At 32.6% G+C, this 144,179-nt stretch overlaps 5 protein-coding genes, 2 long non-coding RNA genes and 2 other non-coding genes across 17 annotated transcripts; 3 read left to right on the plus strand and 6 right to left on the minus strand.

Annotated features, from left to right (window-relative positions):
* Nucleotides 1-14,274: 14,274 nt before the first annotated feature.
* On the plus strand, nt 14,275-35,368 carry egfl7 (EGF-like-domain, multiple 7). 2 transcript variants are annotated; one of them, XM_051093503.1, is made up of 9 exons: nt 14,275-14,439; nt 22,769-22,926; nt 23,493-23,618; nt 23,703-23,815; nt 23,916-24,011; nt 24,414-24,608; nt 32,558-32,634; nt 34,684-34,858; nt 34,938-35,368. In XM_051093503.1, the coding sequence occupies exons 2-9, from the start codon at nt 22,847-22,849 to the stop codon at nt 34,955-34,957; spliced, it is 882 nt and encodes a 293-aa protein (XP_050949460.1). In that variant the 5' UTR covers nt 14,275-14,439; nt 22,769-22,846; the 3' UTR covers nt 34,958-35,368. The 2 variants fall into 2 exon arrangements, with proteins under 2 accessions (XP_050949460.1, XP_050949461.1); XM_051093504.1 differs by lacking the exon at nt 14,275-14,439 and adding an exon at nt 15,978-16,249.
* A 1,954-nt stretch (nt 35,369-37,322) lies between these two features.
* Nucleotides 37,323-57,710, minus strand: agpat2 (1-acylglycerol-3-phosphate O-acyltransferase 2 (lysophosphatidic acid acyltransferase, beta)). Its single transcript, XM_051093556.1, has 6 exons — nt 57,235-57,710; nt 48,085-48,218; nt 47,738-47,913; nt 46,454-46,549; nt 41,806-41,878; nt 37,323-40,193 (listed from the first exon to the last, which is right to left on the minus strand). The coding sequence occupies exons 1-6, from the start codon at nt 57,411-57,413 to the stop codon at nt 40,036-40,038; spliced, it is 816 nt and encodes a 271-aa protein (XP_050949513.1). The 5' UTR covers nt 57,414-57,710; the 3' UTR covers nt 37,323-40,035.
* Nucleotides 57,711-62,625: 4,915 nt separating this feature from the next.
* dipk1b (divergent protein kinase domain 1B) lies at nt 62,626-73,761 on the plus strand. Its single transcript, XM_051093355.1, has 5 exons — nt 62,626-63,202; nt 67,756-67,890; nt 69,197-69,304; nt 69,776-69,952; nt 71,074-73,761. Exons 1-5 carry the CDS (start codon nt 63,137-63,139, stop codon nt 71,884-71,886), a joined length of 1,299 nt encoding a protein of 432 aa, XP_050949312.1. The 5' UTR covers nt 62,626-63,136; the 3' UTR covers nt 71,887-73,761.
* A 1,921-nt stretch (nt 73,762-75,682) lies between these two features.
* Nucleotides 75,683-80,649, minus strand: LOC127152600 (uncharacterized). 3 transcript variants are annotated; one of them, XR_007825104.1, is made up of 3 exons: nt 80,549-80,649; nt 78,167-79,898; nt 75,683-76,458 (listed from the first exon to the last, which is right to left on the minus strand). It is a non-coding gene; the product is annotated as an uncharacterized LOC127152600 (long non-coding RNA). The 3 variants fall into 3 exon arrangements; XR_007825105.1 differs by lacking the exon at nt 80,549-80,649 and having other exon boundaries at nt 78,167-79,099; nt 79,840-80,530; XR_007825103.1 differs by lacking the exon at nt 80,549-80,649 and having other exon boundaries at nt 78,167-80,535.
* LOC127153095 (small nucleolar RNA SNORA17) lies at nt 77,994-78,131 on the minus strand. The gene has a single exon (XR_007825184.1). It is a non-coding gene; the product is annotated as a small nucleolar RNA SNORA17 (small nucleolar RNA).
* Nucleotides 78,429-78,558, minus strand: LOC127153096 (small nucleolar RNA SNORA17). The gene has a single exon (XR_007825185.1). It is a non-coding gene; the product is annotated as a small nucleolar RNA SNORA17 (small nucleolar RNA).
* A 1,507-nt stretch (nt 80,650-82,156) lies between the features above and the next one.
* mrps2 (mitochondrial ribosomal protein S2) lies at nt 82,157-85,734 on the minus strand. 2 transcript variants are annotated; one of them, XM_051093213.1, is made up of 4 exons: nt 85,597-85,734; nt 85,244-85,363; nt 84,600-84,729; nt 82,157-83,343 (listed from the first exon to the last, which is right to left on the minus strand). In XM_051093213.1, exons 1-4 carry the CDS (start codon nt 85,619-85,621, stop codon nt 82,809-82,811), a joined length of 810 nt encoding a protein of 269 aa, XP_050949170.1. In that variant the 5' UTR covers nt 85,622-85,734; the 3' UTR covers nt 82,157-82,808. The 2 variants fall into 2 exon arrangements, with proteins under 2 accessions (XP_050949170.1, XP_050949171.1); XM_051093214.1 differs by having other exon boundaries at nt 85,244-85,357; nt 85,597-85,648.
* Nucleotides 85,735-85,844: 110 nt separating this feature from the next.
* ppp1r26 (protein phosphatase 1, regulatory subunit 26) lies at nt 85,845-96,162 on the minus strand. 4 transcript variants are annotated; one of them, XM_051093209.1, is made up of 5 exons: nt 95,883-96,162; nt 88,758-92,228; nt 86,254-86,371; nt 86,081-86,130; nt 85,845-85,986 (listed from the first exon to the last, which is right to left on the minus strand). In XM_051093209.1, the coding sequence occupies exons 2-5, from the start codon at nt 92,159-92,161 to the stop codon at nt 85,983-85,985; spliced, it is 3,576 nt and encodes a 1,191-aa protein (XP_050949166.1). In that variant the 5' UTR covers nt 92,162-92,228; nt 95,883-96,162; the 3' UTR covers nt 85,845-85,982. The 4 variants fall into 4 exon arrangements, with proteins under 4 accessions (XP_050949166.1, XP_050949167.1, XP_050949168.1 ...); XM_051093210.1 differs by having other exon boundaries at nt 86,254-86,351; nt 95,883-96,161; XM_051093211.1 differs by lacking the exons at nt 85,845-85,986; nt 86,081-86,130 and adding an exon at nt 86,770-86,852 and having other exon boundaries at nt 86,265-86,371; nt 95,883-96,161.
* A 22,425-nt stretch (nt 96,163-118,587) lies between these two features.
* Nucleotides 118,588-129,468, plus strand: LOC127152510 (uncharacterized). 2 transcript variants are annotated; one of them, XR_007825085.1, is made up of 7 exons: nt 118,588-118,654; nt 119,117-119,233; nt 121,324-122,103; nt 123,563-123,902; nt 124,035-124,193; nt 125,707-125,810; nt 128,893-129,468. It is a non-coding gene; the product is annotated as an uncharacterized LOC127152510 (long non-coding RNA). The 2 variants fall into 2 exon arrangements; XR_007825086.1 differs by having other exon boundaries at nt 121,327-122,103.
* The last annotated feature ends 14,711 nt before the right edge of the window (nt 129,469-144,179 follow it).

Genomic DNA, 144,179 nt, shown 5'->3' on the forward strand with positions numbered 1-144,179 from the left:
ATATATATACATATAAATATATAATATGTAGCCTATTATAAAATATAAATAATGTTTAGTTTTTTTAAATTAATCTAAATAAAAATTATAAAAATAATTTGTAATGTACTATATATATCAACATATTGAAATATATGAGAATGTACATATAATGTACTATATACATTTTATATATATAAATAAAAAAAAAAATATGAGCAAATATAAATAAATATATATATATATATGTATATATATATATATTTACATTATAATTATATATATATATATATAATGCAGTCTATTATAAAATATAAATAGTTTTTTTTTTTTAATAAATCTAAATACAATTTATACAAATAATTTGTAACGTACTATATATATCAACATATTTAAATATATAAAAATGTACATATAATGTACTATAGACATGTTATATATATATACATAAATAAAAATATGAGCAAATATAAAAAAAATAAATGAATATATATATTTTTACATTATAATTATTATGTATTAATATATATATATATATATATATATATATACATATAAATATTGTTAAAAAGAAAAACGTATAAATAAATCCAAATAAAAATGGATAAAATAGTACAAAATGTACTATATATATATATATATATTTTGTACTATTTTATCCATTTTTATTATATATATATATATATATATATATATATAATGGATATTTAATTAGCAATATATTTACACTCAAATCAAGCTACAGAGAAAGAAAGAAAGAAAGAAAGAAAGAAAGAAAGAAAGAAAGAAAGAAAGAAAGAGAAAGCTGAAATAATGATTCAAAATATAAAAATATATATTAAAATGTACATATACTATATATATGTTATGACATGTTAAATTTACATTATATTGATTATGTATTATAACATAGAAATATTGTTAAAAAGGAAAGAAATGTATAAATAAAAATGCAAAAAAATATGTAATGTATTATCTATCTATCTATCTATCTATCTATCTATCTGTCTATCTACATACATACTTTTACATTATATTCATGTATACTTATATTTATTTATATATTTCATTCTGTAAAAGATATTCTCATTTATTCTATATCATTTTTACACCTATGGTATATATAAAAGTTTTCATATAAATCGAACATTTTAAAATAAAATCTTTCACAGTACAACATAACACCATAAGTAGATAAATCACTCCACACTTACCAAAGAGTCGCTAATATATATATGTATATCATTTCGATGATTTTATGATGACAGACATGAGTTAAATATTTTCACAGTCACACATGATTAGCTAATAAAGCAAATGGATTGGGTTCAGAGGCGGCGAGAGTGTGTATCTGTGGGAATATGTCTGTTTTAAGGTCTTTGCCATCTGGGTCCACATGCTGAGAGCAGGAACAAAAGGCCAAGAAAAGGAAGTTACAAGGAGAGGCGACCCAAAATAACGAGTGAAAAGAAAAACAGTAGGAGGGAGGGAAAGACAAATAAATGAATCACAGGTGGAGCTGAGACTAGACACTACGACATACACCTGACAACACAGAGTCACACAACAACACCAACGCACACTCCTGTAAGTCCAGATCTGTTTTTGTGCTACTGTCACATGAGTAAATCAACCCACTCCCACACAAATACAAGCACCCTGGACGGGAACAGAGGTCATTTACCCTAAACTACGCATGAGGGGTGGATGTGATGGTGTACAGCGGCCCCAAAACTGTTTTGGACACTTAAAGGAATAGTTCACCCAAAAATGAGCTGACAATGTACTCACCCTCAGGCCATTCAAGATGCAAATGAGTTTGTTTCTTCATCAGATTTGGAGAAATTTCACATCTCTTGCTCACCAACGGATACTCTGCAGTGAATGGGTGCCGTCAGAATGAGAGTCCAAACAGTTGATAATAATAACCCACAAGTAATTCACAACACACGGTCAAGTTAACATCTTGCGAAGCAAAAATCTGCATGTTTGTAAGAAATTAAGAAGTTTTTTTTACTTCTATCAATAAACTCCTGTATCCATAATATTGCAGGCACCAATGTCTCATCTGAATCAGGAGAGAAATATACACAATATACACCGGTTCCACAAATGAATAATATGACTTCTTAGCCCATATTCATGACTTCTTTTCTTGTAATTAGAGTTTACATCTCCCAATTCTGACTTTTTTCCCCTCAGAATTGTAAAATATAAAATCACAATTAGAAGTTATAAAGCCAGAATTGTTAAACATACTTTCGCAATTCTGAGAAATAAAGTCAGAATTGTTCTGCAGTTTATATCTCGCAATTCTGACCTTATAACATGCAACAAGTTTATATCTCTTTATATAGAATTTAATGAAAAAAGTCCGAATTGCGAGATACAAACTCACATTTGCAAGAAGAAAAACCATAAGAATTGCACATTTTAATCTCATATTTGTGACTTTAATTCTCAAAATTGTGAATTTATATCATGCAATTCTTAGAAAAAGTCAGAATTGTGAGTTTATATCTGGCAATTCCGACTTTATAACTTACAATTGCAAGTTTTTATCTCAAAATTTTGAGAAAAAAAAAGGTTTTTTGCATGTAAAAACTCAGAATTGTGAGATATAAACTGACAATAGCAAGAAAAAACCTTAAAAAAAAGGAAAAAACAATTGTGACTTTAATTCGAGTGTGAGTTTATATCTGGCAATTCTGACTTTATATCTCGCAACTTAGTTTACATCTCACAATTCTCTGGAAAAAAGTCAGAACTGCAAGATATCAAATTGCATTTGCAAGAAAAAAGTCAGAATTGCGTATTTTTATCTCACAATTCTGAATTTAATTCTTGCAATTGTGAATTTATATCATGCAGTTCTTAGATAAAGTCAGAATTGTGAGTATTATCTGGCAATTCTGACTTTACAACTCATTATTACAAGTTTACATCTCACAATTCTGAGAAAAAAAGTCAGAATTGCATGCAATAAATCACTCACAGTCACTCAAAGTCAGAATTGCAAGTTTATACCTGGCAATTTTGACTTTATATCTCGCAACTGAGTTTACATCTCATAATTTTGAGAAAAATAGTCAGAATTGCATGAAAAAAGTCAGAATTGCAAGATACAATCTCGCATTTGTAATTATGAGTAATTACGAGTTTAATTCAGAGAAAAAAAGTCACAATAACCTTTTTAAAAAATTTGTATTCAGTGGCGGATATGGGCTTCCATACTTTACTGTTTATGAAAACAGCTCTAAACAAATATGTTGGTGGATTTTGATGTGAGAGGACAACATGGGATGGACTTTTTCACTGGAGGAAGTGTTATTATGGATTATAGACTCATATTTTGGCCAGAAGTGATGGTTTAAAGTTTAAAAGCCTTAATGATGAATTTGTTTTTAATGATAAATTTGTTTTTTACAAACACACAGCTTTTCTCTTCACAAGATGTTAATTGATGGACTGGAGTGGTGTGGGTTACTTGCAAATTATTGTGATGCTTTTATCAGCTGTCTGGACTCTCATTCACTGCAGAGGATTCATTGGTGAGCGAGTGATGAAATGCTACACTTCTCCAAATCTGTTCTGATGAAGAAACAAATTCATCTACATCATGGATGGCCTTAAAGTGAGTAATGTTTTTGAGGCCAGTGGATGTTTATGCGACTAAACAGATTACAGACTCTTTGTGTAATCATAAATTGATGAGCAAATAGCAAAACATCCAATTCGATTCATTTTCTCCATGATGTCACCATCACTCTGTGTGTTTGACTGCGGTGTACCACAGCCGTTTGCTTTTTGTGTAACATTAGTAGCGTGTATTTTGCCATCCTGAGCGAAATTCTACCCTCTGCACGCCGTCTGCATAATACTTCTTCAAATAAACTGCCCTCAGCTTCTTCCTCTACGGAATACCAGTGGTATTTTAGCACTGCTGATAAACTAATGTAGTTGCTGTGATATTTCGAATTCATTTTAATTGTTATATTTTGTTTTTATTTGTATTTGTTTTTTTTTTACATTTTTTTAAAGGATTAGTTTACTTCCAGAACAAAAATTTACAAATAATGTACTTACCCCTTTATCATCCAAAATGTTCATGTCTTTCTTTCTTCAGTCGTAAAGAAATTAAGGTTTTTGAGGAAAACATTCCAGATTTTTCTCCATATAATGGACTTCAATGGGGATCAACAGATTAAAGGTCCAAATTGCAGGTTTAATACAGCTTTAAATGACTCTACACGATCCCAGATGAGAAATGAGGGTATTATCTAGCGAAATGATAGGTCATTTTCTGAAAAAGTTTATATACTTTTTAACAGCAAATGCTCTACTTGCGCTTGACGTAGGCAGAAGTACCGAGCGAGCGAACATGCAAAGAAAAAAGGGGTAAAACAACCATGTTGGATGATTTTGAAGTTGGAGGGAAAAATGAGATGGAGTTTTCCGCCCTACCCTACCTTTTTTAACCGAAGTACACAGACAAAGAACAAACAACGCGTGACTTTTCCAACGTGATTACGTAAGGAGTGAAGTCCAGAGCTAGTGCACAACAAGCATTTGTGGTTAAAAAGTGGTACAATTTTTTTTTTTTTTCGCTACGTTTCGCTAAATAAGACCTTTATTCCTCGGCTGGGATCACATAGAGCCCATATGAAGCTGAACTGAAACTGTAATTTGGACCTTCAACCCGTTGGCTCCCACCGAAGTCCACTATATGGAGAAAAATCCTGAAATGTTTTCCTCAAAAACCTTTGTGACTGAAGAAAGACAGACATGAACATCTTGGATGACATGGGGGTGAGTAAATTATCAGGAAATGTAAAGGAGAAGTTCACTTCCAGAACAAAAATGTACAGATAATTTACTCAACCCCTTGTCATCCAAGATGCTTGTGTCCATCTTTCTTCAGCCAATTATGTTTCTTATGCAGCTTCAAACGGCTCTGAACAATCCCAGCTGAGGAAGAAGAGTCTTATCTAGCAAAACGATCTATAATTTTCAAAACAAATTGACAATTTATATACTTTTTAGCCTAAAATGGTCATCTAAGTCTGCATGATTTCTTCTGGTTGAATACGGTCAATACATTTAGAGTATGTCGAAAAACTCCCATCTCATTTTCTTCCCTAACTTCAAAATCATTCAACTTTGCTGCAGAAGTACCGACCCAGTGTTTACAAAGTGAACATGCAAAGAAATTCAAATGCTCTTTACAAAAAAAGTTAAAACAGCAATGTGGGACGATTTTGACTTTGAAGGAGTAAACGAGACGGGAGTTTTCAACATACTCTAACTGTATTGACCTGGATTACACAGATTAGACAATCATTTGAGGTTAAAAATTATATAAATTGTCTATTTGTTTCAAAAATGACTGATCGTTTCACTAGATAAGACCCTTCTTCCTCGGCTGGGATTGTTTAGAGCCATTTGAAGATGCATTTAAACTGTATTTTGGAAGTTCAAACTTGGGAGCACCACTGAAGTCCACTATATGGAGAACATTCCTGAAATGTTTTCCTCAAGAAACATAATTTCTTATCGACAGAAGAAAGAAAGACATGAACATCTTGGATGACATTTTTAAATTCTTGTTCTGGAAGTGAACTTCTTTAAATTCTATAAGAGAACCAATCCTTTAAACTGGAGATGATGTGTAATAGAAAGTCAATGGCAGCATATTCGTGGTGGGTGTGTTTCAGGATTCGGTACTGTTGGCCACACAGGGGGGTGGTAATGCTGATATCACTTCCTGTCTTTGTTTCTGACGTTATTTTCAGGCTTTGGAATGTAATTCCTCAGAGACATCAATTTAAAGGAGAACAACTAATGTGGAAGTCTAAACTCTATCAACATCTTGTTTCATTCACGTCTACCTCACTCAATGCAAAGAGTTGTCATTTAAACATGAAATATGGTGTCTGAACTTGTGTTTCAGACAACATGACTCTATATTTTCAGCATTCAGAGTTCATAGTCTACGTGTAAGAGATTTTTTTTTCCTCTGTAGGAAACGTCTGTCAGCACTGAAGTGATTTGAGGGTTACTGCACATTTTCCACCCAACATTAATATCACTCTGTGTGTGTGTGTGTGTGTGTGTGTGTGTGTGTGTGTGTAAACGTAATTCTTTCTGTCTAACAAACCAACTTAGATCAGCACATAATGTTTTTGCACTGTGCAATTTATTCATGTGATGTAAAGCTGAATTTTCAGCATCGTTACTTTAGACCTCAGTCACATTATCCTTCAGAAACCATTCTAATATGCTGATATGCTACATTTCTTATTATTATCACTGTTGAAAACAGTTACATTTGTGATGTGTGGAATATGTCAAAACCGTGCTACATTTACTTTGATGGAAAAAGTAAAAGCATCTTCAGACCTTCAATACTAAAGTCGCTCTAAAACACACTCACACACTGTTCACCTCATGAAGTCACACCTCCAGGGCGCAAGGTACATTAAAACGTGTCAGAGCTGTCACTATCTCTGACTTTCTGTCAGCAGAGCTATTAACTAAAATAACACACATGCACACACACCTGGGGTGAATTATGGTAATGCATAACATACATCGGAAACACAAATATCAGTTGTTTAACTGAATAAAATGCATGCTGTTACAAGTCCGGTCAAGCAGATATTTGCATATGAATACTAATGAACCTCTGATTGGTTCCTTATGCGACGCATAACAGTGCAAGCAGCCAATCATCTGTGAGAAGTACTATAGAGATGAAAAGCATGACCTCTGATTTGTCATGTCAGCACCTGAGCAGCAATAACACGCGTGAATGAAAACTGAGCGGCCAAACTCCAAACACATGTCTGGAATGACACACTAACTATTATATATGAAAGAAACTAGTATGTGCACTACTGAAAAATGTGGAGTCACCAAGGCAGCATTTAAAATCATTAAAAATTATGAAATATTATTACAATTTAAAACTAGATAAAAAAGTTTGTCAAGACAAACTTTAAGTTACCGGACCAGAAAGTTTGAAAAGTTTAAAAAAGTTTAAAGAGTTTAAGAAGTTTTTAAAAGTTTTAAGTTTGATGGTTTTTAGTCTGAAATAGTTTGAAGTTTAAAGTAGGTTTAAGTAATGTTCTGAAGGCAATATAGTCTGCTAGCATGATTCTAGCTTGATTAGCATGTTACTAGCATGTTGATAGCATGATTAGCATGTTACTAGCATGTTGATAACGTTTAACATTTTACTTGCATGATTTTCAAATTACTAGCATGAGTCTAGCTTGATTAGCATGTTTCTAGCATGATTAGCATATTTAGTATGTTTCTAGCATGATTTGCAAGTTACTAGTATGTTGCTACCACGATTCTGTATTGATTAGCATGTTTCTAGCATGATTTGCAAGTTACTAGTATGTTGTTAGCATGTTACAAGTATGATTTGCAAGTTACTAGTATGTTGCTACCACGATTCTAGATTGATTAGCATGTTTCTAGCATGATTTGCATGTCACTGGCAAGTTACTAGCATGATTTGCAAGTTACTAGCACATTACTAGCATGATTCTAACATAATTAACATGTTTCTAGCATGCTGTTAGCATGATTCTAACACAAGTAGCATGTTACTAGCCTGTTGTTAGCATAATTAACAAGTTACTAGCATGTTGTTAGCATGATTTGCAAGTTACTAGCACATTACTAGATGATTCTAACATGATTACCATGTTTCTAGCATGATTAGTATGTTTAACATGTTTCTAGTATGATTTGCAAGTTACTAGTATGTTGCTACCACAATTCTAGATTGATTAGCATGTTTCTAGCATGATTTGCATGTTACTAGCATGTTGTTAGCATGATTTGCAAGTTACTAGCACATTACTAGCATGATTCTAACATAATTAACATGTTTCTAGCATGCTGTTAGCATGATTCTAATACAAGTAGCATGTTACTAGCCTGTTGTTAGCATAATTAACAAATTACTAGCATGTTGTTAGTATGATTCTAGCATGATGAGCAAGTTACTAGCATGATTTGCAAGTTACTAGCACATTACTAGCATGATTCTAACATGATTACCATGTTTCTAGCATGATTAGCATGTTTAACATGTTTCTAGTATGATTTGCAAGTTACTAGTATGTTTCTACCACGATTCTAGATTGATTAGCATGTTTCTAGCATGATTTGCATGTTACTAGCATGTTGTTAGCATGTTACAAGTATGATTAGCATGTTTAACATGTTTCTAGCATGATTTGCAAGTTACTAGTATGTTTCTACCACGATTCTAGATTGATTAGCATGTTTCTAGCATGATTTGCATGTTACTAGCATGTTGTTAGCATGTTACAAGTATGATTAGCATGTTTCTAGCATGATTTGCATGTTACTAGGATGTTGTTAGCATGATTTGCAAGTTACTAGCACATTACTAGCATGATTCTAACATGATTAACATGTTTCTAGTATGTTGTTAGCATAATTCTAATGCAATTACCATGTTACTAGCCTGTTGTTAGCATGATTAACAAGTTACTAGCATGTTGTTAGCATGATTCTAGCATGATTAGCAAGTTACTAGCATGTTGTTAGCATGATTCTAGCATGATTATCATGTTACTAGCATGTTACTACCATGTTGTTAGCATGATTAGCAAGTTACTAGCATGTTGTTAACATGATTCCAGCATGATTATCATGTTATCATGTTTCTAGCATGTTGTTAGCATGATGCTACCATGATTATCATGTTACTAACATGTTTCTAGCGTGTTAGCATGATTATCATATTACTAGGATGTTTCTACCATGTTGTTAGCATGATTCTAGCATGATTATCATGTTACTAGCATGTTTCTAGCATGATTAGCATGCTACTAGCATGTTGTTAGCACAATTAGCAAGTTACTAGCATGTTTCTAAAATGATTAACATATTAGTTTGAATGAGTTTAAATGGATTAGAAATAGTACATAGAAGGGAAGTTTGATTGAGTCTCAAGGGATTCTGGGAGTTCTGACAGTTTGAATAGTCTCATTGGAACATTCCGTCAACGTAAATCTATGATATTTTTATGATTTTTAATCTTCAATTTTATGAAAACTGTAAGTCTGATCAGATAGAAAAGATATAGCAACAAACTTCTGAACAGTCTGAGTTTGTAGAGTTAAAACTCTAGGAGTTAGAGTTGATTAGTCTCAGAGGAAGAAGAAGGAGAAGTTTAAAAAGCATTTCAGTAAGTTGCCTTTCTCAAGCCAACTCAATAACTGTTCTCTGTTTGAATATATTTTAAACTGTAATGTATTCCTGTGAGGCAAAGCTGAATTTTCAGCATTATTACTCCAGTCTTCAGTGTCACATGATCTTTCCAAAATCATTCTAAAATGCTGATTTGCTGTTTAAGACATTAAAAATAGTATTTATATTTTTACTGTTGTAATACTCTAAGCATTTTGTAGGCAGTGTGTAGTATAAACTGTGCAGTAAGCATGTTAAATAAGTGAAAGTAATAATGTGAGAGTTTAAAAAATACTTGTCACTGCTGGAAACGTGAACATACTATCCACTATGTATGTGTGTGTGTGTGTTATTAAAGAGATTCAGTGTCTAAACAGTATAACTTCCAGGAGTCGATGTGAGTTCAGGAACAGCAGACACATGTTCTTCTGCCTTTCACTTAGTTTATTTCTCTTTTCTCCTTTCCAACTCTCATTTTCTACCGTCCTCTCCCAGAGGAACATTACTCAGAAGCTGCTTAGATAATGAATTTCTCACTTATGATTCATTACAGTAACAACTTCTAAAAATCTTAGTAGAAATAAGAGACAACTGTTGAGAACATAGAGTAATGTAAGAGCACAGTGCATCTAATTAATAGAGGAAGCAAATATCAGATACATTTTCCTTGGAAGAATTTTATGAGTTCTATGACTTTAGATTCTGTATTTCATCAACTTCACTTTTTACAGTAAAGAGTTGGCACGGATACTGTAGCAACGCCAAGGTTGTGGATTAGATTACCAGGAATGCATGAATTAACGAAATGTATACCTTGGATGCAATGTGAATTGCTTCGGATAAATGCATCTGCCAAATGCATGATTATTAAGTAATACTATCATAATTAAATAATGTAAATTGTGGTTTCAGTTGTGTCTTCAGATACTGAAGACCGTTCTGCACTCCTCTCTGGAAATCAAAGCTGACACAGATATTCTGTGAAGCATTATGAGTGTACTGTAGATGTGTGTGTGTGCTGTTCCACTACTCCCTCAGCACTGAGGAATCTGGTTGCTATAATGAATGAGCCAATTTGACATATTTCCACAAACACATTCACACATGTAAAACCATATGTGCTTACACACACACACACACACCGTTGTCTTTTCCAGCGGTGACGTGGGGCAGCAGGTTCCTGTTTGTTTCTGTTTGACAGGATTGTGCAAAACTGCTGAACGTCAGAGGATTTTTAAAGAGTTTATATACCGAGATAATAATTATTTACAACTGAGATCTAAATGACATATGAATGCAGCTCAAGATCTATAAACATCATTTAATCATAAATATACTGCTGTTCAAAAGTTTGGGTCTGTATGATTTAAAAAGAAAAAATGCTCACCAAGGCTGCTTTTATTAGAGCAAACAACACAGTAAAACCTGTAAAAATATGAAATATTATTACTATTTAAAATAACTGTTTTCTACTTGAATACATTTAAAAAATGTAATTCATTCCTGTGATGCAAAGATGAATTTACAGCATCATTACTCCAGTCTTCAGTGTCACACGATACTTCAGAAATCATGCAAATATGCTGATTTGCTCGTCAAGAAACATTTTATTTTATATTATTATTAAATATAAATATTTAAAACAGTTGAGTACATTTTTTTCAGGATTCTTTGATTAATAGAAAGATCCAAAGATCAGCATTTATCTGAAATAAAAAGCTTTTTTAAATATTATACACTATACCGTTCAAAAGCTTGGAGTCAGTGTAAAAAAAATATAGAAATTAATACTTTTATTTAGCAAGGATGCTTTAAATTGATCAAAAGTGATGATAAAGACATTTATAATGTTACAAAAGATTTCTATTTCAGATAAAAGCTGTTCTTCTGAACCTTCTATTCATCAAAGAAACCTGAAAAAAAATTTAAATAATAATAAATGTTTTTTGAGCAGCAAATCAGAATATTAGAATGACTTCTGAAGGATCATGTGACTGGAGTATTGATGCTAAAAATTAATCTTTGGAATCACAAGAATAAATGACATTTTGAAGTATATTCAAATAGAAAACAGATATTTTAAATAATAAAAATATTTCAATTTTTTTTACTGTTTTTGCTGTACTTTGGATCAAATAAATGCAGGCTTGCATTTAGTTAAATATCTTACTGTTCAAAAACTTTTGACTGGTAGTGTATACTGATTTGCTGCTCAATAAACATTCCTTATTATTATCAATATTGAACACAGTTGTGCTGCTTGATATTTTGATGAACAGAAAGTCTAAAAGAAAAAAAAAAAATGAAATATTTTGTAAAATTATGAATGTCTACAGTCACTTTTGATCAACTGAACACATCTTTGTTGAAGAAAATTATAAAAAAAAAACAGACAGATAGATAGATAGATAGATAGACAGATAGATAGATAGATAGATAGATAGATAGACAGATAGACAGATAGATAGATAGAATAGATAAACAACCTCAACAACAAAGCTCAACAACCTGAGAGCTTTAAAACAGGAAATCCTGAATGTCTTAGTCAAAGCAAACAAAAATAAAAACACAGATTTCAGACAGGATTATGGATATTAGAAGTTGATTGTCCGTAACAATAATATTTACTTCACGTCTTGCCCTCCCCATCATCCTCTTCTTGAATAAACAGTTTAAATAAATAATTGTTTCATTAGTGATATACAGATTAATCAATCAAATAATGACAGAAGACAAAAAAGTAGTATTATCTGAAAATAAAATTAAAATAAACATGTTGCTTTTATAATTAACAGTAAACATGCATCTGATCACACATCCGAACAGTAAAAGCACGAGAGACGATTTTGTCTTCTCTCGTTCACTCTCTAAATCCCCGTCCGCCACTTTCCCGCCCTGCTCTCACGCTGACGCAGGACTCTTTCCTTTAAGCTCTTACTCTCATTGTTCACTGTGACCCAAAGCACAATCTTCCTCTTCCACACACTTCCTGCTTCCTGATTCACAGGAAATGCTGTGCAAAGCCATTTCCTCCACTTATTTGGACTAATACATTCAGAATCAGACTCTTTCGTTCTTTCTCTAACACACTTACAACCATAAACATGTAGATCAAAGAAAATCTTTTTCAACCGCTATGTGGGTGTGTGTGCATCTAAACACACATCACAAAACAATTAAACCCTGTAAGCATTACAATGTTGATGTGTCAGGTCTGGCCACATGAATGCTACGTCTACCAGAGTTCTTTTCGGGTCTGATTTAATCTGATGGTTCATATCACCAACCCATAACTCAAAACCCCCACCCACAGCCATTAACCAGCCTTAAAGCGATAGCTCACTCAGAATGGAAATGCTGTCATCATTTACTCACCCTCATGTCCTTCCAGACCAGTATGACTGACTTTCGTCTGTGGAAAATAAAAAGAGAAATATAGCAGAATCATGTGGAACGACGTGGTCAAGCTCCAAAAAAAGACAGTTATTTGTCCATTATATGTCCATGATTCTGCATTGATTATTGCAATTGTTCTACAGCTCAAACAGTACATGACATTACAACAATAAATCAAACAGGCTACATCAGCAAAAGTAATTTTAAAGGTCAGATCTGACAGGAATCTCTCCTTATGGTGTCGCTGGCACTGTTTCACTTCCATACTCAGGTAGAGTTGAAGTCAAGTTTACATACACCTTGCTGAATCTGAAAAATGTTAATTATTTTACAAAAATAAGAGGGATCATACAAAATGCATGTTATTTTTTATTTAGTACTGATCTGAATAAGACATTCCACGCATAAAGACACTTACATATAGTCCACAAGAGAAAATAATAGTTGAATTTATAAAAACGACCCCGTTCAAAAGCTTTCATATGCTTGATTCTCAGTACTGTGTTGTTACTTGAATGATCCACCTTTTTTTTTTCAGAAAAGTCCTTCAGGTCCCACAAATTCTTTGGTTTTTCAGCATTTGTGTGTGTTTGAACCCTTTCCAGCAATGACTGTATGATTTTGAGGTCATCTTTTCACACTGAGGACAACTGAGGCACTCCAATGCAACTACTGCAGAAGGTTCAAACGCTCACTGAGGCTTCAGAAAGAGACACAATGCATTAAGAGCTGGGGGTGAAAACTTTTGAATCAGGGTAAATTGAACTTATTTTGGCTTCTGGAAAACATGTAAGTATTTTCTGTAGATTCTGAAGGTCAGTACTAAATGAAAAAATATAATACTTAGGTAAATTAGGAAAAATGTACACATCTTCATTCGTTTCAAAAGTTTTCACCCCCCAGCTCTTAATGCATCATTCTTCCTTCTGGAGCATCAGTGAGTGTTTGAACCTTCTGTAATAGTTGCATATGAGTCCCTCAGTTGTCCTCAGTGTGAGAAGATGATCTGAAAATCATACAAGAAAAAGTTGGAAAAGGTTCAAATACACAAAAAGCTGAAAAACCAAAGAATCTGTGTGACCTGAAGGATTTTTATGAAGAACAGCAGCCAGTTTAATTGTTCAGGGCAAACAAGGGATTCATGAACAACTATAAAAACAGCTGTGGATCATTCAGGTAACAACACAGCATTAAAATCAAGCATATGTAAACTTTTGAACAGGGTCGTTTTTATATATTAAACTATTATTTTCTCTTGTGAACTATATGTAAACATACTTTATGTGAAATATCTTATTCAGGTCAGTACTAAATAAAAAATAGCATGCATTTTGTATGATCCCTCTTATTTTGGTCAAATAATTTCTTTTTGCAGATTCTGCAAGGTGTATGTAAACTTTTGACTTAAACTGTAAATTATAGGGCAAACTGGCGTTGTTTCTCCAGATCATCACAGTAAGTTTGTGGTCTGATAGAGACGTGATTACTCGTGGAGGGACTTGAGGGGCATGAGGGGAGTGTTTGTGCAGGCCAGAGGGGTTTATCAGCTCCAAACACTTGCAGGATTTCCGGTTTGGGATTGTCCGTCCAATTCCTGAGCTCCACAGGAAGCGCGGAATAAAAAGCAGGAGAAAAACGCCCAAAAGCATCTCATTCCTCGCCAGTCGGTTCACGGGGAGCATCGAGATTTTGACCGCACGGTGCTCTTTATCAGAGAGAAGAAGAGTTTATAAGAAATGGTGGCGATGGAGAAGCGCGTCAGAGAGCGCGACAGGTGGATCGAATGGCAACGAGCTCAGCGAGAGATCACGTGATTTTATTGACAGGGTGAGTGTATGAACACGTTTTTATATTAGCATGGGGATTTTCTTTGATTACACTTTCGGTAAGCCATTGAACATTATATAATGAGTAGTTCGTATACAATTCAATATGTATGATATGTAAAATTAAAGTTTCATGACTTTAAATCTCATAACTATTTAAACAGACAACGTAAAATTAATGTGCAATGTGTTATTTTATGTCAACATGTAATTAAGAAAACTTCAAAAATACTTAAATACTCATTTAAAAACTTATAATAATTAACTGTATAATACAAAATAAATAAATAATTAAAATTCGAAAATCTCAAATTTCTGAATTAAGATTTTTTTTTTTTAAAGAAGTCTCTTCTGCTCACCAAGTACAGCAAAAACAGTAAAATTGTGATTTTTTTTTTTTTTTACTAACAAGAAAGTAAGAAAATAATTTATCCCCATTGAATTATATTTTTTTGTTCTTACCCCAAAAGTCAGATTTTAATTTTACATTTATGCTTTTAGCAGATGCTTTTATCCAAAACAACTTGCAAAGAGAAACAAAGGAACATTTGTTCTTGTTTCAAGTATAAACTCACTTAATTTTGATTAAAAAAATATACTGAGTGAGGGATTTCTTTTTTGAATTGTACACATGCTCCTTTGTGATTGTGGACTATATATTTTCTTAATTGTTCCTTAAAGGAACAGTTCATCCAAAAATTAGCATTTGCTGAATTTACTCACCCTCAGGACATCCAAGATGTAGATGAGTTTATTTCTTGGAGAAATGTAGCATTATATCACTTGCTCACCAACAGAGTTTTTTTTTTTTTTTTTTTTTTTTTTTTTTCTACTATGTAAAATAACTGTTTTCTATTTGAATATATTTTAAAATGCAACTTATTCCTGTGATTTCAAAGCTGGATTTTTAGCATTATTACCCCAGTCACATGATCCTTCAGAAATAATTCTAATATTCTGATTTGCTGCTCAAAAGCATTTATTATTATTATTATGTTGAAAACATGAGTAGAATTTTTTTCAGGTTTCTTTAATGAATAGAAAGTTCAGAAGAACAGCTTTTATCTAAAATAGAAATCTTTTGTAACATTATAAATGTCTTTATCACCACTTTTGATCAATTTAAAGCATCCTAGCTTAATACAAGTATTAATTTCTATCATTTCTTCCCCAAAAAAGGGAAAAAAATCTCCAAGCTTTTCAATGGCATAGTGTATAACATTCAGAGGAATAAATTACATTTTAAAATATACTAAAATTTCACAATATTACAGCTTTTTTTTTTTTTTTTTTTTTGAATTAGTTGGTCAAAAAGGGTTAAAGCTTCGTCGCTTTTCTCTTTTTTCCTTCTTTCATTTCTCCGCTTTATTTCACGGTGTGTGACCCGGTAAACCGAGCTGCTGCGGGTGAATTCCAGCAGCGGTGACGTCACGCGGCGCGAGGGTCTCCCGTGAGCTCTTGCGTGAGCGTTTCTCCCGGGACGTCCCGGTGAAGGAGGGGCAGTAGTGGAGTGGTTACCCCCCGCACGCTTTGACAGTTCTGAGAGAACTGAGTGTGCAAAAAAACTCCTAAACACGGAGAGACGAGCCACGGGAGGCACGCACAGGAATTACGAGTCTTGTGCCAGTGCGAGTTTGGGCACATGCGTGTTTTTGGACTATTCATAAGATTATTTCAGCCCTGTCCTTTGAATTTGGTGGAAAACTGTTTTTGGGACGCGCTGGGGGACCAGTCTCTTTCTTTCTTTCTTTCTTTCTTTCCCCTCTTACATCCACGTACGAGCGGTTAATCTCGTGGACAGGAGTGATCCAGTGAGTCTTTGTATGCATATTATATTTTTAATTGTTTATGTAAATTCATGCATGCATCATGCACTTCATTATTATTTATTAGCGTATGCATCATCTTAGTACAGGTCATTATGTATGTGAGTGTGTGTTTTACTATAATCATAATTAGATTAACTGGCTCCACTGTGAATGGTCGCATATAATGCTGTAGAGAAACAGCGCCGCCTGCTGGTCGTTTAGGTCAAAGCGTTTAGACTGCATATTAACAAACCATGTTCAGAATAGCATACTACTCTCACTATTTGAACTATGTAGCATGCATACTGTGCAAAGTTTGCATAAAATACTTGCATAACCAAAATGCACATTGCAGGATACTATATCCCACAATGCAACTCGCTTGACTTGATTTTACATTTCCAATCTGATGAATTGCTTGTAGCAATTGCTTAAGCAAACTACAACTATAAATGCATGATATTGCATTTTATTTCACATACTACTTATGTATATACTATACACTAAGCAGTATGCGAACATTTCATTCCTAACATAACCAAACCGCCAGCCCTCCATTAGTCGTAACTGCTTCCGCTTCTAATTAGTGCCATTATTTGTGATTATATGCAGTGATGTGAATCTAAATGCTGGTGTATGTTGACATACGGAGTTTTTCATTCATTTTGAGGCATTTTTTGTGGTTTAAATGTATGTAATTATACACACATACTGAATATTATTCCACACTGCATTTATGTTTAAAAGAAGTAAAAATATCTTAATGGAAAAATAATTATGTAGATGTATGAAAACAGATTTCTGTCTACCAATTTATGCTCCAAACAAGAAAGTAAGAAAAGAATTTATCCCCACTGAATTATATTTTTTTTGTTCTTACCCCAAAAGTCAGATTTTAATTTTACATTTATGCTTTTTAGCAGATGTTTTTATCCAAAACAACTTGCAAACAAGAAACAAAGGAACATTTGTTCTTGTTTTAAGTATAAACTCACTGAATTTGGATTTTTTTAAAAAAATACTGAGTGAGGGATTGTACACATGCTGCTTTGTGATTGTGGACGTTTGCACCGTTATATCTTTTCTTTATTCTTTCCAAAAATTAGCATTTGCTGAATTTACTCACCCTCAGGACATCTAGATGTAGATGAGTTTGTTTCTTGGAGAAATGTAGCATTATATCACTTGCTCACCAATGGATCCTCTGTAGTGAATGGGTGCCGTCAGAATGAGAGTCCAAACAGCTGATAAAAATAATCCATAAGTAATCCACACCACTCCAGTTCAGTTAACATCTTGTGAAGTGAAAAGATGCACATTTGTAAGAAACAAATCCATCATTAAGACATTTTTATCATCAAACCATATAAGTCTTATATCCATAATATTGCTTTCTCCAGTGAAAAAGCCGTCTTGTTTGAATCAGGAGAGAAATATGCACCATTTACAAGCAAAAAAACAGCTCTGAACAAATATTTTGGTGGATTTTGATGTGAGAAGATAACAGGAGATGGACTTTTCCACTGGAGGAAGAGTTATTATGGATTATGGACTTACATTTTGGCTGGACACAACAGTTTAAAGTTAAAAAGCTTTAATGATGGGTTTGTTTCTTGTAAACACACAGAGTTTAGGCATTAACTGATGTCTTGTTTTGGATTACTGTGATGTTTTTATCAGCTGTTTGGACTCTCATTCTGACGGCACCCATTTGCTGCAGAGGATCCATTGGTGAGCAAGTGATGTAATGCTACATTTCTCCAAATCTGATGAAGAAACAAACTCATTTTCATCTTGGATGGCCTGAGGATGAGTACACTTTCAGCACAATGGGTGAACTGGTCTTTTAATTGTTATCTCTCAACATGCTTGAGAATCTATTGGTTGTAAGCCGGAGTTTATTTTCGACGATGCACAATGTGTTTCACACACCGCCGCTCAAATAGTGTGAGTCAGAGATCTGGCAGCATTTACATACGACACGTGGTAAGTGTTTACATATGACACCGATCAGATGAATTGCGGGAGACGTACACATATACAGCGTCTGTAACCGAAACAGCCTGTAGGTACGGACTCTGTAGAAACCATTAAGCGTTTGGCAGGAGATCTGTGTGAAAGTCATCCAGAAGTCCTAAACCACTTTACTGCCTCATTGTGGTGTCGGACGCTCAGCGGTGGGCCGGCCAACTCAAACTGCAGACAAGTGAAAACATTATCTGACCCACAGTCCTTAGGCTGAGATGTCAAACCTCACCAGTGCTGTGGAAAGTGTTGTTATCTTAACAAATTTGATATTAAACAAACAGACGCAGATAGAGAAAACAGTGTAACGCATCTGAGATGAGGAATCGTACACTTCAACACATTTCAGCTGAACTTCTGTAATGTTGGCATGTTGCTAAGCTAACAATACAATGCTGTCAACAGGCATTAAAATACATTAAAATACAAATATTGGGTGAATTTGGTTACATTTTAATTAGACTGGAAGTTTTTTGTCAATTCATTTGCATACTGAAGTATATTCACTGTATCTTAGATAAGAAGACAGGATAATCATGCTGTCTTTATGTTAGCATGTTGCTAAGCTAATGCTCAAAATAAGCATCAAATACATTTAAAAACACAGTTACTAGTTAAAAACATTTTCTATTTAGATTAAACTATAAGCCATGTCTAAAAGAAGTACACGTTAGCATACTTTTAAAACTTTAAAAGCATATATTTGTGAACTAAATGTAATGTTTTCAGACATTAAATTGCATGTTGCATTTATTAAAATGTATATTAAATGCAGTTATTTAAACCTAAGCGTGTTTTAACATAAGTAGGACTTATTTTATGTAATTTCATATTTACTTCCACTGTCTTTGAAATATACTGCCAAATGCACTGACAAGCCTTTAATTATTGTGACTAAAATGTCTATTGAAATTTTTTCCATGCATATAAACATTGAAATTGCAATTTAGAAATTTTAAAAAACTAGAATTACTTTAAATGACAATATCAAGTAATCAAATAACACTATAGTTAAAATTATAATCAAATATTTAGTATGTTAGCCAGCACATCAAAACAAGTATACTTCAAAGCATGAGTCAAAACATTATTAAAACATAATTATTTAAAATGCACGTTAAAGTAAAACTCAAGTGGGATTTTATTTCAATATATTACCTTCAAATATAATAAAAAAAAGATTTAAAGTACACTACAAGTACACATTCAATACTATTAAGTGCGATTATTTTTCACAAAAGTATGTTGGGCCCTAAATTTGTCTTATTTTTTTCCAAATTCTGTTTTTTCCATTTTATTTTTTTCTAGAATCTGTTTTAATGGTTAAAAAACAAAAAAGCATGTCCAATTAATTTAAATCATGAAACTTGCACAATTTAACACCAATTTTTAGAAGCTAATTTTTAGGCTACATGTAATAACTTATTAATTTCTTAAAATTAATTAATTTTCTGGATTCCATTTTAATGGTTTTATTAAATTTTAATAACCAAAAGCATCTCTAATTTATTGAATTGACTAAAAAATAGTAATAATAATTTATTGTTATTGTTATTTTGTTTTTCATTTTTCTGATAAATTCTGGTAAATATTTTCTTCTGGTAAATATTCCTTAAAAGTAATGTTTTAATAATAAGTTTATTATTAATAGTACTATTATTACATTAAATAATATTTTTCTGTCACCGTTTTTTCAAGTTAAACCAAACTTTTATTTTGACGGGTTGCTGTGAAGACCTTTAAGTTTCTGTTTGTATATGCAATGACACAATTTTTCTAAAAAGATATATGGATTCATATTTACATAGACCTTTTGTGGCATAATATTTGCCAAAAATTAGTCAAATTCCCTGACATTCAGTGTTATACAGTATTTTTTTTTACGAGTGGATTCTGCGATTCTGTCAATGTTTTCTGCATTGTTGAAATCATAGGGCCCTAAGTGTGTTTTGTTACTAAATGCATACTGAGTTCACAGAGTTTCTTGCAATAAATTCTAGGTTTATAATTGATTCTGCCTTAGCATTTAGTCAAAATGTAGTCTTTCTGAATTTTGTTGTCTTTTAAAAAAAACAAACTTTACATTAGGAGCAGTGATGTCTTACAAAGCTGTCTATAAAACTCTAATTGCATCGTGTTAGTCACTTTTGGAAAGTTTTCCAAAATCTAAAAATAAACTTAAAATAAGCTAAGTTTTCCTCGCTAACTCATTCTGTCCCTGAGGTAAATCCAGCATCCCACACACAAGACAAAACCATTAAACACAGAACAGGAGTAAGATGGGTCGTTAATCTCCAGAAAATATGAGACGAGAGCTCATTTAAAGTGCTTCTTACTCAAACACACACACACATACACACAGGTGTGGTAGATATAATAGCTGCAGCTTTAGGGTTGTTGTCAAAAGCTCTCCGGGGAACACAGAGATCTGCTTTACACCGTGCTCTAAACCTGAACTCATTAAAGCAGCAATAACCTAATGATTACTGTAAGCTGTTCAAGATGAGAGAGCACACGTGTGTGTACATGCTCACATTCAGATGAACTCATGAAGAGAAATGACTTTTAATATAGTTGGCTTTGTGAAGTCTCATTTTTGTCCGAAAATGAGATTTGTAAGTTACATGCATGTGTGCGACGCTGTTTCAGTAATCAAAGCCATGTTTTTAATAATGTGTTTTTATTAAAATAATATTTAATACCTATATAACCTGAAATCTTAACGTTACAGATATAAACACAGAAATATGTCTTCATTACATCCAAATGAAAATGAAACCACTAGTTGTAGCTGCGTTATGAGTTATGATCTGATTTAGTTTTAAAGTAAACAAACTGAAGTTTCTCAGCATTGATTTCATTTGCTATATCCGGGGAGTTTAGACACCTTGTGGAGAAAAATTGATGGTACGACATTTGGTTTAAAGGAGATTTACAGATAATGTACTCACCCTCCCGTGTCTGTCTTTCGTCAGTCGTAAAGAAATTATGTTTTTGAGGAAAACATTTCAGGATTTTCCATATAATGGGCTGCTATGGTGACCCGAGTTTAAACTTCCAAAATGCTGTTTAAATGCGGCTTCAAATGATCCCAAATGTGGTTGTAAATGATCCCAGCCAGGAATTAGGATCTTATTTTATTATTTTAATAATAAAAATACAATTTACATACTTTTTAACCTCAAACGCTCGTCTTGTCTTACTCTGCGTGAACTCTGTATTCTGGTTCAAGACAGTTAGGGTATGCCGAAAAACTCCCATCGTATTTTCTCCCTCAACTTCAAAAATAATTTCAGAATCATCCTACATCGCTACAGAAGTACCGACCCAGTCTTTTCAAAGTGAACATGCAAATAAGATCAAACACACTTAACAAAAAAAGTTACAACAGTGATGTAGGATGATTTTGAAGATGAGGGAGAACATGAGATGGGAGTTTTTCGACATACCCTAACTGTCTTGAACGGGGAAAAACAGGCAGAGCAGGACAAGATGAGCGTTTGACATTAAAAAGTATATAAATAGTATTTTTTAATGAAAATAACCGATTGTTTCACTAGATAAGACCTTTCTTCCTCGGTTGGGATCGTTTGAAGCCGCATTTAAACTGCATTTTGGAAGATCAAACTCGGGGCACCATAGCAGTCCATTATACGGAGAAAAAACAATTTTTGAATGTCTTGGATGACAATGGGGTGAGTACAGTATCTGTAATTTTTTTGTTCTAAAAGTGAACTTCTCCTTTAAGCCTACGCTTATATCCATCGCCACCTGTAAGCTCTTTCAGTAGCTGTAGTCATTGCATCAATATTTTATTTTTTCAAGTTGGGTTGCGGTAAAAATAGCAACAGGTAGGGGCAGTTACATAATCGAAATACTGGCGCCCTCCATAGTCCAAAATATGTATAAAACAACGTAAATTTTTTAAATAACATACGTCTTTTATGGGTTTTCTACTACATATTTCAGTAGGAGACATTGTTTAGGTTATATTCAAGCCATGCAAGTCTTAATACACGGGGTTGCCTTTATAAATGTAAGCGTGCGAGTATGTGTGTATTTATATACACGGATTTCTCAGAAGCATGTTCAGTTCAATCCACTGTGAACTGTAACAAAGGCCCTTTTAATGATGATTAATTGTCTTTGATTTTCTGCCTTTAAAAGTGCATTAACTCTCTCATGTATAAACATGAAACGGGTTGTAACTGTGTGTGTTTGGAGAATGGTTATAAATGCGTATTTTAATTCTTAATGTCTGTCTGAAGAACAGTTGTGTGTTGTATGTATGATGGGATCCAGCTGTTACTGCATAAATAACATTTCCAAATACTAGTTAAGAGCTCAGATCTCAGAGGAGGACGTTACTGTCCTCTGATGTGTCATTATCGACTTATGTAACATATTTGTTTTATTATTATGATATATCATTGTTTGTATCATTATTTTAAATGTATTTTTATATTACTTTGAAAATAATGTTTTGATTGTCTATAGGTAGCTGATAGAGTCGGTGGTACCTGAAGGAGACAGACACAGTGAGCGAGCGACCTATAGACGGACAGAGAGAGAGAGATGTACATAGCGGTCCTGCTCTCCTCGTCTCTGTTTCTCCTGCATGTGACCTGCACGTCTCAGATTCACGGTCACCACGGGTAAATACACACACTGTTTGTCTGTAATGTCAGGAAGTGTCAATTCTCATGCTCTAAGGTCTCAGGGGTCAATATAAGGTCAAAGGTCAAGGCATATAATAACAGCCAATTACATCAGACTGTCATGTGAAGTTACAAGTGATGGACAACAGAGCTTTTGATGCAAAAACAACAATGCAAATGTCCTTCCCAGCATTGCATAAAACTTTTTTACTTTTATGCAGCAAGGATACATTAATCTGATCTTAACTGACTTCAACATTGATAATAATAATAATAATTTCTTGAGCAGCAAATTTAGCATGTTAGAATGATTCTTAAAGGATCATGTGACACTGAAGATTGGCGTAATGATGCTGAAAAATTAGCTTTGCATCACAGAAATAAAATACATTTTACAATACATTCAAATAGAAAACTGTTCTTTTAAATTATAATAATGTTTCATAATTTTACAGTATTTTACCGTATTTTTAATCAAATAAATCAACCCCTATCTATTGAACAGTAGTGTATTTAAGCAGTATTAGTGTGTATAATTGTGTGTGTGTGTGTGTGTGTTTTAGGAGGAGAGTGTGTGTTGGAGATGCCTGGAGTCGTCGCGTGTCTTACAGCACAGAGTCGTTTCTTCAGCCCGTACACAAACCCTACATCACCATGTGCCAAAACCACCGCATGTGTAGCACATACAAGTAAGAACACAAAAACACATTAAAGCGCATACTGTATAACACTGCATAATGTATCAGCGTTTGACTGGACTGTGTGTTTTACAGGACAATCTACAGGGTTTCTTACAGGCAGGTGAGCAGAGCGGCTCCTAACTTACACATTTACCCAGAATGCTGTCCAGGATGGCGACGCATGCATTCTCACAATTGCAACCAAGGTAATTGAAGTAATATCAGTTAACATGAACTCTGAATGTGTTTCACTTGCATTTATACCTGCACGTGTGTGTGTATTTACATGTATTTCGTTCTCTCTAGCGGTGTGTGAGCAGTCTTGTGCAAACGGAGGCTCGTGTGAAAGACCTAATCACTGTGCATGTCCGAAAGGATGGATGGGACGATATTGTCAAACAGGTACGAAAAATGCACACTAACATTCAAAAGAAAGTTATTATTAATTATTATTAATTTTGTGTTTAATATTAATTGTTAATATTTAAATTAAATTATTAATATTATATATATATACACAAATAATTTTTCTTTTTTGAAATATATATATAGACACAATTATATGTAATTATAAATTATTTCACAATGCTACAAATATGTTATAAATGTTATAGATTATAATTATAAAAATCTGTTAAAATGTGGTTTCGAAGGATTAAAAGTGGTCATGAAAAGTTAATTTTGAAAAAAATTTTGTGAGAAAAAGAGAGATTTACTAACGTCAGTGGGCTTTGGGGGAAAAGACATCTTAAGATTTTATGATAAATTTTTCAAAGACTTTCAAAAGCCGTCTTTCTGTCTCAGATGTGGATGAGTGTAAGGAAGGTCATCATCGCTGCTCACAGAAGTGTATGAATACGGTGGGGAGTTATCGGTGTTTGTGTCAGGACGGATTCAGTCTGGCTGAAGATGAAATAACGTGTTCAAGAATTCCTGCTCCCTCCCCGTCTCCCGCCAGGCCTCCGAAAGCAGACGATCGCTCATCCAAAAGCCATGCTGGTAAGACATGTATACATTATCATCAGCCACAGACCTACTGATGGAGAGACCCATCATCCACACTGGATTAACATTCAATGAATCCCCAGATAGAATTTCCAAATGTGAATATCTTTACAAAAAAAGTTTAAGAATATATATATTTATATGATCGTATAACATTTTATTTTTTTGCACATAAATTTATTTTTAATGTGATTTATTCTTTATTTTATTATTATTTTATTTTACTTTTAAATATATAATTGTATTTACAAAATATTTTAATTATTTTAATTTAAAGCATTCAAGTATATGACTATAGAACAAATTTGTCCAAATATAACATTTTATTTTAATTAATTAATTGTATTGTTTTATGTTACAGTTAAATTTTAAATTAAGTTAAAGTTAAATTAAATTAAATTATATAGTTAAACTATATATTTAAATATATATTTATAAATATATTTTTATTTAAATATAATTATATTTATATTTATATTTAAATACATATATTTATTATTTTAATTTAAATCATTAAAGCATAAGTCAAGAATTATGACGTTATATTTGCTAATTAATACATTTTTAATTATAATTATTGTTTTATTGTATTATTTTATTCTTAAATATATTAATAAATATATTTTTATTTAAATATCATTATATTTGTATTTAAATACATGTATATTTAATTTAAATCATTAAAGCATAAGTCTGTAAAATGATAGCTTTAATTATTATTTACTAATTAATTCATTTTTAATTGTAATTATTGTTTTATTATATATATATATATATATATATATATACACATATATAGTTAAATATATATTCATAAATATAATATATAGTTATTATTATATTTAAATACATATATTTAATATTTTAATTATTTTAATTTAAACCATTAAAGCAGAAGTCTATTTTATGTTGCTAATCAATTAATTTTTAATTAGAATTAAAGTTTTTGTTTAGTTTTATTTTATTTTATATTTAACTATATATTTAAATATATTCACATAAATACATTTTATTTAATATATATAATATCATTAATATTTAAATTAATTTAATTTAAACCATTAAAGCAGAAGTCTACAGAACAAGTCATCTAAACCTATTTGTGGAAGTGTATATGTTGCACCCCAGTTTACTTATTTCTATTAGACACTACAATTATATACTTTATTTGTGATGATATCATAAATTACATACTTTTAAGTATGAAAGCATTGGGACACATTATATGCACTTTATACTCAATATAAAAGCACAGATCCCTGTTTGCGTAGGGCTGAATGCATTAGCTTATAATTCATCATGCGTTCATACATTTATAAATGGCTGTGGCAGTTTTGGTCCCACATTCCTGACCACTTTTCTGCAACTGAAAGTGTGGGAAGAGGACAATCTCAGATTCCCACTTTTCCATTGCACAAGGCATTGTGGGCAATATTAACCCAAAAAGCATGCATAGATGCATACTTCACAAATCCACAGGAAATCCCAGTACTTTTACATATGGCTTTTAAATGAGTAGAGACATGCTTATTCTAAACTTGCATACTGCTTAGAATGAATAGTACACTAAAAAGTGTCTCAAAAACACATAAGTAAAAATGGTATTAATACATTACAGTGTCAGAAATGTGTGATTGTGAGTAAGCGTGAGATTTTATACCGCGGTATATGAGTGTGTGTTTCCCCTCGAGCGCCCCCTGCAGGTGGAGCCCTGACCAGCCTCACGGTTCATTATTACTTTTGGTACGCGCTATGCCACTCTCAACTCGTACCGTGAGTAATAGTGCACTGTGACTGGTGACCTCAGCAAACAACCACATGGACTGGACCACATCCATCTGAAAAAACACCTTTAAAACTACAACAACAAAGCACCTGAACATTCAGCAGCTTATTTAAAAAGAGCATGTGGTTTCCTTAAAAAATACAAGGCCAGACAGAAGTGTGTCTCATTGAGCTTCCTTGTTAAGGGCATAATATCACTTCACAGAATGGTTGTATTATATTTCTTTTACAGATCTTGACAATAGTCAAGATTTTTACCTGTCCTTTAAAAAAAAAAAAAAAGAAAAAAAGTGTTAATTAATTATATAGAAATTATGTATAAATTAATTTGATATAAAAATGAAGCCCTTTTATATGTATAAAACAAATATTTAATTATTATTAAAGCATAAATAGCATTAAAATATATAATGTAACTATGACAATAACATAGTTACATTATTTATTAATAAATATACACATTTATTATATTTTATTTTATTTTAATTAATTATAATATATTATAATATAATTATTTAATACATTATAATATAACAGTTATTATTTTTATTTTATACACACACACACACAATTTTATATATAAATATAAACATTTTATTACATAAAATATTTATTTATTATTATGAAAATAATAATATTATAAAAATTACTTATTATAAAAATTACACTTTTGTAATATTTTATTTTTATATTTATGCATTATTTTAATTACATAAATTATATATTAATTATTTTATATAAAAATGAAGCCTTATATACAATTTTGTATATAAAAATATAAAAAATAAACATCTGTGGGAAGAGGACAATATATTATAGTTGTTGTTAATATATTTAATTTTATTTATTATTTTAATATTATTAATATTATTAAAAGTTATTCATATTTTGAACTAATTTTAAGTGTTCGTTTTAATGTTAGTTTAATTTTTTAGTAACTTTGTTATGCGCTTGTCATTGTATAATTGATTTTAATTAATTTTGCCTGAAAATGAAAGCATGCAGAATATTTTTTTATATATATATTTTTCATATATGTTATTAATATTTTAAATTAGCTTTGTTTTTATTTTACTTAATCTTTGAATATTAAACTTGTGCTTGAAAAGTATTTTAATTATTACTATAATGATTATTTAATTACTATTTTAAATGATATATATTTATAATGTAATTAATCTAATTAAATAATCATAATAATGTATTTTAAAATAATTAGAATTAGATTTAGAATGTCTTTATTGGAAAATAATTAATATTTTGTAAAGTAAAATAATTAATATTTTTGTAAAGTAAAATAATTAATTAATTTTTAATTTTTATATTTTTTGGTTTTAGTTGATCTCTCTTTTTTTAGTTTTATTTTAATATAACTATTTCAGTTCAGTTTTAATTGATATTTCCAGGTAGTAATTTTAGCACTTTAACTTACTTTAGTAAACAAATTTCAGTTGGCGAGACAAGATGTCCAAGTTTAGTTTAGTTCTTCACATAATATTTGTATTTTATTACAGCTTTATTTCAGTCCACACAAATGTTTTTAATAGTTGTATATACAACTTATTTTAAACTCTGACATTACTGATATGCTCATAATGATCAGTCATAGTAATGTTTTTTTTAAAACTGAGAAGCGCCTAAAATCCCTATGAGAAATGCTGAGTATTATCCTCTCCGTTCGTTTGCCAAATCTAGCTTGTGTCTTTAAGCCTGTTTGGCAGCGTCTCGCTCCTCTCCTCTCTTTTCCTTTGTTTCTACTTTTTTCTCTCTCCCTACACTATTTCATTTCTGTCTGTGATTTAAAAATAACAGCAGGATCAGAATCTCCTCTGGCCCTAGATAGTCATGTTTCCTAGCGACAGGCTAAAATAATCGCCACTCGTTCTGTCTGTTGGCCGGAGCTCAAACACACATTCCTGGAGTTTGTACAAGAGAACAACACATTTCAACATCTCAGCAATAATGTCCGAAATCACGCTAGTAGTGAGCTCAACGGAATGGGAATCTAGGTTTGGTGAAACCTTGTTCCTGTAGAGAAACGCTTTATGTTTTGATTAAAGGGAAAACATTTCAAAGAAAACCTCTAAGTGACCCCGTGCACTAGTTTCTCTGTTCCCACACTGGTGTTGTTGAGTTTGACCCGGAGTCACGCTCACACATCAGCATCTGTCTGTGGGACGTCCGCTGGGACTCAAGGTGTGAGATCAGATTACTTTAACCTGTCATCAGCCTTAATCACAGTTTTCACCAAACACTTTATTTGGCGCAGTTACGCATTATTAATAATGGGATTAATGTAAAAATGAATAAAAATCAAATAAAGAATTATTTCAAATCTTCAATGAAATAATATGAGATGTCATGAAATGATGTGTCATGTTTGTGACAGACCAGCGAGAGTTGTTCGCTTATTAGTTCAAATATTTACTACGGAAACAATGGTTTACACTAAATATATGATGTGCTACAGTTACTGTTGGAATGAATGAATAAATAAATAAATAAAGATAAGATTAAATTAAATTTAAATTTATATTAAATTATATTTAATATATTAAATATATTTATATATTAATACATTTATATTTAAAATTATATTAAAATTTAATATAATGATATATTATATTATATAATAATATTATATATATAGATATATAATTTAAGAATATAAACAATAATATAATATACAAATAATGTAATTTAAAATTATATAAAATATATAACAAATGAAAAGTATAAAAAACATAATATATATATATATATATATATACATTTTTTATACCATTTCTAGAATAGAAAAAAAGTAATAAATTAAAATAATAATTGAATGTCAACATTCATTTGGTAAAACTATGGATTTATATATATATATATATATATATATAAATAAATGTTATTCAGTTTACACCAAATATCATATTTGCTAGTTACTATTGCTTTAGTAAAAAAATTAAATTAAATTAATAAAAATAATAAATGAGTGTAAACATTAATTTGATAAAATTAGGAATTTAAAAAATATATATTAAATATATATATTTAAAAATATAAAAAATAAATTAATATAAAAATACAGTAAAAAAATGGAATTAATAAAAATAATAATTGAATGTAAACATTAAGTTAATAAAACTATGAATTAAAAATGTAAAAAAAAAAATATATATATATATATATAGAATTATATAAAAATAATGTAATTTGAAGTAATATAGAAAATATAACAAATACAATAGTCAACAATAACTTTTATTTTAATTAATTAATTAATTTTTTAATACAGTTTTTCTGTAGTACCAAAAATAAACTATGGTATTTTTAATATTGTACAAGGTATTAATAAATAACTGTTAAAGGTGAATTGTGTAACTGCTTATTTGATGTGTGCATGTGTTCAAGATTTTTAAGTCATTTAAACATGTTTTGTTTTTCCATTGTCTGTTTTAATCAGCTGCTTTTTTTTTTTTTTTTAGTTTTCAGTCTATTGTTAGACTAAACTTGCTGATTTTGCACATTTTTACACAAGTGGAATGAGAGTATTTTTTCTTTAACTAAAAAAAGACAATGTTTCTCTTTGAATTTTTTTGTGAATTGTTTAAATCTAAAGGGACAGAGAAGGATATGGAGGGAGGGAGAGAGAGAGAGAGAGAGAGAGAGAGAGAGAGAGAGAGAGCATTGCTCTTTGCCCTTATCTCTGGTCGTAATGTCATTCTGACCACATAAATGAACGTCCAAATGCTCTGTAGAGTTTATGGAGCCCAAATCCCTTGAAACCTTGAGTTTATAACTACATTAGTGTCATCAGATAGAAGGACAGGAAGTTGAATGTTTAGTCGTATGATGCTGGTGATTTTGCATGCAGAGGCCACCGCCGGACACGATTTGTAGCTGTTGTTCCCAGTTTCGTTTTGGCTCGATCCGTAGCTCACATTCCACATCTATCAAACTCAGACTGCTGGGGGTCACTGTTTTCCCTCATACAAATCACACACACACACACACGCTTCCACGTGGCTTTGTAACACCACACATCTGGGACAGATTGACTGACTTTCAGTGTGTGTGTGTTTGACCATTGACTAGTTTTTAGAATGTTATACCCTAACATTCCGAATAACTGCCAAGGGGCGGGGCTTACTGGGCTGAGCTCTGATGTGATTGGTTCTCACTCATGTCCATTTTCAAAACAACCAATCACAGTCGTCGGTTATTCTTTTACTAAAGCTTGTGATGAAATGTGACCTGATTTTATGTACAGTGTGGTACAAAAGTCTGAGGATAGAATGGGATTTTTTCATTTTAACCTGGAAATGAACAAAGTTGTAGGTTTTTGAATCATTTTAAGCAAAGAAAACATGACGTTACATAAAGGAAAATATAAATCATTTAATATAAATAAATAATTTAATAAATAACAACTAAATTAAAATACATTATTTATGTAATAAATAAACAATTTCATTTAATTTACGTCTTTAATAAATAATACAATTAATGTAATAATTTAAATAAAATATTATTTAATTAATGAAATAAATAATTTAAAATATAATAAATAAATACATAAATATATAAATGAATGAATGAATGAATAAATAAACACCTACATTATTTATTTAATGCATAACTAATTTAATAATTTAATAAATAAAACATTATTTAAAATAAATAATTAAATAAATAAAAGAATGCCTTACTTCTTTAATAAATAAATAGTATAAAATAAATAACTACTATAATTTAACAAATGAACAAATAAATGGCAAATAATTAAAAACATCATTTCATATATATTAATGTAATAATTTAATAAAGCATTATTTAATAAATAAATCATTTAAAATATAAGATATAGATAAATACATTTAATCAATAATTTAATAAATAAATACCTTACTTCTTTAATAAAAAATGATGTAAATAACTACAATAATTTAACAAATGAAAAAAGGCAAATAGTTAAAAATACACGATTTATGCATAATTAATTAATAAATGCCAAATAACTGAAACATTTAATAAAGCATTATTTAAAAAAAATAAACAATTTAAAATATAATAAATACATTTTACAAATAATTTAATAAATAAACGAATACCTTACTTTTTTAATAAATAATGTAAATAACCACAATATTTTAACAAATTAAAAAAATAAATGGCAAAGAATTAAAAATACATGATTTATTTAATGCATAATTAATACTTTAATAAACAAAACACTATTTATTAAATAAATCATTTACAATAAATAAAATAAATTATTTAGTACGTACTTTGCTAAATTAATATAATAAATAAATTAAATATAAATACATAATAAAAAATGAATACATTACTTCTTTAATAAATGTAAATAAATACAATAATTAACAAATTAAAAAAGCAAAGAATTAAATATACATTATTTAATGTGTAATTAATTTAATAATTTAATAAATAAAACACTAATAAATAAATAATTTATATTATATTATTATATTTATTAAACAAATAAAATGCATTTAGTAAATAATAACAAATAAAACCTACATTATTTTGAATGAATGAATAAATAAATAAAATGTAATTAACAATTAATAAAATAATAATAAAAATGAAATGTTTAATAAACTAATTCATGTAAATATTCAAGGTATTTTACTCAAACTGCTATGCAGATAATATAATGTTTTATTAATTTTTTTATTTTTTTTTTTATAAATTGGAAAACAAAGAACAAACATTTTGACTAGTGGACTCAGACTTTTGGACCCAAGTGCATATTGAAGTATTTGCATCAGATTCTTGCCAAACCTCAAACTTTCCCCCTTTTTATCACCCCCTCCACTCATTCTCTCTCTTTCTATTTCTATTTATGTCTCTCTTTTTATTCATCTGTGCTCTTTGGTCTGCTCTGGGATTGCTTTGGATATTAATCATGGATTCATGCACGCAGAGAACATGCAGAAATACAACATAAAGCAACACAGCTTTCTGAAAGTCTTCAAAAAGCTCCCAGTCAGTGTGTGTTTGCATGCTGAACATAAACATTATTTATGCGCAAAGCCAGTTGTGTGCTACATTACAGGTTTTAATTAAGACTGAATGTCAGTGTGTGTGTGTGTGTGTGTGTGGTCCATCTCTAATTTCTGTGTGTATTTCTTTTGTTCTTAAAGGTGGAGGTTTGGGATTGGCAGAAAACGTTACCGAAGAAGTTCAGATCCTTAAAAACAGAGTGGAGCTCCTCGAGCAGGTCTCTCACACACACACACACACACACACAACCCCTCGGGACACATCCTACTTCAAACGACAGGAAACTGTATTGCGTTTGCCAAAACAGCTTATTGGTTCAAAGCCTCGCTAATAGTGTAATTAAAAGCAGTAGTCAAGCTCACACATCACACGTTCTGAAACATTAAATACAACAGATACAGGTGACCGTTAACCGCCTTTGCTGGTCGGAAAAGAGTGTGTTTGGCAGATATCACTAGTGAATACACTCATTACCTCACACTATTGAAAAAGAAACAAAACAATGCTATCTTACTAGGGAATATGCACTGTAAAAACTGCCTATAATTTCAATTAAATAATTTGTGACAGTATGCGGTGCTCTATTTTAGCATTCCTCACATACTATTATAGTTTTAAATTACATTTATTTAATATTATCTGTTTTTGTTGTAATTTTATCTGTTGATAAGCAGTTTTCACATCAGAAATATGTTTTTAGAATATATTTATATAGAATAATAATAGTCATTTTAATCTAAGCAGTGCACCAGTTATTGAGCTACTATTATAGCTTTTATTAATAGTTCGAATTCTTTTATTAACAGTACTTTTTTCCATTTTCATTTTCATTTTAGATACGTTTTTAGTCATTTTGTGCATTTGTGCCATTTTTATTCATTTTTGATTTTTTGTGTCTACATAGTTGTTATGAATTTATAATCCAATCTCAATTTTAAATGTTTTAGAACATTAAGTTAAACTTTAAAGTTAAATTTTTAATTTAAAAAAGTTAAAATTTTAAGTTTCACTATTGTAGCTTTTATTAATAGTTGGAATTCGTCATTTAAACTATTAATACAATTTTTGGTCATTTCGTTGTGTGTTTGTCATTTTTTTTAATTCAGTTTTTTGTTTCTGTTTTTTTGTTTTTTATGTCTACATAGTTTTTATGATTTTTTATTTCAATCTCAATTTGAGTTATATTGTACATCAAGTTAAATTTTAAATTAAAAAAAGTTTACATTTTAATTTTTTTAATTTTACTATTATATTTTTTTATGAATAGTTAGATTTTTTTATAAATAATATTTGTTTTTAATGTACATTTAAAGTTTGGCTAAATTTTTGTTAATTTTGTTGTGTGTTTATGCCATTTTTATTAATTTTTGTTTTTTATATGTCTACATAGTTTTTATGAATTTTCATTTCAATCTCAGTTTTTATTATTTTAGTACATCAAGTTGAACTTTAAGGTGAAATTTTAAATGAAAAAAGTTTTAATTTAAATGAGAAAATTTTAATTTTAAGTTTTACTAATATAGCTTTTATTAATAGTTTACTTTTAACAGTATTTTTTCCATTTTCCTTTTAATTTTAGCTAAATTTTTGGTCATTTTGTTGTGTTTTTATGCCTTTTTTATTCATCTTTTTATGAATTGAGTTTTTATGAATTTTTATTTCAGTCTTAGTTTTAGTTATTTTACTGCATCAAGTTAATCTTTAAATTTAAATTTTAAATAAAAAAAATTACATTTAAAGTTTATTCTAAATTTTAGGTTTTACTATTACAGATTTTGTTAATAGTTTAAATTTGGTATTAATAGTATATATATATTTTTTTCATTTTCCTTTTAATTTTAGCAAAATTTTTGGTAATTTCATTGTGTGTTTATGCCATTTTTTCATTTTTGTTTTTCATGTCTACATAGTTTTTATGAATTTTTATTTCAATCTTAGTTTTAGGTATGTTAGTACATCAAGTTAAACTTCAAATTTAAATTTAAAATTTTACGTTTTTAAATTTAGATAATGTTTATATTATTTCAAGTAATAAAATTTTCTTTGATGCTTTATTTTAGTTAATTTAATAATCTTTTGATTTAAAAAATGTATTCGTAAATGTTGAAATGAACATGAACTAAGGTTAATCAATGCTGTAGAAGTATTGTTAGTTTATGTTAACCACTCTAAGAACTACTGTATTAACCCTTATTATATATATTTGCCATTTGTAAAGTCATGTCAGTGTCCTGACCTGTTAACCTTCCTCTTTCTCTCTCTGTAGAAACTAGAGATGGTTCTGGCTCCCTTCACCACACTCTTCCCCTTGGATGGTGTGGGAGACACTAACAGCTTCCTGCCTGAGAGGACCAACTTCCTGTCACATTCTCTGCAGCAACTAGACCGCATCGACTCGCTCAGTGAGCAGGTCGGGTTCTTGGAGGAGCGGATCGGAGCCTGTAAGCATATATTCATGTGTGTGAAACTTATCTGTACAATCCGTCTCAATTGATAAAATAACAAAAATCTCTTTATCAGGTGCCTGCCAGGAAAACTAGATGAACACTTAAAGATGGGCTGGATCCTCAAGTGAAACCAATATCTGAGAAGTCTAAACGAACAACTGCAGCACTGATCAAAAGGCCCGAACCCTGTAAACATGTTCAATCCACTCAAAAAGCGTGTGGGGAAACACAAACTCCTGTTTGGGCAAAATGGAGTTTTATTGGTGCTTGGATTGTTTCATAATGTTTTTCTATGTATTTCTTCCATTTAATTCTCGTGTAAGTGCAGCTGTATGGTCTCTCCATGTGTAAGTTTGAGTCAGGAGAAATGTAAATTTATATATTTATAAGTCCATGTTCTTCTCCTGACTATTGCTATTGGGAAAACAATACAAAATTGTATTTTCATTTTTTGTATCTTTTTTTATGTTTCAGTTTTTGTAATAAAATTGTTTAAACTTTAAACGTGGTTTGTTTAGTTTACAATTTCTACAAAATTGATCATCTGTGTTTTATATTTCTATAGTATAGAGGAAAAAATATTCCAGAAGTCGTCTAAATTTGACAGAAACGGCTTTTAATATGGAGCTACAATAGTATCAAAATTAGTGTATTTATTAAATATACAAACAGCTATTTAAAAACACTAAATTAACTCAACTAACTTATAAGTTATGAGTTTGTGTATTCCTGTTGGCAAATATATAAACTTATTTTTGTAAATGTGAATTAAGCATTTGTAAATCACATTTTCTAAATGTATTAAGCGAGGTAGGCAAATGTTCAATAAAATTTACAATTCACAAAATATTTTTCTGCACTTTCAAATTGCATTTTGTGAATATAAATTAGGTTAGGAATTTGTGAGTCGCTGTTTTGCAATATTTTGTGAATGTGAATTGAGCATTTATGCACAATATTTTGTAAATACATGATTTAGGCCAAGTATGCAAATATTCAACTAAATTCACAAAATGTTGTTGTGTATTTCCAAATTGCATTTTGTGAATATAAATTAGGTTATGAATTTAATGAATTACTACTTGCAGACATATACATTTAATTTTCTTTAATGTGAATTAAGCATTTATGAATAATATTTTGTAAATACATTAAGCCAAGTATTTCAATATTCAGCTAAATTCACAAAAAAAAATTTGTGCATTTCCAAATTGCATTTTGTGAATATGAATTAGGTCATAAATTTGTGAATTGCTGTTTCGCAATAACTTACTTTTGTGAATGTGAACTGAGCGTTTGTGAATCTCATTTATTTTGTAAAGACGTTAATAAGTATGCAAATGGACAACTAAACTTACATTCACAAAATATTTGTGCCTTTGCAAATCACATTCTATGAACATGAATTAGATGATGAAACTTATGAATTTGAACTTACCATATTTGTTAATCAAACTTCTTTAATTGACCAATTTTGATACTATTTTAGCTCCATACTTAGAATTTGAATTGTAGTAAGTTTGTATTGGAATGTATTATAAAATACATTTTTTTTAATCAAAAAAATTTATGTTTGTTGTTAATTTAATTATGGTCTAATTATTTGAAAAGAAAATTCTATATATATAAAAAAATATTTATAATATTATAATAAAATATTTGTGTATGTATGCATGAATATATGTGTGTGTTACATATATATATATATATATATATTTTTTTTTTTTTTTGTAGTGTTTGTCCTTAACCATAAATCTACAGTATGTTCTCATTGAGATTTAGTAAATGTGTGCATGGAAAAAAAGACAAAAAACAGAAATAAATTGATAACCAATAAGTTTGCAAATGGACAACTAAACTTACATTCACAAAATATTTATTTGCCTTTGCAAATCATATTCTGTGAATATGAATTGGATGATGAAACATGAATTTGAATTAACTTACCATATTTGTTAATCAAAGTTCTGTAATACACCAATTTTGATACTATTTTTGCTCCATACTTTGAGTTTAAATTGGAGTTGTAGTAAGTTTGTATTGGAATGTATCATAAAATACATATTTTTTTAATCTAAAAAATTAATGTTTGTTGCTCGGGAAAGGATCTGATTATTTGGAAAAAAAAAATATATATATATATATATATATATATATATATATATATATTTTTTTTTTTCCCAATCAGATCCTTTCCTCAACAACAAACTTAAATAATAATAATAATAATAATAATAATAAAATTAATAATAATAATAATAATAATGCACAGGAAAAGTATGGAGCTAAAATAGTATCAAAATTGGTGCAAATAAAACGCACATAACCATAAGTCTATGGTATGTTCTCATTTAGATCTAGTAAATGTGCAAGTAAATGTGTGCGTAAAAAAAAAAAATTAAAAAAAAAAAAAAAATTGATAGACGACAAACGTCAAGAACAAATCCTACCATTCCTATTGGAAAAACAGACGATTTTATTGACTCTTTGCCCTAGATGTTCTTAACACAGGTCGCATCCAGATTCTACCACAATCAACATTTTTATATATAATCATCGTCTTATATGACTTTACAGATTTTACAATGGGCTTTAGCTCATTTGTGTGTCGGGTCACCATACAAACACATTCAGCACACAATGGACACACACACAAACACACACACACTCTCTCTCGCTCTCTCTCACACACACACACACACACACACGTACGTACACAAGGCTGCCCGTGAAATGTCTGACAGGTTCGTTTAACGGATCTTAAAATCAGAACGTTTACAAGCGTCACCTGTTGTACATCCTTAATAGCTTTGGTGAAAATCACACAACACCTTGTACACACTGTTTCACACATTGTTTTGTGAACGCAGCATGGTTTTCAGTCAGTAGGGCAAAAATTACATCGAAACAAATGGCTAATAAAATCTGTGACCTAATATACAACATAAAAGGGTTTGATAATTGCAACAATATTTAAACGTGTACTAATAATAAAGGGCCTAATTTGGACATTACGCAAAAAATCAAAGCAAAATGTCATTCGGCTCAATGAGCCATTATAGTGTGATACGTACAATTCAGTCCTCTTAAATAATATCGTACATTTTAAATTAAAGGTTCAGATGTTATACATTCTTAACAAACGATAAGAACTGCAACATCAAGCATTAAATATAAGATTCAACAATGCCATTAGAAAGCAATATGAAATATTCATATTCTTATTTACTGCCGTAAGCTGTCGATACAGTCTGGTTTAATAAATAGGTGTTAAATAATTGGTCATTTTTAGATTAAATTTTGAATTTTCAAATACTCAAATATATATATTTTTATATGGACTTCCGTAAGGTTGAGAATAAAGTTTAATACCTGATCTATGAGCAGAAATAAGCTCAAAGATCTGCGAACTTCTAAAAATATCACAAACCTCAGCATTTTACATTGTAATAATTTCTTGGAACCATTTTACAGCAGGTTTAATGCAAACGTTTGCAAACAAACACACTGCCGTTCAAATGTTTGGGATCAGTACGATTTTTACACATTTTTTAAAAGATGTTTCTTAAGCTCATCAAGGCTTTATCTATTTGATCAAAAATACAGAAAAAAAATGTAATTTTCTGAAATATTATTGCAATTTAAAACAACAGTTTTCTAGTTTAATATATTTTAAAATGTAATTTATTTCAGTGATCCAAAGCTGATTTTCAGCATCATTACTCCAGTCGTCAGTGTCACATGATCCTTCAGAAATTATTCTAATATGCTTATTTATTATCAATGTTGGAAACAGTTGTGCTGCTTAATATTTTTTGGGATTTTTTTTCCAGATTTTTCAATATATAAAAAGTTAAAACAAAGTGTTTATTCATTATTTAGCATATTAGAATGATTTCTGAAGGATCATACGACACTGAAGACCACAGTAATGATGCTGAAAATTCAGTTTTATATCACAGGAATAAATTATTTTTATGACAAACCAATATTAGAAATTGCAATAATATTGCTGTTTTTTTCTGTACTTCAGATCAAATAAATACAGCCTTGATGAGCGTGAGACATTAAAAAATCTTACTGATCACAAAAATAAATTGATTTTTAAATTTATCCTTCAAAATCTGAATAATAATGGCTCTTAAATACATTTTAGTTAGCCACAGTCTATATAATGTGTTAGATAATACTTTTTCAATTAGTTATTACAATAATAAATCCCTCATAAATGGTTTTTAGTGTAAACCAAAGTGTTAAAACACATCTATAAATGAAAATGTCCATTTGTAGCCTGAAAACAAACCAAAACTTGAGCAAAACACTGAACTAAATCCAACTTGAACGTATATCTATTCTAAACGCTAATCAAACAATCCTGATCACAGATCAATAATCAATAGTGTTTTTCCACAATATTTTACCCTTATATGCAGCCAACGGCTGAGACACTTTGGACACATGGCACAGGAAGAAGCCGCACTTGAACGGTGACAATGGAGATGTTTGTTACGAACTAATTTTTTAACGACAAAAAAGGGAAACAGAAATAAAGCGGTTTTCCGAATTCTTGGTTGTGACGACACAAAAAGCTTTCCTCTGGAGTATACAGGACATTTCCAAATTAATCTTTTTGGTTGATAAATCAGTAAAGGTGAAAAATACTCCTGCATACGAAGTAAAACGAACACAGACGTCTGTCACCGATTTCCCACAACGCAAGCAGAGAACCTCGAGAAAAAGCGACCTACACAAACGAACAGAACTTGAGTCTTTGTAGATCAGTGAAAGGAAGAGAAACATAGAAAAGGCATGCATGTCGAACGCACATCCACGATGTTCTCGGGGCGTCGCTCCAAAACTCAACCGGTCGCCGACGAAAGCAGTCCGAGGCAGCGCCACGCCGGAAAACGGCGTCGCTTAGCGCCACCTGGAGTCCAACGGGAGATCGAAACTAGGCTAAGGTAACATCTGCTGTATGTACTGTAGTCAAGGTGAATGTATGTGTGTCTGTCTGTCTGTATGGACATGTGTTCCTGCTTCATGAGGACGTCGGAGAGGATACTAAAGCGCCTGGTTGTCATGGTTACCGTCACCACCACGACGACGACGACGTAGACTCAAGCCATCCTTGTTGTCGGAGCGAATGAAAGGGCGCGACAGCAGCGGGGCGATCAGTGGGTGGACGGCCCGTTGCTCTGCACGCTTTGGCCGGAGATCTCCAGGAAGGCCGAACGCATGATGCCGAATGATTGCTCGGACAGCAACGTCACGTCGTCTGCCGTCAGTCCCTTTGTCTCGATCTTTGGGAGGATCTTCAAAGTGATGGTTCCTGTCGGAAACGGTGCAGAAATCACAGACATTATCATCAACATGCTCTAGTTTGTATGGAAGTTTGCTTCTGTCATATAAAAAAAAAAAACTGTTTCCACCAGAATTTTTAAAAAAAAGGGTAATTGTGACTTTATTTCACAAAATTGACTTTTTTTCTTGCAGCTGTGAGTTTATATCTCATTAGGCTTTTTTTCCCTTGTAATTAAGTTTACATCTTGTTTTTTTTACTGCATGGAACAAAAAACAAAAAAGACACAATTCTGCTTTTTTTGTTGTTGTTTCCAACACAGATTTAAAATTAAAAAAGGTAACTGCAACTTTTAATCTCACTTTTTTTTTCTGCAAGAGAAAAAAAGAAAAGAAAAAAAAAAAGACTTAATTGCAACTTTATCTTGCAAATTCAACTTTTTTCTTTTTTCTTGCAACTGTAAGTGCATATCTCAGAAAAAAATCCAAGTAATTGTGAGTTTACATCTCATAATTGTTTTTTTTCTGCATGGAATAAAAAACTTGCTTCAACAAAAAAAAAAAAAAAAAAAAAAAAAAAAAAAAAAAAAATTATTGCAACTTTATTATGCAAATTTGACTTTTCCCCCCCCTCACAATTTGCTAGTTTATATCTTACAGTTCTGTTTTGTTTTTTTTGCCACAGAATAAAAAAAAAAAAAAAAAAAAAAAAAAAACAAGCTAACTGTGACTTTTTATTTTGCAATTCTGACTTTTTTTTCCCCTTGCAACTATGAGTGTGTATCTTGTAAAAAAAAAAATTCCACATAATTGTGAGTTTACATCTCACAATTGTTTTTTTTCCTGCATGGATTAAAAAAAAAAAAAAAAAAAAAAAGATTTTGACTCTCAAAATTCTGCTTTTCTTGTTTCCAACACAGATTTAAAATTAAAGGTAATTGCAACTTTTTTTTTTGTTTTTTGTTTCTGCAAGAGAAAAAAACAACAACAACAAAAAAAAAAATAGATAAAAATTTAATTGCAACTTTATCTTGCAAATTTGACTTTTTCCCCCTCACAATTTGTGAGTTTATGTCTTACAGTTCTGTTACAACGAGGTAACTGCAACTTTTTATTTTGCAATTCTGACTTTTTTTTCCCCTCGCAACTATGAGTGTGTATCTCGTAAAAAAAAAATTCCACATAATTGTGAGTTTACATCTCACAATTGTTTTTTTTTCCTGCATGGAATTAAAAAAAAAAAAAAACATTTCACAATTCTGCTTTTTTTTGTTTCCAACACAGATTTAAAATTAAAAAAGGTACTTGCAACTTTTTATCTCACATTTTGGCTTTTTGCAAAATATATATATTTTTTAAGTTAACTGCAACTTAATTGCAAATTTGACCTTTTCCCCCCTCACAATTTGTGAGTTTATATCTCACAGTTCTGTTTTGGTTTTCTGCCACAGAATAAAAAAATTCTAACTTTCTCAAAACTGCAAGAAACAAAAGTCAGATTTGTAAGATATAAACTCAGAACTGTCAGGAAAGATTTAAGAGGTAAAAAGTCGTAATTACTTCTTTTTGCATGATTAGGTGAACTCTCTTTAACACTTTTGGTCTTTTGTTTCTCCATAACATATGTTTGCAATGCGCATTACCTGATTTGAACTCTTTCTCTTTTCGTAGGTAGAAGTTACTGTAGGAAGAGAAGACGATGGGTACGATGGGAACCTGAGAGAGAAAGAGAGAGAGAGTGGGATAGTTGGACAGTGTGCAGAACAGCAGACAGTAAGTCAGCAGGGATTAGAAATGCTTTCACACACAAAAATATGATCATACACAGACTGAAGTATCCTCCCACACTAATAATAGACCCAGAGAGTCGTCGTTTCTCATGACGACACAGCTGGACAATGTGTGTGAATGTGTGTCTGTAATTAACCATCGTTAATATTAAATGATGCATTACAAAATCATGTAGGGCTAGGAATAACAATAAAATATAATAAAATAAACAAATATATAAAATAATAATATCAATTACCCACTTATTTAAAAATAAATTCTAAATAAATATAAATGTAAATCAACATAAATATTTTAAAATGTTTAATTCATGTCTAAAATTGTAGTTAAATAATGCAACTAAAATGATGCATTTTATTCTATTCACATATAGAAATATATGCATTTAGTACATAAAAAAAATAATATGAAAAAAATCACCTACTAATTCATTTAAAAATTTTAAATAAATGTACATAAATATTTTAAAATGTTTAATTAATGTTTAAAATAATTAAATATAAAACAAAAATGATGCATTTTGCATATATTTTATATTTACAAGTATAAATATATGCATGTAATACTTAAAACAGTAATAATAACAATAATAATAATAGAATCAACTACTAATTTATTTTAAAAAATCGAAATAAATATAAACACAAATGGACATAAATATTTTAAAATGTTTAATTCATGTCTAAAACTAAAATGGTGCATTTTGCCTATATTTTATATTTTACAAGTATAAATATATGCATATAGTACTTAAAATAATAATAATAACAATAATAATAACAGAATCAACTACTAATTTATTTAAAAATTTGAAATAAATATAAATACAAATGGACATAAATATGTTTAATTCATGTCTACATTACTTAAATATAAAACTAAAATGGTGCATTTTGCTTATTTTTTTGTTTTTACATGTAGAAATATATGCATATAGTACTTAAAATATTAATAATAATAATAATAATAATAATAATAATAATAATAATGATAATAATGATAAAGAATCAACTACTAATTTATTTAAAAATTTGAAATAAATATAAATGGACAAATATTTTAAAATGTTTAATTCATGTCTAAATTAGTTAAATATAAAACTAAAATGACGCATTTTGCATATATCTTATATTTTACATGTAGAAATATATGCATATAGTACTTAATAATAATAATAAATAATAATAATAATAATGATAATAAAGAATCAACTACTGATTTATTTAAAAATTCGAAATAAATATAAATGTAAATGGACATGAATATTTTCAAATTTTTAATTCATGACTAAAATAGTTAAATATAAAACAAATGATGCATTTTGCATATATTTCATATTTTACATGTAGAAATATATGCATATGGTACTTTTAATAATAATAATAAAGAATCTTATTATCTTATCTTATCTTATCTTATCTTATCTACTAATTTATTAAAGATTAAATAAATATTAAATAAAAAAAAATTGACAACTACTATAAATGTCATTAATTATAACAATAAAATAATTATTTTAAATACCAAATAGCATTTTGGAATATTAAAAATAATAATAATAATAATAATAATAATATTATATATATATATATATATAATAAATAAGCAATGAAAAAATTATCAACCACTAAACTAAACACAAACTGACAAATTAATGTTTAAAATGATTTGATAAAATGATACATCAGTAATATTAAATTGCATTTTTATTTTACACATATTTAGATAAATATTTTTTATATTTAGGAAAGTTTTTTTGCTGAAATCTGGCCGTTCAAGCCATTCCAACTTTATTTAAAGTCTAGACCTTGTATAAAATTCCTAGGTTTGCACGTGTTACATCTGTACAATTGCAAAATGCAAAACAAAGATATAAAAAGATAAGTTAAGACCTAGACCGTTCACATATTTTACCTTAACTAATGAGAACCATCGGGCCCCTATTACTCTGGTCTAGATTAAGTGATGTCTGTCCGCCTTAACTCACAGCTCATCTGGTTTTGATTATGTCGGCCTGCCATGTTTGATATCAGTATGCATCATCACACACATGATTCATATTACTTTACTCTCAACTTAAAAAACAGCTACACACAAACCTAAAAAAAAAAAACTAAATTCAGCACAACTTCCAGTCTCCTCATATGAACTTGTGTTGTGACAAATGATCTACATATACAGTCATTACAGCAATCATCCAAAACATTTTCTTGTGGCCATGGAAATGCAATTGTAGTGTTTTTCTTTTAATTGACAGAGATGTGAAAGCCTGGAGTTGTGAGATTAGCTTCAAGGCTTTGTTAACGTTGAGCCTAATCAATATGCTAGTGCACTCCTAAAAGCTGAAAAAGTGTTTCAAATATGCTTTTGAAATATGCAGTCCACAAAGTGGTTTAGTCAGTTGTCTATTGTCTATTATAAAACAAAAAAGTGAAGCATTTTGATTTTATGACCTGCCCTAACATCCTGTTTCAAAAGAACAAATGTCAAAACAACAAGAAAAACTGCTTTCAAACCATTTTCAGGGAGCATATAAAGCACTAATTCAGCTGGAATTCAAGACACCTGTTTTTGGTATCTCATAACTAGCAAATAACACCCATAATAAAATATCCAAAGATTTTAAAATATAATACTCACTCATTATGAATGGTTATATTTACTGGATTTTTTATCTAATAAATGCAACATTTGTTAAGCGACCAAACTGCCATGCTTTAAATGCAGTTAAACAACAAAAAAAAAGGATCAGTTTGCATTTTAAAAAGCTAATTATTCAGCATTTTAAAAAATATATTTTACATGTATAAATAAATGCATATAATAAATTAATAAAATAATATGACAGAAAATAAGTTCTAATTTATCTAACAATTCTAAATAAATATAAAATAAATATAAACTGACAAATAAATACTGACAATTGTTTACTTCATGTTTAAGATTGCAGTTACATATAGCATTAAATGATTAATTAATTGTCATATTAAACTACTTTTTAATTAAAAAAAAAAATTAACACATTTCTACATTTTAGGTGTGTATATAAATCAATCAATCAATCAACTACTAATTTAAAAATTCCAAATAAATACAAAATTAATATAAATTGAAAAATAAATGTATAATGGTTTAACTCATGCTTAATATGAAGCTAAATGTAACAATAAAATAATACATCAGTTGAAACATTACTTTGCATTTTGAAAGGTTAATAATTTTGCATATATTTTATATTTAACATGTATAAATATATGCATATAATAAATAAATAAAATAATTACTATTTTATCTAACAGTTTTAAATAAATATAAAATAAATATAAATTAACAAATAAATACTGAAAACTGAAAAAAAACAAAATAATTATTTTAAATATCAAATAGCATTTTAGAATATTAAAAATAATAATATAAATATATACATATAATAAATAAGCAACATAAAATTATCAACCACTAAATTTAAATCTAAATACAAACACAAATTGACAAATGAACGTTTAAAATGGTTTAATTTGAGTTTAAATGTAGTTAAATATAAAAATGAACAAAAAAAAATTATGTATATAAATGTATATGTAAATGTATAAATGTATATGTATATAAAATTATGTATATAAACAAATAAATAAATAAATAAATAAATAAAGTCAACTACTATTTACAAAATTCTAAATAAATATAAATAAAAAACTTTTTAAATGGTTTAACTCATGCTTATAAAGTAGCTAAATATAACAATAAAATAATACATCAGTTGAAATATTATTTTGCATTTTGAAAACTTAATAATTTAGCATATCTTTTTATATTTTTTACATTTATAAATATATAGTTCATCTAACAATTCTAAATAAACTGACAAATAAGTACTTTTTTACTTCATGTTTAAGATTGTAGTTAAATATAACAATAAATAAATTTAAAATATTCTTAAAAACATTTCTACATTTTAGATATGTATATAAATCAATCAACTACTATTTTAAAAATTCAAATATACATACATACATACATAAGCAGCATCAGGCTTAAAAAAAAACAGGAAGTGTTAAAGTCAAAAAACTGCCATGTGTTTCATTGTTCCAATAAAATCCATTTGCTTTAATTCTCAAGTTTATTCACATGCCACAAGAAAGGAAGAAACACTGAAGGAATGTTACATGTGGCTTTAGAAAAGAGTTTGTGCAGATCAAATGCACTAGAGTGAAAGTTTTTATGTGGTTGTGATAAAACAACACAGAAGCTGAACACTAAATTATACAAGGCACGACGGCTCCCTCTGCTGGTGAAGACAAGATCAAACACCACATGCATAAAGCCAGTCTCCCTTACAACCTCTGACCTGGCACACAGGTTTAATGGGTTAATCAGGGACCTTCGAGCTCAAGCTTGTTATGGTTGTGCTAGGTAATCTAGTAAAGCTATGTACTTTGCACTACAAGCCAGGTTATATCAGGTCAGGCGTAAGTGAAGGAGTCTAGGAGGAACACTCACCTGTGCTTGAATGGCCAGATGAAACGCTCCCTTTTTAAAGGGCAAAAGCCCGCCGTTCTGATTCCGTGTGCCTTCTGGAAACACCCACAATCGGATCTAGTGAAAGTTCAATGCAAATACAAAATCTGATTTACAACGTCCCTATTACAGCACTAAAGACTGATACTATTATATATATATCATGCAATATAGATAAACAGATGACAAACACAGATCACAATTTACTATACAAATCAAGTATGATATCTTCAGCATTCAGCGAAATTAATGAAAATTAATGCAAGTTAGTCCATTTTTCATTGGTTTTGGGTGTATTTTCCCATTCATTTTCTAAACAGGAACTTAATAGCTCTAAGCCATGAATAAAAAACACATCACATTACAAATTTTAAGCAAAAAGTATTTCAAAAGCAGAAATGGGTCAAAAGGTCAAAGCTGTGCTATTTTAGTATTATTTCGATACTTTTTGTTAATATTTTGAATTAGATTTTATTTTTATAATTCCTATGATTAAAAAAAAAAAAACTTGAAATAAACAAAAATAAGGGAAGCTTTAAAATTAACAACAGACATTAAAAAAATTAAAGCTAACCCTAAAGTCAAAATAAAAATTCAATTAAATTTAAAAATAAAAGATAAAAACTTAAACTAAACAAAAGTAAGTAAAGCACTAAAATTAACTGGGAATTTAAAAAAAAACAAAAAAACAATCAAGCTAATCCTAAAATAAAATAAAATTCAACTAAAATATAAAATATTATAAGATAATTAATTATAATTATCTTATTATAATAAGATATTATAATAAAATATTAATCTGGAGAAAAAAGTAAAGCTAATCCTAAAAACGAAAAAAAAAAAAAAAAAAAAAAAAAAAAAAATCAATAAAATGAAATAAAATTAATAACTGCAATTAAAAAAATAAATAAATAAAGCTAACCCTAAAATAAAAATAAAATTGTTACCATGTTAATTTTATTTAAAGTTTTAACCATTTTTTTTTAAATGTGTCTATACAGCTTTTATTAATTTGTATTTAATTTTCATTTAACATTTTAAATAAATCAAATTTTTAAATCTTGCCTTGGAAACTTGCTGAAATAAAATAAAATAAAATAAAAAAGTAACTTATTTTATATAGTTAACGTTTATTTTATTTTATTTTAAGTAAAGTTTTTTTTTAGTTAACTATAACATCCCTAGGTCAATGAGAATTAACTACCGAATGAATCAAACTGAATGAATTGTCAGGTAAACCACTATCTGATCTCAGCAAAGACAGACCTTGTCAGCCAACATGGTTTTAGCGGCGTCACTCATGACGTTCTTGGCGTCGCTGGTCTTTTTGCGGTTGATGAAGACGATTCCTCCCAGCCAGCAAATCATCCCCACCGTCCCGGCCCATAACAGCTCCTTCTTAGCGATCGTCGAGCAACGGTCCGGCAGGACTTCCATCATGCCTGCAGAAATGAAGAGACAATCAGTACAGAAAGATACAAGTACAATCTTGGTGTGCATGTAGAAAGCTTTTATACCAGACTTTCATCCTAACCATGTTTTGATAGGTAAACGTGGTAATAATAGTAACACTGAACACACTAAGTGTTGATTGGTTGTGTGTATTCGTTCACCTAGCACGTCGAGTGATGATTGGTGGTTGGAGATAATGACGTAAGGTCCGTCTGTCTGTAGATGCTCCCAACCGCTGACCTGAAAGCGCAGACCCAGGAAGTACTTCACATGGCGAACCATGAAGCGGATGACCCTGCGGGAAGTAAAGACATTATAATCCAGATCATGAGCAAGAAGAGTCATTCAAATAGTCAATTTTCACAAATACGCCTTCTAGACCTCTTCCAATGCAAGTCTATGGGACTTCGCCACTGTTTTATCGGTCACCAGGAACAAATCATTCGTTTTAGACATGTAACAGCCCATCAAAATTGAGGTATTGCTCATGTCTGCAACATAAATCATTTTTGTTCAGTTCTCAAGCTTCAAGTCTAGGCAGAAGCACTTATGAGACAGATCAACCACTAAAAAGTGCTGTAGGCCAAAACCCAGAAATTAATATTTTAGCACTTCTGGCTAGACTTTTTTGATGCCTGAAATAATGTCTAATAAAAATGACAAAAGCACATTAAAAAAAATAAATCCTAAAAATAAACTAAAATGAAAATGAAAACTGAAAATATAAAATAAAATAAAATAAAACTACAAAAAACAGTATGAAATGAAGCATTTAAATTAATAACTGGGGGAAAAAAACTTTTTAAAAATTAAAGCCAACCATAAAATAAAATATTCAACTAAACAAAATAAAGTGAGCCACTAAAATTAATAACTGGATAAAATAATTCAAGCTAAACCGAAAAGAAAAGAAAAGAAGAAAAGAAGAAAAGAAAAGAAAAGAAAAGAAAAAAAAAAAAAAAAATCAAATTAAGTACTAAAATTAATAACTGGAAAAAAAAAAAATCAAATAAAATACTTCAACTAAACAAAAATAAGTGAAGCTCTAAAATAATAAAATAAATTATAAAATAATATCTGGGCAAAAAAAATTACTTAAAGCTAACCCTAAAATTATATATAAAAAAATTAATATAAAATAAAATAATAAATAAAAGATAAAAACTTAAACTAAACACAAACAAGTGGAGCACTAAAATAAAATTAATAAAATAGAATACTTAAACTAAATAAAAATAAGTACGGCTCTAAAATTAATATCTGGTTAAAAAAAAAAATACTAAATTAAAGCTAAAATTAATATCTGAAAAAATAAAGTTAACCCTAAAATAAAAAAAAATAATAAGGTAAAAAAAAAAAAAACTCAACTAAACAAAAAACTCAACTAAACAAAAAAAAAAAAAAAAAAAAAAAAAAAAAAAAATCGAATAACTGGAAAAAAAAAACTAAAAAGTAATATTTAAAAAACATATGTAAAAATTTTAAATTAAAATTAAGACTGAAAATATAAAATGAAAGCTAATTCATAAATTATTCAATAATAAAAAAAATGACAATATATAAATCATCTAAAATAACACTTGTAAGAGGCTACTGTAAAATCTGAATTACAATTCTAAATGATTTGATGTTTATCATAGGATGTTGCACGTTAAAGACTACAGATACAGATACTGCGAGACCTTTGAACACATTAGATGCTCATATCAGTAATGTGAATATGTGGAGCAAACGCGGGCAAAAGACATCTGCGATTACATAACACAGCAGCTGAGGAGAGTCAACACAACTCAGCTGGATCAGAGCGTTCGTTCATTCAACATCTTAAGATGATTCAGAGTCTAATTATGAGACTTACTCATGACTGTGGGATACAGTGAATCATGCTGAAATATTTAGTAGGCTATGGGTGAAATGTTGTACTGAACCATTAGCCTCAAGTATAAGCAACAGTAAAAGTGATGCGCAACTGCACAAACACTAAACATTTATTGCTAATTTGATTTTACTAAGCTCTGGTTTCCTCGAACAAGTCATTAATGCACCAAAACACATGCGTGCTTTGTGTTTACACTGACAATAACATCAGCAATGCTCTGACATGAATCTTTGTCCCCATTACACATGACCTCACTAGTGATTGTTGTGAAATCACCCCAGAGGTTTGAGTTTTGACATGTTCTGAATAGTAAACAACAGCTTTGCTTTAAGATCTCGCTCTTAGCAGTCACTGCATGTGCTTTTTGAAACACACTAAAATGTCTTTTAAGACTGAACATGTTCTGCAATAAATCTGGACTGTGCTGTTACTATAAATCAAGATGATCTGAATTTGCTTAAATGAATTTATAACATTTATAAAAGTAATAACTAAAATAAAAAAGCTAACCCTAAAATAAAATAAAATAAAATAAAAAAGCAAAATGAAATAAAATAAAAGATAAAAACTTTAACTAAACACAAATAACTGGAGGAGCACTGAAATTAATAACAGGAAAAAAAAAAAGAAAAAGGAAAGCTAATCCTAAAATAAAATAAAATAAATTAAATAGGTAGAAACTTCAACTAAACTAAAATTAATAAATGAAAAACAAAAAAACAAAAAACAATTAAAGCTAAAATAAAATAAAATAGATAAAAACTAACAAAAAAAAAATTAATGAACCACTAAAATTTATAAATGGAAAAAAAAAAAATTAAAGCTAACCCTAAAATAAAATTAAATTAAAAAAAAAAAAAAAAGTAACTGTATATCTAGATTACCGTCACACATAATTTATTTTTTTAATTATTATTTATTTATTTTATATTTTTATTTTTATTACATTTAAAACTAACCCAAAAACAAAGCTATATAAAATAAAATAAAATAAAATAAAATAAAATACAATTAAATTAAATAAAATTAAATCAAATTAAATTAAACTAAATTAAACTAAATTAAAATGATATCAAATAAAAGATAAAAACTTTAACTAAACACAAATAACTGAAACACTAAAATTAATAAGGGGGGGGAAAAGGAAAGCTAACCCTAAAATAAAAAATAAAATAAATAGCTAGAAACTTCAACTAAACAAAAATTAATAAATAGAAAAAAAATTAAAGCTAACCCTAAAATAGAATAAAATTAAATAAAAACAAAATGTAACCGTAAATCTAGAATACCTTCACACATAACTTATTTTTTATTTGTTATTTTTTTATTATTATTTATTTATTTTATATTTTTATTTTTTATTACATTTAAAAATAACCCAAAAACAAAGCTACATAAAATAAAATATATTAAAATAAATAAAATAAAATAAAATATTTAAGTAATAAAGTGAAATATTACAATTTAAAGTAACTGTTTTCTATTTGAGCACCTTTTAAAATGTAATTTATTTCTTTGAAGCAAAGCTGAATTTTCTTCAGTGTCACATGATTCTTCTAATATGCTGATTTGTTGTTCAAGAATCTTTTCTTGTTGTTCATATCTATTTAAAATAGAACCATGTAACATTATACATGCTTACTGCTACAAATAAAACAGCTGAATAAAAAAAATGTATTTCTTTAAAAAAAAAAAATCTTACTGACCTCAAACAATAAACATGCAAAAGCTTACAACATGCTCAATTTAATGACAAACTGTCATGCTTTCTTTCTCAAACAACAAAAATGTGCTCTAATAAAAAATAAATTAATTTAAAAATATACTATTTTGTTTTATTAATTTTGCTAACATTAGGGTTTAAAAATAGGTTAATTTTACCACCAGCTTTGAAACCGCACACAGTACCATCATTTTATTCTTTATTTTTGTTACTACAAACATCCTGAATAAACTCTGTTATCACGAATGTCAGCCTGTCCTCTGACATGTTACCCTGCTACACAAGCAGGAGGAACACAAGAGTTTAAAGCCTGCCAAGCTGGACTGTTATCGTATATCTTAAACTTGACAAGTAGTTTATCAACATCACAGATCACAATTTAGGTTAAAGGTTACCACAGTCTATCTGAGACGTTTATTCTAGCGTAACATGCCATTTCAAAACTGTGTGACTTTATTTCTAGTGTGACACATAAACAGATGAGTAATAGGCCAGGATTGTTATAGTTAACTGTTCTAGTTAACTTAGTAAACTAAAACCATAAAAACATTTTGACTTTTGTTACCTCTTAGTTACACTGTTCTTAAAATAAACATAATAAAAGCATTAAGCATTAAAAAAAAATTGCCAAAACAACATTTCTCATTTTCATGTAGTTCAACTTGGTGTGCTATAATCACTAAAACTGAAACAAAAATGAATAAACTAAAACTTTAAAGTTAAAACAAAAACATAAAATACAAAAATCAAAACATTTCAAGATATTTTTAAAAACGGTATCGGTATTAGGGCTGTCACTAACGATTATTTTGGCCATCCAATAACCGGACGATTATTCTGACGACTAATCGAGTAACAAAACAAACCTAAGCAAATTTAAAGTATCAAAAGCAAGTATTCATATGGTTTTATTTAACAAAATTGTTAAAATACATAATGTAAAAATAAAATAAAACAAAAAACTTTAACTAAAAACAGTATAAATTGAAGCACTAAAATTAATAACAGGAAAAAAAAAAGTAAAGCTAATCTTAAAATAAAATAAAATAAAATAAAATAAATGGGGAGAAAAAAAAATATTTTTTTTAAACATTTTTACAGCATACTTTAAGGTGCTTCCGCATCCTTTTAAAATAAAATAAAATAACTGAGGGAAAATAATCAAAATATAACAAATAATTTTTTTGTTTTTTTCGTGACAACTTCAGAAAACTTGAAAAATACACAAAAGAAGCAACTTTAATTTAGAAAATGCTAGTAAATTTCACAAATTATTACAAAGAAATGGCAAGTAAAACATTCAATTAAATGTGAAATGTGAAAACTATAAAGTAGAAAGAGCTTTTTTGTGTGTGAAACCTACTCCTCTAATGAGTTTAATTTACAACTTTGAAAAAACATTTACATGCTTTTACGGTACTTCTGCATCCTTTTTAAAGCTTGAAATCTCCAGTTCTCATTTAATGCAAGTGCATGGAAAACAAGAAACAGATTTTATGCTACAAGAAATTCATACAAGTTTGGAACGACATAAATAACATCTTGTTCATTTTTGGCTGAACTATCTTGATCAAATCTGACCTCTATCTCTATATGCCTTGTCATCTCTCCTTTCACCCAATAGTTTGGCATGCCTGCTGCATCAGCTCACCGTGTGGCTCAATCACTCTTTCCTATCACACTGATAAAGAAAGAGAGAAAAAGAAAGAGAGCCATCCAGATAACCTTAAAAGTGAAGAACAACACTGATGCAACAAGACACCACCCATCGTCCCTCACACCATGTGGTCTGTTGGTTAATATGGGTGTTAGGTCACCCTATTACAACGGACTCGGCGGCAGTGGACCAAAAGATCACATAAACTGGTTTGCACATATTTGACACAATGGGATTCTAGAATGAACAGTATTTGCATGCATGTCAACACGCGATAGTTGAGTTACGGTAAGCGTACACCGGCCCTGACACACGAGCTCATCCTCTCCCGGCGTAATTACCGGGTAACGTCGCACTCCCACTTTCAAACACTGTCCTGAACAGACCTGGACAGACTCACCTGTGAACTACGGCGCTGATAGCTTCAATCACTAAACATCCAGTCAACTTCAACTTGGGAGACACAATGTGTTTAATAACTGCAATAAATGGACGTCTGTTATTCTTTGGCGCCTAGTGTGTTCATTGTACCATGCGTATGAATGAAACGACTGTTGTGAATAGCAGAAATTGTGTCGTTTTCAGCGAGCATGTAAATTAGTCTCTTTCTAAGAATATCGGAACAGGCGCTGTCAGGAACTTTCGTGCATTTGCAGACCTCAGGTCTCCAATTTTCATATCACATGAACTCTATTAGCAAAGGCCACACCACAAGGCTGCTTTTCATAACAGGTGATGCGGAACAAAACGAACACGCACGAGATCCTGTCTGTGCCAGTATGTAAATAAATAAATAAAATACTTGAAAAGCATCATTTCTTATTTTTAATTTTAGCTTGGCTATAAATACTAATATAACTAAAACTGAAAAAACTATTAAGTACACAGAAACTGAAAATGTAAATGCCGAAAATGTAAATTTATGTACAGATTAATAAATTAATAAAATGTACTGAATAATCAACACATCAACTAAAACCAGAGTTATATACATTTACACTGCACATAAGGCTGTTTTTATATAAACTTTTTATTTATATCATCATGTTTCTACTCCAAACCATTGTTGAAATATAAACATTTAAATAGTGGCTCTACTAAACAAAAAAAAAAACGTATGGTAACAGATTTATTCAAACACATATTAAGTTCCATTCTTCTCAATGGTTTTGGCCCTCTGAAATCAAAAACTATTTTTTTCAGACAAATATTTTAGGTTGCATCAGCAATTACACTCCCTGATAGCACACATACTTCACGGAGACGTCTATTTGATATCTGCATTTACATCTGGAAGAGGTTTTTTGCGTGTTTGCTCATCTGCAATACATTTACCGAGATAGCACACGTACGTCTGCAAGATCTGTTAAAGATCTCTTGTTCTTAAAAGCATCTGCTGTGTACAAACATCTGGCAGATGTCAGTTTTACATACATTCTAAATCATGAACATTTTTAAGACATCTAATAGATGTCTATTTGACATCTGATAGGAAACATCCAATAGATGTATTGCAGATGAGCAAACTCGTCAAATAGACTGCAGATGAGACGTCAAATAGACATCTCCGAGATGTACGTGTGCTTTCAAGGTATGCCCATATATCACAGAAACGTCTATTTGAAGTCTGCATTTACATCTGCAAGACGTAGTTTGCTAAAAATTACATCTGAAAGACGTCTGTCAGACGTTTGTACACAGCAGATGCTTTCCAGATCAAGAGATCTCTAACAGACATCTTGCAGATGTATGCGTGCTATCTGGGCACATACATCACAGAGACATGTATTTGACATCTGCATTTAAATCTGGAAGATGTATTTTTTAGCACGTTAGCTTATCTGCAATACGTCTATAGAACGTTTCCTATCAGATGTCAAATAGACGTCTATTAGATGTCTTTAAGATATTTATGATTTAGAACGTATGTAAAACATGACATCATGACGTCTGTCAGATGTTCGTACACAGCAGATGCTTTACAGATCAAGTGGTCTTTAACAGACATCTTGTAGAAGTAAGTGTACTATCTGGGTAGGACGTTTCCTATCAGATGTCAAATAGACATCTATTAGATGTCTTTAAGATGTTTATGATTTAGAACGTATGTAAAACTGTCAGATGTTTGTACACAGCAGATGCTTTCCAGATCAAGTGGTCTTTAACAGACATCTTGTAGATGTAAGTGTACTATCTGGGTAGGACGTTTCCTATCAGATGTCAAATAGACGTCTATTAGATGTCTTTAAGATGTTTATGATTTAGAATGGATGTAAAACTGTCTGTCCGACGTTTGTACACAGCAGATGCTTTCCAGATCAAGAGATCTCTAACAGATATCTTGCAGATGTATGCGTGCTATCTGGGCACATACATCACAGAGACATCTATTTGACATCAGCATTTACATCTGGAAGACGTATTTTTTAGCATGTTAGCTTATCCGCAATACGTCTATAGAACGTTTCCTATCAGATGTCAAATAGACGACTATTAGGTGTCTTTAAGATGTTTATGATTTAGAACGTATGTAAAACTGTCAGATGTTCGTACACAGCAGATGCTTTCCAGATCAAGTGGTCTTTAACAGACATCTTGTAGATGTAAGCGTACTATCTGGGTAGGACGTTTCCTATCAGATGTCAAATAGACGTTTATTAGATGTCTTTAAGATGTTTATGATTTAGAATGTATGTAAAACTGTCTGTCAGATGTTTGTACACAGCAGATGCTTTCCAGATCAAGAGATCTCTAACAGACATCTTGCAGAATCATGCGTGCTATCTGGGCACATACATCACAGAGACATCTATTTGACATCTGCATTTACATCTGGAAGACGTAATTTTTAGCATGTTAGCTTATCTGCAATACGTCTATAGAACGTTTCCTTTTAGATGCAGATGCTTTCCAGATCAAGCGATCTCTAACAGACATCTTGCAGACGTATGTGTGTTATCTGGGTAGTACTCTAAATGTTTTTCCCTGTCCAACCAATCCGTACAGGCCAAAACATAACAATAACTGACCATTTTCAGCAGCAAGAGTTTCGTTCGTCTCTATGGTTGAGATTAAAATCACTTCTACATCAAATTTTTTGAAAGAAGCAACATGGAAAAAAATATTACATCACAATTGATTATTTTAATATAGTGACAGTCCTTGTTTGTGTCAATTAGTGAATGTTGACTTTGACAGTAAGTAACGTTCAGCTGTTTTAGAACGTCGGTTACCACGGCAGCGACATTCTAGAGTGTTACAGAACGTTTCAAAGTGATTTTCGGCGCGAACATTGATTCTAAACTGATGGCCTGGAATCCGCAATTCCATCGATCAACTGTCCAATGTGTGGAACGAGTGTGACTGTTGGTTTTAATCTAGCACCATCGACCAGCATGAACTCTGCACCAGCGGAGCCATGAGACCAATCTATCACGACCTCATTAATGCAAACTAGAAAGTCTTGGCTCGGACAAACTAGAGCATGCGTAACTAGCAACCCACATCAGTTTAACACCGTCCCATCCTATCCTCAAAAAACAAACACACGCTTTGGTCGCCATCTCTGGGTTGCACTAGACGCTAAAGCAGCTAGCACAACATATCTTAACCACTCCCAAATGGCAAAACGCAAGCGTGCTAACTACATATTTACATCGCCTTAGGTTGTTAAACCATGCAGAGCTTGATTTATTCATGCATCACCCTGCTATCATATTAAATACACTATCCAGAGGCCTGCATGTGTTCTCGCGTGATCTGTACTTAGCGAGCTGGCTAAAGATTCACTACTGTGAACATCTGTCCGGTGTAAACAGATGCAATGCATTTCGTTACAAATGCATTCTTGTGATGCACATACGAGCATTGCACTTGGACTGCATGTATATAGCAACCTGTTCTAGTTAATTTAATGTAAATTATGATATGTTTTATATCCATATTTGTTTCTGCAACACTCCATAACCACATAAAATGACAGCCCAGTGTCCTAAAGCAATGCACGAGTGTGGAAACATAACATGGTGTGACTTGCGTTGTTGACAACTCACCTCATATTCTCAATGTCCCTGCCGCCGCTTTTCAGAATGCAAATCGGGATGGCGATGACGGCCAGCAGCATCATGTACGCCACATAGAAGCACTTTTTGAAATAGAAAACGAACGTGCTGCTGGTCCATAACAGGAGCGGGAGCACCAGCAGCACAGGCAGTATCCAAACGGCATCCATACCCGCGACCAGCGCCTCTTTCCCGGCTGTCGAGGAACGATAGAAGGCCAGCGGTGTGGAGTGGAGGGGGGACCGCACGGGATCAACTCAGAGCCGAGTCTACATCAGACACCGCGTCCAGGTCGCACCCTTAAGCAACTTTACCGTTCCCCCTGTTTGTCGTTTTCGCAATCTCACGTAAATGAGGTGGATGTCAACAAGAACCGGTTTATGGAGAGCCAGGCGCGGGTTATCTCCTGAAAGCGTTGCGTGTGTAACCTTTGGCTGTCTGCCGTGTGGGTAACTGGCGCTGTTCGATTCGCGATTCGCGATTCGCGAATCGTTCTTTTGAACCGATACTTTGAGATGATTCTGTCCGAGCGCTGGTGAATAACTCACCTACAACTAGAAATTTCCACCAAGCTACCACAATTATAATTACTTCAATAATTCTGCTTAATGCATTTAAACATTGTCCAATAAATAAATAAATAAATAAATATATTGCAGTTTTTTTAACATTACTGTTTTTTATTGTTTTTTTTTGTTTTGTTTTTTTTGCTGTCACTGTTTGTATAAGCATTGGTAATATTGTATGCAAAATATTTAAAATACTAATAAAAAGCTTAATAATAAAATACTACTAATAAAAAATCTTGTTCTTTATTAGTGCTGTCAAACCGATTAATCGCGATTAATCACATCCGAAATAAAAGTTTGTGTTTACATAATACTGTGTATACAGCATTCATGTTTAAATTAGCATTTGCATTAATATTTAAATATACACATACATATATATCATATATATTATATATAAATTTATATTACACGTTTTTCTTAAATTACATACATGTATATTTATATGTACATATAAATATACACAGTGCACAGGCATATATTATGTAATCACAAACTTTGATTCTGAATGTGATTAATAGATTTGACAGCATTAATTATTATTTAATGTAAATGTATATTTACTTTATTATTCTTCTGTCACTGCGTGTGGATTTATGTTTTGGCAGTATTGTGTCCAAAACAATAAATTAAAAATAATGAACAATGGAAATTAATAATAATAACGTCCAATATTAATACATATTTTGTACTACATGGTTGTGGGTTACAATATACGTTTAAAAAATTCTGATGACAATGACAAATGATGTATATAAATTATAATAAATTATTATTATAATATTATTGTTATAATATATAAGTTATAATAATAACAATGAAATTTATCAATGATACAATAATTTTTTTTTTTTTTGGTGAGTGAATCATTAAGTTATTGTTGTGTCAATAAACAGAATTAAAACCACAAAACTGAGCTTCTAAACGATCTTCACTACCAGAACAACTGAGTGACGATTCGGTTGAATTGGTCGCGCCAGTTCACTGAAACGAACCGTTCGAGCGAACCGATTCGCTCAAATGAATCGGACCTCCCCACGCTCTATCTTATGCACAAAGCTCTTGCTGTAAGTTTGAATCACTCCCGTGTGTGTGTGTTTCCGGGTACTGGTTGCTTGTATTTCCCTGTCATGTGTGTTTGGTGCAGTATTGCCTGAAACTACTTTATTAGAAAGAAGACACAATATACCAACATTTGGAGTGTGTGAGAAATGCCTGGAATGTTCTGGAACAGTGCAGTGTGCAGTTTCTTAGGAAAATTTTCAGCAGTGTCAACAGGACCATCCAGTTACAGGGACGAGTTTTAAGCACTGATCCCACTGAACTAAAGTATTTACATCTGATTTGATTATGTAAATAACTACTGGGAAAAAATGCAGTATATTATTATTATTATTTTTTATTTCTGTGCTGTAAAAAAATCATTTGAAGGATTTTTTTTTCCATATTGTTTTTTCATATTGTTTTTTTTTTTTTTTTTTTTTTTTTTTTTTTACAGGTGTTTTACCTGTATTTTTTTTTTTTTTTTTAAATACAACAAATTACTAAAAATGTACCTTAAATTAAAATGAAAGGAATGCTTGTAGGAAAAATCATGATGCCAAGTGTTGTGAAGCAGATAGTCAGTTTAAGGATTATAGGAGATGCAGTTAACAAGATTAAATGGCTGATCAGGGTGTGTAATCTGATACAGCGGATGCTCATGCTGCGGTCACAGAGTCACTTAGGCGTTTAAATGTGACCTGACCACAGTTACAACTCTGTGGCATTGTGTGCTTTTATTCCCAGACAATTAATATGAAATGTAAGGGTATATGTGGTTTTTAGTGCTTACTTTTAACATAATGTAACAAGTGTGTATATATGAACCCTCTTTTAATACACATTCTGAGTCACTTGAAAGTGACCATACTGATTTTGTGTCTTATTGTGGCTTAATATAAAGAAAACAGTTGTCTTTTGATGTCATAAAACTGACGTTTTCTCAGCTGAGATAAACAGCCAATCACAGCAGAGTTTCTTCACAACATGACGTCAGAGAGTAATGTTCAAGGAACCACTTCATGTCACCGCTACAGTGAGAATTTTGAACGAAACTTTGTCCTAGACTAGATGTTGTCACACTGATGAGATACTGTATGAACTTTCATATAGAGGTCATCCTGAAATGCTATCATTAAATATATTCGCTGTTTAAAAATAGGCTAAATAAATTTGTATATTTTTTGCATTCCTTTCTAATTTAAGACGAGCAAAATTCTCAATGAAATGTTATCGCCTTCTGATGTCCGTAACATGAATTGCAAGAATTTATTGCACATAATTTTGCATTTGAGAACTGCATTAAATGCGACTTGAAATTCTTTGAAAGTAAGCAAATGTGAAATATAAGTCACATAAGAAGTAACACACTGTCTAGGCGTGCACGCACGTTACCCTTAACCTATATTTGCACTTGTATTGAACACACACTCTATTGTACACGGTGCTGCAAGGCAAGATGAAACAGGTACAAATGCAAAACTGGCTGTACAAGGAATGTGAAGACTTGACTTAAGAAAAAGGCAAACACTTTATACACACTTTACACATGCATACAGTGCTTTATAAAATATAACTTGATATTTAAATAACTTAAAATCAATAATCAAAATATACTGGTGTTTGTTTTCACATTTTAGATGTTTACTTTTTTTAAAATATAACAATTTTGATGCTCCAAATACCAAATACATAATGTACACTGCTGAACTGAAAGAATTTGTCTTATTTTCTATTTAGTCACATTTAAAGGATTCTGTAATATTGTTAAATCAAATTTAAATATTATATTTGTTTTTATTTAGTCTCATTTTTGTCTTAATTATATTCTATTGTCTGTGGTCAAATTTTAGGTTTATTTTTACCTTTTAATAAAAAAAAAAAAAAATTGAAATTAAAGGTATTTTATCTCGTTCTATTCTATTCTATTCTATTCTATTCTATTCTATTCTATTCTATTCTATTCTATTCTATTCTGTTCATGCACACTGTAACCTGATATTCAAATAACTTAAAATGTTTACTGTTTTTTAAATAATTATTATTGATACATTTCTGACTAATTACCCAATGTGAAGAAAACATGGTTGAATTTATAGATGTTATAGATTTAAAGATTTACATTTATAGATTTAAAGATCATTCCATTCTATTTAAAGTAATTTTTCTGTTTTATTATAAAACGTTGTTAATGATTCATCTGAAATGGATTTTATTCTATTTTTTTTTTTTATATTTAGCCCCATGGGGTTTTGATCTTTATTATATCCCTATGTATTTAAAATTAAACATATTTATCTATTTTTATTTAATTGGTTTTATTATATTTAATTACATTTAAAACACTGCTGTCTGTTGTCAGATTTAATGTATATTGTCAAGTTCTTTTAATTAAAAAGATTTAATTAAATGTATTTAAAAATCTACATTAAATATATTTTATCACATTTTTATCATATTTGATTTCATCTAATTTTTGTCCTAATTATATTCTGTAGTCTGTGGTCAGATTTTAAGTTTTATTTTTACCTTTTAATAAAATATAATAAAATTCTATTCGGTTCTATTTATGCACACTGTAATCTGATATTAAAATAAATTTAAAAATTATTATTGATAAAATGCAGGCACTAATTACCCAATGTACAGAAACCCTGTCTGAATTTATAGTTGTTTCTTATTTTCTATTGCATTCTATTTAAAATAATTGGCTATTTTTCTATAATAAAATGTTGTTGATTATTCATTTCAAATGGATTTGACAACATAATCTGCAGTATGTTAAAAAATGATTTCTGCACTGTAATAATAATAATAATAATAATAATAATAATAATAATTTTGAACTAATTTTCTGTATTGATTTTTTTACATGTGTTTTAGCTGAATTTTGTACTTTTTTCTGTACCTAAAATTATTATATTTATTTTTTTTTTTAAATCAACAAAATTACTAAAACTTTAACAAAAAGTAAAAAGAAAACAGAAAAAAAAATAAAATTAATGTATATTGTCATGCATTTCAATTACAAAAAGAAATTAAAGATATCTGAAAATCAACATCAAATAGATTTTATTGCATTTTTGTTATATTTTATTTATATTTATTTATATTACACTTAAGTATATTCTATTGCCTGTGGTCAGATTTTAAGGTTTATTTTTTACCTTTTAATAAAATAAAACAAAATAATTTTAAAAATGTAATTAAAGGTATTTCTATTCTATTCTATTCTATTCTATTCTATTCTATTCTGTTCTATTCATGCACAGTGTAACCTGATGTTTAGTTTTTTTTAAAATAATTATTATTAATAAATTCCTGACACTTCAGTTGCTTTTAGACTATATTATTTTTCTTTATTTTCGTTATTTTTCTTATTTTCTATTCCATTCTATATAAAGTAATTTTAAAATATTGTGGATAATTTATTTATAAACCCCCCACAGTTTAGTCCCATGGGATTTTGAACTTAATTATCCTGTATTTAAAATGAAACATACTTTTTTTTTTATTTAAACAATTTTTAATTGTATTTATCACATTTAAAGTTATTTTGTCTTATTGTCTTTTGACAACTTGAATGTATATTGTCATGTTTTTTTTAATAAAAAAGCGAACTTAAAGCTATTTAAAAATCGACATTAAATATATTTTATCTCATTTTTATTAATTTTAATTAATGATAATTGAAGATTTTTTCTCCTTATTTCTATTCTGTTGTGATCAGTGACATTTAAAGGGACAGTAACATTTGTTTTCTGTCGGTAGTGTAACTGAGGGTCTCTTCCCCTTTAAGGCGCTTTGTAGAATCTCAGAGAGGCCGAATCTCCAGCTGATCGTCGGTGATTCTCATTTCAGCTCCATCTCATCCACCCGATTCGCGCTCATCTTTGGGTCAACAAGTCCCTTCGAATCAAACATAGGGTCTAAACAACCCACAGATGCCAGAGCTGCTTTTCAAAGCATCTTTGGCCGTGTCGCATTACGTCGCGCGAGGATGATGCCCGGAGCTCGCGCGTCTCTGGATGCGGCGTGTGTGCGCGCGTGTCCTTGAGTTGAGCACCACCAGCATGGGATGTTTCTCCATCGCACGGCCGATTGCATCCTGAAACAAAAGCACACGGCGACAATGTGAGAGTAAATGCGTATTTTTGCTCTTTTATGCGCTGGAGAATACCGCTGGCGCGTCGCCTGTAATGGAGAAGACGAGATGAGAAAGTGAAGGCGTGTTTGGAGAACAATCTTCATTTGTGTTGTGCATCATCAGTGTTACTGTGAAGATGCCGAGGAGTTTACGCAGACTGGTGCACCTGGTGCTCTTCTGTCCCTTATCTAAGGGTTTACAGGTAACTTTTTCACTAGAATAACAATGCTTGTCTATGTTCTTCCTTTAAAAACCTCATAAAGAGTGAAAAATAACAGAAGTGTCATGGTGTCACCATGATTTTGAACAATGAACGTTTTCTGGGCATGGTATTTTCCATAAATAGTACGTAAATACCATGTTACATGAATATGAGTGTCATTCAGCACCATGATAAGGGAAACTGAGGTTAGTTGTCACACTTTTTACCTCAGTAAATATCTCAGAGTATCACCATTTTTGCCCAGAATAAAAGTTAATTGGCATATGTTGACATTTTGTGACAACATGCACTGGTTATATAGGGCATTAACTAACCTAAAAAGGTTAAAAGGTACACAAATTCATGAATCTGTAAATATGTAAAAGATACCATATAAACATATCAAATATTTTTGGCTATTTAAAAAAATACATTTGCATAATTGTACTCCTTAAGTCTTTGGGATCCAGTGTGACAACTAGCCCCGGTGATCGATATACACTGCTACCATCACTGTATTTTTCTGAATTGTGACCCTGGACGACAAAACCAGTCACAAGGGTCAAATTTTTGAACGTTTTAAAAGAGTTATACATCATCTAAACACTGAATAAATAAGCTTTCCATTGACAATATTTGGTTGAGATATAACTATTTGAAAATCTGCGATCTGAGGGTGCAAAAAAAATCAAAATATTGAGAAAATCAACTTTAAAGTTGTCCAAATTAAGTTCTTAGCAATGCATATCACTACTCAAAAATTAAGTTTTGATATATTTACAGTAGGAACATGGAACATCCTAATGATTTTTAGCATAAACGAAAAATCAATAATTTTGATTACATATAATGTATTGTTGGCTATTGCTACAAATATACCCATGCTACTTACAAAATTTTTAAAAGACGAGGTACATTAATCATATGAAAGAGGATCTGTCATTTTAATTCTTGCCGTTAATTCCATCTTTAGCTAATCACACGCACACACACACAACTCGTCTGAGTGCTTAATGCACACCGTATGCTGACAGTATTTCGGTAGATCCGCACTAAGAGCCCTCTTTCATAAGTGCACTCACCGTAAGTGCACACTGTGACCGTTTGAGACGGTGTAGGTCAACTCTGTCAGATTCATAGCTGAACCCTGGGCTGAAGATGTCACAGATGACAAATGCATCTTTCACTTCTTTCGTACAAGAGGACGAAAACAGCAGGGCTTCGACCTGAAGTTAAACAAAAGCACAGTTCCTCAGGTTAAACAGACAGCAGAATGTTATTAAAAGGATAGTTCACTACAAAATGAAAATTGTGTCATTATTTACTCACCTTCATGCTTTTGCAAACCCGTATGACTTTCTTTCTCTGTAGAACACAAAAGGAAAAATAACAGTTCTAGTAGTACTTTTTCCACATGCAATTAAACTAGATGGTTCCTATGATTTGTACTCCATATTGCAAGTCTTCTGAAGCCATACAATAGATTTATGAAAAGAGCGGACTGATATTGAGTTACTGAGCTGAATTCAAGAACCGAATCAGTTAAGTTTGTGAACAAACCAAGTCAAAAGTTTACATACACCTCGCAGAATCTGCAAAAAAAACCTATGCATTAAGAGCCTTGAGGACAACTCAGGGACTCATATGCAACTATTACAGAAGGTTCAAACGCTCACTGATGCTTCAGAAGGAAAAACGATGCAAAATGAGAAAAATGTACACACCTTCATTCTGTTCAAAAGTTTTGACTCCTGGCTCTTAATGCATCATTTTTCATTCTGGAGCATCAGTGAGCATTTGAACCTTCTGTAATAGTTGCATATGAGTCTCTCAGTTGTCCTCAGTGTGAAAAGATGGATCTCAATATCATAAAGTTATTGCTGGAAAGGGTTCAAATACACAAAAATGCTAAAAAACCAAAGAATTTGTGGGACCTGAAGGATTTGTCTGTGTATGTAAACTATTATTTTCTCTTGTGGACTACATGTAAATGTCTTTTATGTTAAATATTTTATTCTGTGGTAAATAAAAAATAACATGCATTTTGTATGATAAATGAATAAATAAATAATATACATTCTGCAGATTCTTCAAGGTGTATGTAAACCTTTGACTTCGACTGTATATCACTTGCTTCACTGAGATGATTGGACACAAAATAATGTTTGAGTCTACTTTCATGAATTTTAATGAATGTGCCAAAAAAAGCAAAGGGGAGATGTTTTAAAACTATCAGTGAGTCATTAATTACATTTTGATCATATTAACTGCATGCTTTTAAAGCTTGAAAGCCTCATTTGTTGTATTTGTAGAGAAAGTTCATCCAAAAATGAAAACTTGCCTACAATTTACTCACCCTCAGACCATGATGTCAGATTTGGAGAAATGTAGCATTACATCTCTTGCTCACCAGTGAGTGGGTGGGTGCCATCAGAATGAGAGTTCAAACAGCTAATAAAAACATCACAATAATCCACACCACTCCAGTCCATCAATTTACATCTTGTGAAGTAAAAAGCTGTGTGTTTGTCAGAAACAAATCCATCATTAAGATTTGCTTCCAGCTAAAATATGTGTTCGTAATATGTCCAGAAGTCATCTAATCTGAATCAGGATTATGAAGTCATATTTTGTCCAGAAAAAAGGGTATAAAAACATCTTAATGGATTTGTCACTTGTCAAGACATTGATTGATGGACTGAAGTGGTGTGGATTACTTGTGGGTTATTGTGATGTATTATCAGCTGTTTGGACTCTCATTTTGACACACCCATTCACAACAGAGGATCCTTTGGGGAGCAAGTGTAATGCTAAATTTCTCCCAATCTGTTCTGATGAAGAAACAAACTCATCTACATCATGGATGGCCTGAGGGCGAGTACATTTTCAGCAAATTAAAATTTTTGGGTGAACTATTCCTAAAGGTTTCAGTGCGTATTTATATGGCGTGAATGTATTGTAAAGTGTGCTGCACTTGTTTTTTGGATTGGGTGTTCAGGCCTTGTTTTTAGCGAGTGGGCACACACACTGAGTGAATTTAGGTGTCTAATAACAGTTGTCTGTATCAACAGGCAGTAATCAGATATGTGTGTTTTCACAGAATCACACAACACAAACACACACACACTCGCATTCCCACTCCAGCACAGAGAACAGTTGCTGCCTTCGGCATTCAGTGCCCTTTTACACCTGAAAACTGTCCAAGAAACTATGTTTAATCTTGTTAGGACACATGCTAATGACCATTAATATCTCTTTCTGTCACTTTCTCCCTCTCAGTCTCTCAAAGCAGCATAAACTGCATTCACATTGCTGATTTTATGCTCAAATGTAATTTTTGTATGTTTTTTGAAATGACCTTTTAAATGTGGCACATCCCTTATGCATACAACACCTCACCCTGGTATATTCATCATAATGTCATCATAACATTTCGTAATATAACTCAATAGAGTTTTTTCTAACTGTATGAAATTAGAACCACATGGGCTTCCTGTTTACGTTTCTCCTGTCACTGTTCAAAGCAAAACATTTGAGACATAATGTACACCAATGAAGATTAAATTAAAATTTTAAATGCATATTTTTAAAAAATCATTTTAATTTAATATGCAAATTAATATTACATTTTGCATATATATTTCTATAAATATATCGTGCATATTTTTGTTCAAAACTTCATTGTTATTATAATTAAATATTTTTTATAAATATAGGCAAGATATGACAAAATTCTGATGTCATAATGTAATGTAATTAATTTTAATTTTTTTTTATCAAATTAATTTTCTAGTCTGAAATATGAAATGTTTAATTTAAATTAATATATATATATATATATATATATATTTCAGTGTCATTTTAAATTAAATTAAAAAATAAAAATGTAGAGCTTATATACATTTGAGGTCAAAAGTTTACACACACACACCTTGCAGAATCTGCAAAATGTTAATTATATTACCAAAATAACAGAGATCATACAAATGCATGTTATTTTTTTATTTAGTACTGACCTGAATAAGATATTTTGCATAAAATACATTTACATATAGTCCACAAGAGAAAATAATAGTTCAATTTATGAAAATGACCCCGTTCAAAAGTTTACATACACTTGATTCTTAATACTGTGTTGTTACCTGAATGATCCACAGCTGTGTGTTTTTGTTTAGTGATCGTTGTTCATGAGTCCCTTGTTTGTCCTGAACAGTTAAACTGCCTGCTGTTCAGAAAAATCCTTCAGGTCTCACAAATTCTTTGGTTTTTCAGCATTTTTGTGTATTTGAACCCTTTCCAACAATGACTGCATGATTTTGAGATCCATTGTTTTACATTAAGGACAACTGAGGGACTCATATGCAACTATTACAGAGGTTCAAATGCTCACTAATGCTTCAGAAGGAAACACAATGCATTAAGAGCCGGGGGTGAAAACTTTTGAACAGAATGAAGATGTGTACATTTTTCTCATTTTGCCTAAATATCATATTTTTTTAATTTAGTACTTTCCTTCAGAAACTATATTTATGTCTATTATGTGTCTCTTTCAGTCCCGTTTACCTGCAGTTAAGGTCAAGTACCTGTTGGTGGCGTGGTTTGGGATTCTGGTGGCCAGCTGGGTGATCTATATGCAGTATTCCTCTTATTCAGAGCTCTGCAGAGGACATGTCTGTACCATGCTCATTGTAAGTCACTGCATCGTCCATAATGCATGAGTTTAGGTGCACATTCCTTCCCATGAGCGCCATTCCTCGCCACTTAGGAGAGGCCAACATGGAATAGCTAGGATTTGCCACTTTATTACATTGCAGGTTAAGACAGAAAGTGAGTGTCTGAAAATGATTCATGATGATTGACAAACGCCTCAGAGCATTTGCTTACAGTCCGTAGACACAGATGGTGTAATATTTATGCTGTTTTGCCTTCTAACATCTCACTGACAGGAAGTCTTTGCACATAACTGAGAGAATAAGAGAGGAACTGGGAAATTAAAAGGAGGAAGTGAGCAAGTTGACAGATAATAATTATGAAAGCCAAATTTAAACATTCTCATTTTTATTGTAACAGTAGGATAATTATGCAGCGTGATTGCGTTTAATTACAAATTCTGCATTCAGGATGTAAACAGAAACCCCTCAGGAAAGTAGAACTTCCTATTACTGTGATGATTTAAATTCACAAATAAGATCTACTCATATTTTTTTTATCCTGTTGTGTTTTTTTTTTTTGTGAAGCAAATAGGCTGTGCTTTTCAAAACAACAAAAGTCTATGGTAACTCGTGTGGTCAAGCTGTGCACAATATTCCAAGTCTTATAAAGCAGTATGTTTGTATTATATAAGGAACAAACCTAAATTTAAAGGAATAGTTCCTTAAAAAAATTGTTTTTAATTCTGACATCATTTATTCACCCTCAAGTTGTTCCAAACCTGCATGTATTTATATACACAAAAGAATATATTTTGAGGAACAATTGATTAATTTCCGTAGTATGGATAAAAAAAAAAAAACTTTTGGAAGTTAGTGGGGTCAATCCCATCAACAGTTTGGTTACTTGTTTTGCGTTTTTGGGTGAAGTATCCCTTAAAAGTTTCTGAAGAAGCACTTTGAGAAACATTTCTTTAAAAACACATTTGGGGTTCAAAGCCTCTCACACATAGTGCTGTAGTTTAGACACTTGGTGAGGTAGAGGGGAAGAAAAGCCCTTTCAGATTGTTTCGTAACATGCACTGACAGCCGCTTTTGTAGATATCAGAAATGAAAACGATAAGGAAAATAGAGAAAGCAAATAAGAAGAAGTAATATGCTGGCTTTAGGCTAGTCTTTGCATTGGTGGGTCATTGTCTGCGGAAGCGACCATCAATCATGACATCACCAAGCCCTCTGTCCTCCGACTGGCCAATTTATCCTTTGGTTGTTTGCACAAGACTCTTAAAAGATGACAAGATGTTGTGGTTAATGCCTGTCTGTTTCCTGTGTGTGTGTGTTTCAGTGTGATCATTATCGCAGAGGTATTATTTCGGGGTCGGTGTGTAAATCTCTTTGCGAGGAGAAAACTTTGTCTCTTCAACGCTGTCTTTCAACATCACCAACGCACCAGGTAAAAAATGTACATGTCATATTTAAATTAAAAAAAGACAGAAATTATATTTTGTATTGCATTATTTTCAATAATTGTATTCCTAATGCGTCTAAACATTTTACTTTATATTTACCTTTTTTCGATTTGCATTAAAATTGATTTTTTTTTAATTTTTTTAAATTTGCATTATTCTCATTGGTGATTCTCACTATTAACACTATTTGTATAGTATAAATATTTTTACTTTTTTTTCTTTTTTTTACATTACAGTAATTAGAATATGTGGGGAAAGTGTGATTAATAGTCATAAAATAACATCAGATTATGTTATTATTATGTAATAATTATATAGTAAATAATCATTTTTATTTATTTATTTTTATATAATTTATTTTCATTTTTTGGCAATGTGCAAAAAAGGCATGCATGTAATTACAATTACATTTGGCACACATAATATATATTTATATATAATATACTGTATTGCAGATATATAGTGCTGTGTGGAAGGAGAAAGCTGTATTGGTGAAGTGTGGGATTGAAGAGAGCATGAGAGGCGAAAACGGTCTTGACTCGCCATTGCGGCATGACAACAACCTCTATGACAAACCCACCCGTGGAACATCCATGGATGAATTCAGAGCAATGCTTCATTCCTTTCTCAAGGTCTTTTTATTTACTGTTTGTCTTTTTTCTTCATTTTTCACATTATACACAAATATAACAATAAATCAGACCTGTAGTTGACACCAAAATGATTTTTATACTCATAGAGTTAAAAAATGCTTGTCCTTCAATTATAGAACTTGATGTTTTGAATTTGAACTTGAATTGTTGCAGTACAGATGTGAACAGGGATGTCTGATATAGCAACAACTAATCAACTCTCTGAAAGAGACAGATTCACCAAAATGAATTGAACTTATCAACTCTAATGCCATTTTTTCAATGTAACAGATGTTGCAATGATTTTCAATGTTGATTTATAAAAATCACCAAATGATCAGACATATATAATGAAAATTCAACATATTACCCAACCCTCATTGTGACTGGTATCAGAGATGTTTACATCCTGCTTAGCAAAGCAGAAACGGATGTAAGACAGTCTAACCCTCTCTGAGCTTTCGGCTGTTCCTCAAGGTCCCCTGTAGGAGGGTGAAAATGGAGAGAGAGCATGGGAGGGAGTGGGGTAATGGGGAAGAGAAGCCAAAAATAACTGAAGGAGCTTGAAAAGGTCACAGCCAGAACAATACACTCCCTCTCAGTGTCACGGGGGAGTACAACACTAACACACACACTTTAACACAACCCACACAAAGTGCTGTAAATGGCTGTGCACGCTTCAGTATACATGCATAATGCTGATAAAAACTGTACTTAAAGATCCCATGAAATAAAAATGAGTTTTGTGGTTTGTAATCCATGTAGGTTAGTGTTGAGGCCAATCTGGATATCAAAGTGTATGTGCTTGCTACTACTAAAATTGGCTAATTAATGTTACCCCTTATTTCCCAGGAAAACAATCCAAAAATATTAATAATGATCTCATACAGACATGCATATGTAGAATGCCTCTAGAATGAAAACATCCTCTTCTCCTAAATTATAAATACCACCCACCTCTGACTAGAAATAGAAAGTAGTCAATCATAATTCATGACTGTTACGTAAGGTAAAGGTTATTGTTGGCAATTTTTTAAAGGAACAAGCTATTCAATGTCCTAAATAACACTTAGTCTACAAAGGTTTAAAAATCTCTTTCTCCCTCTTCCATTCATTCACAGGACAGTGTTGGTGAGCAATCATCTCTTAGCACTCTTGTAACTCGTGTGATTTCTCTGGCGGACGTCAACGGCGATGGTAAAGTTTCATTAGCGGAGGCGAAATCCGTGTGGGCTTTGCTTCAGATCAATGAATATGTTTTAATGGTGGCACTGCAAGATAAAGAACATGCTCCCCGCTTGCTAGGCTTCTGCGGAGACCTTTACGTGACTGAACATGTAGCACACAGTGCCCTTTTCAGGCTGGAAGTGCCCAGTTGGCTGCAGCCAGTGTTTCCTGAGGCGCTGGGCACCGCTCTTAACCAGTGGCTCGCTCCTGCATGGCCCCGCAGGGCCCGAATCACCATCGGCCTACTAGAGTTTGTTGAAGAGGTATTCCATGGCGTATACGGAAGCTTCTACATATGTGACGCAAGCCCAAGACGGGTCGGCTACAATGCGAAATACGACTTCAAAATGGCAGACCTTCAAAGCATAGCATCGGAGGCAACCGTCAAAGGATTCCTTCGAGGGAGAACTTGCGAGGCAAACGTTGACTGCACTTACGGGCGAGATTGTACTGCAACGTGTGACCGTTTGGCAAGGCAGTGCAATGTGGAGGTGGTGCAGCCCAATTTGGCCAAGGTGTGTGCGCTCCTGCAAGACTTCCTGCTCTTCGGAGCGCCGTTGGACCTGAGGGAGGACCTAGAAAAACAGCTACGCACCTGTGTGACTCTTAGCGGACTTGCCTCACAGATGGAGGTGCATCATTCTCTTGTTTTGAACAACCTCAAAACACTACTGTGGAAGAAGATCTCAAATACCAAGTACTCTTGAGACCAGCATAGGGATGATCAAGAGAAAGGCAACAGAGAGCGAGAGAACAGATGGAGACTTCCAGAGAACAAAAGTGGGGTCAGTACAGTTGCTTCAGGAGGGCTAACAGAATAGCTGAACTCTGCCTGCCACTACAGACTTAAATTTGTTGAACATCAATTGTGAAGTTGGTGAATGCAAGTTCAGAAAGAGTATACAATACATCCCCACCCTCTGTTTTACTTTAACAACTCAATTGAAGAACCTTAAACCCTATAAAAACACCTACGGAAGATTAATTTTCCTCTGCCCAAAAGGTCCAAGGTGGAGACTGTCCGGTAGGAACAAAGACTACTGGAAGACATTTCTTTGACCATGCAGCCCCTTGCCAAATGGATCCTTTTTGGTGAACATTTGGTTAAGGATCTGGGCTGCAAGCACAAGGATAGTAGAGCCATTTCCAAATAGAAGAAACCCAAGGAGTTCCCATGAGGACAGTCTTGCTCTACATCCCCTTTCTCTTTTACTTTATTGACTCAAATGAAGACCCTTTAACCCTAACAGAAAAACCTTCCTCTTGCCAAAATATCCAAGTTGTTCATTGGAGAAAACCAACTGGAGGACATTTCTTTGACCATGTATCCCCTTCCCAAATTATCTTGATTAATTCCTGCTTGGTGGACTTGTGGGTAAGGATCTGGGGTGCAAGCACAAGGATAATAGAGTCAGTTCTGAGAAGTAACCCAAGGAAAGGAGAGTTTCAGAGATGGTCTTGCTCTACATCTGGGTCTCCAAACTCTGACCTGAAGGGCTAGTGTCCTGTAGAGTTTGGCTCCAACTTGCTTCAACACACCTGCTTGGAAGTTTCATGCATGTTTAGTAGGACCTTGATTAGCTGGTTCAGTTGTGTTTATTTAGGGTAATAGCTAAACTCTGCAGGACACCGGCCCTCCAGGGCTGAGTTTATAGACACCTGCTCTACATCAACACCCTCTATTTTACTTGAGCGACTCCCCTAAAGACCGTTTAACCCCATAGAAACCCTTCAGAAGAATCTCTTTCCTTTGGCTGAAAGGTCCCAGTGAAAGTTAGAATGTCCAGTTAGGAACAAGGTAAACTTGAGGATATTTATTTGAACATGCAACCTTTTCCCAAATTAGACCTTCTTGGTGAACTTTTGGTCAAAGATCTGGGATTCAAGGACAAGGATAATAGGGTCAGTTCCAAGAAGTAACCCTATTAACGAAGAGTTTCAGAGAGGATGGTCTTGTTCTACATCAGGGGTCTCCAAACTCTGTCCTAGAGGGCTAGTGTCCTGTAGAGTTTGGCTCCAACTTGCCTCAACACACCTGCTTGGAAGTTTCTTGCATGCATAGTAGAACTTTGATTAGCTGGTTCAGGTGTGTTTATTTAGGATTACAGCTAAACTCTGCAGGACACCAGCCCTCCAGGACTAAGTTTGGAGACAACTGCTCCACATCAACACCCTCTATTTTACTGGCGTGACTCCCCTGATGTTCCTGTAACATAGGGGTGCCCAAACTTGGTCATGGTGGGCCACTGCCCTTCAGAGTTTAGCTCCAACCCCAATTAGACACACCTGAACTAGCTAATCAAGCTGTTATCAGGCATACTAGAAACCTCCCAACAGGTGTGTTTAAGGCAAGTTGAGGCTAAACTCTGTAGGACACCAGGCCTCTAGGACCGAGTTTGAGCACACCTGCTTTAACCCTATAGAAACACCTTCAGAAGAATCTCTTTTTTCTTTTGGTCCAAAGTGAAGTTAGAATGTCCAGTTAAGACCAACTTGAGGACATTTATTTGATCGTGCAACCCCTTCGTAAATGAGTCCTTCTTGGTGAAGTTTTGGTTAATGATCTGAGTCAGTTCCAAGAAGTATTCCAAGGAAAGACGAGTTTAAGAGAGGATGGTCTTGTTCTACATCAGGGGTCTCCAATCTCGGTCCCTGAGGGCTGGTGTCCTGCAGAGTTTGCAGTACGCCGGCCATCCAGGATCGAGTTTGGAGACCCCCGCTCTACATCCAAACCCTTCTATTTTACTTGAGTAACTCCCCTGAAGACCCTATAGAAACACCTTCAGAAGAATCTCTTTACTTTAGCTGAAAGATCCAAGGTGAAGTTAGAATGTCCAATTAGGAACAACTAGAGGACATTTATTTGACCATGCAACCCCTTCCCAAATGAGTCCTCCTTGCTGAACTTTTGGTTAAAGATCTGGGCTGCAAGCACAAGGATAATAGGGTCAGTTCCAAAAAGTAACTCAAGGAAAGAAGAGTTTTGGAGAGGATTGTCTTGCTCTACATCAGGGGTCTCTGAAATCGGTCCTTGAGGGCCAGTGTACTGCAAGGGTTAGCTCTAACTTGCCCCAACACACCTACCTGGAAGTTTCTCGCATGCCTAGTAAGGCCTGATTAGCTGGGTTAGATGTGTTTTAAATAGGGTTAGAGCCACATTATTCAGGACACCAGCCCTCCACGAAAGTTTGGAGACCCCTGCTCTGCATCCACGCCCTCTATTTTACTTGAGTGGCTCCACTGAAGACCCTTTAACCTAGGGGTGCCAAAACTCAGTCATGGGAGTTTAGCTCCAATTAGAAATACCTGAACTAGCTAATCGAGCTTTATCAGGCATACTAGAAACCTCTCGGCAGGTGTGTTAAGGCAAGTTAGAGCTAAACACTTCAGGACACTGGAGCACCCCTGCCTTAACCCTATAGAAACACCTTCAGAAAAATATATTTGTTCTGTGGCTGAAAGGTCCAAGGTGAAGTTAGAATGTCCAGTTAAGAACAACTAGAGGACATTTATTTGACCATGCAACCCCTTCCCAAACGAGTTCTCCTTGGAGAACTTTTGCTTAAGGATCTGGGCTGCAAGCACAAGGAAATAGTTTCCAAGTGGATGGTCTTGCTCTACACCCACAACACCCTTAAGTAAGACGTGCAACTTTTGGTTTCAACAGCAGGATTGTTCCTAGAACGCTCCTCTGAGTTGCTTCTTGAAGAATAAACTACAGCCACATGTGTTTTGACTTTCAGCACGGAAGAAGAGGGATCTTTAGCAATGTTTGAAAGCACCCTTCCTTTGAAGTCAGGAAATGTCAGAACTTGACGCCAAATCCTGCAACACAACCAAGACGTCAACACTGGATTCATAAAATAAGAAAGAGTGAAGGTTATATATTATGTCTTTTCACAGGGTGTATGTTGTGTTAGTGTGTGTGTGCTTGTTTTACAAGGATGTTTCTCTCATGTTATAGTGTCACAGGAAGGGTACTCCTTTTTTTGAATGGTGTGGAGCGTTCAGGATGGGATTTGTGCTTGAACTGTAAGATTACTTACTGTGTTTCTCAGGGTTTGTGTGTTTATGTCTGTTTGGAAGACTACTATTAAGATTAAACCTAGATGAAATAGAATTATGGTGTCAAGTTAAAAACAGAAAGTACCGTTTGAGGAATCAAGGTCTAGTGGCCGTGTATGTGCAGGCATATAAACACACGTCTGCATATAAACTTGAAAGTCTGTGTGCATATTGTAAACGCATCTCCTTGACTCACAGTAGGCAGATTTCTAAACATCTCTTACACTAGAATAACAAATCAAACTGCAAATTGCATTTCATTAATACTAAACAAGACACATTCCACAGATAACCAACAAGAAGTACCAAGTGCACATTTAAAAAAAAAACTTGTTTCCTCTTTTCACTTTCAAGATCATTCTCTTCCCCAACTTTGTAGGAACGATTCAGAAGTTTTGTTCTTGCAGATTCACATACATGTATGTGATTTTGAGTTGATTTCTGTCTTCTAGTGTGCACTAGGCTTTAGTACAATTTCACGTTATGAACAAAGTGGTTTTATGTACTATTAAGTCATGTTCATTATTTTATTTCGTGCTTCTGTAAGGAGAGCAGCACAAAATACTAATTTATTTTACCTCCATCAATTTGTTCAGCTATTATTCATTGATGAGTAAATGTTTGAAACCTAAACTGTGTATGTGTCTTGCGTGAAGCACAAGTACACAAAGTACAGCACTTGTTCAAAGGACAAACACAACAGCAGGTATCCTTTTACCCGACCTTTAGAAAGAAACAAGGAATCAGCATATATTAGTCCAGGGAGGCGTCCCAAAACTACCTCACCTTTAAAAGGACACATTACTTACAGGACCAAAACATGTAAATTCACATGCTGGACAAACGTAAAACAAGCTGTTATTTAATGTTTTAATGGTACTAATAAACAAAAATAATCATGTTTCATAAAAATATGCTATAATTAAACATTGCATTACAGCATAGCTTAATTTATAAATTAAAAGACTGACTAGTTGAGCTGTCCTTCAAAAACATATTGATTTGAGTGACACGATTGTACAGTTTGTGGCTTGTTAAAAAACAAAGAATAAAGTGTCATGCACTAATTTGGGTGATGATCAGATGATCTTGTTTGGATGTTCTCTTCCATCTAGGTCCAAAAAGTAGGTGGAGATCAACAACCGCAGACACGGGTTTGTAACACACAGCTGATGTAAATCCAGCTGACTTGTTCCAAATGGTTTGTCACAATTCTGAAATTATTAAAGCAAAATAAAGATTAAAGCAATGCTCTATTTTTGAAAATGTAAAAATAATCACAACATGCTAAACACAAAGCATGCAGTTTCACTGGCAGATGAGATCTGCACACTTTTTCACTGTTGCATTTTCTGCACTGATTTGAGGGGAAAAATATAGAAGGGGAAGTATTTACTTTTGACACCATTTAACCCTGTGAAGCCCATTTTTAATTTTTTAATATTAGGCCATTTTTATCTGTATAACAATAAACAGACAAGATCTAAATAGCAATAACAATTTTAAAAATTCAAGTGCATTTTTGAGGATCATATCTAATACACCAGGCTTTTATGACACATATAGTATGATATAGTTAGAATATGGAGTTCATACTAATCAAAAACAAATAAAACAAAGTGAAATTATGCAATTTAGTGCTGTTGCTGATATTTATATGGCCAAAAAGTAGATGAAACTCTGATTGCTTTAAAATCAGTTAGGTATTTATAACAGACTACTTAAGTTAAATGCATAGAAATCTCAGTACCATTATTTTTCTTTAAAAAAAAAAAAATGATGTATGGACAATCAAGTAAACCCAAGCTGCTTTAGTCCAGTAAGTGTTTGTCTTAAAATATTACTATTAATATAAATATTTCATAAATAGTCTGTAAAGTTGGAAATGAGAAAGACTGGTCTACACTACTGGTCTACCACTAGATTTTTAATGTTTTTTTAAGAAGTCCCTTATGCTCACCAAACCTGCATTTATTTCCAAAATTGTGAAATATTTTTACTATTTAAAATAACTCTTTTCTATTTAAAAATATTTTAAAATGTAATTTATACCTGTTATTTTAAAACTGAATTTTTAGCATCATTACTCCAGTCATATGATACGTCAGAAATCATTCTAGTATTCTGATTTGCTGCGCAAAAACACTTATTATTGTTATTTTTATGTTGAAAACAGTTTAGTAGATTTTTTTCAGGTTTCTTTGCTGAATAGAAAGTTCAGAAGAACAGCATTTATCTAAAATAGAAATATTTTGTAACATTATAAATGTTTTTATCACCACTTTTGATCAATTTGAATCCTTGCTAAATAAAAATAATAATTTCTCTAATTTCCAACGCCCTCAAAAAATTGTACTCACTCCAAGCTTCTGAATGGCATTTTTTTTTTTTTTTAGATAAATGCTGATCTTTGTATCATTCTATTCATCAAACAAAATATATTTTTTTGAGCAACAAATCAGCATATTATAATGATTTCTGAAGGATCATGTGACACTGAAGACTGGAATAATGATGCTGAAAATTCAGCTTTGATCACAATAAATTACATTTTAAAACATTCAAATAAAAACAGTTATTTTAAATAGTAAAAATATATACTGTATTTTTATACTGTATCTTACTGTTCAAAAACTTTTGACTGGTAGTGTATTATTTAAACTTTCTCTGTTTGTTAGGTTTTAAAGATAAGGTTAAGGACCAATCTTACAGAATTCACATCCCTGCTTGAAACGGTGTCTCATGCTTGTTTGTAGGGGCTGTCTTTCATTCTTTGCACTGTGGAATTATGGGTACAAAGTGTAGTTTCTAGCGCCCTGCTGCTCTTTGCTTCCTCATGACACAGACACAGCACATTGAGCTGGGCTGCAACGCCTCGAGGAGCAAAAAAAAGTGTATGTGAGTGTTTAAAAGAACACTTACTACTCCAGCTTGCTGTAGAGTCGATCTTTGACCTCTGTTCACAGTCGTACTGTTTTAAGACTCTAGGTCACAACCCACGAAGTGCAGCTCCATTTCATCCATTCCTTTTGGTGTTTTGAGTTCATGAGTCACACAGTTACAAAAACATGTTAGAATCTATAATAATCGAATACAAAGAAACATTAATGGGGGATAATGGAGTCTTTGGAAAGGGGTTTCACAGACTGAGACGGGCACTAACACACACAGAAGTCTGGGTTGGGTTATCCGGCCTCGTTCCAAGCCCCCGGTCCACCATACAGGACAGCAGGGTCGATCGCAAGCCAGTTTCTTTCTGCCCACTTTTAGCACAACACTGGCATCAGTGCCAGAGTTACGTCTCATGGGGCAAAACACACAAACTACACACACACACAATTACACAAGACTGCACACATGATGGGTAGCTGAAGTGACAGGCTAGACCTAACCAAAAACATATTTTTCTGATTTGTATATAATTATTATGCAGTTTTATGATTTTAATTGAGAGATTAAGTAGGATACTTTTTAAAAATTGTATACATACAGTTAAGATCAAAAGTTTACATACCTTGAAGAATCTACAAAATGTTAATTTTTACCAGAATAAGAGAGATCATGCAAAATGCATGTTATTTTTTATTTATAAAAGATGTTTACCTAGTCCACAAGAGAAAATAATAGTTGAAATTATACAAATATTATACTTAAAAAAGGAAAATTTTCCCTGATCTTAAAATTCCAAAAGTTTTCACCCCCGGCTCTTAATGCATCGTTTTTCCATCTGAAGCATCTAAAAGCGTTTGAACCTTCTGTAATAGTTGCATATGAGTCCCTCAGTTGTCCTCAGTGTGAAAAGTTGAATCTCAGAATCATAGTCATTGTTGGAAAGGATTCAAATATACAAAAATGCTGAAAAAACAAAGAATTTGTGGGAATTTGTCAATTCAACTATTATTTTCTCTTGTGAACTATATGTAAACATCTTTTATGTAAAATATCTTATTCAGGTCAGTACTAAATAAAAAATGACATGCATTTTGTATGATCCCTCTTATTTTGGTAAAATAATTACAGATTCTGCAAGGTGTATGTAAACTTTAGACCTCAACTATAGCTAACAATGGGGGTCAGTAAGATTTTTCATGTTTTAAAAGAAGTCTTATGCTCACCAATGCTGCATTTTTTATTTAAAAATACAGTAATATAAATTACAATTTAAAATAACTATTTTCTATGTGAATATATTTTAAAATGTAATTTATTTCTATGATGCAATGCTGAATTTTCAGCATCATTAACTCACTCTTTTTAATCAGTTTAATAAATCCTTGCTGAATTATTAATTTAAAAAATGCACTGACCCCAACTTTTCAGTCTAAAATGTTAATTAAAAAAGTGAAAAATTACATAAAATTTAAAATAAACACAGTCAACTGTTATAAATGTCTTTGTCTAGATACCATATTAACTTAATATTAGCTATTATTTAACTTCTCTCATCACCTTGAAATGACTTTAGGATTTAATTTAGAAAAAAACCCCACTAAATTCAACGTATCATTCAACTTATTTTAAGGTGTAACATAATTAGTCCTTCAGCCGAGACTCACCATATGCTTAAAAATATTGCTGACAAAGTAAACACTCACCTGATGGTAAAATATCATGGTGGTTTCCACACAGAAAGAAACAGCTCTTCATTCAGGGTCTGTAGTAGAGTTAAAGCATAATTATATATTTATTTATTCTTTATTCTGTAACTTTTACCCCTCACTAGAGTGTGTTCAACGTGGTTCCAGATCTTTCCATTGATTGACAGCAGCGAGTGTCAACCGTGTTGCGCTTACGCCCCCTACGGACACGAGCACGCTACTGTAACCCGCGCTGCGTTAACTCAAAAGGCAGCGCTGGTGTGTCCAAAAATAAAAATAACCCACAATACTAAAACATGACCTTTCATTATATACTTTAAGTGTTAGTTTTTAGGTTGGTCGCACCGCAGAGCAACGTTTTGGCGTTAAACTACAGGCTGACGTGTCTGCGCGCAACACGTGGGCGGTATAATCCAGTTTTAAGCAGGAAGATGACACAATTAATACGAGTTATGATGTCTGTAAACATTGCATATGTAACAATCGACCATTATTTACTGTGAATTATGCTTCAATACTATTATAGACCACGCTATAAGCCAGCCTCACTACTATTTAGTATCATAATACAGTATTGATAAAGGAAAAAACGGATACTGTATATATAATTGTATATATATATATATATATACAATTCAACGCACCAGGTAGTTTACACGGTTAAATTAAGATATATTAATGCAATTAATGTAGTTGTTGTTCTCACCTTCATCGTAGAATGAATAAACAAATCCAGTTAAGAGGAGTGGCTAGAGATATTTATATACTGTAGTAAAACTACGGCAACCTGCTGGATCAGAAAAGGCGGGTTTACACAGAGCACTGAATTAACGGTTGAATCCCGCCTCCCAAAAAAGGTGAGACGAAAGTTTTATGAATGTTTCAAACTTGTAAGATGTGATAAGGGTTAGATTACACATCCAGAACGTCGTGTATTTTAACTTATCGCTAGCCGTACATAAAGTGTATCATAGCAAGATTGGGTTCAGTTCCGTTTTGCTAATAAAGCAGGACAAGTACAATTATTATGTACGACAATAATAGATTTACACATAATAAATGTTTATATATGACATATATATATGACAAAAACTTCAAATTACTGACATGCAGTTAACTTTGCTAGTCACGATTTGGGCAGTTACCCGGATGCGGCTATATCGGCAATACGCGGATGTAAACAACAGCATGGATTGCATGGTTAATGAACTACTGAAGACGTTGTCCTGCTAATTTCTTAAGTCTAAACCACAGAAAAACGCATAGAAGCTGATAAATCATATAGAGAAATACTTAGTAAACACGAAAAGGTGCAATAATTGACAAACTAACGTTAATAGGTGGTAAACACGCGTACGAGCGGTTTTAATTAAGATATTAGCCTAATATTTCACCTACCTGACATGACCTGAAATGATAAGAACAACTAGATAAAAAAAGTTCGTCAAGACAAACTTTAAGTTGGCTTGAGAAAGCCGGAACAGAAAGTTTTAAAAAGTTTATAAAGTTTAAGAAGGTTTAAGAAGTTTTAAGTTTGATGGTTTTCAGTCCGAAATAGTTTTAATTCTAAAGTAGTTTTAAAAGGTTAAAGTCTGGATGTTTTGAAGGCAATACAGTCTGTTAGAGATAGATAGATGAGTTTGAATGAGTTTAAATGGATTAGAAATACAGTACATAGAAGGGAAGCTTGATTGAATCTCAAAGGATTCTGGGAGTTTTGACAGTTGGAATTTGAATAGTGCTGGCTCATTTGAACATTCCGTCAATGTAAGTCTATGGGATTTTTCCCAAATTTAATCGTCATTTTTAGGAAAATGGTAAGTCCGATCAGTTAGAAAAGATATAGCAACTAACTTCAGATCAGTTTGAAGATCTGGGCTGAGTTTGGAGTTTGTAGAGTTAAAGCTCTAGGAGGAGTTAGTGTCGACAGATTTAGTCTCAGAAGAAAATAGCGTATCAGTAAGTTGGCTTTCTCAAGCCAACTTAATGAATGTTGTCAAGATTCTTGCCCTGGAAATCCTGGTTCAGTTTGGCCAACCACAAACACCTTTTGTTCCTCAGACAGTTTTTGCACTCCTCCTTAATTTGTTATAATCAGCCCAAAATATGACAATAATTGACCATTTTCACCAGCAGTAATTGGCAAAATATGTGAGTTTCATTGGTTTCAGTGGCATTACACGTCATCAAAACACTATTATTTAGTTAAAATTAATTTAAAAAGCCAAAATGTATTTTAAAAAGTCAAATCACCTCTAAAAGTAATTTGAAAGCTGATTTGTTTCTGCTCATGACTACATAAAATAACATCACATTTTGGATTTGTGAAATTTTATTGGGTTCACATAACAGGTTATCAATGGAAATTGAATCAGAAAAACAATAAATATTTAGTTTTACGTCATTGGATTTTACATTTTCTAATTAAGCGAGACATCTTTAGTTCCGTATGAAAGCCCGTTGCTGCCAGAGAAAAAAATAAAGGCAATTGTGACTTTTTCATCAAAGTTTATATCTTGCAATTTAAAAAAAACAAAATCTGAACTGCAAGATATAAACTCTCTTCTGAGAAGAAAAGTCTGAATTGTGAGATTACTTTTTAAATTAAATGTCAGGAAGAAAAAGTGAGATGGAAACTAAGAAATCTGAGGTGAAAAAATGTATTACGGAATATAAACTAGAACTTAAAAAAAACTTGCAATTCTGAGAGAAACAGTCAGAACTGTGAGATAAAAAGTTGTAATTTCCTTTTTTATTCCATGGCGGCAATGGACTTCCATAGTTCTAGGATAGTCGCATGTTTTAACTTTTTAAGTACTGAAATTCAAAATAATCAAAATAATACATTAATATGTCTGAATTGTAACTGCAGTTACTTTTTGGACTTATATTTCCACTGAACGTTCTATGTGAGGACAATATACATACACACAAACTCTGAGTAGAGATGTTGAGGCTCGTTGACCTCATACTGAGGCTGAAATACCCTTGAGAAGCTCCATCTGTCTCCTCTTGTCCTTTGCTCTGTTAATGGTCATTTTAAACAGCCGGCAGTACATCTCCATGGCAACAGGGGTGTCATCATTGCCGGGCACTGGGTACGTGATGAGACTGGGGTTACAGTTAGAGTCCACGATCCCAACTGTGGGGATATTCATTTTAGCCGCATCCCTGATGCCGACGTGCTGCTGGAAAACGTTATTGAGAGTGGAGAAGAAAACGATGAGGTCCGGCAGCCGGACGCCGGGGCTGTACTGGATGGGGGCGTTGGTGAGCAGGCCGCCCTTCCAGTAGCGCGTGTGAGCGTATTCGCCGCACTCTCGTGCCGTCGTCTCTATCAGGTGACCGAACTGCCGCCTGCGGCTGACGAACAGGATGATGCCGCCGCGGTACGCCACGTGAGCCGTGAAGTTCAGCGCCCGCTGGAGGTGTTCTACAGTCTGATCCAGATCAATGATGTCAGTATCCAGACGAGAACCAAAAAGGTATGGTTCCATCAGCCTAGACAGAGAATCACAAATGTTAGGATTTAGAAATGTGTGTTTGTGTGTATTTATGTATAGCAATATGAGGTCATAAAAACAGAATTTTTCGAATATACACTACCAGTCAAAAGTTTGTGAACAATAAGATTTTTAATGTTTTTTAAAGAAGTCTCTTCTGGTCACCAAGCCTGCATTTATTTGATCCAAAATACAGCAAAAACAGTCAAATTTTGAAATATTTTTACTATTTAAAATAACAGTTTTCTATTTGAATATATTTTAAAATGTAATTTATTCCTGTGATGAAAAGCTGAATTTTCAGCATCATTACTCCAGTCTTCAGTGTCACATGATCCTTCAGAAATCATTCTAATATGCTGATTTGCTGCTCAAGAAACATTTCTTTTTAATTATCAATATTTAAAACAGTTGAGTACATTTTTTCAGGATTCTCTGATGAATAGACAGATCCAAAGATCAGCATTTATATGAAATAAAACGCTATTGTAACATTATACACTAAATCATTCAAAAGCTTGGAGTTAGTATAATTTTGTTTTTTCCGTTTTTGAGAAATGATAGAAATTAATACTTTTATGTAGCAAGGATCCTTTAAATTGATCAAAATGATGATAAAGACATTTAGAATACTACAAAAGATTTCTATTTTAGATAAATGCTGTTCTTCTGACATTTCTATTCATCAAAGAAACCTAAACAAATTCTACTTTTCTGTTTTTAACATAATAATAATAATAAAAAAATAAATGTTTTGGCGTAGCGAATCAGAACATTAGAATGATTTCTGAAGGATCATGTGACTGGAGTAATGATGCTAAAAATTCAGCTTTGAAATCACAGGAATAAATTACATTTTAAAATATATTCAAACAGAAAACAGTTATTTTAAATAGTAAAAATATTTCAAAAATGTTACTATTTTTGCTGCACTTCAGATCAAATAAATGCAGGCTTGAAAATAAATGCAGCAGAAAAAAAATCTTAAAAAAAATCTTACTGTTAAAAACTTGAACTTGTGTATATGTACATGAACATATTAGAATGATTTCTGAAGGATCATGTGACTGGAGTAAAGACGCTGAAAATTCAGCTTTGAAATAACAGGAATAAATTACATATTAAAATAAATTCACAGAGAAAATAGTTATTTCAAACTTAATAATATTTCACAATTTTACAGTAATTTTGAACAAATAAATGCAGCCTCGGTGAGCTAGCCCTTAAACTATCCCTTTTATGTCAGTAACTCACCTATGCCGGCAACCTTTCTTGTGTCCGAGATGAACACGGGCTTCAAACAGGTCCTTCATGGAGAAGAGCTCAGACAAGCGAAAATAGTCCGGCTGAGTGAGTGGAAAGTTAAGGATCTTCTCTGTAGCAGCTGAACATGTAACACAAATATATAGAAACAATTATGAGCTATGAATGAATATAATATGTTACAATCTCTTCATATGAATCAAGTTCTTTTATATAGTGCTTAATCATTTTTACTGCTTTATAGAAAACAGCACATATACCCCCATCCTAAAATTTTAAATTAAGCATATTTTTATGTGTAAAGACCCAATTTATACAGTGAAAACTGCATGTGTAAAATATGTTGAAAATGTTTAGTTTCTATCAAATTACATAATTTTTTAAAATTGTTTTATGTACCATTTCATTTATTTTAACATAATATTTACATTTATTTATTTAAGTACTATTATATATATATATATATATATATATATATATATTTTTTTTTTTTTTTTTTTTTTTTTTTGTAGCTTTTCTCTAAACATTTCGTCAGACCCCCGAATTAAAATCCCTTTCATATACTACAAACTGGCAAAAAATATATGTATGCATATGTCATGGCCACTTCATCATTATATCTCAGACATTCTCACCGTTGTCTGTCGGTGCTGGCGGTGATTTGACTGCAGCTGCTGCGGAGCTGAATGACTGTCCGTGACATGAGAACACAGCAGAGACCACCCGAGGTCCCCGGAGAACCTGCCTTACTGAAACTGATCACATTTAATTCATTTATTAAATGATACATTTTTCTTATCCAAAGTCTGAGCAAAACTGCTCAGAAAGTCGTTACAAAAACTCGATGGTCATATAACGTTAATGTATTATGTCATTGCAAATCACAAGCGAGAGGTTATAATGCTATTAACTGTTACTAATACATGGTTTACATAATGAAATATACTTTAAGCACATTAACATATAATAAAAACACGTTTTATTTCACCTCCAGTTAAGACGCCCGCTGCCATGTTTCCGCTCGAGCTCCGCCCACTGAGCGTAACAGCACAGAGGATTGTGGGTAACGCTGTTCCATACACTCATAAAAACCGTTGCATTGCAGACCTCACGAACTACAAGTACCACAATGGCCCACTGATTTGAAATGATTCAAAACTTTATTGAAGGAACCGGTGTCAGTTTGACTACAATGAACATTTTAAACACCTGGAATAAAGAACGCTGGATAAAATTTGTGTCTGGAACAGAGAAACGAGTAAAAACAGACATAAAACAATAACAAAAATTTGTCAATATTAAATATACTTCATACTATAATATTCTCCTGAACATGAGAACCTCGTTTTCAATATATTTTCCAGTGGCTTCAGTTTATCTGTAATAAAACAAAACATTATGAACACTAATGGTAACAACCAAAAAATATCTAAATAAGTAAGTGTGAACAAAGTGAGCATAGGCCTACCTACCTGGTAAAACTGACCACAAACTGCAGCCTTCGTTTGACTGTTTTGCTTTCCTACAACATGCACACAATCAAAAACTCAACCATCAGGTAGGAGTATCAGGTGTATCAAATCTGTGTGACATCAGTGTTCGTGCAAGTGAATGCATGAATTTTTAATACAGTCTTTTTATGTACCTCTAGCTGCTTTTGAATAAGGAGGCGCCTGGTTTGGAATTTCAGACTCCTCTCCTGTGTGTCCAGAGCGATATATGGACTCAACAACAACCCTGGATCTATAGAGGTGGACAAAGACCTGGAGCAAACAAAAGAATCAGATTTACACATTTATACACACCGTCAGTCTCTGCATCTGTATTGCAAAGACCAGCATGTTCTTTGTTAAGACACTGTTCAGTTTAGAGCTCGATTCAACATTTATGCATTTGGCAGACACATCAAAAAACAAAATACACTGTGGTTTATTAGAATGTGTTCACTGGGAATTTAGCGTTAGAGTTCAGAATAGGCAAATCTAGAATTTTACATGCTTTAAGTAAAATCAATTCATCAAAATTAAAAAAATAGAAACATGCAAGATATCTCATGCATCTACAACTTCAGCCATCACGGTTTAATTAGTCACTAACACAGCGTGTGGACATAACGTAATAAAATATTCAGTGACAAATAATGAAATAAATAATGTATTACATTACAGAGTAAAGAAATCTTCTAATCTTCTTTTGTGATGAAAACTCCACAGGTCGTTCCTTTTGATAAAGTGTTTAATTACTCTGAAGTAAAAACATCAACATTCAAAAGGACAGAATTATAAAAAATGAAATATTTTGAATATTCATCAATCAGTTACATGTGATGCAAAAAAACACAGACTGACATTAGCTTCAATGTAGACATCTGTGAGAAAGGAAGCTAATTTATATTAAGATACAACAGAGGAAGCGGTGTTAGATACTGATAGGAATTCACACGTTCATGCACGTTTACACACACACACACACACACACACAGAGAGTAAGAACCATACAGCCTTGTGTCTCAAAGTCAATTTTTATTACACATCTTCAGAGATACAGTTTGAGTTTTGTTTCTCTGTGCAGAGCAGGGGACCAAAAAAATCCTTTTTTTTCTTTTTTGCAAAATACTTATGAAAACTGGCAATGCCCAGCATAGTCAGCATGAGTCTTTACTTTCTTCTCTTCTATAAACAAAAATAAATAACATTCTTTTCACATAGGAAACACCTACATATAATAAGCAACAGAAAAAGGAACTAAGAAACAGGTGCCGGAGGGGTGTGACTTGACAAAACCAGTATGCAAATATGTGCAAAAAGAGAAAGATGACTTAATTTTGAAACATTTGCAGTCTGATATAAATCTTTAAATGTTGTCCAGTTGTACAAAATAACCTGGTTATGATAAGAATATGTAAAACAAATGTTAAAAGGGAACATCGTGAACAAAATATGCTTGTTGAGGGCAAGTTAGTCATTTGAAGATTAAAAAAACAAAAACAAAGGATAAGATAACTGCTACTGGCGTTTTTCTGTAAAATTTTTTAATACCAAGTAAATGGCTGTTTTTCATACACATTCTATATACATATGTAAACTCAAAGGATCTCATTTAGAACACAAGCAGAACAAATTTCTCGATAACTGTTCATAAAACTATTCTTGCATAGACTGTCACATTGATTTGAATGGAACAATTTACACAAGAAGGGTTTTGGCAACAATTTTATGGAAATGCATTCTGCTCGCGTTTCACAAATGAGGCCCATCTTAGTCATTCACTGTTGCACTGAGGAGATTTTCCTCATTTAGAAACCTCAAGGGTTTTTTTTAACATTTCTGAAGGTGACTCAGAACGTCTTCTCAGAGGTCAAGGGTCTAAATGATGATGTTGAACCATTGTGATCGAGTAACAAATTAATATGTACTTTCGTTTTCATTCTCTTGGCCTTTACATTCTGCAGTTTTTCATACAGTTTAGTTCTTAAAGATGCAATTTGCACAAGGTGGAAAAATGGATAGAGTAGATATTTAAACATGGGAACTATTTAACATGTAAACTCACCAATGATATTGTCATCTTTTCATAAACCTTCGTTTTTTAATTGCAGTCTCAAATAAGAATTTCTCAAAAAGCAAAGTATGTAAAGCAGGATTCATTCAGAAATGCTGCAGCTGCTGCAGAGAAAGTTCAACACAAAAACAATAAAAAAAAGTTTAATCTCTCTTCATGACATCATGTCTGCTTTTAAATATATTTATAAATGTACAAACATACAAAAAAGAATGCGGTACACTCGAAGAGTCCTACATGACATCCCTTGGAACCTAAATCATACAGTACAAAAAGACATAAACATTGAAATGCAGGATGAGACGCTGCAGTCCGTCAGGCTAATGCTAAAATAAAACAACTAATGCTTAAAGCCGAAAGAAAATTTCGGCTGTATGGTTGGGAATCTTGCAAAATCACAGATTTAGATCCATAGATCCGCCCGAACCGATGACCACTCATTAATCTTTCTAATCAACAACAATTTGACAAAGTCGTCTTTTGTATCTCAGATGGAACGAGAGCATGGATATGTACTGAGCTTTTGGCAACTATGTTCTCTCAACTGATATGTGTGTGTGTGTTTGGAGAGAACAGGTAGGTACTCACTGATTTGGGGACTGCTTCCTTCTGTCTTTCGTCTTCTGATCTTTTCTTTCCTCATCTGACTCTACATCTGTCTCATCAACACATTTCTCTTCCTCATCTTTCTGCTCTTTCTCTTCCTTGCTAACACTTCCTCCCTCCCTTTGTCTTTCTCCTAAACTTGCAGTGGACTCGGTTGCCTCAGTGTGGCTAACCTGCAGGTGGTTTGTCTTTTCTAAAGGCGTTGGGAAGGCAGCCTGGTCCCGTTGTAACTGGATTACGCTGACGCCCTGGTAGGGCTGGCACAGGTGCGAGGTGGATAAGTGTGGTCTATCGGAGAGGTTTCGGTCCCTTCTCAGGCGGTTATGCAAGTAAAGTCCCTCTGTCCTGCCCCCAGGGGGTGCCGAGGTCGTGAGGTTGCCAGGGGTGACAGCAGGGGAGCTAATCTGAGGTTTCAAGATAGGCGAGGGACAAAGAGAACTAATGACATCCTTCAAAGGTATCCTAGTGGCGGGTCTACTCTGGTGGCTAACGTTAAGGTCATTTCCATCTGCCGAGGAAAGTTCCTTGACGTCAGACATACTGCTGTTAACGGGTCTCATCAGGAATAGGTTTTGGTGTTGATGACCCGATGATCGGGGTGTATCGGAGCTCACGGGGGGCGTAGTGAAGGAGTTGGGTTTGATGGCATGACTTGTCAGAGAGTCCTTTCCTATCTGGGAGCTGCCGTTCTTTGAATCTCTTGGGGTCGAGATCTCACATTTTTGACTTTCGGTCCTCCTAAAACCCATAATGCAAGAGCTGCCAGGTGTCAAGACTGGTCCCTTGTTGAGTTCCACAGGTGCGTCCACGGATCTTGCAGGTGTGCCTATGGATTCGGCTTGTGTTTCAGTTTTGAAGAATCTTCCAGAGGATGATGTTGAAGCAGAAACTGGAGTTTCAATTAGAATCCTTTGAAGTTCTGGTTTAACGTCACACTCCGCAGGAGAGATCAAGGAGTCTACGGACTCTTCCTCCTGTTTGGTGTTTGCAGCGAGAGGTGTAGACTCCTTGGCTTTTTCAGCTAGAAATCTCCTGATCTCTTGCTCAATGCTGTCATCGCTGTCTACAGAACTGTCATCGTCTTCTACATGCGGATTGGAAGAAGGTACGTCCACATCTTGGGGTTTGGGAACCCCACCATTCCCAGTCACCTTTTCAGCTTGTGCAGGACTCTTAGATTGTTTGATGTTCTGGACTTCTGATTTGCCTTTAACCACTTTGTTTTTATGACCCTTGTCGTTTTTAGTCTGAACATTCAGAATTTCTTTGCCGCCTTTCAAGATGACAGACTTGCTTGCAAGCTTGGAAGGTAGGATACTCTTCTGATTTGTAAGAGGCTTCAGTTTTTTTACAGCATCCAAAGATGAAGCCTCGGAAGGTCTGGTGCTTTTTCTTGCCTTCAAGTCCCTTACTTTCTTTTTGACCTTTTTCTTTGTTTTAAGCAAGTCTTTAATTGCGGCATCTAGATCCTCATCACTGTCCAGAGAGCTGCTTTTGTCACTGCTGTCATTTCTCTCAGAGCCAATCAAAGTCTTCGGGCTGGACATACTGTAAGTGGAAACTTTGTCTGTGGGTACACTACTATCCGTACCCTTACGAGGTGGCGAGTTCTGCTTAGGTTTGCTGTTCTTCATGGTGGTCGGACTACTTGAATGTGTCATCACAGTGGGGGTGGATGAACCATCCGGTCTGATGGAGTCACTATGAATCAGAGGCGGCCCTGGAGGCTCCTCTTTTACATTCAAAACCAAGTCGCCATCTCTGGAAAGTTTGCTTTGTTCTTCTTTGAACTTGCGTTTTTTTGACAGGGAGAGCCTGACAGCTTTATTCGACTGGGTTTCCTTCATCTTCTTCTTTGGCTCTTTGCTTGCTGTGGGATCTCCTGAAACTGACGGAGGTGCACCTGCTGTTGTTGGAAGCTCTTTGTTCATCTTTGCTTTATGCTCCAAAAATTTCCTTATCTCTTGTTCAATTCCGTCCTCGCTGTCAACGGAGCTTTCATCACTTTTATCCGCAGATGTTGCAACAGTTGGGAATGTTGGCGTCTGAAGCAAATTCCTGTTAGCAATGCTTAAGTTGGACTCGAACACCTCAGGCATGACGGTTTTGGAGATGTCTAGAATTGCTTCAGCACACATCAGCTCAGCAGTGTTGACCTTCAGGCTGGAATGGATCTGATGTTCGGTGTGGGTTGGTTTTGGGGTTGAAGGGGGTGGTGTACACCCTTTGATTTTAGAGCCCTGGGGTGTGTACTTGTTCAAAAAGTGGCTTACGCCCAGTGGTGTAGGGAGATTAGGCTTCTTGGTTGTCAATTTCTTCTTGCTCTTCTTGGACAGTGCTTTGAGTGGCTGAGTGCTTATGCATTCGGGAGAAGCGACGGCTGGTTTGCTACGTTGTGCAGGCACAAGTTGGGCAGGTTTAAGAGGACTTTTCTTCGTCTTCTGTTTGTGTTTTTCTTCTTGGAAGCGACGGATGGCTTCCTCAATACCTTCATCGCTGCTTGAATCAGAGTCCTCCCTTTGTCGTGATGTTCTCAGGGTGTCTTTTTCACCTTCCTGTTTTTCTTTTTTCTCCTGCTGGAATCTCTGAATCTCTTCTTCAATTCCATCGTCGCTGCTTGAATCGAGCCATTCCTCTTCTTCTTTAATGACAAGGCGAGGTGGAGATCTGTCCATCTCTGATGACGAGGAAGATCCTTTCTTAGCTCTGGATGGAGGAAGACTTTTCACAGGCAGAACTTTACTTGTGTCTGCTTTCTTAAAGGGATTTTCTTTGCTTAGTTTCTTCTTCTTGACTTTCTTCTTTAAGGGTTGCGCCCCACTCAATGCTCTCTGTATATGATTGCTTGCAATGAGCACCTTAGCACTAGTGGAATGTGTGTGATGTTTAGCAGCATCTGGGATAGTTGGTTCCCTCCGCTGAAGCTTGGGCGCTGGGGGCGAACTTGTCATTGGATCCCCTTTGCGCTTGTGGTCCACCTTCTCCTTCAAGTACTCCTGAATGGCCTCCTCAATGCCTCTGTCCACAGAATCGTCACTGTCCGAATCGTCGCCAGTATCAGACCTGGCGGTCTGTAGCTTAGTGTCCGCCCCCGTTCGCCGGGATCTCGCAGATGTGTCCATGAGTCGCATTTGACCCTTGTAGCCAGCCTCGTGGCTGGAATGAGCAGCCTTTTCGGTCTGCATGTTTTCGCTCATGTCCGAAGACTGGGTGCTGTGGAGGCTCTCTATAATCATCTGGATCTTCTGTGGGATGGGGGTGCCGCTAACAGAGGCAAGGTCGCTGTCGGAGGCACTGTCATTGAAAAAGAGAGGCAGGCTGCAGCTTTTATTGGACCTCCATTCCGAGTGAATAGCCACCACCGGAGGAACTGTCTTCAGGAACATTCTAGAAGGTCGGAATGGAAGGGATGTAGGTGCATGGGGAAGCTCCACCGGTGATCTTGTTTACATTCTAAAATGGAAGAAACAGAACAACTTAAGTAACGTTTAATTCTAAAACATAACATGACAACGTATGCAGTGTTTAGCAGGGTGGTCCGAATACAGTTGAGGTCAAAATTTTACATACACCTTGCAGAATCTGCAAAATGTTAATTATTTTACCAAAATAAGAGGGATCATACAAAATTCATGTTATTTTTTTTAGTACTGACCTGAATAAGACATTTCACATTAAAGATGTTTACATATGGTCCACAAGAGAAAGTAATTAATGAAAATGACCCTGTTCAAAAGTTTGAACACTGTGTTGTTACCTAAATGATCCACAGCTGTTTTTTTATGTTTAGAGATAGTTGTTAATGAGTCCCTTGTTTGTCCTGAAAAATCCTACAGTTCTCACAAATTCTTTGGACAACTGAGGGACTCATATTCAAGTACTGACTGATGCTTCAGAAGGAGACATGATACATTAGGAGCCAGGGGGTGAAAACTTTTTGAATTAGAAGATCAGGGTAAATTTAACTTATTTTGCCTTCTGGGAAACATGTAAGTATCTTCTGTAGCATCTGAAGGGCAGTACTACATGAAAAAATAGGTAATTTAGGCAAAATGAGAAAAATGTACACATCTTCATTCTGTTCAAAAGTTTACACCCCTGGCTCATAATGCATCGTTTTTCTTTCTGGAGCATCAGTGAGTTTTTAAACCTTCTGTAATAGTTGCATATGAGTCCCTCAGTTGTCCTCAGTGTGAAAAGATGGATCTCAAAATCATACAGTCATTGTTGGAAAGGGTTCAAATACACAAAAACGCTGAAAAACCAAAGAATTTGTTGGACTTGGAAAGGATTTTTCTCAAGAACAGCAGGCAGTTTAACTGTTCACTAACAAAAAAAAAAACACAAAAACAGCTGTAGATCATTCAGGTAACAACACAGTATTAGGAATCAAGTGTAAAACTTTTGAACAGGGTCATTTTTATAAATTCAACTATAATTGTCTCTTGTGGACTATATGTAAATGTCTTTTATGTGAAATATCTTATTCAGGTCAGTACTAAATAATATATAACAGGCATTTTGTATGATCCCTCTTATTCTGGTAAATTAATTAACATTTTGCAGAATCTGCAAGGTGTATGTAAACTTTTGACCTCAACTGTATCACATTTAAACTGAAAATGTTCAATTTTTCAAAAACATTACTGATAGGCGGGACCATGGAGAGTTGCAAATGTCACTTTAACCTCTAAGAAATTATCTACAGGGATGAAATCACAGTCATACAATTTCTTTCAGTTTAAAATTTGATTGCAATCAGGTTAATGAATGTTAACTGATGGAACTTGTATCGTCAGCAGATTCTGTTAATTCTCTGAACAGTCTGTTCATGTTTTTTTAATTACTTAGCATACATTTTCGGGAAAATTCTAAAAAAGCCTGAACATTAACTGACATTAAAGCAAACAGATGTTACGACATTCCCCAGTCTCCCCTATTACAGGCAGCGCTGTCACAAAAATTTACAGAGCCTGGTACAAAAATTTATGTTGGGCTTCCTAGCCTCCAAGGCAAAATGAGTAGGCCCACATCTCAAATACGGGTCATAGCTGGGTCACAGAGAGCAAGGGACAAAAAAACAATGCTAAATGCAAAATTTAAAAATGCAATTAACTATATAATTCTGTTTTTTGTTTTTTTTTTGAACACACTAATTAATCAGTCATTTATCAGAAGGGATAATACTAATATTTAGCCCAGTGTTTGTTCCACGTGTAATCTGGTAAATCACAATTCAGTCGTAATAGCGATTAGAGCCCTGCCAAGATTATAGGTACTAAGTTGCAATTACACAGGCAAAAAAAAAAAAAAAGATTTGAAAAAGCTAACTCAGCTTCATCAGGCAAAGAGGATCTTTATTGCCATTTAGAAACAACACAGGTCTATTATATATCATAAATCTCATGTTCTGTAAATTGTACAATTTAACACATTTAACATATTTGGAAAACTAGGACAACCAACATGCAATTATCAACATGTCCTAGCAAACAGATGTTTCAGTGACATCCAATGAGAATGAGATACTTCAACCCTGCCAATATTTGCTATGAACACACAATAACTTATATATTTGCAAACTAATACATTTTTACGTTGTTGTTGCGCTAAATAATGACATTTTCTCCAGAAGAGCTGTTAATAAGACACGATTTTACACCATTACATTATATTATGAGCAGCGATTTTCCAGTCCCAAACTATTGAGTCTTATAAATCGGTTCTTTTTAGTGAATCAAAACAAACAGTACGACCAGTGTAGTCCAATTCCCGAACTAATGATTCTTATAAACCGGTTCGTTTTACTAAATAAAAAACATCTCGAGTCGCGAGTCCCGAACAAACGACTCTTATGACCAGATTCTTTTTAATGAATCAGCAGCACTGCGACCACAGGTACGAGATTCGAACGAATGACTCCTATGAGCCGATTCTTTCAATGAATCATTTGAGATTCAGAACGTTTGCTGAACGAATCCGACTCACTAAACTGTAAATTATTACTTTCTTTACTTTTAATTAGCCAAGAACTGCCAGGGTGTTATTTTTTGGCATAGTGTACTCACTGACTAGTTGTTCATATAACAACATGTTCAAAATTATGAGTTTTGATTTAGTGGCGTTTTATATAAATTAACAAATTAAATGATTTACATGTGTTTTAATATTTAGTCGTTTTTAACTACATACTTAGAACCAGTTATTGGAATTATTGTATTTACACACTAGACAAAATCGTGTAAACATTTATTTGTGCTTTGCTACGTTTGCTGAATGATATCATCACACGAGGAGAATGAATATGAACAAAAATGTCATTCATTTAATATATTAGTTCGCCTAAAGTACTAAAAGAATCATTAATAGTACAGTTAATGAATCAGAATCGTTAAGAGGAATCAGAATGGTTATATTCATATCGATTTCTATTGCTAATTTTAAGGGTGCATAGGCTACATGCATCGATACCCGAGCGGTGCCGTAGCCGAGGCCCCTCCGCCGCCTTCACCCGCTTCATCTCCTCAGACAATAAACTCCCGTAAGTTATGACAAAATAACTCCCTCTACTATGCTGCCACAATGAAACTCCCGCCAAATGGACACATTGTATCTCCTTCACAGTTCATTCCGAGAAACTTGTGGGGTTTTTTGTCCTTTTGCAACCCGCCGTCAGAGCTCCGGCGCACCGGCGCACCGGGCTGTCCCTGCGCGCAGCTCGCGGCTCTGCCTGCACTCGCGACCGGGGAGCGGAGCTAAGAGACACCGTAGAGGAACCAGCGTCTTCCGCCTGCCGGCCACGGGGTGTCTCCGGCCGTGTTTACACTCGGTTAGTGTCAAAAGAGGGTCTGTTAGGGCGAAGTTCGGAGGTCGTGCGTTTATATGTGACATTTAACACAACAGCCCCCTACAATGTAGCAAAGAAAGGGAAGGAGGAAGGCTAAAGTTCGCCTTGAGATGTAAACGCTGAGACGCTTGCGGGGCCTCTTCACTTCTCGCCGGTTCATTTTGCAAAACCCTCTCTTTGTATTGTGTCTCTCTAACGAAAAACATGACAGAAGTAACAGCCCGGTGCATGCACACGACAGATAACGGGATGAGGCTCACCTTACGACTGATGAACAGCTGTTGCGTTTATCTTCCAGTGTAACAGATCCAGCTTTTGTAATTCTTAACACATTTTTTTGGAGTGTCCACATACGGGAGCGGGCGCGCGCAGCCGTCTCGTGCACCCCTTCTGCCTTCCGACTTACCTTCAGAAATCACTTAAAGACACAGTACTGCAGAACGGACTGGAACTGTGGTGTGAAATTAATGGAGTCGGGTATTGTGGTTGCATGTGTATTTCTTTTCAAAACATTGATTTTTAGTGGAGTTTGATTGAATGGTAAGGAAAAAGTAGCCAACAAGTGTCCAGCATACATGGGGAAAGCGTTTTACATGAAGTTGTTGAGAGAATGTTTGCAGATGTGGAATCTATGGAAGTCAGTTTTCTCCACAAGATAAAATACAAAAAGGAAATGATGACTGTTTTCTCTCACAATTCAGACTTTTTTTCCTCCCAAATATTATATATATATATATATTTCAGAATTGCAAGATGGATGGAACTGGATATTGCTAGAAAAAATAGAATTATGAGATATAAACTTGGAATTACTTGGGAAAAGTGGTGAATTGTGAGATAAAAAGTTGTAAGTATATTTTATTATTATTAAATCTATTATATATATATATATATATATATATATAATGCAGAAATAAATAAATAAATAATGTTTCTACAAATAGAGTTTTTATTCAGTAATTTATTGTTAAACAATTTCTAAATTATATATATATATATATATATATATATATATATACAAAATATGAATATTTACATTACAAAGTCGTAATTGTTTTTTTTTTATTATTTCTTGGCAAAAATAATTGCACAGAATTGAGATGTAAACAGAATTTAAGAATTTTAAGATATAAACTAAGAATTGTGAGAGAAAAGTCAGAGTTCTGAGTTTATATCTTGCAATTCTGACTTTTTTCTCAGAATTTTCTTTGTAAATTTAGGCAAAGAAACATTGTTTTAAGGACTGTATTATTAATTTATAAGGTGGAAAAAATATTAATAAAAAAGTTTGTAGTATATATAGTATATATAATATATATAATATAACATATCAGAATTGTGAGATAGAAGTTCAGAAGTATACTTATTATTATATACATATTATTATTTGCTATGGCAAATTTTTATTTTTAGATTCTGTGGGTGATGTAAACACTGAATTCTGAAAAAAAAAGAACTATGATTTAAAAAAAAAAAACTCTTGAATTGTAAGATATAAACTGGCAATTACTAGAAAAAAGTCTGAATTTTAAGGTAAAAAATTGACATTGTATCTTTCTTTTTTAATCACAAAGAACTGTAAACGCAGAATTCCATGAGAAAAAAGTCAGAATTCTGAGTTATTACATTGCGTTTCTGACGTTTTGCTCAGAATTTTCTTTATATTTCTTTATAAATCAAGACAAAGAAGCTCAAATATGAAGGATTTGTCACTGCATTGTTTTAAGGACTATACTATTAGTAATTTATAAGGCAGAAAAAATAGTAATAAATAGTAGGTTTCCAAACTTGTAGTATTTAATTTATAGTATATATAACATATAACCTATATAGTATATATAACATTACATCAGAATTGTGAAAAAAAAAATAGCGAGATGTAAACGCAGAATTCTGAAAAAAAAAAAAAAAAAAAACAAGAACTATGATTAAAGAAATGAATAACTCTTAAATTGTAAGATATAAAATTACTAGAAAAAAAGTTTTGAGATAAAAAGTCATAATTCTTTTTTATTCTGTGGCTAAAAAAATCACAGAATTCTGAGCTGTAAACTCATTCAGAGAAAAAAGAAATTGAAGAATTGTGAGAAATAAGTCAGAATTCTGAGTTTATATCTTGCAATTCTGATTTTTTTTCTCAGAAATTCTGAAGAAGTTCAAATGTTAATGATTTGTCACTGCATTGTGGAGTGTATTATTAATTTATATGGTGAAAAAATAGTGATAGAAAAACAGGTGTCCAAACTTTTAGTATAATTTATATGTATATAAAATAAACCATCATATAATTGACCTATTTATTTGAGAGTGGTTAACTGAAAGGCTGTTAAATTGCAGGCACCTTTGTTAAAAAGTTCTTTATATAGTGTGACAACGTTCAATGAAACTGTTTACTTTTCTGGCCAATAATAATTAAAATACCCAATAGCTTTTTTGTATCCAAGACTTTGCAGTTATAGATAAATTCCAAAACAACTTTATTTCTCATATAAAGAATGGATATTAAAAACATAATTTTGATGTTACTACAAATTTGCATTGAAGGTTGCTATTTAACCATATTTTGGCTGTTATATTCATACAATTATGCTTTAGACACTAGCACATCATTGTGATTCATGACACTGACTTACACTTACATCTCAATATAATTCTTTTAATTTGCATGCTTTCAACATTATTTTTGTTAGATTCAGGCAGACAGAGCACTTTAGGAAGAGTAATGCTCCAAGAGCTGATGTTGTAGTCTGTATTTTGTGGATCAGTGGGTAACTTCAGTCCAGCCAGAACATCTTCAACATTCATTTCTCACTCTTCCTTCTGCTCTTTCTGTATTTCACACCTCAGTGGCTCAAGCTCACCTCCAGTCACCCATCAGACAGACATCAACTCTGCTTATTCTTTAGCTTTGCACTCATCTCATTCATGCACCATAAATCTGAGTTGCTAAATTATTATCTTTAGATTAGATTATTCTTTTGTAACTGTACTTTCACCATTTCTGAAACTGAGGCTTTAGTTTGTCACTTGTATTCCAGGAATAGAAGAATCATCAACAATGTGTTATTAGACACTACAAAGCAGTGTTATTTTAATTTTTTTAATTTTATACTGATATATATATATATATATATATATATATAATTTTTTTTCATACTTATTATTATGTCTTTCCATTCAAACGGTTCTTTTATATCTTTATTTCAATGTCAAATTTCTTTTATATCTCCTCTTTTATATTCTTCTTCTTCTCCTTTTTATGCAATTTTCCTTTGTGTTAATAATACCTATATCACCAAACACAGACACATGCACAAATAAAGACAATAAGTACTATTGACAATAAATAATTAAGATTTGGATATAAATGACAGAAAATATCATTAAAAAGTTATTATTATTATTTTTTTTTATTATTATTTATTTTTCTTTGAAATTTTGTTATGTGCATTTGCCATCTTTATTATTATAATTTCAGTTATAATTACAAAGACAACATTTAGAATGTTCATTTAGTTTAAATGTTTAATCTAACACTTATATTTTATTTTATTTCACACTTATTTCAATTTAAAAATGTTTTTAATGGTTGTAGTTAACAATAATAACCTTGCAAAGCAAATAGTTTCCAACTTAACCTTAATTAACTAAAGGTTGTCTGTAATGTTTCAGTCATGTTTCAATTTAATTAGATATTAATATATTATATTAATATATAATTAAATCTATATAATATATTATATGAATATGTAATAAGGCTGAATGCAGATATTTATTAGAGTTGTAAGGAATAAACTTTAGCAGTTTTATCGTTGTATTGCATGAATGGTGTAGCAGTCTTTGTACACATGGTGGCGCTGTTTACTGAAAATTAAGGCAGTTTTTTTTTTTTTTTTTTCACCCCAGCAATTAGGTGCTTTGATATGCTTTATTGTATGTTTGGAGTTTCTGAATGCTGTGCTGATTATCCATTTAAAACTAACATTCATATTTTTTTGGGGTAACCACAGCTGTACTGCACTTCATCACATTAAATATCTGCGGATATGTTTTTTTGTCTTAATGCCTATATTGTTTTATTTGATCACCTAAAGAAGTTTTATATCATTGCAAAGACTGGACTGTAAAATTGGGATCTTGCATGTGTGTGTGAATCATTGTGAGGAAAGTATTTGTATGCATGAGTGGGAGGAAAAGACATGGAGACAGAATGGGTGTGATTTTCAGATTGATTTGGCGGATGATTCAGATGTGTTTCTCTGTCATTATAATTTTACCTGCTGTCTCTTCTCGTCTGCCTATAACACCTACACAGTCGCAAACTCACTGTCTCTCGTCTGCTCGGTTTCTCTGATCATTTTGACGGAGTTATTTAGGGCTGAATGTGGCTTTATACTTTTGCAGCACCTGCATATTCAAGCTTTCCTGCTGGATGAATGACATTTGCACTTAATTTATTAACGAAGCGCACAAACACAAATGTGACCTAATAAACATTCATTTTACTAATTGGAGTAAAAAGCATTTTACTAATGGACAGTAATCAGGCTGTCAAAACATATGCAAAATAAAATAGATTGACCATCCACCTTATTCTTCAAAGCCGAACTAAGCCTATGGGCGAGACTTCCGTGCTGTAAACGGTAAAACTATTTGCACTACAAATCACTGTGTTCATAATTACGATAATACATTAAAATAAAATGATAAGATACACCAATTTGCAATTTCAAGCTGCAAAATGGGCTGTTTTGTAGGCGTCATGACAATCATGGCTGCGCCCATATGGAAAAAACGACTGATAAAAATGGTTTTCCGAAGTAAATACAAGATTATTGGAGTACGTTTAACAAGAAAATACTATTTTAGTTGTTCAAAATGTCATATTTAATTTATTGTGTATACCTCCCGTTTCTTTGCAGTTATTTTCATAACATTTACTAGCAATTTCTGAGGGAAAATTGTTCTAAAGTAAATCCTTTTTTTGTGAAGCAAACTGAATTTGAACAGAAAGCATATACGTTATCAGTTGGTTTGGAAATATCTGCTTATTCTTCATTTTACAAATTTGCTCGTTTTACGGTAACAGTATCAATACAGGTGATGTAAATCTATATCAGAATACATACAGTCTGTATACATACAGTTGAAGTCAAAAGTTTACATACACCTTGCAGAATCTGCAAAATGTTAATTATTTTACCAAAATAACAGAGATCATACAAAATGTATGTTATTTTTTATTTAGTACAGACCTGAATAACAGATTTCCCATGAAAGATGTTTACATATAGTCCACAAGAGAAAATAGTAGTTGAATTTATAAAAGTGACCTTGTTCAAAAGTTTACATATGCTTGATTTTTAATACTGTGTTGTTACCTGAATGATCCACAAATGTGTTTTTTTTGTCCCTTGTTTGTCCTGAACAGTTAAACTGCTTGCTGTTCTTCAGAAAAATTCTTCAGGTCCTGCAAATTCTTTGGGTTTTCAGCATTTTTGTGTATTTGAACCCTTTCCAACAATGACTGTGTGATTTTGAGATCCATCTTTTCACACTGAGGACAACTGAGGGACTCATATGCAACTATTACAGAAGGTTCAAACACTCACTGATGCGTCAGAAGGAAAAACGATGCATTAAGAGCCGGGGGGGTGAAAACTTTTGAATTTGAAGATCAGGGTAAATTGAACTTACTTTGTCTTCTGGGAAAGATGTAAGTATCTTCTGTAGCATCTGAAGGGCAGTACTGAATTAAGAAAATATAATATTTAGGCAAAATAAGAAGAATGTACGTCTTCATTCTGTTTAATGCATCATTTTTCCTTCTGGAGCATCAGTGAGTGTTTGAACCTCAGTGTGAAAAGATGGATCTCAAATCGTGAAGTCATTGTTGGAAAGAGTTCAAATGCACAAAAAATTTCAAAGAATTTGTGGGACCTCAAGTATTTTTCTGAAGAGCAGCGGGCAGTTTAATGGTTGAGGACAAACAAGGGGACTCATGAAGAACTATCACTAAAAACAAAAACAAACAAAAAACAGCTGTAGATCATTCAGGTAACAACACAGTATGTAAACTTTTGAATGGGGTCATTTTTATAAATTCAACTATTATTTTCTCTTGTGGACTATATGTAAATGTCTTTTATGTGAAATATCTCATTCAGGTCAGTACTAAATAAAAAATAACATGCATTTTGTATGATCCCTCTTATTTTTGTAAAATAATTAACATTTTGCAGATTCTGCAAGGTGTATATAAACGTTCAACTGCACAACTACAAAACATATTTTAAGCATTTAAGTAAAAGCTTACAAATGAAAGAGTCATGAGAAACATAAACTAAAAATCTTGCCTTGCCAATTTTGTCTTACAGCCTTTGTTTACCGTTCACTTTCACTGGATGGAAAAGAACAGCTTACACAATCTGCAAAATACCTCCTTTTGAGCTCCACGAAAGAAAGTCATACAGATTTGAAACATGATGGTGAGTAAATGATGAATAAATACTTAAAGGTTTATTTTGTGCAGTTCAAAAAAATTTTCAATAAAAATTTGCTGAAAGTTTACTTGAGGCCATGCTTCAACAGCTAATAAAAACAAAACAGACTCCATAAATTAACAAATGATCATTAAAGCTTTTTTAACTTTAAACCCTCGCTTCTGGCCAAAATATGAGTCTGTGATTCATAATAATGCTTCCTCCAATGAAAAAGTCCATCTCCTGTTGTCTCTCTCATCAAAGCCCACCAACATATTTGTGTAAAACTGTTTTGATCTGATTTTCTTGAAACAGTGTTTCATCTGTGCATATGTCTTTCCTGATGCAGAAAAGACGACTTTTTCACTGGAGGAAGTAATATTATGGATAGAGGAAGGTCGATAAGCAACGGCTTAATGATTGATTTATTTCTTACAAACACGCAGCTTTTCACTTCACAAGATGTTAATTGATGGACTGGAGTGGTGTGGATTAGTTGTGGATTATTGTGATGTTTTTATCAGCTGTTTGGACTCTCATTCTGACGGCACCCGTTCACTGCAGAGGATCCATTGGTGAGCAAGTGATGAAATGCTACACTTCTCCAAATCTGATGAAGAAACAAACTCATCTGCATCCCAGAAGGCCTGAGGGTGAGTAAACTTTCAGCAAATTTCATTTTTGGCTGAACTATTCCTTTAATGATTATTCCACGAGAGATTCAACAAAGAATGAAAATTGTCCCAGCCAGCCCTTGTCTCTCGCACTTTATCTGAATGTCAATCAGTGAAACGAATGAGGAAGGAAAAGAGACATTTCAAGCAGAGAGATGAAGGTGATGAGTATTTAAATGAACGTGTTAGTATTCAAGTGAGGTGAAAGAGTGAGAGGAAATCTGGGAAACTGCACAGGAGTGTCATTACCAATGATTTACTGACGATGAGAAAAGAGTGGAAAGTGAAAGATTGAGAGGGAGACAAAATAAGCAATGTCCGATGAACGAAATCAGATGCGTACCGCTAAACAAGTTTGTTTCCCTGTGGTTCGAGCTGCCAATTTCCACCGATGAAATATGACCCAGAGTTTTCAACGGCAGCAGATTTATCTTGCTGATAATTGTCTTTAGATTATGGATGTTTTTGGAGTGATTTATTGCAGGCAGAAGGTCCCTGTAAACCCGGTTACAAGGGCACCTCTAACTCAGCAGAGATTTTGTTAATATGCCTTTTGAATAAATTAATCTATGTGTGTGTTTGACCCTGCAGGAGGGCACAAGGGACACACACACACACAGGGGCAGCTTTATCAAAGCCAACCTTGTAACAATGTTTGTCTTTGGCCCCCAAAGTTTGTTTTATTCAGACCAACTTCAAAACACACATAAAACTTTTGCTTTGTCCCCTTGAGCAGACTTTGTCCTCACCTAAATATACTGTACACTCCCAAAAATATGTGGATGTCTATTTTAGAGTACAGTTTACTATTTTGTAAGGCTGGCTATAGTTCAGAGACTCACAAAATAAAAAATCTTTTAGTCCCTAGAGAACTCAAGGAGTAAATCGGCTGCCCGCCAACAATCTCTCCAGAGTATTTTGATTTATACACTTAATAATACAGAAGTTCATTTATTAATATTAATTAATGCAGTAGGTATCATGAAATAACAATGAACTGTAGATTTACAGCATTTATTTTCTAGGTTAGTGTCTAGAATGTTAATTTCTGCATAATACATTTTTTTTAAACATTAATATGTAATAAGTTCATGTTTAATGAACAATCATTAATTAGCAATGAGCGGTAATATATTTATAAATATAAAGCATTAACCTACCTGCATTAAAACGTGTTGTTTATTGTTAATTTATAATCCCTATTGCATTAACTAATGTTAATAAAGTTAACAGTTTTACCTAGTTATTTTAATGTAAATATTTGGATTTAATATAAGAAACATGCCTAGTGTTTAAAATATGGGTGTTGCAGTGAAATTAATTATTGGTATCTATATAAAATATGCAAAATATTGAAAAATAGATTTAAATACATTTAACATATTTGTATGCTTAGCTTTAAGGCTTAAAATATAGGTTTAGTTAGTTAACACTGATTACATTTTTATTTTTTTTTTCTTAAGTTCATAGATAAATGAACTTAATGCATTAAAAAGTGTAAAAATGCATAAAAATATTGTAATATAAATATTTGGATTTAATAAAAGAAACACGCCTAGGGATTAAAATATGGGTGTTGCAGTGAAATTAAATATTAAAGTGTCTATATAAAATATGCAAATATTTTAAAATAGATTTAAATACATTTTAAATATTTTTACGCTTGGCTTTAAGGCTTAGAATATAGAGGACACATTTATTTGGTAACACTTTAGGTTTCATTAGTTAACAGTGGTTACATTTTTAGCGTAAACTTGTATTAAGTTAAGGTTTAGTGAACAAACATGAATTCACAATTAACAGTAGTTTATCTATGAACTGTCATGAACCTCTATAATAAATGCTTTAAAAAGTGTTGTTTATTGTTAATTTATAATACCTACTGCATTAACTAATGTAATAAATTTATTGAACAAAGCATAATATGAAAAAAATATTTTTTAAACAGTATTAATGCTTACTTTTAAGACTTATGGCAAAGTCTTTTTTTAAATATAGAAAACACATTTATTGGTAACAATTTACCATAAGGTTCAATTAGTTATGCATTAATTAATATTAACTAATATTTTGTTACAGTATTTATTTATTTATTTTTTATGTCAGTTAATAAAAATAAAATTGTTCATTGTTAGTTCATGTTAGTCCATTAAATACTATAACAGCTTTTCTATTTATTTTATAGCTTTTATATAACAGCAACTTTTGATTTTTAATAATGCATTAGTACATTTTGAAATTAACATTAAGATTAGTAGATGGTTTGGAAATGTTTTTCATTGCAGGTATTCTTATGTTAACAAATGCAACCATACTGTAAAACGTTACCCATTTATTGGGTGTCAAAAAATAACTTTATTTAAGGAACTTGCGTCTGTGGCAAAGGGCAGTAGCTGTATTGATTTTTTTATTTTTTTATTTTAACAAAAGTACTGTTCAGTAATGTTTTTTTGTTGTTGTTGTTCAGTCTCAGATCACAGAATAAAGCTCACACACACAGCAGGGAACTGTGGGTAAAGTGTTTTTGACGAGGATGGTCAGTGCGAGCGTTGCCGAGGCGCAGCAGGACGGAGGTTAGCGAGCGTGTCTCTGAGACAGATATCCGGCCATTATACTTAAATTTCGGCAGGAGGGATTTTAGATATCCTGCTCCGTCATGTGCTGCAGAAAACATCCAGCCATTATTTTTAGTGTCTGCTACACATCGATGAAGAACACTTGGTTAGAGATGGGAAGTACGATTCATTACAGTGAGTCGTTTTTTGTTTGGACAGTTCGTTTCAATGAACTGAAAAAGAGTCATACACCCAGTCATACACCCAGTAATGTTCTCAGAAACATATTTAGGTTACATGCTACGATTTTTGCTTGTGAAGCTGGTTTAGATCACTACATCCCACAAAGCAATGCAATATGATAAATTAGAAGTATAGTATGAGCTGTTTTGTTCTCTATTTTGACTGTATTACGGTTTCCATAAAAATATTAAGCAGTACAACTGTTTTCAACATTACATGTATAAAAAAGTTTCTTGAGCGAATCAGCATATTAGAATGATTTATGAAGGATCACGTGACACTGAAGACTGGAGTAATGATGCTGAAAATTTCAGCTTTGAATCACAAGAAAGAATTCTACTTTAAAGTATATTCATATAGAAAACATTTATTTTAAATTGTAAAATATTTCACAGTTTTTACAAAATTCTGGCAGATCTATTACATAGGCCAAAAAACAAGATGATAAAAGTAGTTAATATTACATCTTGTTCATTTATCACATTGGAAATGAAAGTCAGTATGCCATGCAGTGTATTCTGCACATTTTAACATATATTATGTGCATACAGAAAATTCACATACTATGTATGGCATACATACAGTAAGAAATAGCAAGAGTAATGTGGTACTAAGCTATTTTAAACCTGTATGCTGAGTATTTGCCAACAGGGGGCACTGTTCTCCTGTCTTTGTCTTCTTGTATGCCGCTGAATAGAAAATCATTTCCACATTAAAATTACCTTTGAGCTGCAAGACAGAACAAGCCTCTTTTGTTTCACTGATTATATTTCACATTAAATTCACGATTCCATATAAAATTCCACATTATGGGGAATCAATATAAGGTTTTATGGTCTTACCCACATGCAGACCCCTGAAGGGAAGAAAATTTAATCAGTAACAAAAGCAGGAAAGACAAGTGGCTAGTGAGCATCTTAAAGCAATAGAAGCATTATCCGACCCTTACGTGTAAAGATAGTGATAATAATTATTTAATGAGCAGTTTCCTCATCATCTTGGTTGAAATGATTCATTTTTAAAGGAATAGTTGATTAAAAAATGAAAATTTACTGAAAATGTACTCACCCTCAGGCACATCCTAGATGCAAGTGAGTTTGTTTTTACGTGAGATTTGGAGAAATGTAGCATTACATCACTTGCTCACCTATGGAGTGAATGGGTGCCGTCAGAATGAGAGTCCAAACAGCTGATGAAAACATCAAAATGATCCACAAGTAATCCACACCACTTCAGTCCATCAATTAACATCTTGTGAATTGAAAAGCTGCATGTTTGTGGACTCTCATTCCGACGGCACCCATTCACTCCATTGGTGAGCAAGTGATGTAATGCTACATTTCTCCAAATCTGATGAAGAAACAAACTCATCTGCATCTTGGATGGCCTGAGGGTGAGTACATTTTCAGCTAATTTTCATTTTTCATTCTATTACTTCAGTGTAGTGTGAATTCACGAAGGACTGCATCCCAAAAGACGCTGCACCTGTGGGACTTAATGAACAGCTGTTTGTGACGTTACAGGATGAAAAGTGTGAATCTGTTATGAAGAACTAAATTGTTCCACTTATATACGTTCTGTATGTTCTATATATCAGATGTTGCTGAACATGCCGTTTTAGTGTCCATACGGCTACGGGAAGAGTCATGTGATGATGTGTGTGTTGCTGTACAGTGATTAATGCTGTGACACTAAAAGCACTACTTAGCTGGAATCTAAATCACCTCATGTGGCAACATCTGTGTGTGTGTGCTTAATGATATTTGTTAGTATCTAATATCATCTTACTTTACTGTTTTCTGCCCATAGCACAGACGCTGTGCGAGAGAGGAAATGAAAGTGAATGTGTTCATATGAGAGAGTTCATCATTTTAAAGGTTGAAATTATAGAGGAAGGAAGTTCATTCAGAGGGCAACATCAATCCTCTGCTGTAAAGGAACTCAGCGATGATCTATTAGTGTACACACTTCCTGTTTGGAGCTTACAGCTTCTTGTAGCATCATGATGAGTTTTGGATGGGCAAAAACACTAATATATATATATATATATTATAAAAAACAACTTTTTACTCCTGAGTCTAATGTTGTCCAAACAACACAACAAACATCCCTGTGGAGTTTCACATTGGGGATTAAGGAAAATACACTTCCTTTTCCTAAGTTGATTTTCTTTTTCACACAATGTCCTTCAAGGGAGACATTCCCTCCTAAAGTTGTGTGAATAATTTATAAGCAGGTTCTCAAACAGCAGGACAGGGAAACAATTAAACCGGGTGAAAAGATGCGTAGAAGCGATCTTACAACAGTTTTTGAGCCCGTTTACATAATTCAAACATAAAACGCCATTCGCAACATATTTAGCTTTGATATTTTGAGGTATTTCTGAGGGAAACAGAGTATTCAAGAAATAATGTAGAGGGGGACTTTGATTTGAACATAGGCTGTGATATTATTGATTAATATTATTGAATTTTTCGTCGCTTTGGAATTATAAGGTTCTATCTGCATTCTGAGCAGTTTTGAGATATTGAGCATTAAAGTTTTTGGGTTCCATAGACTTCTATAGGAAGAACCCGTTTTGTTTTCTAACAAAAGGGCCAAAATGTACACAGTGTACAAAAGAAACATCATATAATGTAAATATGTTGTCACAGAATAAGAATATGTGAATAACTCAATTTTGATAAAACGTCAGTTAGAATCTTATAATTCCAAGGTGACGATTTTTCCTACCAAACAGGGTTGAGAGAGTTATGGAAGTCCATTTCCACCAGTTAATATAAAATAAAAAAAAAGGTAATTGCAACTTTTTTTCTCACATCTTTGCTCACAATTGCGAATTCACATCTCACAATTCTTTTTTCTCATAATTGTGAGATATAAACTCGCAACTGCAAGCTGTAAAGTCAGAATTGTGAGATATAAACTCGCAATTGTGAATTGTAAAGTCAAAATTGTGCGACAAACACATTCTGAGAAATAAAGTCAGAATTGCAAGATATAAATTCACAATTGTGACTTTTTTTCTCAGAATTACAAGTTTATATCAAGCGGCAACCTTCCACTCTCTCTATTGAAACCAACACGGAAGTGACTTAAACTGCAATTTATAGACTCCCCATGTTAAAATGCCCAACTGGTACAAAAAGTGGTTTTGGTCTATATAGCTAATTTTGCCTTTCATGTCAACTGTGAGGGGGGTGAATTTTTTTATAACTCATCCGTTTAAATTATATTAAGCCTTAAAGTTCTGCATAATTTAGGGCATGGCCACTTGAGTGACAGGTGGATTGCCGCTGATCTCACCACCGTTGCGCTAGGCGGGCGTGGTTTCAGCAACCAGCTCCACTCACGTCCCACCCCTTTGCCCATTTTCGATTATCCAGGAGTGATGTGCAGTGACTCGATTCCAAGATGGCAACGGCCGACTCCCACCCACTAAGAGCTTCAGAAATGCTCTTCAGAAACCTACGGGTGACATCATGAACACTACGTCCATATTTTTTACAGTCTATGGTTTATATCTTAAAATTGTAATATTATGACATGCAATTGCAAGTTATTAAGAAATGTGAGATGTAAACTCGCAATTCTGAGAACATATCGTTCTCATATCTATGTGTAATTCGGAATTTATTTCTTAGCAATTGTGAGTTCATATCATGCAATTCTGAGAAAAAAGTCAGAATTGGGAGATGTAAACTCAAACGATTAATCGTGATTAATCGCATCTAAAATAAAAGTTTGTGTTTATATAATATATGTTAGTACTGTGTATATTTCAAATGTATGTATAAATACATAAACATTCATGTGTATATATTTTAAACATATTTATGTCTATATATTTTTCTTAAAGAAATACATGCAAGTGCGCGTATTTATATATACGTAAAAAATATTTGCAGTACTCAAACATGTTATGTAAGCACAAAAGTTTATTTTGGATGCGATTAATCGCAATTAATGGTTTGACATTTTTTATTTATTCATTAATTCATTAATTCATTCATTCATGTATTATTTCTTATTTTATTTAAAAGTTAAAATGCACTTAAATTGTGTGTAAATAAATGTATATCAAGGTTATTATAGTTAGACTAAAAATCTTAAAAACATTTTAGTTACTTGAAATAAAAAATATATATATATATATTTCAGCTAGTTTCCAAAGAAACATTTAAATTTAGTTTTAACATAACTTGATGTAATAAAATAACTAAAACTAAAACTAAAATAAAGTTAATAACAACTATATAGACATAAAAATACAAAATCTACAAAAAATGATGAAAACAGACAAAATTACTAAAACTTTAAAATTAAAATGAAAACAAAATATAAAAATAAAAACAGATTTAAACACTTTAATAGTATCTCAAAGATACTAAAATAACACTGATAGGAATGTGTATAACAAATAAATAGGCTAATTTTAAATTTCATGTTGATTTTAAAGACTATAAATTAATGGAGACAAATATATTATATATGAAATATTATATATGAAATATATTTCTTGATGAAAGTTTGGGAAAGACAAACAAACATTTTGTCTGTACATTGAAAAAATAATGAATTGTGGACAATAAATCCAAGTAGGGTCTAATTTGATTTCATGTTGACTGAAACATGAGTGTCTAGGTTTTACTTTATTTGTCCACCTTTTTCCTGAATGCAGAAGTCTCTTTATATTTATAAATATTATGCTCAGCTCTGTTACCAGCATCTCTGTGAGTGCTAAAAAAAATAGGTGAAAAAAGTTGGTGAGTGTTATAGTAGCACATGATCGTTTGTCACGTCGATAAGGCCTCTCACAATGCACCTGAATTGAATTAACCGGTCTTGGTTAAAGTGCCTGTGAGGATGTTTTTGGGAACGCTCGAGCTGTGAGACGCGAGCTCAAACGTGGCGTCGGCCTTGTAAGTGCTCAGCAAAAAAAAAACACACAATTCAATTAGCCAACATTTAACTGCCATGATCAGACACCCAATACTCATAAAGCGGCTGAAGAATCAATCCCTGTCTCCTGCACTCTGGTTGCTAGGAGACAGCGTAAGAGCAGGTGCATACGGCTATATGAAGGCTCTTGACTTGAAGATGAGATCATCGTCTTCTGCGCTTTCGCCGCGTCTCCTGCTCTTGCGCTGTCAGAAATCTAAAGTTAAACCGCTGTGTGGTGCTGCATTGATGATTTCATGTCAGGATGCTGTTGCCGTCTTCTTGCAGGAAGCCCACGGTTTAAAAAAAACATGGAAAGGTCATAATAATCTGATATGAGGTGTACCAAAATGACAGGAAAAGCTGATCTAATGCTCATAAAAATACAGTGGCATTCAGAAGAGTTGCATTGAAAATCTGCAATTCTGAAAATCTGAAATTCGAATTAAGTCTAAGGATTCAGCAAAATTAAAAAATGATGTAAAATGAATAAGCAATCTTTAATATTCAGTATTGTTTAGGTCACAATGAATTTGAACCCTTGTGCTGAAAATCCATTACTTATTTAATGACCAACCTTTTAAAACAATTGCTTGTACATCTGTCATTAAACTATATTATCACTACATTTTGGATTTAATCTTTGTGACAACTAGTTTTCTTTCAATGATTTTGCATTTAGTTTTAGAACTGATCTGAGCTTATGCACCTCGGTTTTTGAATGAAAAAAAAAAAAAAAAGCATAATGGATAATTTTGGCATTATTCACTCAAAAAAGGCTCTGATGAGGCCTTTATGATGAATCAGTTCCAAAAAGAAATGCAAAAGCCTATGATAATTGAATAGATTGAATATTTGGTAATAATAAAGCATAACAAGTAATTTGCAATCAATGTATTTTTTGTAGCCTAGACTGTAAAATAAATAAATAAAATCAAATTAAATACATAATTATTGGAGTATGTAAGTAGACTACAATTTTAATCCTCCTACTTAAAAATGTGAGGTTTAATTGACCATGTTACTTTCTAAGAGCTAAGCAATTACTAGCAATTTCTGAGTGTAAATTGTTTCTACATTTTTTTTTTTCAGTGTAGTAATTTTTGATCACAAGTGTAATAGGGTGGGGGAAAAAAACACAAAAATAATTTTTTTCTTTTAAATTTTGGGATGTATTTATACCTTGTGTGAGCAAATTTGTAAGTTTAAGTTTTAGTCAAATGCAATAACATTAACTAGCATTTTCGGGAAAAGGAAAACCTTCTCCAGGTCAAAATGACTAGAACATGAAGGTTAAGTAATTTTTTGATATATGTGCAACCCAGTAATATGCTAGTTAAAGGGATAGTTTACCTGAAAATGAAAATTACCCACCCTCAAGTCATTCTAGGTGTATATGACTTTCTTCCTTCAGATACAGTCAGAGTTATACTGAAAAACATCCTGGCTCTTCCAAGCTTTATAATGGCAATGAATGGGTGTTGAGATTTTGAAGTCCAATAAAGTGCATCCATCCATCATAAAAAGTGCTCCACAAGGCTCCAGGGGGTTAATAAAGGCCTTCTGAAGCCAATCTATGCATTTGTGTAAGAAAAATATCCATATCTAAAACTTTATAAACTGTAATCTCTAGCTTCCGCTAACATGTCGTATGTGCGTTCCTGAGAGTGGCGTTCCAGCGGATGACATTGGACGTATGCATAGCGTAAACTCCGGAGAGAATATGCTAGTCTCACGAGAACCAAGTTGTGTTTACAGCAAAGGAAAACCAGTCTCCTCTTGGCTTATAACAAAATCCTTACATCGACCTGTGTGGAGCACTTTTTATGATGGATGGATGCACTTTATATTGCTTCAAAATCTCAACACCCATTCACTGCCATTATAAAGCTTGAAAGAGGCAGGACATTTTTTAATATAACACTGATTGTATTCGTTTGACAGAAGAAAGTCATATACACCTAGGATGGCCTGAGGGTGAGTAAACAATGGGGTAATTTTCATTTTTTAATGTGGGAGGAGCCAGTTAATGGAGGACTTTGCTGCAGGTTATTATTACTGAGAGACCTATTAAAAACTCTCAGTTGAGTGGCGGAGAAAACATAATCATTTGTTGTTGGGAGTTTGATGTGAGGAAAATTTTGAGTGTGATTTGTGAGAAAACTGTCTTATTTTATTGTTGGATAAAAAAAGTTAAAGCAGGTGGGGGAATCTCTTCCATTTGTTTTTGAGGTTTGTTGTTGTTGTTTTGGGAATAGAGCAGGCTGGTGCTTGAAGGAAGGCTGTCTCAGATCTATTTGAGCTTTGTCTGAAAGGGTATTTCCTGTTCTTTTTCTCCACCTGAGAATACAAAGCTGTTTTAAGACACAGTCATGCTATCAGATTGTAGCACCGTGATACACAATGAGATATACATACCATAGCACGAAATGATTATATGTTTATATTGTTCTTCAAGGTACATAAAATATCCATAACACTTTATAGATGGTGAATTGTTTTTTAAAATTGTTATAAACAATATTGATGATAACCAGAAATGTTTCTTGAGCAGCAAATCAGCATATTAGAATGATTTCTGAAGGATCTAGAGTAATGAAAGGAATAGATTTAAAATGCATTTATTTTATACTAAGTATAGTTCAAATCTATTAACATATCTATTGACATATTGCTTGAAATATACTGATATAAAAATTGTAATTAAACTTTATTTGGAGTACTACTTGTGCAGAATGCACATTTCTTAATATTAAGCCTAAAATATGTTTTAATGTCACGGATTATGAGGATTGTATGATCTTATTGGTATTTAAATGCAAAATATTAAAAGTGTAGCTCAAGTATACTTGCAATAGTTCCACTTTAGCACAATCAAATATACTTAAGTCAGAGGTCGTGTTAACCAAAAATTCTTTTTTTATCAGTGATGGTAAAATCTGAAGGCCGTCCGTCATTTTGACAGATTGCACTGAGGGTGATCTATTGTAAACTGTAGCTGCACCCCTGTCCAGTTGGTGGCGAGTGCGCTCCAGTCTGGCAGCAGGGGATCCAGAACAAAAACGAAACCGTCACGAATGTTTTCCTATGCGTTTGATTATGCACTGGCGAGTACACACAAGCTACGACGGTCTATCACACCACATTAAAGAGCACCAAAACAGTATTTATTGCTCATTTTCTAATCAAATGGACAGAATTTGAAATGTGAGACTTTAATATCGAAACTAACACAAAGCTTAGCCTATTGCTATTTATCGGAAGGAAGACGCACAATGCACTGTTCATTCATCAGCTGAAAACAGCATAGACCAAAAGATTGATTGTGATTTAAGAATCGATACTGGTTCATTAAAATGAGAATCTATTAAAATCGAGAAATCTTTTTTTTTTTTTTTTTTACCAGCATATTTTGTTTTTAAACACTAATGGTATCATCCTGTAGGTTCATGATTAAAAATGAAAATGTAAACAAAAATAAAAGCAATTAAATGTGTTATTCTAATTTAAATATGAAAATTAAAAGGACGGGTAATAATAGATTATGACAGAATTTTTATGACCCTGTCCGTCAGAATGACGAACAATGTTAATAGCGCAACCTCTGACTTAAGTATATCTTTTAGTTGGACTTCAGCACTACTTCCGCATTAAAGTGCATTAAACAAAATTAGTTGTTCCAACTTAGCAGACTTTCAATATACCAGTTTAGTATACTAAAAGTACAATAGCCGTGTATTTTTGTTAAGTACATAATATGTAAATGTATTTGTAGCATACTTAGCATGAAATAAATGTATTTTAAATACTATTTCATATATTTATTTTTCACTTGGTGCATCACAGGAATAAATTACATTTTAAAACATATTCAAATAGAAAGCAGTTCTTTTAAATTGTAACAATATTTCACAAAATTACAGATTTTACTGCATTTTTGATCAAATAAATTCAACCTCTTGATCAGAAAATCTGAAAACAGGAAACGACTATAACAAATGAGACTCCCTACAGCTTTCTTTAACAGACTTGCTTGAACGTTTTTAAAGACATATAGAGTATCAAATGATAGATAACCACAAGCCCACCCTCAGTCTGATGGACTTCCTGTTTATCAAGATGTTGTCTTGATCACTTCCTGGCAAGGCACCCCTGTGGGTAATGCCCTGTGGTATCAAATGGATGAAACTAAGCTATAATCTTAAATGACTTATAGCTCACAATGAGCTCAGATCTGGAACATTTCACAGAATAACTGTCAGTTTGTGGAAGAAAAGCATTGGAATGATCTTCAGTACATGCACAAATATGTAAAGCTGTCACACAATCCCATCTTAAATTTGCTGAAGACATTGTTTAAATGTCTGCAGCTTTAATTGTTCACACAGTTTCTATCTTCTGATGAGCTCATATCGTTCAGGATGTCATTGCATGTGCAATGTAAGCAGTACAACAGTGGTCAAACCAGCAGCGGAAAACAATCTTTCTGTATCATAGGTGCATCAGCACAGACAGCAGCACGGAAGGGTCCAAAATAGAGCAACCGCTGCAGCTGACTTCATTAACACGCAAAGACTGCAGGCAGGAGAGCATAATGTCTTTAATGAAGTGCCCAGCATGCATTTACATGTTTAAGAGCCATTCTGGAGGTCAACGTTAAGAATGCCAGTTAGTTAAATTGATATGTTGAACTTTATAGTGGACACTAAAATGTCATCATTGCATCCATTTATTGTGTCATGCTGACTCTGCACTGAGTTTAAGTGCTTTGCAAAATAAATTCCATCATCGTTAGAATGAACAGAAAATTCTAAAACAACAATTCTACAGTATATAATGTTGATATTTGATCCTGGACCAGAAAATTATAAGTAGCATGGGTATATTTGTAGTAATATCCAACAATACATTGTATGGGTCAAATTACTGATTTTTCTTTTATGCCAAAAATCATTATGATATTAAGTGAAGATCATGTTCCATGAAGATATTTTATAAATTTCCCACCATAAATATATAAAAACTTAATTTTTAATTAGTAATGTGCATTGCTAAGAACTTATTTGGGAAACTTTCAAGGTGATTTTTCTCAATATTTCGATTTTTTGCACCCTAAGATTCCAGATTTTCAAATAGTTGCATTTTGACCAAATATTGACCAAATATCAATGGAAAGTCTATTTATTCAGCTTTCAGATTTATAAATTCGATTAAAAAAAAAAGGGTCCCTTATGACTGATTTTGTTGTCCAGGGTCACTTTTTTTTATTATTTTATTTTATTTTATTTTATTTTATTTTATTTTATTTTATTTATTTATTTTATTTTATTTTCAAACTAGTCATGTATTGAGTTACACAGAAATTCATTGTAAGTTGTGGTATTGTAAGTTAGATCCGCTTTGATGATATTGAGCACAACGAAAGATGTTTGTTAACTATGATCTACCACACTCGTCACACTTCACACCTTGACCAGAAGACAGAAGTGAAAGAGAGGGGGGAGATCGCATGAGATGAACCTTTGGGCACAAAGACACTGATACTGGAGGAAGGAATGACTGATGGCGTGTTTTAATGTGAGCGAGTTTGACAGCGCTAATATTAGTTTGGGTTGTGATTAAATGCTTCGAAATGAACTTCTGCAGCCCTCTGATCTGTGGGCTCATTTTGTTCTGCATTTGCTTCGGAGGTAAGAGACACATTGAGCCTAAACACCTGCTAAAAATACTAGTTATATAAATACTTATCTGTATTATTTTTATTTAGAGTTGTTATAGCATTATTTTGGTATGTTACCCTGATGGCATTTTGTCTTTCTTATCTGTCTATACAAGTTTACTAGCCATAATTAATGCAAAGGCTAATTTTTTAAATCACATATTTATTACACACTGCACTAAAAACGTACGTTTGTAGTGTTTATTGTTACATGATTTCCCCCATCCCATCCTTCTCTTTTTGTCCTTATATGTGACCCTGGATCACAAAACCAGTCATAAGGGTCATTTTTTCAAAATTGAGATTTATACAACATATAAAAGCTAAAATAAACAAGCTTTCCATTGATGTATGGTTTGTTAGGATAGGGCAATATTTGGCCGAGATGCAACTATTTAAAAATCAGGAATCTGAGGGTGCAAAAAAAATCTAAATATTGAGAAAATCACCTTTAAAGTTTTTTAAATAATGTTCTTAACAATGTATATAACTAATCAAAAATTAAGTTTTCATACATTTACAGTAGGAATTTTACAAAATATCTTAATGGAACATGATCTTTAATTAATTTCCTAATTATTTTTGCCATTAAAAAAATCAATAATGTTGACTCATACAATGTATTTTTGGCAATTGCTACAAATAAACGCCAGCGACTTAAGACTGGTTTTGTGGTCCAGGGTCACATATGTGGCCTTATATACTTTACATTGCCTGTACAAAAAAAGTTTGATAACTCTAATCATTTGTTGGACCCCTTTAGCTTTGAGTACAGTGTGTATTTGTCATAGCATTCTTTTGACAGCCTTATGCAACATCAAAGCATTTATTTACATCAAGAGTTTGGTTATTTTTTGGCTGAAGCCTTGTATTGACAATGGGAGAGTCAAATCACTCTGTAAAGTCAAGACTTTTAATAAGGTTAAGCTCAGGACTCTGTGGTGCCAATTCATACATGAAAATGGTTGCTTATGCTCACTGAACCACAATGAATCTTGACATTGTCACATCAATCACTGCAATAATGATCCATACCTAGACTTCAGTATTTGCATTTTAAATCCAAATGGCAATTTTTTTTGGCAAGTATGAGGAAGATGTTATTGTTTTTGTTTTAAAATTGACAGTAGTTGTTATTTTTTACAATAGCTAAGCCTTATTTATGGAACATAATTACATTATATGCTTCAGTAACACATTTAGGCACTTTTCATCCAAGACAAAATTCATTTTATTGTATGCATTCATAGATGAGATTACAGCCTGAAATGTTTTTACAAAAAAATGTGCAGTATATTGCCAGAAAAATTGATGAAACCCATATCTCCTCATTTGTCAGCTGCTTTGGATGAAGATGTACAATAAATACAAATGTTAATGGTTTGTTTGTCATTTTCCAGTCACAGGGTTAAGTGAGGAGCTGTCTGTGACTCAGAGCCCATCCAACATCACTGTGAATGAGGGAGAATCTGCTCAAATCACCTGCTGCTGGAATAAAGTCAAACAAAATGTTAAATTTTTTGGTACATCAATGAGACAAAATTTCAAGAACTAAAGCAGAAACTCCAAGAGCAAAGAAGACAGAACTGTTCAATTCTCATCCTCACAAAAATACTTAAAAATGATGCAGGTCATTATGTTTGTGAAGTGACTCAAGACATACCAGTCCTGTATACAGTGAAAGCTAATGGAACAACTCTATCTCTCATTGACAGTCAAATAGAAAAGACAACAACAGGTAAGGTATTAAAAGGCTAAAGCTCCAACTCAAAAGTTCCTTTTATTTTAAAAATCTAAAATTAAAACAATGAAAGTGATTATGTTGTAAAGTGATTCAGGATATACATTTTCTGCTTGAATATGAGGAAATCAAAACATCACTGTATGTTCATTCAATCGACAACTGAGATTGTATCACACAAATTCCAACCTAATAAAAATACTGTTGGAAGACATGAAACATAATGTCATTTAAGCATTATCAGATTTTAAGGACTATTGCATGAAGATAAAATCCAATTCTTCTGCTGTTTTACAGCCAGTGTTCACACACTTTTCAACCCAGCAGCCGATGAGTACTTATAACATGTTACGAATGTATTTTCCTGTAGAGCCTTTTAGTTATTGTCTGAATGTGTGTCAGGGATCATGTGGGTGATCTGGGTTTCTCAGTGGTTTCTTGTAACTCTCGGTTGTCTGTGTCTAATAAAAGTGAATAGATTTATAGTATTTTAAACACATCCACCTTTTTCTTCAATGAGGAAAATGAGCTGTTTTGTACAGCTAAAAATAGCTGAGACTTGTCATTAACATTTCTCATTGAAGAAAATTTAAATTTTGCGCCATTGAAGAAAAAACAGATATTTGATCATCCAAAGACAAAGCCAGAAGACGAGAACAATAATTATTTGGATCAGGGTAAGATGTATGATTGTTGATCCTATTTTTATCTTACATGTAAAAGTTTAACATACAGTAATTTGATTCCATAAATGTTTACTGGAAAAAGCAGCTGGTTTTCATTTGTATAAAGGTACAAAAGCTATCACTGGGGCGATATTTTTTGAAAAGGTACTTCTGTACCTTATTACCCCTAAAAGTACCTATCAGTACCTTAAAAGTACATATTAATACCTAAATGGTACATCTTAATACTTTTTGAAAATGACAGCTTTTTACCTTTTTTCTGATAGTGATTGAAAAAAAATGAATTAAATAGTGTTTTTGGCTTTACTAACTCAGCTTTATTACTAGGTTTCCCCTTTTGTGGTTTTGTAAAATTCCTAAAATTCTCTAAAACACAGGATGTGCCACAAACAAACTACAAAGAGCCTTGGGTATGTTTTATGATGATCTTAAAAAGATCAATGTTTTTCACAGGTAGTTCGCGGGAGGTTGTGATCATTTATATTTTCAGAAGTCTGCCCTTCATCTGTCTGCTGGTGGCGTTCTTTTACCTAAACAGGGACGACAAACGAGTCACAACATCAAGATCAGGTAATCGTTCAACATATCTAACACAAACTTCACAACATAGTTTAGCTGTTTGTTTAGCCTTCAAACCAACCAAACCAGCCCTGACATGAAGAATTTGTTTGAAACTTAAGTACAACATGATTTGAAGCAAATATATATTTAAAAACTGGAAAAGATACAAGACAGTGTGCTTAACATCTTTTATAAGGGCAGTACCATATGTCTCCTAAAAGATAAGGAATTCCAGAATTGCAGAATTGCTAGTGATTAAAAAAAATCCAAAATGATGCAAGAATAATTCACAAAAGATGGTGATTAGAAATATAATTCAATAACTATCAATAAAAATAATTAAAGTCACTATTTAACCACCTCAGAGTTCATCGTAGGTCTGTCTTGATAGGTTTAAATAGGTTTATATAATTACAAGTACATTTCAGATTTTTTAAACCGCAGCAGTGGTGTATGAACTTGTGGTCATAAGTTCATTTAAATGTTGTCTCTAGCAACATCTCAGACAGTTTGTCAGACTATTTTTGTCTCTTTGTTACATTTTTAAAAACGCTGGGTTAAAAAAAACCCAACTTGGGTTATTTGGCAACCCAGTGCTGGGTAAATATTAGACAGAACACATGCTGGGTTATTTTTACCCAGCTGATTGGGTTAAATGTTTTTATCAAACATGCTGGGTTATTTTATTTAAGTCAACTATTGTTTAAAAATTATATTGCTGGCTTAAAATGTAATGGAACTTACAAAAAAACTCACTATTACTATAAAAAATAATCAAAATATATGATAATTTATATTAAGCAAGGACAAAATACAAAACAAATTTAATTTATTTGGGTGAATACACCATAATTTACAATATTACATACATTTAAACTCGTTTAACAAGCATTTTAGACATAAAAAATGTAACATTTAAAAGTAGCATCTTAATTTTAGTGTGTTCAACCGTTCTCTGTAATTGCTTTTTACCGACATAGCGCTAACTCTAGTGCTGGTGTGTTGCCATTTCACTCTCCATCTTTCACTGAAAGGTGCTGTGACTGACTCCAAAACCTGACATCACCTGGGTAAAAAAAAAAATATATATATATATTAAAAAATAACCCAATAAAATGACCCAACTGGCTGAACCCAGCATTTGGGTTAAAAAAAAATAACCCAGCACCTGGGTAAAAAAATATTAAAAACAACCAAATAAAATGACCCAACCAGCTGAACCCAGCATTTGCGTTAAAAAATAACCCAGCATTTTTTAGAGTGTAGGTTTGTACCACAGTTGAACTTGTTAAAGGAATGGTTCACCCAAAAATGAAAATTTACTGATAATATATTCACCTGCAGGCCAAATCGAGATGTAGATGAGTTGCTCACCAATGGAGGTCTTCTGCAGTGAATGGGTGCCGTCAGAATGAGAGTCCAAACAGCTAACAAAAAATTACAACAATCCACAAGTAATCCACACCACTCCAGTCCATCAATTAACATTTTGTGAACTGAAAAGCTGCATATTTGTAAGAAACAAATCCATCATTAAGGTGCTTGAACTTTAAACCATTGCTTTTAGCCAAAATATGAGTCCATAATCTACAATAACACTTCCCCCAATGAAAGAAGCCCATCTCATCTTGTCAAAATCCACCCACATATTTGTTTAGAAATGTTTTGGATGTTTGACCTGTGCATTTTTCTCTCCTGATTCAAATAAGATGATTTTCACTAGAGAAAGCAATATTATGGATAGATGGATAGAAGTAAAAAAAATGTCTTAAGATGGATTTCCTTCTTACAAACATGAAGATTTGCCTTAACAAGATATCAATTGATGTACTAGAGTCACATGGATCACTTGTGGATTATTGTGATGTTTTTATCAGCTGTGTGGACTCTCATTCTGACGGTACCCATTCACTGCAATAGATCCACTGGTGAGCAAGTGATGTAATCACTATATCTTGGATTTCCTAAGTGAATTTTCATTTTTTTTTTTTTTTTTTTTTTTCATTTTTGGGTGAACTATTTAAGGCAAAAGTTCATACCCTGAGATGTTCTTGAGGTCTTACTGCTTTTAATATTTATTATTTATTTTTCATCTAAAGCAGTTGAGCATGCTGTAAAGGTGGGAGAAGGACTAGACGAAGACCTGGAGGCCGGAGAGATACGGAGAAATGAAACTGAAGAGGCGAAACAGAGTGAAAAAGTTTCAGAACAGGAGAAAGATAGAGTCAACAATGAGAAACCTAAAGTTACTGCTGTAACAGAAGAAGAAAAAGATGAAGAAAAGCAGACTGTGGTAATTGTGAACACTGAACAAGGTACATCTCCAATGCATGACAATGAAAACAAGACTGTTTCTGTTCTGAACACTGATGAAAAGGCACATGTAATGGCTGGCACTGAAGAAGGGACTGTTTCGGTAATGGGCGACTTAGTTTCAGCTCTGTGAGACACAGGATATAGTGTCATGGGTGTGGTTTTCAGGTCTGTGATGTCACTTCCTGCATGATATGCTTGTTTGCAGAATCATAATGGTTTGCAGTGACTGTCACTGAATTCTGAAAGTCAATGAAATAAAATGTCTTGTGCATGCCTGAAGCTTTCTGTTTGATTGTGTGTTTTGTAGGATTGTGTGTATGGTCGTGTTCAGTTTGTCTGGGGTGAATCGAGTGCAAGATCAGTGTTGTGGTTTACTTGGGCTTCGCTGTGATAAAATTAGTTGCGTGGGGAGGGGGTAAAAATCTGACAGTACGAGTGTCTCAGGCATGTGAAAGATTGTGATGTGGGAGTGAAGCGGATTCAGATTCTCTGTAGACGCTCAGAAATGAAGTGTTCCTCCAGACTCCTGTGTGGGCTCCTCATGTCATGCCTTTGTTTAAGAGGTAAGTGCCACACGAATCTCCTTCCTGAATGGAAAACCAGCACAGAAGCTCCAGGATATTAGTACAAAATAAAATAAACATAACTGTTTGTAGAGCTGTGAGAGGAATGCTGCCTTTCTGCATTCAGTAGGAGACATTATTTGTAGCATTATGGAGTATTTTAATAAACACATGTGAAGAATTGACGATTAAACACATTTAGTGTATTGCAATTTTGCCATCATGTTGTTGATCTGTATAGAAAAATGTGCAGAAAAACAAACTTTCTTCATCTTTGTTGTTCCTAGATCCTGTTTTTGGTACTTTTTTTAATGAGATATAGCTGTATACACAATTTAAAAACTACTGCTACTAAGGAACGTGGAAGATTTGTATATTTACATTACAGTAAAAGTTTTAAAAACTAGTGAAGTCACACAGTAACTTTTGTATTATTAACACAATATCCTGTTATATCAAGCAGTCCGTGTTAGCATATTTAGACCAATGTGAGCTGTAAGGGTTTTTACATGTTTATCATGTACCACCTATTTATTTATTATTATGTGTGACTCTGGACCACAAAACCAGTCTTAAGTAGCATGGGTATATTTGTAGCAACAGCCATAAATACATTGTATGGGTCAAAATTATCGATTTTTCTTTCATGTCAAAAATCCTACCGTAAATATATTAGTATAAATAAATTAGTAATATGCATTGTGAACTATTTGGACAACGTAAAGATTGTGATATTTCTTGCACCCTTGAATATCAGATTTTCAAAAAGTTTTAGCCAAATATTGTCCTTTCATAACAAATAATAAACTTATTTATTCAGCTTTCATATGTATAAATCTTAATTTCAAAAAACTGACCCTTATGGCTGGTTTTGAGGCCCAGGGTCACATATGTCAGAATATCTTATATTATCATCTATATATCAAGGAAAATAATACAAATCCTGAAAACTTTTGTAACACCACCATTCTCATTATCTAGCTGAAAAATAAATATTACCTTGTAAATGTTTTTAAAGATTTTTGTTCATTTTATTGAGAAGTATTGAAAGACTTTTTTTTTTAATTTTAGGCTTAGACTTACTTAAAAACTTGTTACTTGTCCATTTTTTTTTAAACCAAATGTTTCATCATGATCAGCATTTTATTCATTCATTTATTTATTTATTTATTGGTTTTTGTTTTTTCCTTTTTGGTCTTCAAAACCAATTTAGCATGATAAACGTTATACAATTCTAACTAATTGACAAGATACAAAATTGGATCATGGAAAAATAATTAATTCAAAAATGAATAAAACAAAATAAATTTATATTTTTACATATGAAGTTACATTTTATTTTTTATGTTACCTGTTTTATAGTCAAAGGTTAAAATTGTATAGCTAACAGAAAATTCAAATCATCATCAACAACAGTCATCAACATTCATGTTTTTCTTTGTGTGTTGTTGTTTCTCAGTCACTGCTTTAAGTGAGGAGCTGTCTGTGACTCAGAGCCCGTCCAACATCACTGTGAATGAGGGAGAATCTGCTAAAATCACCTGCTGCTGGAATGAAGGCATGCAAAATGCAAAAGTTTCTTGGTACATCAATGAGACAAAATTTCAAGAACTAAAGCAGAAACTCCAAGAGCAAAGAAGAACAGAACTGTTCAATTCTCATCCTTACAAACATACTTAAAAATGATGCAGGTCGTTATGTTTGTGAAGTGATTCAAGACATACCATTCCTCAAAACAGTGAAAACTAATGGAACAACTCTAGATGTCAGTGACAGTCAAATAGAAAAGACAACAACTGGTAAGATTCTTCCTTTACATTATTATTTTACTCACATATTCCAACACATTAAAAAAGACTAAAAGACCACTGTTTTAAAGTCATCCAATATAGTTTTGGTTAAACTAATTCAGTCTATTTCTTCTGTTGAAGTTTCTGACTCTTCTCAAACTGCTGAGACTACAACCAGTTCATCCTCAGAGTCAGCTTCATTTCCTATCATGCCTTTATCCCTGGCTGCTTCCATCGGCCTGCTGACCCTCTGCTTGGCCTTCAGTGTATGCAAGATGAGAAACTCCTGTAAAAAATCAGGTACACTTCAATATTGAGACTCATTACTGGTGTGTTTGTGCTGCTGCATTGTTTTCTTCATCTGCAGTGTACTGTACTTATGCTTTTTTTCCTGCAAACCTGAGACTCATTAAAAGTTCATTAACAATTATAAGGCTTTTTACACCACTTATACCCAGTTCAATACTGTAATCACAGCCAAAGTGCTCATTTATTATTGATTCACGCATCGGATGAATTGGACATTCTCTGCAGCTGACTAAACAACAGCACGCTGTCATATGAACATCTCACACACTCTAAAAAAGCACTGACTAACAGTACAGTGAATGATGCAAGTACATGTAATATGAAAAATAATGTAGCCTATGTCACAAAGTTGCTGTGTGAGCAGGTCTTTTATGTCAAAACTTGTCAGAATTTTGTAGCTGTGTGGCCCCTCGCACAGGAAGTGCAACTGAGCCTATTCAAACACACCTTTAACATTACTTTTTAAAAGTAGCAGTTGATACAGTGTTCTAAAATTCTAAAACAAACTGCAAACATTCTAAAACGTTACTTTTTTAATTTAATGCTATTATAAAATAAAATAATTTTATGTTTATGTAAACAATAAATAAATGTTACATAGTTTTTGCAGTCATGCATTAGTAAAACTGTTCTCTGCAAGTTCCATCGGTTGATTCTGAATGGATCATGAACAGCTAGAAAAACAATGTAATTGATATGCAATTAATACATAATCAAACTCTGGTATTTTAGCATACATTTTGCCATTTGTTTATGGTTAATATTAATACAAGACTAGTTTTAGGCTGGTAAAACACTTCAGCTGTTTATGCCTTTACAAAATGGCTAGTATTCTGACTGTTTAATATTAATATATTATACTATTTACATGTATAATTTTACATAATATATTTCTACAATAGATAGATTTACATAGATTTTGCAACGTAACATCTTGTTCCTGAAGCACAGCCATTGCTTAAGTTACTTGCATTACTGTTTCATTAGGCTGAGGCTCTCTCAAACTCTTGCAGGTGTTTTTTATTTGTGGTAAAGTGGTATTTTTTTTTGTTGATGTAGCCAGGTTTTGTGGTCTGGACAAAGTTTGCATGCAACGACTCTAACACTTCTGTATATACACAATGCTACTTATAGTATAGCCAGCTTTGTTGATTTATAATAAGAAACAGTGCATTTTTGTATTGTCACATTGCCTTCTTGCGGTGTGGACATGTTGTCATGCACGCTGCATAGTTTTATGTGCTTTATTGGGCAGGAAGAGCTGTTTGGATCTATGTGTCAGTAAATAAATAAATAAATAAATAAAAAATAGAAAAGTGCATTACGTTTTTAAAAGGTTTGAAAGGTGTACCTGTTACTCGTTGTTTCTGATTAAAAATGCAAAAATGGAACTAATTTGACCTGCGCAGATATAGATTTACTTTTTACATTTAAAATAGTTTTGAATTGTCATAATACATATTTGGATATAGTCCTAAATTCCAATGTCTTTGTCTTCGCTCAGAGCGAGTGGTCATTCACCAAGGGCCACAAAGTGAGGGTGAGGAGCATGAGAACATGGAAGAGGAGGATGGAAGCACAGACTCTTCTCGAGGATCTCTCCAATGGGTAAGCCAGATCCGATCTCATGAGTCGAAATAATTGGTACAAAATGATAATGCAAAAACATACTCTAACCTAAGTATGTCTATTAGGCCTAGCCATGTTTATAACAGGAAACAGTTGTTTTCATAAATGTGTTGGTTGGTTCTAAACATATCCATAGCTGCAAATGTTGATATTTGCCTCTGTTTGAAATCGAATGTAGCGTACTACATACTGCAAATGATGTATTGTGTATTGTTTTGGAAAAACTCAATAGTGTTTGGCATCACATGACCTTGTGATGTTACATGTTCAGTCAAGTTCATTTGATTTCAATGCCATTTTCACACTGCACATTGTTCCAAAACAAGCTTTATAGAAAAATACTGTCTTAAATGGTCTTAAATTTCAGAGGTGGACAGTAGTAAAGTATTTTTACTTTACTCAAGTAAATTTAAAATGTATCTGTACTTTATCAGAGTGTTTTTCTTTGGAAAACTTTTATTTCACTACATTAGCATACTTTTGTACTTTTTACTGCACTACATTTCGTAAATAAAATTTGTTGTTGTTTTTTTTTTAACTTTAATACTTACAGACATTAAAAATGTAGTATTTTCTTGTTCTCAAGTGAATCTTTGAATTACTTTTACTTGAGTAAAAGTAAAAAAGTACTACATTTCTAATGAAATTAAGTATTAAATGATATTTAATATGAAATATAGTGCATACAAAAGTACAATATTATGCTTTGGAATGTTGTGAAGTTAAGTTTTCTAAAGAAAAACAGTAAAAATGCTTCACTACTGTCTGCCTCTGTTCAATTCTTAAGACTGAAGAATCAGTTAAGTGAATAATATGCAGTTATTATCTTGGAAACACATACACAAAACATGCTGGGTTAAAAACAACCCAAGTTGGGTTAAATATGGAAAAAACTTGAACGACTGAGTTGTTTTGACCCAGAGGTTGGGTTAAATGTTTGACCAAGGTGCCAGAAAAGTTTAATTAACACAACTGTTGTTTAAAAAATACTATATGGCTGGCTTAAAAAAATCAGATATATAATTACTGGAGGCATTAGTAACAACCAAAAGGTGAACAAAAAACAACCCAGCGCTGGGTGAAATATGGACAATCCCAGTAATTGGGTTGTTTTGACCCAGCGGTTGGGTTAAAAGTTTAATCAACCTGCTCAGCAGGTTTATTTAACTCAACTATTGTTTAAAATGACTATATTTCTTGCCTAAAATGAACCCAAAATAGGTTGGAAATTAACATTTATTTGTATGTTTAAAAAAATTTGAAATTGAAAATTGAAAAAATAAGAATTAAATTATAAACATTTAATAATTAAAAACTTAATAATAAATGTTTACCTTTTGATTATTGCTGATGCCTCTAGTAACTACGTGTCTGATTTTTAATTTACAACCTATTTTGGGTTCATTTTAAGCCAGTCATATAGTAATTTTTAAACAATAGTTGATTTAAATAAAATTACCCAGAAGGTTGGGTTAAACATTTAATCCAAACGATGGGTGAAATATGGACAAATCCAGTGACTTGGTTGTTCTGACTCTGTGGTTGACTCTTGGGCAGGTTTATTTAACTCAACCATTGTTTAAAAATTACTAGATGACTGGCTTAAACTGAACCAAAATAGGTTGTAAATTAAAAATCAAACACATAATTACTAGAGGCATCAGGTAAACAAAAACAACCGTTTGGGTTGGGTTAAATGTTTGACCACCTGCTCGGCAGGTTTGTTTAACTCAAATGTTGTTTAAAAATTACTATATTTCTTGCCTAAAATGAACCCAAAATAGATTGGGGATGAACATTTATTAATATGCTCAATAAATTAACATTTCTTAATAAGTTGAATAAATAATAAATTAAATGATAAACTATAAATTATAGATTTAAAATTGCTTAATAAATGTCCAACTTATGATTATTGTGGATTCCTCTAGTAATTATGTGTCTGAATTTTATTGTACAACCTATTTTAGGTTCATTTTTTAAGCCAGTCGAGTTAAAACTTTTCAGAAGGTTGGGGTAAACATTTAACATTTAACTCAATCGCTGAGTCAAAACAACCTGTCTATATTTCACCCAGCGCTGGGTTGTTTATGACCCAGCATTTTTTTAGAAAGTTTTAATAAGCAATTTACTAATGTTTATTATTTCAATATTATTTATTAGAGTTATTAATTATTGTTCTTTTAAATAAATAAAAATTAGAGTGTAGGGTTATTTTGCATTTTTATTGTAAAAAAAAAAAATTCTTAGTGAATCTTAAGTATCATGGATGATGTGTTTTTACAATTAATTTGTTACACTGGACTGAAGTGCGTTGCATTGCATTTTGCATCCCACACTGTCCCAGTCGGCACATGACTGGCCTTCAATGTTGCAATGTAGTTGCAATAATTTGCGGTTTCAACACTGAAAAAACATTACTTGTAAGTCAACATTGAAAATCATTCACCCATGTTGAAAAGATGTTGAAACAATGTTGCAATTCAACAAAATCAAACAGTGATTTAACCTTGATTCATAACATTGGTTCACCTGTGGATAAACATTGAAACGGCGCCTGAGAGTGTGTTCTGTTTTGTAATGTAACATTTTGGGAAATGTAGTAGGTCATTTGGGTATTCATACATATGCATAAAGAAATTAGCATACTGAACATTACAAAACAGACTCTTTATTGTGGACCCTTGAACCAAATCAACAATTACTCACTGCAATCCAGGGCACAGTAAAATCATCTCAAATAGATACAAGTAGCCAGCTAAATCTTAAAAACTAGTCGTAATTAGAATGAATTAAAAATGTTTTTGTTTTGGATTGTCTTGCTTCCCCCATTATTGTATGATGTCATAAAGCCCAATTTCTGAGCAACATTTGCAATTCCACTGTGAGAGCGTGCGGCGAGATCTCACTGATGTGCTTCTGAGCCTCATTCTGTGTCAAATCTGCTCTTTTATATCACGTCTCTTTAGATTCTCAAGGATTCTGATGAAATTATGCCATATTACAATGATATTTCAAATGACAAGGCTGTTTGATTCATGCTGTCTTTCTCTCTCTGCAGTATCAAGTGCCTGTTTACTGGTCTTACTTTGATCTACGGAGGGGTGAAGACCAATGAAAACCAGAAAAGAAAGACGAACGTGATGCACTGTTCACTGGATAGCATTTTGCATTTTTTACATTCGCATTCTTTCGTGAGAGCATCTTTGTAAATAGCAGAAGCGATTTTAACTGTATCTTCTGTATCTTCAGATACAGTTGAAACCCTTTGAGCTCTTGATGGTGGTATCAGATGTTAATCTCTCTGTTTGTAGCAGCTTGATAGTTTTATGCATTTTAATTTTGTTGTTTTTTATATGTCTTTTTAAAATAAAAGTGAACATGTGTCATACTGACATGCATGATAAACTACTTCAATTTCACACCCAGCCAGATGCAATTCAAACATGTATAAAAGTAGAATACACTGCCTGCCCTTAAGTTTTTCTTTGTGTCTAATCATGAAAAGTTTTATAGTAAAGAGGTTTATACTGCACAGATGTCGGCTATGCCTTTCAGCCTTCTTAGAAATGTTTCTAAGACTGACACTTTCTTACTGTGGTTTTTTGCCATTTACAATAAAGATCTGTGAGAATCACTGACTGCGGTACTTGTGTCAATACATGCGAGACAAAGGACAGTGAGGTAGATGTTGAGTTTGCAGAGTGGAAACTGTGATGGTATTGACAGGTCAATGGCAGGAAATGGAAACTGCAGTGCGTTTGGTTTCCTCCGACCTTATTTTCAACGTGATGCACTTGTGTGTACTTCTGTTGACCAAACAAACAAAAAAAAAACAGTGATACTGTAAATAAAACTCACTGGTAGTCACATAGAATAAATACACAATAACACATTCTTAAATAGGATAAAGTAAAAATCTAATTATGTCACTAAACATCTTCAGATTTTGGCTAAATCTAAAAAAAAGGCCAATCACAAATGCATCATCAAGTTGTACTGGTCTCTTCCATGACCTAGATTCAGTTTTTCTCTTACACACCTCATACTTGAGAAGACGTGAGAATGTTTAAAATCATTTAAAATGTTTTGTCCACAACCCATGAATGACCAGAATGTGTTATGCTTTCTCAAACGTTTTTTGTGGTGGTCAATCTTGGTGTGAATTGGATATTCAGACTGACATTGTAGGTTTGCTTGTTCAGATGGCTAGCATTTTCCCCTGGAGGATGGAAAGACATCATACAAAGTAAGAAAATAAGAAATAAACAAGAAATCAAGGACAATGTGCAGGAGAGAAAAATAAAGAATAGATTTTGTTTCTATACCTACTTATTTTATGGCCATATAGGCCTACAACAGGGGTGCTCAACCCTGGTCCAGGAGATCGACTTTCCTGCAGAGTTCAGCTCCAACCCTGACCAAACACACCTGAACCAGCTAATTAGGAACTGAAGGAGCGCTTGATAATTACAGACAGGTGTGTTTGATTAAGATTGGAACTAAACTCTGAAGGAAGGTCGATCTCCAGCACCAGGGTTGAGCACCCCTGGTCTACAGTATAACTAGCAGGCAGCATAATGGTCACAGTTATTTGAAGAAAACAGCTTGAGTCAGTGAAGTTCAAGCACAAGTGAGTTAAGTTTACTTTATTCAAGTTACAGGGGCATCACCATTGCTCATTAAATCACATACTATAGGCAGTTTAGCCATATTAGCTGCAGTTTTCAACTAGGCTATCAGTGCCTACAGACCTCTGACATCATTATATGTTTATTTGTAGTTGTCATAAAAACTGCAGGCTTTAAATGCATCATCATTAGCTTATTAAAGGTCATGATCTGTAGGGAACACTGAGGCGCAAAACCACTATGAATCAGACCACATATTGTTTTAACAACATAAAGGAGCAGTCACAATACTATTTTTTCTATAATGAATTTCCATTCATACACATGCGTACGTGGGACGCAAGCTTACGCAACTTGTTTGAACTTAAGTTGAAGTTTAGTGAACTTTTCCTTTCACGATTGACAGAAAACCGACAGAAACCTCATCTAGAATAAAAACTTTTTGCACGAAAGTGGAGAAAAATGTATATATTTTACATTTTGGAACTATTATCATTTGTTATACATCGAATTTATGTTTTAAAATAAAGTAAATAAATAATATAAACTAGATAAGAAAGTTTGTCAAGACAAACTTTAAGTTGGCTTGAGAAAGCCGGAACAGAAAGTTTTAAAAAGTTTGAAAAGTTTATAAAGTTTAAAAAGTTTAAGAAGTTTTAAAAAGTTTTAATTTTGATGGTTTTCAGTCTGAAGTTTGAATTCTAAAGTAGTTTTAAAAGGTTAACGTTTGGATGTTTTGAAGGCAATACAGTCTGTCAGAGATAGATAGATAGATAGATAGATAGAATGTTGTTAGCATGTTATTAACATGATTAACATGTGACTAGCATGATGTTATAATGATTAGCAAGGTACTAGCATGTTGTTAGCATGCTTATAGGATTATTAGCAAGTTACTAGCATTTTACTAGCATGGTGCTAACATAATTATCAAGTTACTAGCATGATAAACAAGTTGCTAGCATGTTTCTAGCATGATTAGCAAGTTTGCTAGCATGTTTCTAACAAAATTAGCAAGTTAGTAGCATGTTGCTAGCATGATTAGCATGTCGTTAGCATGTTATTAGCATGATTACCAAGTTACTAGCATGTTACTAGCATGTTACTAGCATGATTAGCAAGTTACTAGCATGTTGGTAGCATGTTTCTTGCATGACTAGCAAGTTACTATCATGTTTCTAGCATGACTACCAAGTTACTAGCATGTTGTTAGCATGATTAGCAAGTTACTAACATTTTACTAGCATGGTGCTAACATAATTAGCAAGCTATTAGCATGTTGTTAACATGATTAGCAAGTTACTAGCATGATTAGCAAGTTGCTAGCATGTTTCTAGCATGATTAGCAAGTTGTTTGCATGTTTCTATCAAGATTAGCAAGTTGGTAGCATGTTGGTAGCACGATTGTAGCATGATTAGCAAGTTACTAGCATGTTGCTAACATGTTTCTAGCATGACTAGCAAGTTACAAGCATGTTGTTAGCATGATTAACAAGTTACTAGCATGTTTCTAGCATGATTAGCAAGTTACTAACATTTTGCTAGCATGATTAGCAAGTTACTAGCATGATTCTGCTCTGGTTGCTAGGCATAGATAGATAGATAGATAAATAGATGGATAGAGTTTGAATGAGTTTAAATGGATTAGAAATACAGTACATAGAAGGAAAGCTTGATTAAGTCTCAAAGGATTCTGGGAGTTTTGACAGTTGGAATTTGAAAAGTGTTGCTCATTTGAACATTCCGTCAATGTAAGTCTATGGGATTTTTCCCAATTTTAATCGTCATTTTTAGGTAAATCGTAAGTCCGATCAGTTACAAAAGATATAGCAACTAACTTCAGATCAGTCTGAAGATCTGGGCTGAGTTTGGAGTTTGTAGAGTTAAAGCTCTAGGACGAGTTAGCTTTCTCAAGCCAACTTAATAAATAAATAAATTAAGACGCCACAGATCGAGCGTGACGTCATATCACGACCGTGGAGGATCTGTGGAAACTTTGAATTGAGCTCAGTAATACGCTTTATTCACATAAAACAGGCGTTTTCGTTTAAAAACGACTTATATTTTAATTCAGAAAAAGAGGTAGTTGCACTGCCAGTGAAGTATGTGGTTTCGCCTAAAACGTCTGTTGTTCTCAACCTAAGAGACCTTAAACACAAACATCCTCCGAGCGCCGCCGTTTCATTTCACCTGACAGACTGCAGGAGGCCGTAACTGGATTATCACACAGCAAAACCCGCATGTAAGTCAATAAGTTTGTCTGTCGTATACAGCTTCACCTGCATCTGGAACAATAGCAAACACCTGCATATTGATTGTCTGTCATCGCGGGGCTTAATAATAAATGTCTCCCTCAGTCTTGAATTTGTCACTCAGACTAACAGAAACTCGCGTCCAATAAAAGAGTCACTCAATAAACATATCTATGCCCGTAAGACAGATGTGTTTGTATATTGTAATATTGAGCTGAATTATTTTTGCCCGAATTTTATTGCCCGAATTTTATTGCATTTTCTCTGTATACATGCACGAACAGATAGATACGTGATATATATATAAATAATGCCAGTCAAAAGTTTGAACACATAGCTACACAGGGTTTTACAGCAGTAGGTTAGTATTCATACTCTGAATACATTTTACAACAAAACTATAATATGACAAATTAAATTTTAAGGGGGCTATGTGACAATATAAACTATATTTAGTCAAGTGTGTCCAGAATGGTGGTGGTTTCTATTAATATCATCTTATGATCATCCTTTTCATTTCTTTTTCAGAGCTGTCATATCAAATGTGGATTTGCTTGTATCTTTCGCCTGTGAGGCCAAAGTCTGGAGACCCCTGATCTCAGCTGTCGGATCAACACAATGGTAATTAATATCGCTGTGTCTTGACACCTCTGGAAGTGTGTGTGTGTGTGTGTGTGTGCGTGTGAGTGGGTAAGCTGTTTTTCAGAGAACTAAATTTGAGAACCTTCCTTTGGGGAGCATCTGTTCTTAATTAAAAAAAAAAAATCTATCTATCTCTCTCTCTCTCTCTCTCTCTCTATATATATATAATGTGTGTATATATATATATGTTTTTAATATATATTTTTAAAATTCTAAAAGGATTCTGTCTATTTGGTCTATTCTGAATATGAGTATGTATTCTTTTATGAACTGCTTTCTCTTGCATAGATGTATTATTGTCAAGTCATCTTTATTTATATAGTACTTTATACAATATGGATTACATCACAGCAACTTTACAGTGTTAAACAGAAAAATATTGCGTCAGTAATACAATCAAACAAACAAAATCCATTTTTTTTTTTTTAAAAAAAAGGAAGGATTTTTCTGTAAAGAGTGGACAATAGTAAAAAAAAAAAGAGCATCCAATCAAAATTCTTAAATTTTGATTAAATTGGATGCAATTTTGCAAAGGAGCAGTATTTTTAATTGTTCATTTTTTAAGTCAATTTTTGTATGCACACAAAACATGAAGTCTTGACTACAAAATAGCAATTTCTTAAGTTCTTAAGTTTTAGTTTTTAATTTAATTAGTTTGCTGTTTTAGTACTTTAACTTAAACTAAACAAAATGAGTTACCATTCATAACTTGCAGAAATAAAAAGGTGAAACCCTGAAATTAAAAATAGGTTTTTAAATGTTTCATTGCAGCTAATATTCATTTTATTTCAAGCAATGAAATGTGTATTTATGATTTTAGTTTTAGTTTTACTTAATGATTATAGCTGTGAATGGAACCTCCCATTAAACAACCTATTACAGGATTTCAGCTAAATTTAACAAAAACAAACAAACAAAAACAGCTATGAAACAAAATATTACTTTTGTTGAAATTCGTCAGTTGTCATGTAAAACATTTTTTTAACCTCGTCAAAAACAGCTCTGTTCACAGTGACCCGTTTTGGTGCATGGCTCTTTAAATGATAATGAGCTACTGCTCACCCCGCCCCTTTTTCACTTTTTTGTGTATTCGGTGGTGCGTTATCATCAAAAACAAAACAAGTATACTGTGTCCTCACTGGCTCTGATGTCAGGAGAAAATGAAGACACATGCATTGCTTACGACACGTTGTCGCTACAGCTGCTTAAGCACAGAAAATGGCATACAGCTTACAACTGGCTGAGTGCAGAAATATGCTAATACAGGACAGTCTGTCAGCGGTTGTAGGCGGGGCCTGAGCAGTATGACATCATACTGCTCAGAAAATTGTGAATGTATTTTTATCTTTATAGGGTGGCTGTGTCCACACACTGCTAACACACATTTATATGCAAACGCTATGTAAAAGTAATTTTTGCATCCCCTTTTATTAAAAAGCAAAAATGTAAGACAACATGCAAAAGAAAACAAGTAATTGTGTTTTTGTTTTACTCAAAACCCTTTTTGTGTGACAACTAGCCCTGGCCTCCTCTAAACTCTCTAGCTGCCAGTCCTAATGTTTATGTGACTGTTTATATAGCAGCTTTGACCGTAGTGGTGAGAAAAGGAAATGTAAGAACATGTAAGTGGTCACATCGCTCACAGACGATGGTTGTGTTCGTCCACACCGCTGCTGTTTGTGGGAGTTCTAGTGGGAACATAGAGTCCTGATAGTCCACTAATAGAGCTGCTTTCTGCCTGAATTGGCTGAAATTACACCGCATTGGTCCATCTCTCCTTCCCTTATTACTGCCGTCCTCATTAAGTACAGAATGAGATCTCTCTCTCATGCACACACGCTCGCACAAATGGGATGTCACAGTATATTTCTCTTTCCATTCATCTCATATTCAACCTCACCTGCTACCAGCTACAACCTCTTGTTCTCTCTGGCTCTGATGTGGCTCCATACGCAGGATGTCGGCCTGGTTTCCTCTTTGTGCTCTCAGGGTTGTGATGTTGATGAGGATTTCTGAATAAATGTTTTTGAAGCTTATTTTTTATTCAGGGGTGCTGATTACTTTTTTTTCTTAAACAATCAAGGACAATCCTGTTTGTTCCAGATATACACTGCTGGTTGAAAGTTTGGAAGAAGTTTTTAAAGAAGTCCACTTCCAAAACAAAGATTCACATATAATGTACTCACCCCCTTGTCATCCAAGATGTTCATGTCTTTCTTTCTTCAGTCGTAAAGAAATTATGTTTTTTGAGGAAAACATTAAACTGCTATAGTGCCCTGAGTTTGAACTTCCAAAATGCAGTTTAAATGCAGCTTCAGACGATCCCAAATGCAATTGTAAACAACCTCAGCCGAGGAAGAAGGGTCTTATCTAGCAAACGATCGGTTATTTTCATTCAAATAATACAATTTAAATACTTTTTAATCTCAAAGGCTCATCTTGCTTTGTGCTGCCTGAACTCTGTGTATTCTGGCTCAAGACAGTTAGGGTATGTCAAAAAACTCCAATCGTATTTTCTCCCTCAACTTCAAAAATCATTTCAAAATCATTCTACATCGCTGCAGAAGTACAGACCCAGTCTTTGCAAAGTGAACATGCAAAGAAGATCAAACACGCTTTACAAAAAAGGTAAAACAGCGATATAGGGCGATTTTGAAGTTGAGGGAGAACATGAGATGGGAGTTTTTCGACATACCCTAACTGTCATGAACTGGAAAAAAACAGTCTAGGCAGAGTAAGACAAGACGAGTGTTTGACATTAAAAAGTATATAAATTGTATTATTTTTATGAAAATAACCGATCGTTATGCTAGATAAGACCCTTCTCGGCTGGGATTGTTTACAACCGCATTTGGGCTCATTTGAGGCCGCATTTAAACTGCATTTTGGAAGCTCAAAATCAGGGCACCATAGCAGTCCCTTATATGGAGAAAAATTCTAAAAAGTTTTCCTCAAAAAACATAATTTCTTTAAGACTGAAGAAAGAAAGACGTGAACATCTTGGATGACAAGGGGGTGAGTAAATTACATGTGAATCTTTGTTTTGGAAGTGGACTTCTCCTTTAATGTTTTTGCTGCGTTTATATAGTCAAAAATAGAGTATAACCAGTAAAATTGTGAAATATTATTACAATTTCAAATTGCTGTTTTCTATTTGAGTACCATTTAAAGGGGTCATCAGATGCAAACTTCACTTTTTCATGTTGTTTGAACATTAATGTGTGTTGGCAGTGTATGTACAAATCTACCCTATAATGATAAAAATCCATGCAGTGGTTTTTAATTAATCTGTAAAAATAATATCCCCTTTTTCAAATCGAGCCATTCTTGTGGCGTCACACCGACAGAGGCCGCTCCCACGATAATTGATTGACATGAGCGTTTTACCTCAGACCAGCTGTCACAGTCCAGTAACTTTCCTTGTTTTGATGCTGAAGCAGGGATGTAAGTTAGACAAGAATATCTCTGATTGAGCGATTGAGGTGTTGTTTTGCTGGATGTAATAATGATCATAGTGGTCGTCATTTACTCCTGACATCTGAACCGCTGAAGATGCAGTGGATTACATTTGTTTGTGAAGGGAATGCGCCTCCCGATCTACATATATCTGTCTATGTTCGCACGAATCATTCATGATCCAGCTTCACTTACAGCAGAAGTGAGTATAAGTGTTTTTCAATGAATCTTTGCGATCGCCTTTCCTTATAACGTGGTAGTTAGACAGTTTAGCGGCTAAATGCGGCTAAAGTAAACAAGCTCGTCATTCCACAGAGAGAAGAGAGGGGCGGGGCGAGCAGAGCTCATTTGCATTTAAAGGAACAACCCCTTAGAATGAGATGATTTTTGCAGAGCTCATTTTGACAAGGTAAAAAGGGTGTTGTTTTACAAAACCATTGAGAATTTTTAATCAAAGTATATTAGAGACTTTTCATTAAGACCCTAAAGAATCATATCAACTTGTGGAAAATGGGCATCCGATGACCCTTTTAAAAGTAATTTATTTCTGTGATGCAAAGCTAAATTTTCAGCATTATTACTCCAGTCTTCAGTGTCACATTATCCTTAAGACGTTTTGGCCCTTGTTGTTTTTACTTGACTCTTTTTCTGCTCCTATACTGCCACTCTGTGATGTAATAAACTTTACCTGTTATAAAACGCGGTTGACACGTTTCTGCAGCCCTGTACACCCTAGTGAACATCCAGCACGCTCGCTTCCTGTTGCAAAGGTCATGAGTTTGATGTGTGCCTCAAGCAAAAGTGGAACTCGTCAAAGTCTTGCTCTGAGTATATTAACACCTTTGGTAATTCACATACAACATTCTGCCCTTTTCCCCTGGTTTTGTTTATTTCCAATTAGCTTCTTGTGGTGTTTATGTCATATGAGCTGCCCGCAGGCAGGCTGAGAGATTTTCAAGGCATTGGACTCTGGCGCTCTGGGGCCATTTGATGGAGCGGGCTGAGACTGCGGTAAAGGGAAAGATAGAGGGCGGAAGAGAGAGAGTCAGACAGGAAACCCCAAACCGCTCGTTGAGTTCAGCTTTTATTCACTCACCCCTCCATCTGGGCATTCAGAAGAGTGCATGTGGCCTAATACCCTTTTCATTTCACAGGCAATTTGGAGAATCATCTTTTGAAGAAAAATGGTTTCTATTTGGCCTTAAATGGGCAAAGACACTTCAGAAGACTTGTAGATTTATGTTAGGCATTTTAAAACATTAAAAGTGGCATTTTTAAAGGAACAGTTCACCCCAAAATTATAATTATGTCATTGTTTACTCATCTTAAAGGAGAAGTTCACTTCCAGAACAAAAATGTACAGATAATTTACTCACTCCCTTGTCATCCAAGATGTTTATGTCTTTTTTTCTTTAGTCGTAAAGAAATTGTTTTTTTGAGGAAAACATTTCAGGATTTCTCTCCATATAATGGACTTCTATGGTGCCCGTGAGTTTGAACTTCCGAAATGCAGTTTAAATGCAGCTTCAAAGGGCTCTAAATGATCCCAGCAGTGTCTTATTTAGCGAAACGATTGGTCATTTTCTAAAAAAATTGACAATTTATATACTTTTGTACCTCAAATGCCTCTTGTCTAGCTCTGCATGAACTCTGTGAATTCCGGTTCAAGACAGTTAGGGTAGGTCGAAAAACTCCCATCTCATTTTCTCCTCCAACTTCAAAATCGTCCTACATTGCTGTAGAAGTACCAACTCAGTGTTTACAAAGTGAACATGCAAAGAAGATCAAACGCCTATTACAAAAAAGGTAAAACAGCAATGTAGGATGATTTTAAAGTTGGAGAAGAAAATGAGATGGGAGTTTTTCTGCCTACTCTAACTGTCATGAACCTGAATACACAGAGTTCACGCAGAGCTAGATAAGACCCTTCTTCCTTGGCTGGGATCATTTAGAGCCCTTTGAGGCTGAATTTTGGAAGTTCAAACTTGCGGGCATCATTGAAGTCCACTATATGGAGAGAAATCCTGAAATGTTTTCCTTAAAAAACATTTTTTTCTTACAACTGAAGAAAGAAAGACATGAATCTTGGATGACAAGGGGGTGAGTAAATTATCTGTAAATTTTCTGTAAATGTTTTAGAAGTAATCTTCTCCTTTAATGCATTTAGAACATAGAGCTAGTTTGCTCAATCATTGTTGCTCTTTTCCAATGTAAGTGGATAGGGACTGGGGCTCTATAAAGCACCATAAATGTAGTCCATAGGACTCATGCACTACATTCCAAGATTTCTGAAGACATACAATGATAATAAATAAAATAAAAAGCACACTTAAAATGTTCCCTTCCCCTGTAGCTCTCAAAAGTGTTTTGCATTTGCATGCATTCATAACATCAAGTTTTGAGTCAGTGATGACATTGAATCAGTCATATTTAATGTCACTGATGTCAAACCTGACTTCATAAGACTTAAAATATAATGCATATTATAGTCATATGGACTACTTATATGGTGCTTTTTTGGTCATTGTTGGAGTCAGACAGTATCAGTCTCCATGTCCTCCACATTTTGGCAAAATATCTAACATATTGGTCATTCTACAGAAATGGTGCAAACTGCTGTTCCACAACCCAAAACACATTTCAAAAGCATTTAACAATTCAAATCTAAGATGTTTACTAAGATCATTCTATTATCCATTGAAACGCACATTAATATTTAGAATATCAATAAGCTTAATAAAGTCATTTATTTGGTACTTTTAAATGGAAGGTGGCTGTCCCAAACTCTAACCCAAAAATGATATTGAAATATTTTTTTCATTTTATTCCATCGTTTTTTTTTTTTTTTTAAACAATGTTTTACAATTTACAAACAATTGTTTTAAATCTTTTTGATTTTGTGAAAAAAGTGAAGTTCAAAAAAATATTTTTCTATTTTTTTGAAAATGATGAAACTTTTTGTTAAAAATGTGTGAAGTTGATAGCGTTTGGTTCAGTGTAAATTCAAAACTAATGAATTCATAACACTGAAATCAGCATGCAAGAAAAATTGGATTTAAAATACAACACATCTCATAAATTACCCTTGAAATTTTGTTAAAATTGTAATTATAATTGATTTACCTCTTTTTTTTATATAAAATAGCAAAAAATATATATTTACAAGGTATATGTATATTGACCTTTTAATAGGTCAATATAACTTTTTATATTAAAATATATATCACTGTGTTTCAGTAGTGACAAATTTGGGGAGAGGACAAATATTCCAAAACGTCCTGAAAATACAATATGAGAATTAACTGTACCTTTGATATTATACAATTTGCATGCAAACAAAATTTGTGGAAAACAACATTTTTTGAAGATATTTCCAACACTGACCTTGCACTAATTCTGTAAAATGGCCCATATACATGCATAAATAACTTTGAGAACGCTGTTTCTTTAAGAGTTGCATATTTTGCAGTGAATGCATATTTGCAGTGCTCCCAACTTTACTTATTGCCTTATCAAGTTAATTTACTATAAATATTTGCCAATAATAGTCTGTGTGGATACCGCAAGCTATAGATGCATTATAAAGAAAATAAACCAGAAAATTCCTCTTAAAACAGTCACATGTAAAAAGACTGACGGCAGTGAGACAAGGGCAGAATGAGGTCAGCTGACTTTAAAGGACCTGAAGGAAGACGTAGAGGAGCTCTGACATTCAGGTCTGTCTTTGTTAAACTGAAACTGTGGTTTGTAAATCAACTTTTTAAATTCAGACTCTTTGCAATTGGTGGTAGAACGGCATGTAACCCGTAGCCTGATGAAAAAAAGCTTTTCCAATTTCCAATATGAAATAGAAAATAGAGCAGAAAAGTATGAGGTACAAAGCACATGAAATTTGGAAACAGCAAGAGATAAATAAATCATTTTGTGGAGAGAGAGAAGGAAAAAGGAAAAGTGTGTGTGGAGTAATTTTGCAGAAGAACTGTTTGTACTTGAGAATGTATTAGTCTGCTGAGATGCGCTTCTGTTTGTCTTTGTAATGAAACGTTGCAACTGGGTGTTGAAAATAAAACAAAAGGTCACAGTATAACTGTCTCGACTCAGATGTGTGTATCAGGAGGCAAGTAAACATTCCTCTTGCAATGCATGCTAAATACTGATAGACTAGCGAATACAGCACAAACGTAACAAAATAATGTGAGTTTAAGATCTCCAAATAACTTAACTAACTCAAGATGTAAATGCAAGAAGTTATTTTTTAGAGTTGAGTTAGAGTTAATCTGTTGTAATTGTAATTAGCTTTATATAAAAGCTCTATCTATATCCTATGGGTATATTTGTTTAAAATGTCTTTGTGCATGCGTGTATGTCAACAGAAGGGTAAAAACTGAAAAAAAGCTCAAGAGGCAAACACTGGGGCAAAATGACAGAATACAGCAGCGTGTGAAGGGCTTTGAAGTGATGTTTTGAGAGCAGAAAGACTCTTTCTTCCCTATTTCTTTTCGCGTCTTCTCTTTCCTCTGATGTTGACGGCAGACGCTGACATTGAGTGTCAGCCTGTGTTTTCCACGTTAGCTTCTTTGACACTCACGCGGTTTATCATAAACATTGTGAACACGCATCTCTTTATGAATTCAGCCACTGCCTGTGCCTGAATGACACGCGCATTATGCGCATTCAACAGATATTTGAGCCATATATTAGAAAATTATATGAATATATCAAATAAAAGTGATATATTTATTTCTTTGTATATAAATAAATAAAAACAAAATCATATAAAAAGTATTTATATAATATATTCATAAAAATATAATAATAATGAATATATTAATAATATGTACACATACATTTATATACACATACATGTATGTTATATATATGTGATGTGTTGTGTATTAAATATATAAATATATACTAATTTATATTCTTATTGTAATATTTGTAAAAAAAAATCAGATTTCAACAAACAAAAAAATTAAATATAAATATATTAAAATATATATCAATGATATACAATACAAAATACATGTATATAATTGTATACAAAATGTCTTAAAAATACATTTATATAAAAGTATTTATAAAAAATAATGAATTTATGAATAATTTATGAATTATTATAATACATTAATATTATACACAGACACATATATTACAATTCTGTAAAAATTATATATTTATATAATTGTATACAAAATGTCTTATAAAATCCATTTATATGAAATATTTATACGCATGGTATATTCATTCAAATATAATATATAAAATATAATATAGTAATAATTAATATTATAATATATTATTATAAAAACATTTATTAATGCTATATACTGCATTACAACTATATAAAATAAAAATTATTATATATATATATAGTTGTATATAAAATGTCTAACAAATTTATTTTATTTAAACATATTTATAAAAATAATTATTAATTCATAATATATTATATTATGAATTATTATAATAATTCATTAATATTATACACACATATTAAACAATTATATAAAATATTTATAAACAATATATTATTTAAATATATATTTAGAATAATTATTGTTACATTATATCAATTATAATACATTTATTATTGTTATATATGTATAGATATATATACATATATATATATACACACACACACACACTGTATTACAATGATATAAAATAAAAATTCTATATTTATATAGTTGGCTATAAAATATTTATAAAATAATGTATTAATTAATATTATATTACAACAATTTATGAATTATTATAATACATTAATTAATATTATACACACATTTATATAATTGTATAAAAAATGTCCTATAAAAATACATTTATATAAAATATTTATAAACTAAATATTAATTAATAATATAATAATTTATGAATTAATTTAATACATTAATATTGTACACACATATTACAGTTATCTAAAATATAAAATGTTTATCATGTATTTAAAATTTCTTATAAAGTACATTTATATAAAATATTTATAAACAATATATTAATTAATTATATATTTAATTAAACTATTAATATAAATAAATTAATAAATATAATAATTTATTAATTAGTTTAAGAAATTAATTATATACAGTATATAGTATTACAATTACAAAAGATGATATTTATATAGTTGTATATAAAATGTCTCAAAAATATTTTTTAGATAAATACATTTTTATATTGCAGCTATGCAGCATATTCAGAAACCTGTTTGACAACACTCATCATTTTTGCAACTCTTATGATTTAAATAAACAGCAGATATTCTATAGAGAGTAATCATTAGCACATGTTGATGTGTAAAGATGTCTGTGTGTTAATGCTCCTGTGAGCTCTGACAGTGCTGCACTTCATGCAGTGCTGCAGGGCTGTTAATCACACACACACACATATGTGCCCGTCCCTCCACACATTCACTCGCAAGTTCATGTGCCTTTCTGTCTCCATAGCAAATGAATCTCCAGCAGCATGAATTATACATGAGTCTCTATCTCTCTCTTTATCTTCGCCTGCTTCTAGACAGAGAAAGAGCAAGCAGAAGAGACCGACAGACACAGACGCTGTCTTAAAGGTGGCAGCTCTGTGTGTGCATGTATGTGTGTTCTCGTCATACTATCACTTGACAACTCACTGTTATTTCATGCCACCTGCTGCTGACTTCCTGTCCCCCCCAGGAAGTGCCTCTTCACCTTAATGAGCATTCAGCCACCGAGCAACAAAAAAAATGAAAGATGGAAAAAGAGGAGAGAAAGAGATGTGATTAAAATAATTGCATGATTATTAATCAGTTTGCGCATCTGTGGGTCTGTACGGCTCGCACATACACTAAATTAATAAAACAGGTGATGAGGTGAAAACATGACTGCAAATGGAAGTTTATGCAGTAGCCTTTATATAATTGATATTTATATTTTATAATTTAAAATATGTATTTATTATTTATATTTTTTGTATTAATTTTAAACATTAGAACTTGCATATTTAATAATAAAGTAAGCAGCTGAATAAAATAAATACATCTAATATTTATCTCTCTCAGTCATTTGCTCTTGGTCTCTATGTGTGCTGCTTAAAATATAATATCATATATGTTATAAGTAATTATTATTAATATTATAGAGACACATAATTGCAATTTTATAAAATAACGATATTTATATAATTGTATATAAAAAGTCTTAAAAAATACATTTATATAAAATATTTATAAACAATGTAATAATAATATATTTATAATAATTAACGTTGTGTAAGTCAATTATAATACATTTGTTATTTTTATATATACTGTATTACAAATATATAAAATAAAAATGATATATTCATATAGTTGGATACAAAATGTCTTAAAAATACATTTATGCAAA

This window comes from Labeo rohita, chromosome 21 (genome assembly GCF_022985175.1).
Source record: "Labeo rohita strain BAU-BD-2019 chromosome 21, IGBB_LRoh.1.0, whole genome shotgun sequence".
NCBI lineage: Eukaryota > Metazoa > Chordata > Actinopteri > Cypriniformes > Cyprinidae > Labeo > Labeo rohita.

Excerpts from the sequence above, each read along its gene's own strand:
- egfl7 (XM_051093503.1), top strand. The coding sequence starts at position 22,847 with ATGTACATAGCGGTCCTGCTCTCCTCGTCTCTGTTTCTCCTGCATGTG. Across the intron at positions 23,619-23,702 it reads CGCATGTGTAGCACATACAA|GACAATCTACAGGGTTTCTT; the intron begins GTAAGAACACAA and ends TGTGTTTTACAG. Across the intron at positions 24,609-32,557 it reads CTCATCCAAAAGCCATGCTG|GTGGAGGTTTGGGATTGGCA; the intron begins GTAAGACATGTA and ends TTGTTCTTAAAG.
- agpat2 (XM_051093556.1), bottom strand. The coding sequence starts at position 57,413 with ATGGATGCCGTTTGGATACTGCCTGTGCTGCTGGTGCTCCCGCTCCTG. Across the intron at positions 47,914-48,084 it reads ATCATCACTCGACGTGCTAG|GCATGATGGAAGTCCTGCCG; the intron begins GTGAACGAATAC and ends TCATTTCTGCAG. Across the intron at positions 46,550-47,737 it reads AAACCATGTTGGCTGACAAG|ATCCGATTGTGGGTGTTTCC; the intron begins GTCTGTCTTTGC and ends AACTTTCACTAG.
- mrps2 (XM_051093213.1), bottom strand. The coding sequence starts at position 85,621 with ATGGCAGCGGGCGTCTTAACTGGAG. Across the intron at positions 85,364-85,596 it reads AGCGGGCGTCTTAACTGGAG|TTTCAGTAAGGCAGGTTCTC; the intron begins GTGAAATAAAAC and ends AAATGTGATCAG. Across the intron at positions 84,730-85,243 it reads GCCAGCACCGACAGACAACG|CTGCTACAGAGAAGATCCTT; the intron begins GTGAGAATGTCT and ends TTACATGTTCAG.
- ppp1r26 (XM_051093209.1), bottom strand. The coding sequence starts at position 92,161 with ATGTTCCTGAAGACAGTTCCTCCGGTGGTGGCTATTCACTCGGAATGG. Across the intron at positions 86,372-88,757 it reads AGGAAGCAGTCCCCAAATCA|GTCTTTGTCCACCTCTATAG; the intron begins GTGAGTACCTAC and ends TGTTTGCTCCAG. Across the intron at positions 86,131-86,253 it reads TTATTCAAAAGCAGCTAGAG|GAAAGCAAAACAGTCAAACG; the intron begins GTACATAAAAAG and ends TGCATGTTGTAG.
- dipk1b (XM_051093355.1), top strand. The coding sequence starts at position 63,137 with ATGCCGAGGAGTTTACGCAGACTGGTGCACCTGGTGCTCTTCTGTCCC. Across the intron at positions 63,203-67,755 it reads CCTTATCTAAGGGTTTACAG|TCCCGTTTACCTGCAGTTAA; the intron begins GTAACTTTTTCA and ends TGTCTCTTTCAG. Across the intron at positions 69,953-71,073 it reads TGCTTCATTCCTTTCTCAAG|GACAGTGTTGGTGAGCAATC; the intron begins GTCTTTTTATTT and ends ATTCATTCACAG.